The following is a 144,179-nucleotide window of genomic DNA, read 5'->3' on the forward strand; positions in this document are numbered from 1 at the left end:
CTCTTGGATCTTGGCCAGGACTCAGGGAACAAGAGACAATCATGAAGGCACAGGAGAACAGAAAAGCCCCATAACCGAGATCCTGTGGTTTAGAACAATACCTGTTGGCACTGAAGGCAAAAACCTCCCGAGGCCCCACCTGCCTCACCCTCTTCCTGGAGACCATCCCATCACTCACAGCCCTGTGGACTGGGTTGCAGGGGATACGTGAGCCAACCAGTCCCACCCAGTCAGCTCCCTGTCTGGAATGTGAAACAAGAACCTCAGACAGAGGCCAGTCTGTGCTGGGCACTGGGGTAGAGGCTCAGGGAAGTATGGGCTCAGGTGGCCACTCCTGCACTGCCTCCATCCCTGGAGCCCAGCAGCAGAGAAAGAAAAAAAGAGAAACAATATAAGTATGCAAAAAAGTAGAAACAAGGTATCTTGGGGCCCCAGAGAGCAGGGACTGGGGTAGCCACTCCTGTCACAAACTTGCTGAGGCACAAAAGCCATTTTGAAAAGACAGAGACGTGAACAAAGCCAGAGGGAAAACCAGGACAGGAGATCCAGAAGTCAGGGCATAATCCTGGTGGTTCCCAGTTCCTACATCAGTCCATCATATGGCCCAACAAGAAATTCTGCCTTTGGGCTCTGCAGAACACCCCTGTTTCCTTCCATCATTTTCTAGGAGCCAAAAAGGAACTTTATTCAAAGAGACACAGGGATAGCAGGCAGGAAGAGATGAATCTCAAAAATGACTTAAGTTGTGAGGAAAAGGGAGGAAGGGCTCCTGAGGCCGTCTTGACCAGCCAAGACAGAGCCAGAGTTTGGGATAAAGGAGGTGGCAGGTCCTCTGCACGGCAAAGTGGCAAGGCCTTACCCAGAGACACCAGAAGCCCACAGTTTTCCAGCATCACCTCCTGGTACAGGGTCCTCTGATCCAGGTCCAGCTGCCCCCACTCCTCCTGGGTAAAAGTCACAGCCACATCATCGAAGGTCACAGACACCTGGAATGTCAAACAGAGGTAGTAGCATTAGCCTTGGGATGGTTGGATGGGATCAGAGCCCGTCTCTGCATCGCTGGTAAAGGTGCAGCAAGATCAAGGCCCTAATCACTGGGTACTTCCTCTGCACTGGGCTGAAGGGGAGTGGACAATGCTTCGGACATAATACAATACAGCTATACTTTGGAGATATTGGGGGTTTGGTTCCAGACCACTCCAATAAAGCCAGTCACATGATTTTTTTGGTTTCCAGGAGCATATAAAAGTTATATTTACACTATACTGCAGTCTATTAAGTGTACGATAGCGTTATGTCTAAAAAAATAATGTAGACACCTTAATTAAAAATTACTTTAGGGACTTCCCTGGTGGTGCAGTGGTTAACAATCCACCTGCCAAAGCAGGGGACACAGGTTTGATCCCTGGTCTGGGAAGATCCCACATGCCGCGGAGCAACCAAGCCCATGTGCCACAACTACTGAGTCTGCACTCTAGAGCCTGAGAGCCACAACTACTGAAGCCCGCACGCCTAGAGCCCATGCTCCACAACAAGAGAAGCCACCGCAGTGAGGAGCCCGCGCACTGCAACAAAGAGTAGCCCCCGCTTGCCACAACTAAAGAAAGCCCGTGCGCAGCAATGAACACCCAACGGAGCCAAAAAATTAAAAATTAAAAAAAAAGTACTTTATTGCCACCTACTGTATAGCACAGGGAACTCTACTCAATGCTCTGTGGTGACCTAAATGAGAAGGAAATCCAAAAAAGAGGGGATATATGTATACGTATAGCTGAATCACTTTGCTGTACAGTATAAACTAACACAATATTGTAAAGCAACTATACTCCAATAAAAATAAAATTTTAAAAAAGGAATAAACTGAAAAGCAAGAAGGAAAAAAAAATTTTTTTTAAGTACTTTATTGCTAAAAAATGCTACCCATCATCTTGAGCCTTCAGTGAGCTGTAATCTTTTTGTGGGTGGAGGGTCTGAACTATTGTGAGAACTACCAAAATGTGACACAGAGACACGAGGTAAGTGAATGCTGAAACGCTTGCTGGACGCAGGGTTGCCACAAAACTTCAATCGTAAAAACACAGTATCTATGAAGTACAATACAGCGAGGTACGCCTATAGTGTAAGAGAGAGGAGCCTACTATGCAGGAGCCATTGGAAAATGACACAAGTCAATGGAAATGACATTGGAACTGTGAGATGCAGACAGAAAGGACTCTAGGATGTCAGAGGACTGAGTAAGTGATGATAATATCAATAACGTTAACAACAGCAGTACCTGAGCTTCACTGGTCCTACTACCTGCTGGTCCCCATGCTGAGTGCTTTATGTTGTCTCAAAGCAACTAAGTCCCTAGCTCTTAAGCCATCGTTTTCACCAGTATCTCCTGATTAAACACACTGCATACAGAGTTTTCCTTGTTAATGTTACTTCCACCACCATATTCTATACATTCTCCTCAATGTGAAATGTCCAGCAGATGCAGGACCACATCCCTATGTGACCAGAACCACTAAGTAAATATAAAAAATCCAGCCACTCCACTCTCAGATGAACAGCCCCACCAATGCAGATCTATCATTTAAATGCTCCAAGACATCGCCTCATGGTTTTTCACCTGCACTTTCAGTGCTCACATCTCTCTGCTTTCTAGCTTCATCCTAACAGCTTTCTTGAGTTAATATTTCAATTAAAGACCTAGAAATTCCTAGTAAATTGACTGGTTCATACCTAGGAACCCTGCAATATTACTCATTTCTGGTACTGGATAAACTCATATTACTGGGCACATTTTGGGCAGGTAGGTAAGGATATTAAAATTAACTAGGGCTTCAACATTGACTACCAGATGATATACGTTTAATTAATCAAAACTCTCTGGCAAGTAATCCTACAGCATCCTCTATGATTGTTTAAGGGCGCACATATGGATGGCTTTCTCTGGTTGGTTTTAAGTTGGAAGTGGGGACAAGGATTAGGGAAAGGGTCAATTATTAATCAAGTCCTGGCCATTTGGGGCCGATGTTACATAAGTCACTGTTTCTCTTCCTGGACTGTCTCTAGAGATAGGAATCTGGCTTCTGGCAAGTCTTAGGCCGGGCTAGACTCCTGGGTTGTTGATTGTAGATAAGGGACTGGATTACGGGTCAGGTTGTTTGTCAAAGTTCTATTTTTATACGCGGTCTATTTTCCATTTGCATATTCAGTCTCGCATGTTCTAAGACTGGAAATAAAGTCAGTGACGAGCCAGCTCCACTGGTCGTACACAAACACAACTGCAAAGAGAAGTCTAGCGCCTCTCTTGACTTCCACCCTGCTTAGGAGCCCTCTCCGAACCAGAAGAGAAGCAGCAAGGCCAGAAACGTGGTCCACTCACCCGCGTCGGGTCCATCCACGCCGACGCCATCATGGGACCCTGAGGCGAGAGCGGGGCCCGTAGAGGCGGCGACAGAGGCGGGTACCGCGGGCTCAGCCGACCACCACCCGTTTCCTGCCCTGGGCTGGGTGGCCGATCGAGCGGAGGCTCACCGCTCGCTCAAATGCGCGGAGGCGAGCCCTAGCCTCCTTTCTGCTCATTTGCGAAGAGCCGCACTAGAAGCGGCCACTGAACTGCTATCCCCTCCCCACAGCTGGCGTGGACGGAACAGTCGCGCGCTAATGACATCTACAGCCAATGGGGTCGGAAGTCCCTCCCCTGCGCAGGAAATACCCCCGCCCTGGGCCGTCATTGGTCCAGCGCCTGCTACAGACGTGCGGTGCACCGCCTTCTGGGTAATGTAGTTTTTTCTTAACAAACAACCGGCCTCGGAGCGCGTTCCAGAGCCGTTATTCCTCCATGTAAACGACTTAGGAGGCCCAGGGGTACTTCCCTGGCAGTCCAGTGATTAGGACTCCGCGCTTCCACTGCCCGGGACCTGGGTTCGATCCCTGGTGGGGAAATTAAGATCCCACAAGCTGCAAGGCATGGCAAAAAGAAAAATAGAAAAAAGACTTAAGAGACCCAGAGCCCTGAAACAGACCCGCCTCTTCACAGGGGACACAACTTTGGGGAACCAAGGAGCACTGAAGGTGCAGGTGAAAAAACTATGAGCCAATGTCTTGGAGCATTTTTTTTTTTTTTTGGTTGCACACAGTGAAAGCGCGGAGTTTCAACCACTGGCCCGCCAGGGAATTCCCTTGGAGCATTTAAATGATGGATCTGCAATGGTAGGGCTGTTCATCTTAGAGTGGAGTGGCTGAATAGCTTGTATTTACTTAGTGGTTCTGGTCATATAGGAATGTGGTCCTGCATCTGCTGGACATTTCACATTGAGGAGAATGTATAGGATATGGTGGTGGAAGTAACATTAACAGGGTAAACTCTAAATGGAGTGTTTTTAGTCAGGAGACACAGTGGTGAAAAAGATGCCCAAAATGATCAGAAAACATGTTTGAGCTCCTCGCTGAGTAGTCTGGATGTTTACTCTGGTGCAGTCAAGCTTATTGTAAATGAAGGGAGCAGCTGCCACAAAAAACTGCAACAGGAGGATGTAGGGGAATGTTGGAAGAAAACTCCCAAAATTGCTGCAAGCAGAGCACATGATTTCAGAAGAGGTTGAAGATACATTTATTATCAGGGATGATTTATCCTGACGCAATAATATGACAACACCGCGTAAGTGCTAGTGAATTCATTTGAGAATTGGATGGCATTGATGTGCAGTGAAACATTTTATCTTGAAGATGGCACCATGTTGGATGTCAGTAAAAAGAGAATGGACCTCTGGATTGATTAGTGTCCTGTTTTACAAATGACATACTCCTGAAAATATGGGGAAAGTGAGTTGAGTCTAGGAGCCACTGGGATAGGTGGTAGGTTATGCACCACCAGGGTGGTTATTTGCATAAAGTAGTAACTTGTTTTCAAGAAGAGTCGTTAAGTCACAAAACCTGCGGCCCAGGAAGGGCATCATTTTGGGCTGCTGTCATGGGAAACAGTTTCTACAGAAATAAAGATTCTAGGGACTTCCCTGGTAAGACTCTGTGCTGCCACTGCAGGGGGCGTGGGTTCAATCCCTGGTTGGGGAACTAAGATCCCGCATGCTGTGTGGTGCGACCAAAAATAAATAAATAAATAAATAAAATAAAGATTCTACTCAATCACACACCAACTCATGCAACTATAAAGACCTAGTACAAAATGATTCAGCTTTTATTAATTAGCAAGATGCATCTTAAAAGAGAAGAAACAAAAGACAGAGTAGATACCAGAGCCAAGGGGGCTCCATGAGCAATCACAAAGGATTAGGGGTATACAGGGCTCAGGAAACCATTTGAGCAGATGGGGGAAGCACCCTCCGAGAGTGGGCCCGGACCCATGGGTGCTCCAAGATCTGGACCAAGGGCAACCGCTCCGAGGGCTGGTATCTGAGAAGCTTGGAGATCAAGTCCTGAGCCCCCAAAGGCATTGATGGGGGAAACCTTACATCTACCTGATGAGGCCACAGAAGAAAGAGAAGTATGGTTAATTTCCTTAGTCCATTCAAGGCACTGTTCGGGATCTTAGCAGACAATCTTTGTGTGTGCCCTGGGCTACGCAGGCCCACCAACCCCCACTGACTAGCTCCCACATGAATGCCCAGAGTGTGGCCTTCCCACCTGGAGGATGCGTCTGTAGGTCTCATTATGGGAGGGGCTCTCAAAGGGCGGATTTCCCACCAGCAGCTCGTAGCAGAGCACTCCAATGCACCATAGATCCACCTTCTCATTGTATGTTCTCCCCTCAATCATTTCTGGGGGCAAGTAGTCCAGTGTCCCACACATTGTCCTTCTCCTAGAGGGCAGAGAAAGGAGCACTAAGCAGAGGATCAGTATAAGGGAAACTCCTTCCCCAGCTTTCAATGAGACAGGAGACCCTAGGAAATCCTGGCAGTCCTCTCGCAGGCACAGGAATTTGGAAACACCAAATTTCAATACAGATCAAGGTTTGAAGAAGGCAAGTACTGGGATCCACCAACTCCATATTTTAGAACTTTTTTTTTTTGGAGGTGCTGCACGTCATGCAGGATCTTAGTTCTCCAACCAGGGATCAAACCCGTGCCCCCCTGCAGTGGAAGCACAGAGTCTTAACCACTGGACCACCAGGGAAGTCCCTCCATATTTTAGAATTCTTCATACAATTATTTAGCTCACGATCCAGGATATTTTCACAAGGAAGATTTGGAACAAACTGATGGTACACCAAGAGGGACGAAGTAAATTAATTATGGTTTATTCATACAGTAAAATTCCTGGAATTATGGAGCAATGGTTCTTAATTTATTTACATGGAAAGTTATTGGTAAAGTTATATGTTAACAGAGATTAATCTCTGTTAAATGGTTGAACCACATTCTTTCAGTCTACAAATACACATTAAATATAGGCATTTGAAAAAGGTAGTATTTAAATACAAACCTAGGCTTGTATCTGGATCTTACGTGTGAAATAAATCAAACTGGATCATTCTTAACCGGCACCCAGGGTGCCACCACCTGACCTACCTTAGAGAGGGGGTGTGCACAGACCAGCCAAAGTCTGCAATCTTCACCTCACCCCTGAACCCCAGCAGCAGGTTCTCCGGCTTAATATCCCTATGAATCACCTTCTTTTCATGGCAGTAGGTCAGAGCATCTGCCAACTCCTCCATTACCTGTGTGAGCAAAGAAAAAGCAGTCTGGAAATGGAGCTGGCCATGGGATGATTATTGCTGTGATTTCCCATCTGGAGCCCCCCAAAAATCTCTTGCTTCCTATTTCTAAGTCAGTTCCACTCATTTATTCAGTGAACTGCCGTAGAGCCTTTCATGTTTCTTTCCATAAGGTAGCACACTTAGATTCTGTTGCTTACAACCAAAGAATCCAAACTTACACACACAATTTATTAATATTCTGGGGGTAATTAGGGTATCCAAATGTGAAGTTGTAGGATATAAGAGTCATTATATAAAATTTATAGACTGAAATTCAGAAATAAAGAAAAAAGCAATCTGGATACTCATGACCACCACAAGCAGTGACCCCCATCAGCCCATAGGAAACTCATGAACCCAAGCCCTCAGCCTCCCACCTCACCGTGGCTGTATGCTGTTCATCTAATGTGTGGCTCTTTTGCAGCTCCTTGTAGAGCTCACCCCTTGGAGCATATTCTAGAATCAGGTACATCCGGCGTGCATCATGGAAGTAGTTGTACAGGCGTAGGATATTGGGGTGTCTGCGCAACAGAAGGAGGAAGTGTCAAGACTCCTCCCTGAGGCCCAATTCATGATGCTATTACAAATGACTGGTCACACAAGGGGCAAATTGTGCTGGGACCAGAATAGTAACAGCATGATCTGGAAGTTTGTGAGGGGAAAATGAAACAGGCATCAAGATTCTGATGTCTGACACAGGGAGCTTTACATGGTGTAACTGGAATGAACTGCAGAGAAAAAAATCTTCATAAAGCAATTATACTCCAATAAGGATGTTAAAAAAAAATCTTCAAGGTGAAAGCAAAGGGCCTATTTGGGGGTAGTATTGGGGGAAATGATGAGTTCAGATGTCGGAGATGGAAGAGGAAACAGGAACAAGTGAAAAAAAGAACCTGTAACAGGAATCTCATACAGAGACTGTCCTTACTGTAGATGTGCCTGGATTTCAATTTCTCTGCGCAGCTGGTGTTCCAGTCCTTCCTTCTCTATCTGGGACTTGAAGAGGACTTTCAGGGCCACAATGAAATGGCTTTCCTTGAGCCGAGCCAGGTACACATTCCCAAATTTTCCCTTGCCGAGAGGACGCCCGATTTCAAAATCATCAATTGTGAGGCGCCGCCTGATAGGAGAGAAGGAAAAGAGTCTCCGTTTCGGAGGTGGGTGGAGAGTCAGGGAAACTTCATGCTCGCCTTCCTCTTTCACTTTACCCTCCCTGGGCCCCTTTCCCTTCTCAAGGGCCCTGTCAGGGTGTTTGGTCAATAACTGTCAGTCCCATGAGGCAACCTTCACACGTGGAGCTTGCTCTTCATCCCTCGGTCCCACTCCCCTTCCTTTTTCAGATACAAAACAAAAGCGCTCACACGGTTGGGATGCTGGGCATCGTTTGACCTGCTACAGCTACGGAAAAAAGAAAAGAGACGTCAACACTTTCTTCTGTGCACACCCACCCCCAACAACTGACACCAGGCCTTTCTTCTAAACCCTCTTTCTCTGGTCCTGGTACTTATCCCTTTCACCTGCGGGCTGCGCACTGCCCGACTTCATCAGTTTTCGGGAGGCTCACTAGACAAGATGGTGGTGAGGAGGACGCCTTCCTGAGCCCTGAGGAGCTGGGTGTCCAGGAAGGAGGTAACCCTCAGGCTGAGGCTCTTCCAGTCCCGACCCGCTCCCACGCAGCCTCGGGGCAGTCACTGGGCGGGCACCGCCTGCGAGCTCCCCTAAGGCTCACCTCCGCACAGACCCACTACTGTATTAGATAAGATCCTAGACAACGCGGCCCAGGCCCTTTATACTAAGTGCTCTGGCCCCATTGGCTGAGCGGGTAGTTCCTGGTTGACTCCCACTGGTTGAAATGTCTGAGGCTTAGGCAGCGTGCCCAATAGAAGAGACAGGAATGAGAGCTCCCGCCCGTGGTTGCGGGGCGGGACTTAAGGCGCTGGGCCAATGAGAGGGCAGGGCGCGGAGACAGGAAGGCGGGAGCCGGGGCAGAAAGACACGAGAGGAGGGAGCGCCAGAAACCGGAAGGGGAGAGAGGGTGGAGGGGTGTGGAGAGTCTGTAATGCAAGAAGCCTGAATGAATGAGCAAACAAATAAATCCGTGACTGAGTGACTGCTTTAACGAACTCAGTGACGTGACGGAGGTGTGACTGAATATAAACCAACCGTAGGAAGCTGCCGGGGTACGTTATGCAGTTGGCAAACTCCAGAACCACGTGCAGCCCAACTGGCCCCAGCTTGAAGGACGTGTCCTATTCAAGCCGCTCCCCAGGGTCCTCCTCAGTCACTCGCTTATGTGAGGGTCACCACTGTGGAGCTCCCCGAAATTTGTGCCTCTGTCCCCCAGTATCCTGTGGCTTGTGTGCCCTCCCCCAATACACCTGCCTCCCCCAGCCCAGGACTGCCCGGGCCACTTGAAGTGGGGGCACGGACCACAGCTGCATTCAGCCCTCCTGTCTCATGTACTTACTACAGCACAGCTGATCCTTGAACAAGCGGGATGGGGCGGGGGTGGTATTTAAGGGTGCTGACCTTCAGCATATAACTTATGGTTGGCCCTCAGTGTTACCACCAGGGTTCTTGGACTCCCTAATCAATAGAAATTGATATGAGGCCTGAGGAGAAATTCAGGTAAGGCTTTATTGGGACTCCTGCAGCAGGAGGGAGAAAACAAGTAGCAGGTTCGCTGGCTCGCTCCCTGAAGCGGGGCAGGCTGGGCCCTTAACCGAGGTGAGCCCAGGGGTGGGGCTGGAGGGGTGGCTTAGGTAATCTGCCCACCTCCTTGGTGGTGCTGTGTGCAGGGGGCATGCACAGTACCGTTTTTGCTCCCAGTACCTTGTTTTTGCTCCTGGTACCCTGCTTCTGTTCCCAGCTCCTCAGAAGTGACAGTTGGGTTTTTGGTCTTTTTGTATCTTGTTGCTCATAATTTGCCCCAATTGCACATGCACGCAGTTATTTTTAGTCCCTTATAGTTTCTTTGTATTTTGTTGCTGGAGGAGATGTTTGTCCAGGTGCAAGCACTGCAGCAAATGGTCCCACGTCCCAGCTTGTCTTATCAGTATTTGAGATTCCTCCATATCTGCGGGTCTGCATCCAGGGAGGGGTTCAAACAACCCCAAGTGGTGCAGTGCTATAGCATTTACTATTGAAAAAATCCTGCCTTAAGTGGACCTAGGCAGTTCAACCCCTTTTGTTCAAGGGTCAAGTGTATTTGTTGGACCCAGTAATCAGTTTGCATTCTGGGTCTCAAATAGTAAAACCATCCCCCATATTTATTTGTTTGGCATACACAGAAATTTCAAAAACATTTGCAATTGAATTCTTTTAGACAGGTAATAGTGTGAATTGGTGGGGAAATTTAAAAAGGAAAAAATCTCCAACTCAGAAAAACCTCTCCGAAAAGATAGTAGAGAAATAAAATAGTTTAATATTGTATAAGCATTAAACCAGAATGTGATGCACAGCACAGCTGCTAAGAGATTGCAAAGAATAAAACTCACCCTTTCATATAGCCAAACAGACACAACCCATTACATACATTTTCAAACAATAATTAGTTCTCAAGTATTGACAGCACCATTTGTTACACATAGTTCATCCTAAATTTACCTGGTAATTGGGGTGACTATCTGCTGTTACATTGGCTTTCTAGAAGGGAAAACTAACTTCTCAATTCTTTATGACAGAGGTAGTTTTGCTACTTGGAGCAAGGTGCCTGTCAAAGTTAGGCTCCTACCCTCCCACAGAAGCTGGGATGTAGGGATGCTATCTCCTTTGATGTCTTCATTTCAAAGAGATGGATTCCTAGTCTTTGAGAAAGACATTCCTGGGTTCGGAGTGTATTGGGGTGTTTGCAGAAAAGCAAGGCTAGTGTGGCTTAGAGCTGCATCTTCAGGGGTTAGAGTGGTATGAGGTAAGTTGGAGAGATAAAGGGAGGCAAATTGTGTAAACTTTGTCAGCCATAGTAACGAGGTTCTAATATGCACCTGAACGTGTTCTAAAATGTACCTGTGGGGGACTTCCCTGGTGGTCCAGTGGTTAGGACTCTACACTTTCATTGCTGAGGGCCTGGGTTCAATCCCTGGCTGGGGAACTAAGATCCCACAAGCCGTGCAGTGTGGCAAAAAGAAAGAAAAAAATAAGGACTTGCCCTTGACCAGCTCCAGGAAGACCACTTCTGAGTCCTTGGAATATCTTGACTAGTGAGAGTGATTTTTATGCTTACGCCTGTAGGTCCCACTGTATCATTATGACCAGATAATTTATGCTAACAATGTGACTCATGATGAAGGGTGGGCTTTGTATTGCCTGAGGCAGCACTACATCTTTGCCTTCTGCGGATCCCGAGTATCCACGGTAGGTCACTTAGGCGCTGCGAGCCTCGGTAAAGGAATCTGTGGACTCTGAAGCTTGGGTGACCTTCCTTTGTTGGCGATAACTGAACATGTTGTCACACATCTTTGCTGAAATTTGAGTCCCTGTGAACTGCACAGGGAGGGATCACCTGGAAGGGGTGCTTGGTTTCTCCCGGACTTTATTACACGTGCCTTCTCCGTTTGGTGATCTTGGTCTGTGTCTTTTTATTGTAATAAACTGTCATCATGAGTATCACAGCTCTTCTGAGTCTAGTGAATCCTCCTAGCAAACCACCAAGCCTGAAGGTGGTCTTAGGCAGCAAAGAACCATGAAAGTTTCCCTGAAAAAGAAAAGTTATGACCTAGGTGGGTATTCTGGTAAAGGCTTCCCTAGGGAAGTGCTATTTGAGGTGAGATGTGAAGGATAAGCACTCACTCACTAGCCAAAGTGGGTAAGGAAGAGCCCTAGAGAAGGGGAGAAAATGAAAAGAAACGGAAACAGGAAGTGGAGAGAGAAGAGCAGTCAGACACATGCAAGAGAAAAGGCAGTAAATTAGGCACATCCCTTACCAGGTAAGACCCCATGGACGGGCTATGTTAAGGATTCGGTTTTTATCCCAAGAGTTAAGGAAAGTCATGAAACACTTTAACGGTGTGTGTGTTGGGCAGGTAGCAGGGAGTGAGATGCATCATCTGAGTTTCATCTCTGGTTACACTGTGGAGAATGGATTGAAGAGGAAACGGGTAAAACAAGACCTAATTACTAAACAGAATTAGAGGTGATAAATGATGGTATTATGGTCTAGGAAGGAAGTGGTGGATTACAGAGAAGAGGATAGACTTGAGAGGCATTAAAGAGGCAAAACTGGCAACTTTGCATGTGGGGGATGAGGAAACAGAGGTAACCAGGCTGAGTAAGGGATTTTTTTGTTTTGGCCATGCTGCGTGGCATGTGGAATCTTAGTTCCTCAACCAGGGATCAAACCTGTGCCCTCTGCAGCGGAAACCTGGAGTCTTAACTACTGGCCCGCCAGGGAAGTCCCCTGGGATTTCTATCCTTGGTAACCAAACAGTGCCATGTAGTGTAGAGGCAAGACTAAAAGTGGATCAGGGGCTTCCCTGGTGACGCAGTGGTTAAGAATCCGCTTGCCAATGCAGGGGACACGGGTTCGAGCCCTGGTCCGGGAAGATCCCACATGCCACCAAGCAACTAAGCCCGTGTGCCACAACTACTGAGCCTGCGCTCTAGAGTCCACGAGCCACAACTACTGAGTCCGCATGCCTAGAGCCCATGCTCCACAGCAAGAGAAGCCACCGCAATGAGAAGCCCGTGCACTGCACTGAAGAGTAGCCCCCATTCACTGCAACTAGAGAAAGCCTATGCGCAGCAACAAAGACCCAACGCAGCCAAAAATAAATTTAAAAAACTTAATATTTGATTTAAAAATAAAAAAATAAAGACATGGCCTTATCTCATTCTTTAAGAAAAATAAAAGTAGATCAGAATCAGGGAGAAGTGGAAGCCACTTTAGGAATCTTTAAAAAGTCAAGTGGAGAATGAGACATCTTTGAAACATCCAAGTGGGGACAGTAAGAAGAAAATCAGGGGTTCAGGTCTAGAGCTCCAATAAGTCAGGACTGGGAAAATAAATTTCAATTTGTTCAAAGTAAAGAAGATAACTGAAGCCAAGGGTGCAGATGAAGCCTTGGGAGAGACCACAGAGTGAGAAAAAGGCCTATGAAAAGTATTTAGAAATTTCAAAACTGAATGGGTGACTAGAAGTGGATGAGTTAGCAAGTTAGAAAAAAAGAAAGAGGGAGAGAGAAACCCAGGAGACTGATGTTACAGAACCAAAGAAAAAGAGTATTTCAAGAATGGAGGGGTCAACAGGGTCAAGTTCAGTTTCAAGAAAGACAAGGGCTTAAATTTTTTTTCTTTTTTTCGGTATGCGGGCCTCTCACTGTTGTGGCCTCTCCCGTTGCGGAGCACAGGCTCCGGACGCGCAGGCTCAGCGGCCATGGCTCACAAGCTTAGCTGCTCCGCGGCATGTGGGATCTTCCCGGACCGGGACACGAACCCGCGTCCCCTGCATGAGCAGACGGACTCTCAACCATCGCGCCACCAGGGAAGCACCAAGGGCTTAAATTTTATAAACATGGGAGTCACCACCAACCTTGCCCAGAGTGGTGTAGAGGGTGGGACTGTACCAAGGAGGTTCACAATGTAGGGAGGCTTGGGAAGTGGAGAAAAATAGAAGAGGTAATGGTGAAGTGCAATAATCGCAAGGAAAGGAAAATAGGTCCAAGGGGACTCCTCAGTTAAAGGGAGAGGGAGGAATAAAGAAGTGAGATGTGGGATAGAGAGTGGTGCCTGACACTCAAGGCCATGTGGGAGGACGAATCAGAAAGAGTGAAGGACAAAAGAACATGCAGATGAGAAGGAGGCTTTAGGCAGCTGAGATCACAGGCACAGCAAACATTGGGCAGACTACGATGGGGAAAATGTTGACGATTGCTTAAGTGATTTCAGGTTTCAAGGAGAGAGAAAATGAGGAGAGCACATCAAATGTGTATGAAGATTTATACCTAAAATCAAGAGCATGAAATGGAACTAGAATGAGCAATAATAAGCAGAAAGGTTGAAAGACCACGTGGCTACAGATGCCATAAGGGACAAGGGAGGAAAGTGATGAGGATGCCTGTTAACCAGGAGGTGAACAAGAAAACAAATGATGTAGCAGGACTCGGGAGACAGCACACAGAAAGGCGTTTCTTCCTTCACCTCTCAGAAAGTTGGAATCATACAGGGAGACTATCTGAAGTTGTCATTAATGAATTTGTGGCCCCCAGTTAGCCACACTTGGTCATTGTCTGAAGTGTGTGACCTTGAGAAGGGAATCTGGAACCATCTTTCTAAAAGACAAACACCTGGGGGTGGAGGTAAGTGGCATCTTACTAACACCTTGGCCTGTCAAATACCTGCTATTTGCTCACCTGGACAGCCTCTCCTTGGCATTGTTCTTTCCTCTGTCCAGGACTCTCCACACCGTTCCAATTTAAAGATTGCATCTGGCTGGGTGCACTGACACCCTGGTTTCTGGAAATGCCTGATTTGCTCTGTTATATTCCTAGTATTTATCCTCTCATTAACGCTTTCAGGCAGTTTTAAAATGTAGGATTTAGTATCCTGATATGAGGCCAACAGATGATTGCCGTTGAAGAAATACAGTTCTGTAAGATGAGGTCACGCCATGCTCCACAGGGTCACATGGGGACGCACTAGTGTGGAGTCAGCGGCAAAAGGATGGAGGCGGAAGTGTAGGCAAAGACTGTGTTGTCATTTTCACTGGGAGCAGTGGGCCAGGGGAAGCAAGCAGGCTAAGTAGGTTTAGGATTAGCTAGCTGGGATAATTTCAGCACAGTTCAGAGTGCAGGGGCTGTCCTTAGTTTCCTGGGATCTAGGGAAGGGTCTTGAAGCATGAGAACTTGATAAAGGCAGTAGTAGTGGGGTCTGGACTCTGGAATGGCTGGTTTGCATTTAAAAGGCACACCCAGTGGGGAAACTTATCTGGAGGAATCAGCTAGCTCTAGGAGGAGCAGTCTCTACAGGATCAGCAAGGTCCCAAATGTTAGAACTTCAGAATAAAAGCACATACTTTAACACATGGATATCCAAAACAAAGGGAAGGAGGAGTGGCCAGGAATTTTCTAAAAAGTCTTCCAGCAGGTAAGAACCAGGTCAGGAAGTACCAACAGGAAGTCAGACCACAGGGCCCATGGCACTGACACTGCTCTGAGGGAGGCATAGTTGCCCATCTACCATTTAGACCTTTAACTGTGAGGTGTGTAACCTACCTGTGAGCAGATTACAAATCTTTAACCCTCAACTCTCAAGGATGACATCATTGAGCATTCCAGAGCCGCACCACCCCCCCATCCCACTGAGACAGGAAAGGTCATCTGCAGGCCAGAGTGTGAGTACAAAGGGGAGAGGCACATACTCCCAGAGACCAGATTCCTGTAGGGGTCCAGCACCATGTCTCCAGCAAGGGCCCTCCCCGCTGGAGCCACCAGCTCCCACTCTCTCCAAGTGAAACTCACACATAGATCATGAAGGCGACTAAGCCTGAAACGAAGTCTTTTAATTAAATCTTGTCAGGTGCACTGAATGATGCACATGTTCCTTATTTCTCTCTTTGTTGAAGACAGAGGCAAACAGCATCAATAGCAGGAACAAAGAGACAAGAAATTGTTGACTTACGTGCTATAGGAACACACAGCATTGATCTGGCATTTACATCTTTATAGATAAGGGTAAGCAAGCAGTGGGTGTATTTGCAAGTCAGACCACTTGAAGCCATGTATCTGTATATATATACACACACAGAAATACATATATATTAGGTCTATACACATTTATATACATATATATGGCCTCAAGTGGTGTACATACATACATACATATACGTACATATATTAATATTGGGAAGAGATAAGGAACTTTGTCACCAGACTGCCTCTGTACTTCATCATCACTAAATTAAATCCTGGCTAGTTTGTTAAGTTCTACTTTGGCTTACTGATTTTTTTTTTTTTACAACAATTTCACCTCAGAGTTATGACTCACTTTTTGTTGTAGGAAACTGTATTTGCTTAATGTTTGTTACAGAAGTCTGAATTAATCGGCATCTTAGTACCATTTAAGTCACTATGAAGACGTAACACAGCAGGCCTGAGACTGCTATTCTCTTGAGCTTGCAAGGTTCACCTCTGCAAGGGCTGGGGTTTGGGACCTTAGATTTTGGGAGATTTCCCATCATTCCCACAAATGACGAGTGGCTCAGTGTGCCCAAGTTTTTTGTTTAACTGTGTGGCTTAATGCCAAAGATCTATCTATCCTTCTAGAGGTCTAGAATTTGGTATGTGCTAGAGTGTCCCCAAGAAACCCCGGGCACTGGGTCTCTAATTAGCTTCCCCAGTAGACATTTCAATCTATTGCCGTTAACTCCTTGATGGAGCTTAAATTAGGCCCGTCCTGTGTGACTTCCCTGAGACAGGACCACTGCAGATTGTCCCTGGTTTCCTCTGGACTTCAGTCCTTGTGCCTTTTCCCTTGGCTGAGTTTGCTTTGCACCGTTTTGGTGTAATAAAGCACAGCTGTTGACTGTAAAAATACGCAGAGTACTGTGAATCAGCAAATTACTGCAACTGAGGGTGGTCTTTGATGACCCAAAACAATCATTCATTATGACTATGATCTGGCCATAAAAGCTTGTGTAGATTTTCTTCAAGGTCAACGTATGTTCTATACGGTGCCAACTATATACACAGCTTTGTGTAAACACTGTGAGGGAGCCAAACATTATAATATAAATCCCCTGCTGCATGTAGCCATTCACTAGAACACACATATACTGAGTGTCTACTAGGAAAAAAAGAACAGAATGGGACAGTGGCTGGATGTGGGTGATGATGAAAAAATGGCTGCAAAGTGTGTCTGGCTTGGGCAACAAGCAGAAGACAGTAGGATTCACGGAGAATCCAGGCACCTTAAACACAACTCTGAACAATCTACAGGTCTCAGTTGTAAGATCTGTTCTCAGAAATTCTTGTGGATACCAGGCTTTTCATTTCTCCAGTTAATCTAGGATTTCTATCCCAACATCAAGATAAACCACCAGAGAACCATGACCTTGGACTATACAGTTTTGCCTGTTTTCTCAGAGTCCTTCTTTGGCATTATAAGCTAGGCAAAAATACAGAAGATGTATAAAAGAACCAAATGGAAATCAAACAACTGGAAAATTCAAAAACCAAAATGAAAACTTACTGGGTGAGCTCAATAGTAGATTATATACGAGACAGAAAGAAACCAGTGAGCTCAAAGGGAGATCAATGAAAGTTAATCAATGTACGGAACAGAGAAAAACAGACTGGTGGAAACAAAAAGATGGGAGCCTGAGGGTCCTATGGAACAAGAATGTGAGAATTATCATTCACGTTACTGGAGTCCCTGAGAGGAGAAAAAGTGTGGGGTTGAAAAAATATTTGAAAAATAACTAAAAATCTCCCAAATTTGGCAAAGAGCATACACCACATGATTCAAAAAGCTGAGAAAACACCAAACAGGATAAACCCTAAAAATGCTATGCCAGGACACATCATAAACTGAATATTATAATAAAAAACACTTTGAAAGCACCTGACGGAAAGGATGCCTTTCAAATAGAGGAACAATGGGTTGAAAGGCAGGTTTCTCATCTGAAACCATGCTAGACAAAAGGAGATGGACAGAAGAAAAAACAGACATGTTTTCTTTTGTCCTAGAAGAACTGTGGACCCCAAGTCTTATGTCGCACAAAAATATCCTTCAGGAATGCAGTGAACATAAAGACATTTTTAGATGAAAAAAGAAAAAACATTTGTTAACAGCAGACATACCCTAGAAAAAAGGCCACAGGAAATTTGCCAAACAGAATGGAAATGTTAACAGAAGACTTGGGACTTCAAGAATGGAGAAACAACAATGGAATGGTAAAAGTAGAGGTAAACAGACTATGCTTCTCACGAATTTTGTGGGGGGGGGGGGAATAAAAAACTAAGTTGAGGCAAAAATTACAATATCCAATATAGTTCTCAGTATACAACGAGAAAATACAATTATATTAAGAATAGGGAATGTAGGTGAACCTAATGGAATCAAGGTTTCTATACATCAAAGTGCTAAAATGCTGGTACAGTCTGTGATAAGTTATGTATACATAATACAATACGTAAAGAAAATTAAGATATATACTCAAAAACATTACAGACGTATCAAATGGAATTCTAAAAAATATTAAAATAACCCACAGGAAATGGGGTGGGGGAACCCAAATAATAAAAACTGGAAAACAAGAGAAATAATACAAAGGGAACACACACAAAAAAAAGATTAATAAAATGGTACAGTTAAGCTCTAACATATCAATAATTATTTTAAATTTAGATGATCTAAACCTACGAATTAAAAGTGGCATAATGGATTAAAAAAAAAAGTATGACCCCAACTACATACTGTCACAAGAAACTTACTTCAAATATAATGATGTAGATGTTAAAAATAAAATTATGGAAAAATATAGACTACAAACATTAATAAAAAAATGCAGTAGTGGGCTTCCCTGGTGGCACAGTGGTTCAGAGTCCGCCTGCCGATGCAGGGGACACGGGTTCATGCCCCGGTCCGGAAAGATCCCACATGCCGCGAAGCGGCTGGGCCCGTGAGCCGTGGCTGCTGAGCCTGCCCGTCTGGAGCCCGTGCTCTGCAACGGGAGAGGCCACAACAGTGAGAAGCTCACGTACCACAAAAAAAATAAAAATAAAAATGCAGTAGTGACTATACTAATATCAGATAAAGTATGCTTCAAAGGCAAGAAAATGAACCCCTTTATTATGATTAAAGGGTCAATACACCAAGATGACATAGCAATCCTATATGTGTATGCACCAAACAACAGAACTTTGAAATACATGAAGCAGAAACTTACAGAACTTGTAAGGAATAGACAATTTCTCAATTATACTTCAGGACTTCATCATCCCTCTCTCTGCAACGGACAGAAATACTACACAGAAAGTCAGCAAGGATGTAAAAAATCTGAGCAATAACCCCAACCAAGAGGATTGTGCAGACATTTATAGAAACTTCACCCAGTAACAGCAGAATACACATTCGTTTCGCGAAGCCTTACGGAACAAGATATACCACACCCTGGGTCATAAAACAAACTTCAACAAATTTAAACAAACCAAACATGAAACAAGTAATAAATCAGTAACAAAAGATACCAGAAAATGCTCCAAACAGTAGGAAATGAAACAATATACTTCTGAATAATACATGGGTGTCAGAGGAAGTCTCTAAGGGAATCAAGGGATATTTAGAACTGAATAAATTGTAATGAAAACTTGTGGGATAAGGCTGGAACAGTGCTGAAGGAACTTTATAATACTTAATGATCCATTAGAAAAGAAAAAAAAAAAGTTTCAAATCAGTAATCTTAGCATCCCTCAAAAAATAAAAAGAGCAAAATACAACCAAAGCAAAGTAGAAGATATGATATCATAAAGACCTGAACAGAAATCAGTGAAATTAAGGACAGAAAGGTAAAGGGACTTCCCTGGCGGGCCAGTGGTTAAGACTCTGTGCTCTCAATGCAGGGGGCATAGGTTCGATCCCCGCGGGGAACTAAGATCCCACATGCTGCGTGGTGTGATAAAAAAAAAACCAAAATAAAACAAACAAAAAAAACACCCAGAAAGGCAATAGAGAAAAATCAATAAAATAAAGTGCTGGTTCTTCAAAATGATCAGTAAAATTGGTATATGTCTAAGACTGACAATGATTAAAAAGAGAGGTGACATATTTCCAAAATCAGGAATAAAATGCGATGTAAGTACAGACCCTGTTGCCATTAAAAAGATAATAAGGGAATACTCCCAACAAGTCTCCAAATAAGAAAAGTTAGATGAAATGAAACATTTCCTTGAAGAGGACCAACTATCCAATTTATCCAATATGAAAACAGATACTCTGAATAGTTCCATACTTATCAAATAATATGTAACTAAAAAGTATCCAGAAAATCTCCAGGCTCAAATGGTTCACTGGAGGATGTTATGAAACATTAAAACAACAATTAAAAACAATTACATAGTCTTCCTAAAAAACAGAACTTGGGAAGCCACTATCACCTTGACACCAAAACCAGACAATGACAGTAGTTAAAAACAAGCAAAGAATGACAACTACATATCATCAATCAAGAGATTATAGGAAAACCTGCTCAAAAAAATATAATCAAATGGAATGCTTTAATATATATTAAAAAATTTATACTCCACAACCAAGTGAGGTTTATTCCAAGGATGCAAGGCTGGTTTAATATTCAAAACTCAATGTAATACACTATATCAACAGGCTAAAGAATAAAAACCAGATGATCACATTAACTGATGGAGCTAAAGTATCTGCCAAAATCCAACATTCATTCATGACAACAAAAATCTCAGCAAATTAACAGAGGGAAACTTTCTAGACTTGACAGGAAAACTCTATGGAAAAAAAACAACCTTACAACTAACATTGTACTTGATGAAAAACTGACCATTTTCCCCCTAATATCAGAAACCAGTCAAGGATGTCCTCTCTTACTACTCTTACTCAACATCATACTGAGAGTCCTAGCTAAGTGCATAAGAAAAAGAAATAATACGTATACAAATAGGAAGAAAGAAAACTATTTGCAGTTGACATTTCTATGCAGAAAATACCAAGGATTCTATCCAAAGAAATGGCTAGAAATAACTGAGTTCAGCCAAGGCTGCAAGATACTAAAATATCACCCCCCAGAACAATTATCTTTCTGTATGCTACTAAAGATTATGTGGAAATGAAAGTTTAAAACAATGCCAATAGGGAATTCCCTGGCAGTCCAGTGGTTAGGACTCCTCGCTTTCACTGTAGGGGGCCTGGGTTTTATCCCTGGTGGGAGAACTAAGATCCCACAAGCCTTGAGGCCAAAAAAAAAAAAAAAAGCCATTTACAAATCACTAAAAAAAAAACACCCCAACAACCTAGACATAAACCCTAAAAAAAATGTACAGAACCTGTATTGTTCAATATTACAAAATGGTAATGAAATATCAAGAATTACTTAGATACATGAAACACCATACCATGTACTGTGTTCATGGTGCTGCTTTTAAACAAACTGCTCTACAGGTTTAAATCAATTTCTATAAACACATGAGCAAGGTTTTTTTGCATCCTAAGATTTATATGGCAAGTCCAAGGAACTAGAAAGCGGAGTTAATTTAAATAATAAAAGTATTCACTTTACCCAATTTTAAGATTTACCGTATAGCTACAGAAATTAAAGAACAGATTGAATCAATAAAAAGTCTGAATGTTTGGTGTTTAAAACCACCAAAAGAACCGTTTGTTTTTTAAAAAAACCAAAGCCTGAAACAGTCTTAACTGGTGCAATAAAACGTGCCTGTGTGTCATATGTGTATCTTTATCTACTTAAATACCTGGCTTCAAGTGTCTAACTCTCTCAATACTGGACAGCAACGAATGTATATATAAGACACATAAAGGGTCAAGGCCCTTTGCCTGTGAAATAACATTCCCCTCACCCCAAGTAAACTAAGGGATCCATGACAAAGTGCCATAACCTTGACAGAGAAGTCTCAAACTATGTTTGCATTTCATTTTTTCATCTAAGTTTCCACCTTCGTTTTATAAAAATTCCTGAGATAACACTACAGTGTAAACTAAGGGAAAAACGTAGCTAAAGTTTTCCTTAGTGCACAATAAACACTGGTCTCTCCCTCACAGATGAACTCTCAGATGTAGAGTAAGGCTCTAGGCTGGGTCAATTCCTACAATGCGTTTTTACACAACTACTGATGATCCGTGACAGGTTTTCTCACAGAGAAGATACTTGTGGGGTTTCTCTTTGGTATGTACGATCAGATGTCATGGTAGGTGTTTTCTCCTGCAAAAGATTTTCCTCGGTGTTTACATTCAAAAACTCTTTCCCCAACAGGAGTTCTCGGAGGGTGACTGAGGTTTGCCCACTGGTGAAGGTTCTTCCTACATCTGTCACACTGACAGGGTTTCTCCCAGTATGAATCCTTTGATGCTGAGTGAGGGATGAGCTACGACTGAAGGCCTTTCCACATTCACTGCACTTATAAGGCTTCTCTCCCGTGTGGATGATGGCATGTCGAATGAGGTTTGTGCTCCAGCAAAAGGACTTCCCACACTCCATGCATTCATAGGGCTTCTCTCCACTGTGAATCCGCTGGTGCCTGGTGAGGCCTGATCTGCGGTTGAAGGCCTTCCCACACTCCGTGCACTCAAAGGGCTTCTCCCCAGTGTGGATGCTGAAGTGCCGAATGAGGTCTTTCCTGGTGCTAAAGGCTTTCCCACATTCTTTGCACTCAAAAGGTTTCTCTCCAGTGTGGGCCCGTTTATGCAAGATAAAAGTGGAGCAGTGGGTGAAGGCCCTTCCACATTCAGTGCACACAAAAGGCTTCTCCCCAGTGTGAATCCGCTGGTGCCTCTTGAGGTATGATCTGTGGTTGAAGGCCTTCCCACACTCGAGGCATTCAAAGGGTTTCTCCCCAGTGTGGATGACATAGTGGTGAATGAGGGCTGCGCTCTCACAGAAGGCTTTACCGCATTCACTGCACTCGTAGGGCTTCTCCCCAGTGTGAGTCTGCTGGTGCCACACGAGGTATGACTTGTGTTTAAAGACCTTGCCACATTCAAAGCACTCATACGGATTCTCACCACTGTGAATGATGTGATGTCGAAGGAATCCTGGCCTATGTCGGAAGACTTGCCCACATTCTTTGCACACAAAGGGTTTTTCCCCGGTGTGTCTTCTCTTATGTAAGACAAAGTTGGAGCGGTGGGTGAAGGCCTTTCCACATTCATTGCACTTGTAAGGCTTCTCTCCAGTGTGAATCCGCTGGTGTTGTGTAAGGTAGGACCTGCGGTTGAAGGCCTTCCCGCACTCTGTGCACTCATAGGGCCTCTCCCCGGTGTGGATCATGTGGTGCTGGAGGAGGTGTGTGCTCTTAATAAAGGTTTTCCCACACTCTGTGCATTCATAGGGCTTCACACCAGAGTGAATCTTTTCATGTCCAGCAAGAAGGTGTTTCTTGTTAAAAACTTTCCCACATTCACTGCATTTAAAGATACTTTCCTCTTCCTGAATCATGTGGTCATTACCAGATCCACATGAGTCATGGTCATGGACAGCACCTCCTGCAGGGACCAGCTCCTCTACAATCCTTGAACACACACCACCAGCTGTCCCTAAGCTGCCATGTTCAGGACTCATTTTCTCAGGAAGCTTCTCCCTCTGGGGGTCCATCCCTGGTCCCAAGTGTCCTTCCTGCATTTCCAACAGCCCATCCTGATCCTTGGTTTGTCCGAACTGGGAGTCCCCTGGGCCTCCTTGTATTAGTTCCTGGATAGAGGCTCCCTCATATAGGGTTGGCTCACAAGTGGTAGGTTCTGTGGTCTTGGGTTTTCCTTTGTCAACTGAAAGAAACCCAATAAACAAGGCCCATTAGTAATACCAACAAGGAAGAAACAAAATCGGCATTTCAGTGAAAAAGATAAAGATGAAAACAGTGCCTCTGTGTCTGTTTTGCTACCTCTGAATCTCAACATTGTAACTTCTTTCTTTCTTGGTCATTAGACTGCTGACACCTTGAAAGCCGGACCCAGTAAGAGAGTCTGCAATGGACATAACGCCACAATTTCACAGGCTTGGCTGGACAGAGTAATAATGCCTCTGTGGGCTTTCAGTTTCCTTTAATCGAAGACATTCCATGTTGCTGTAAGAACACGAGGAAAAGGGAATTCCATAATGGTACAGTGGTTAGGACTCTGTGCTTTCACTGCCTGCCAGGCCCAGGTTCAATCCCTGGTGGGGGAACTACAATCCCGCAAGCCAAGTGGCACGGCTGAAAAAAAAAACAAAACAAAAAACCCACCAGGAAAAGGCATCTAATGCAGCCCTGATAAAGGACAGGAAGTGTATAATGCCAATTCAACTATCTCCAAAGAGAAGTATGGTCCTTGCCCCAGCTCTAAGGAAGTAACCTGTAAACTGGGTATCTCCAGAGAGACAGGCATGTCTTTGTTGTTCATGGTGAGTCCCTAGGGATGTACATGATACTTTACGACAACAGATGACTCACTATGGGCCCCTAGATAGTTTATGCTGAAGAGATGACATTAGGTCTGGGTAAGGTCTGGGCACAGCAGAAAGACCAAACGTGTAATTAGAAAGCTGGGGCTTTGAACCACGAGTTATCAGCTGGATCTCTGGAAAGGGAAGAAGGGTGGAGACTGAGTCCCATGTACCATGACTCAATCAATCATGCTTCTGTAATGAAAACTCAACAAAAATCTGGATACCGAGGCTCTGGTGAGTTTCCTGGGTTGGCAACACTCCGTGCACATACTGCCAGATATCGATTCCAGGAGGTAACGAGACGCCGAAGACACGGAAGCTTCGTGTCTGGAACACCTCCGGCCCCTCTTCTACTCTGCATCTTTTGCCTGTAACAAACACGATTTGTGAGCATAACAGGTTTTAGGGAGTTTTGTGAGTCTCCTAGCAAATCACTGAACCTGAGGGTGGACTGGGAAACCCCTCAACTTGCAGATGGTTCACAACACCTGGGCAGACTTGGCAGTCCTGGAGTTCTGTATTTCTAACCTTGAGTTTGGCTAACTGTGTGCAGGAAGAGACCAGGGGAGTCCTACTGGCACCACTGGAGTTGCCACAGAGAGGAGGTGGGAAGGACACTATAGCCTTAGGGCACAGAATGTACAAAGGCCCCCCAGGCCATGAGGATGGTATTGACAAGAATCCAGGGAAACTGATTCCCATGGTTTTGACTTGGGTTACAGTGAGGACTCCCAGGACAGGGCTCATAAGGCAGGAGGTGAGCAGGACTGGGATGGACACATTGGGTCTGTTATGCCCGAACAGTCTGGTGAAAAGACTAGAAAAATACACATGATCTAGATGGAGAAAATATTAATAGTTTACTTGAAAACATTAAAGAGGAGCTATACCAATGAAGAATTTAACGTGGGGGAGGTGAAATTGGAGAAAGATGGTCAAAAGGTACAAAATTCCAGTTTTAAGATAAACAAGTCCTAGGGATGCAGTGTACAACTCAATAACTAGCTAACACTGCTGTATGCTATAAAGAAGCACTGTTAAGAGAGTAATCCTAAGAGTCCTCATCACAAGGAGAAATTTTTTTTTCCTTTTCTCTTTTCCTCTTTACTTTTTTTTCTATCTATATGGGTGTCAGCTGAACCTACTGTAGTAATCATTTCACAATATATGTAAATCAAACCATCAGGCTGTATGACTTAAAACTTATATAGAGGACTTCCCTGGTGGCACAGTGGTTAAGAAACCACCTGCCAATGCAAGGGACATGGGTTCGATCCCTGGTCCGGGAAAATCCCACATGCTGTGGAACAACTAAGCCCGTGCGCCACAACTACTGAGCCCGTTTGCCACAACTACTGAAGCCTGCGCGCCTAGAGCCCATGCTCTGCAACGAGAAGCCACCGCAATGAGAAGCCCGCACACTGCAACAAAGAGTAGCCCCAACTCGCCACAACTAGAGAAAGCCCGCACGCAGCAACGAAGACCCAACACGGCCAAAAAAATAAAATAAATAAAAATAAATAAATTAGACAAGCCTCTTAGATAGCCTCATCCACCAGAGGGCAGACAGCAGAAGAACTACAATCCTGCAGCCTGTGGAACAAAACCCATATTCACAGAAAGACACACAAGATGAAAAGGCAGAGGGCTATGTACCAGATGAAGGAACACAATAAAACCCCAGAAAAACAACAAAATGAAGTGGAGATAGGCAACCTTCCAGAAAAAGAATTCAGAATACTGATAGTGAAGATGATCCAAGACCTTAAAAAAAGAATGGAGGCAAAGATCGAAAAGGTGCAAGAAATGTTTAACAAAGACCTAGAAGAATTAAAGAACAAACAAACAGAGATGAACAATACAATAACTGAAATGAAAAATACACTAGAAGGAATTAACAGCAGGATAACTGAGGCGAAAGAACGGATAAGTGACCTGGAAGACAGAATGGTGGAATTCACTGCTGCAGAACAGAAGAAAGAAAAAAGAATGAAAAGAGATGAAGACAGCCTAAGAGACCTCTGGGACAACATTAAATGCAACAACATTTACATTATAGGGGTCCCAGAAGGAGATGAGAGAGAGAAAGGACCAGAGAAAATATCTGAAGAGATTATAGTCAAAAACTTCCCTAACATGGGAAAGGAAATAGCCACCCAAGTCCAGGAAGCGCAGAGAGCCCCATACAGGATAAACCCATCAAGACACATAGCAATCAAATTGTCAAAAATTAAAGACAAAGAAAAATTATTGAAAGCAGCAAGGGAAAAACGACAAATAACATACAAGGGAACTCCCATAAGGTTAACAGCTGACTTCTCAGCAGAAACTCTACAAGCCAGAAGGGAGTGGAATGATATACTTAAAGTGATGAAAGGGAAGAACCTACAACCAAGATTACTCTACCTGGCAAAGATCTCATTCAGATTCGATGGAGAAATCAAAAGCTTTACAGACAAGCAAAAGCTAAGAGAATTCAGCACCACCAAACCGGCTCTACAACAAATGCTAAAGGAACTTCTCTAAGTGGGAAACACAAAAGAAAAGGACCTACAAAAACAAACCCAAAACATTAAGAAAATGGTCACAGGAACATACATATTGAAAATTACCTTAAATGTGAATGGATTAAATGCTCCAACCAAAAGACACAGGCTTGCTGAATGGATACAAAAACAAGACCTGTATATATGCTGTCTACAAGAGACTCACTTCAGATCTAGGGACACATACAGAGTGAAAGTGAGGGGATGGAAAAAGATATTCCATGCAAATGGAAATCAAAAGACAGCTAGAGTAGCAATACTCATATCAGATAAAATAGGCTTTAAAATAAATGTTAGAAGAGACAAGGAAGGACACTACATAATGAAAAGGGATCAATCCGAGAAGAAAATATAACAATTATAAATACGTATGCACCCAACATAGGAGCACCTTAATACATAAGGCATCTGCTAACAGCTATAAAAGAGGAAATCAACAGTAACACAATAATAGTGTGGGACTTTAACACCTCACTTACACCAATGGACAGATCATCCAAACAGAAAATTAATAAGGAAACACAAGCTTTAAATGACACAATAGACCAGATAGATTTGATATTTATAGGACATTCTATCCAAAAATAGCAGATTACACTTTCTTCTCAAGTGCACATGGAACATTCTCCAGGATAGATCACATCTTGGGTCACAAATCAAGCCTCGGTAAATTTAAGAAAACTGAAATCGTATCAAGCATCTTTTCTGACCACAATGCTATGAGATTACAAATCAGTTATAGAGAAAAAAACGTAAAAAACACAAACACATGGAAGCTAAACAGTATGTTACTAAATAACCAAGAGATCACTGAAGAAATCAAAGAGGAAATCAAAAAATACCTAGAGACAGATGACAATGAAAACACGAAGATCCAAAACCTATGCGATGCAGCAAAAGCAGTTCTAAGAAGGATGTTTATAGCAATAAAAGCCTTCCTCAAGAAACAAGAAAAATCTCAAACAATCTAACCTTACACCTAAAGGAACTAGAGAAAGAAGAACAAACAAACCCCCCCAAAAAAAAGTTTGCAGAAGGAAAGAAATCATAAAGATCAGAGCAGAAATAAATGAAACAAAAACAAAGAAAACATTAGCAAAGATCAATGAAACTAAAACCTGGTTCTTTGAGAAGATAAACAAAATTGATAAACCATTAGCCAGACTCATCAAAAAGAGGGAAAGGACTCAAATCAATAAAATTAGAAATGAAAAAGGATAAGTTACAACAAACACCGTAGAAATGCAAAGCATCCTAAGAGACTACCTACAAGCAACTGTATGCCAATAAAATGGACAACCTGGAAGAAATGGACAAACTCTTAGAAAGGTATAACCTTCCAAGACTGAACCAGGAAGAAATAGAAAATATGAACAGACCAATCACAAGTGATGAAATTGAAACTGTGATTAAAAATCTTCCAACAAACAAAAGTCCAGGACCACATGGCTTCACAGGTGAATTCTATCAGTTAGAGAAGAGCTAACACCTATCCTTCTCAAACTCTTCCAAAAAATTGCAGAGGAAGGAACACTCCCAAACTCATTCTATGAGGCCACCATCACCCTGATACCAAAACCAGACAAAGATACCACAAAAAAAAAAAGAAAATTACAGACCAATATCACTGATGAATATAGATGCAAAAATCCTCAACAAAATACTAGCAAACAGAGACTCTGGGATGGCTCACACCAAGGAGTACTTCCCTAAACTTCTGCTGTCAGTCCTTGTCCCCACGGTGAGCCACAGCCTCTCCCTGCCTCTGCAGGAGACCCTCCAACACTAGAAGGATGGACCCCAACCTCCAAACTTGATTCATATGTTGAACCTGAAGACAGTTCACACACCAAGAGAATCTGACAGAACGTCATCACATGAGGGACTCCTGGTGAAATCAGTTTGTGTAAACAGACTAAATTTTCCGTATTGGATCAAGGATGGCAACACGTTATAAGAGCTGAACAAGGAAAGAAGACATGAGAGGAGGCTACAAAAGACAGACACTACTGGGATCACAATGAATCTGAGGTCACAAAACTCTACCCCATGCTGCTTCTGGGCCTTGGAGCTCCATGTTATTTTTCCAGCACACTACCTTCCATTTGTGATGAAGAATGCTACCCATCAGTATAAAGAAAAAAGGAGATGAGGGAACCGCATGGCCACCTAATGATGGTGGTCCTGAACTGAACATGCATCTCTCTCAAGTATGCCTGTTATCCCACCAATAAAAGAAGCCAGCATGACAGAAGTGGAAGCAAAAGAGATGTGAAAGTACAACCTTCAGAAATTATCTTGTGGAGAGAATTAACATTGAACACTGTAACTATAATTATGACGCACTGCAAAGTTTGACACTAGTAACCACCTAAACTTATCTCCCTCTCTTGATTTCTGCTCTTCCCCCAGCTCTTTAGTATTCTTTGTGTACTTCTTTTTTCATCTCCTTCAAGGTTTTACTAAGGGAACTTATAAATTGTCTCATTCGACCTCAAAAACGAAACAAAACACTAGCAAACACAATCCAACAACACATTAAAAGGATCATAAAAAAATTAATTTAAAAAAGTAAAAAAACCCCAAAACACTGTATTCCTATCTCACACTATACTCAAATTCTACCTCAGACCAAAAAGAGTTAAATGTCAAGTGCCAAGCTTAGAACATCTTAGAATAAAACAAGAATATCTTTTTGATATTGGGGATAGAGCAGCATCTATAACTGATAAAAGTATCAAGAATGTACAAAAAAATCCCTACAAACAAAAGGGAAACAAGGTAACAGAAACACAGGCATTTTCCATGAAATGACATTTCAAAGAAGTTGTTTCTCAGTATCCACAGCAGATTAACTGGTTCCAGAAACCCCCTGCTCAATACTAAAATCTGCAGATGCTCAAGTCCTTTATATAAAATGGTGGAGTATTTGCATATAACCTACACACATCCTCCTGTGTACCTTAAATCATCTCTAGATTGCTTATAATATCTAATACAATGTAAATGCTATATATTGATAAATAGTTGCCAGCACAAGGCAAATTCAAGTTTTTTTTTTTTAAATTTTTTTGGCTGCATTGGGCCTTTGTTGCTGCATGTGGGCTTTCTCTAGGTACGGCGTGCAGGCTTCTCATTGCGGTGGCTTCTCTTGTTGCAGAGCACAGGCTCTAGGTACACGGGCTTCAGTAGTTGTGGCACACGGGCTCAGTAGTTGTGGCACACGGGCTCAGCTGCTCGGTGGCATGGGGGATCTTCCCGGACCAGGGCTCGAACCCACGTCCCCTACAGTGGCAGGCAGATTCTTAACCACTGTGTCACCAGGGAAGCCCCAAATTCAAGTTTTGTTTTTTTGAACTTTCTGGTATTTTCTCTTCCCCCCAATGTTTTCAATCTGCTCTCAGTTGAATCTGCAGAGGCAGAACCTGCGGATACGAGGGGACAATTGTACAAATGGGCCTATAATCACATGATAAGGTGCTAAAGGTTGTGAATGAGGGAAATGCAAAGCAAGCTCACCTAAGATATAATTTTGTGCCAGTCTGTTAAGCAAAAATTGAGGAGCCTTACAGCATCAAGGACTGAACAGGACATAACTGGTGGAATCTGGAGAATTATAAATAGGTACATCCCTTTTAGAAAACATTATCACCTAAACTTGAAAATTTGCATAACCTATAATCCAACAATTTTACTCCGAGAAATAACAAAAGACAAGCCTAACCGTGTGCAAGATGACCAATATATATGAATGTTCTTGGCAGCACTGTTTGTGAGGGTGAAAAAATGTAAAAAATTAAATGCCTCAGAGAGTGGATGAATACAATATGAAACAGGAGCATTTTTTACTTGCTTCAAGTGTAAGAAACACGGGCACATTTTTACCTTGAGCAGAGCAAGAATGAAATTGCTGAACAAGCAGAAAGTAAGTGAAGAAATAATTTCCCTAAAAGGTGTACTCTAGACTATGGTTCAACAACTGGCCATGGCCTGGGCCAAGACCTCTTCCACTAGGTGAAAGGAAAACTATAGACTGAGAGTCTGAATGAGTGTGGAAGGGTAGAAGACCAAGCAAGACAAGGGGATAGATTTTTAACATGAAAACTTGCTGACACATGAGAGGTCGCAGGCTGAGACACCTGTCCTGGGGAAGTGGTCACTGCGAGGATGGCCGGATGTAGGGGCCGATGGAGGTGTAGGGGTGAGGATACAGTCTCTGGGGCTGTATCCAGTCTCTAATCTGCTTGGATGGCAGGACCATGCGCTCTAACTCGGGAGGGGAAGGAGTGAGCATCGTGACGGGTTCCTTGCCAGGCATGCTGACTGGGTGCCTCTGAGATATTCAGGTGGAGAAGGGCAGAGAGCAGAGGGCAGAGGCTCGGAACTGCCCCTCTGAGGGGCTGTCGACAGGCTGCACACAGGAACTGCCCCTGAGGGGCTGTCGACGGGCTGCACACAGACACTCACAGGCTGGTGGGGCCGCCCGAGGGACTACGAGGGAAAGAGCATGACTCTGCAGGGGCCCCATCACCACACATGGCGGCCCCAGTGCCCTCAACAGCCCAGATGTGGGGCACAGCAGGACAAATGTCACCGTCAGGTTTTACCAAACAGGAGGAGTAGGGAGACATGCAACAAGGGAAGGCTTCTTGAGTGTCTGGACGGACAGGGTGGGAAAGGGGAGGCAGAAGAGAGCTGGAGAGGAGCTGGGAGAGGAAGGAAGGCCCTTTTCCTCAGAGGTCAGAGGGAAACGTGAGATGCATTACTCATTACAATACAGGGACATGAATGACACCAACGGCTTACTTCCCACGAGCCACTGACTGCGGCGCAGACGCTTGTGCTAAGCGGTTTTATGCTTTAACGCGTTATGTGACCACGTCCCCAACAACCCGGGGACGGAGCAACTATCAGGAACAGACTGAGCGCAGCAGACCACACTCGCCAAACCATCTGCTCCTCCACTTGGACACATGGCTCAGCCCCATCTCCCAGCCCCGTCCCCCGAGTGTGGCCAAGCGCCTAGTGCCTATCAATGGAAGCGGGGGGCTGGTGTTTGTGCGAGTCTTCCTTGCCCTCTCACTCTACTCTGCCTGCTGCAGGAGGTCAGGACAACCTTCAAGCCACATGCTGACGGCAGAGTGGACCCGCGTTCCTGAACAGCTGTGTGATGCACAGTCACACGGACCGGGTGCGCCTCAGAAAAAGTGCTTCCAGGGACATCCCTGGTGGTCCAGTGGTTAAGACTCCGAGCTTCCACTGCAGGGGTCACGGGTTCGACCCCTGGTCGGGGAACTAAGATCCTGCATGCTGCGAGGCATGGCAAAAGAAAGAAAGAAATACAAAAAAAGAACAAGTGCTTCCATATGCTGAGCACCAAGATGCTGGAGTCTGTCTGACATGGCAGCTAAGATTTAACTTAGACAAACTTATATATACAAAGACACAAGGAGATCCCGAAGTTCACCAGGGCCACAGAGCTGGTGATCGGTGAAGCCCAGGCAGCTGGAGCCCAAGACAGCTTGAAGCCCAGGCAGCTTGAAGCTTGAAGCCCAGGCAGCTGGAGCCCAAGACACATCTCAGCTCATGCACCTCTATCCTCCAGGAGGACAGAGGGACCTGGGGTCAAAGGGCTCCGTGGCCTCCAGACCACCACAGAGGCCCAAACAAGACACTTCCCCAAGGAACCAGGGCCAGCGACCTCCCCCTGCAGGGTCTCCCAGCTGCCCAAATCTTGGCTCCTACCTGGACAGGTGCTTCGGGAGAGGTCTTTCTTCACAGTCCACAGCTTCTGCCCCTGCTCCAGTTGGAAGATCAGCTCAAGTCTGGGAACAGGACACCCTGTTCATGGAGAAAGGAAGAAGACACTAGGATTTCTGTGAAAACAAAGAAAACCCCTCGATCTAGTGTGGGACTTCAGGATGTGGACAAGACCTCAGAATGAAGCTGATTCCACCCACAGAAATCCTGACCTAGAACCTGGAAACCAAGGTCAAAAACACCAATGTTGCAGCTTCCCTGGTGGCGCAGTGGTTAAAAATCCACCTGCCAATGCAGGAGACACATGTTCAAGCCCTGGTCCGGGAAGATCCCACATGCCACGGAGCAACTAAGCCCCTGTGCCACAACTACTGAGCCTGCGAGCCACAACTACTGAGCCCGTGTGCTGCAACTACTGAAGCCCACACGCCTAGAACCTGCGCTCTCAACAAGAGAAGTCCACAATGAGAAGCCTGGACACCAGAACGAAGAATAGCCCCCGCTCACCGCAACCAGAGAAAAGCCCGCATGCAACAACGAAGACCCAATGAAGCCAAAAAAAAAAAAAAGAAAAAAAAAACACACCACCAATGTTGGGATCCAAGGACTTTAGACTGCAGTGCTGGTTGTGTAGACAACACCTATTCCCTTTGACCTCCACTGCAGAGTTCCAACTCTATTCAGCTGCAGCCAAGAGACACAGAGAATATGACCGCCTCCTTCCAGAAGGTGTTTACTAATTAACCCAAGTGAATTTCAACCACCTGTGCATTAAAATCTCCTGAGATGTCTGGTTCACATCCAACTGAAACCAAATAGGGACTTCCCTGGTGGCACAGTGGTTAAAGAATCCACCTGCCAATGCAGGGGACACAGGCTCAAGCCCTGGTCTGAGAAGATCCCACATGCCACAGAGCAACTAAGCCCGTGCACCACAACTACTGAGCCCGTGTGCCACAACTACTGAAGCCCACGCACCTAGAGCCCATGCTCCACAACAAGAGAAGCCACCACAGTGAGAAGCCTGCACGCCACAACTAAGATTAGCCCCCACTCGCTGCAACTAAAAAAAAGTCTGTGAGTAACAACGACCCAATGCAGCCAAAAATAAATAAATTTATTAAAAAAAAAAAAAGAGAGAAAGAAACCAAATCTCTGCAGATGAGGCCTGGATACCTACAGATTTAAAAAAACCACCCCAGATTCTGGCATCAAGGGAGGGCTGAAAACTCTGGTTTCCACCAACTTGCAGGTGACCTACACCAGCCCTCGGGAGGAGAGAGCTCTAGTCCAGGATGGCTGAGTGAGGGGACCAGCCAGTGCTGTAGTCCTGCAGCAGCCTGGGTCGCCTGCGAGGGAACCTGCCCAAGGCCCTAGACCAGGAAGAAGCAGACAACTGGGCTGGCATCCACCAACCCGGTAGCCAGCCCCACCTCTGAGCTTCCTACTGGTGAGATAATAAATTTCCTCCAGGGTGAAGACTGAGCCGGTCTGTCACATACAGCCAAACACAGATGCAGGGGAAAGACACACAGACTCGGCAGGAAGTCGACGGCAGAGGTGCCAGGACTCGCCGACAGCTTCTCTGTCAGGTCCAGGGTTCATCAGTCATCACTAAGCAATGTGCTCTCCTGTGTGCTCCGTGCTCAGCACGGGGCTCAGCGACAGCGACCAAGACCTCCCTTCAGCTGTCAGGAGTCATGTTCCCTAGGACCTCAGGGCCTTTGCACATGCTGGCCCTTCTCCCTGGAAGGCTGTTCTCTACCCACCTTGCTTCTTCCAGCTACTTCTCTTTGGGTCTCAGCTCAAGTGTCACTCCCTGAGAAGAGTCTGCTGAACAGTGGCTGAGTGCACATGCTTAACCAATCCACCACGTCACTATGAACTTTTAACCTTAATAATAATTGAAAAGTTAACATTTATAGGGTGTTACCATATCCCAGGGACTGTACTAAGCAATTTAAATGCATTATGTTGTTTAAAATGGATGGAATAATTTAAAGAACTCACATATTTAAAATAATGACTCTTTTCAGTCAAAGTAAAGTATGTCTCCATTGAGCTAAGTCTTTTTTTAGATACCCAGCAAAATTCTGAAGAGCACTCCTCCTGTCTAGGTCCGCAAGGGCTGTGAGTCCCTAGCTGCCACCTGATCTGGGAAGAGACGGAGCACTTAGTCTGTCTCGCCATTGTCAACACACCAAGTTTCTGGGCTGGTGACCCCGGGGCAACCAGGTAACTGGCTACTGCCTAACGCCGAGGCCCCCCCATAGACGGTTGGGATTCAAGTGTGATCAACTGAGCCAACAACACTGAAGTCCGTGGGGGGCTGCTCAACTGAGCTGCCCACCACCCTATGAGAGACTGATGGCACTGCCTGCCCTCTGAGGGCACACCTGGCCAGAGTCCAGGCACTGGTCCCTGGAGCAATACAGGGATGCGAGTGGCATAGGGCACCCCCCTCACACATGCCATGGCACAGAAGAGGCTTAGACTGCTTCACAGGCAAACCTTGCCATGGCTGCTTGCCTTACTGTTGTTGCAGTTTGTCCCAACCACATAGCGGATAAGAGATCCCATCTCTGGAGACTGCTACTTCAACGTATAATGGCGGGGGGAGAAACAAAGGAATAAGGAATATTGTTTTTGCTGCCCTTTGAGACACCTGACGATGTTTCTCAACCTACTCCAGATTGTGTAAGCCCGGCCAGTGTGTCCGGCACTCGTGAGTGCTGCTGCAGGCCAGCACGTGGAGAGCTCTTCCTCAACACCAAACTGTCACCCCGTCAGGACACTGCCACCACCACTGCTGTCCTGAGGCATGAGCCCCAGCCCCTCCCTAGAAAGGCAGGCTGCCACTCACAGTGGTTGCCACTTGGGACTGCTAAGAGCCTACCAGGTAAATACCCAAATAGAAGAAAGAAAAATGGTGGTGGTGGGGGCAGAAAGGTGACCACCCCACCCCCCAAAAAAGATTTTGTTTGGAGGCAGAAAAAAAAGGAGTGGGGAGGAAGGGGCTCGTTATGCTGTGGACCAGGGCCATCCAGGGGAGAGGCTGCATCTTGGAGGCCCCAGGCCCCTCCGCCCTTTCCTCTCCTCAGCAGGAGACAAACTAAAACTAAAAACCAGGGTTTTAAATGGCTGAAAAGCTCAAAAGGAAGAAAGAAGGGAAGGGGGCACATTATTAACCTTACATATCAAGCAAACGCCAGGTCTAGCAAACATAATACTGGTTCTAGACTACTTATTGATTTATAAGCAGTAACAACAATAAAAAACCTTAGATAACAGAGAAAGAGAATAAAAATTTAAATAACATACAACATATAACTAAGTTAGAACTCTGTCTATACTGACCCAATTGGAAATCCAAAATTTATATACTAAAATTTATATAATTATTATATAATAACTACATATGGTATAACAAAATTTATATATTAAAAAAATTTTATCACCAAAACAAAACAGAGCACTGATTGGTTTGTCTGACTCCACAACACAGGTTTTAAATTATCTTTAGAATTTGCTAAAATGCACCAACTGACAAAACTTCATGAATTTAATACTGGGGCTCAAATAATAGTTATACCTGGGGATCCCACTAAAATGAAACACTCTACTCCACCACTGTAAAAAGTACCTAAATATTAAAGAGAAAGAATAGGTATATCTCACTTTGACTGTAGTTTACCTGAATTTCCTATAGCCCTAGTACCCACTGTCCTAAAGCATCCCATATTGGGCATAGATGCTCTGACACAATACACAATTAAAATAACTTTTTGGCACTTACAAATTAATTGGCTTGATAAAACGGGACCCTACAGACCCGAGTTAAAATAATAATTCAGCCCAATGTAAGTTGAAAAGGGGCCTTTGGGGAATAAAACTTTTATATAAGACCTAATTAATCAAGGGGTGGTGATCCCCACTGCTTCTCCACGTTGACAGCCCAGCTCTGCGTGTTCTTAAACCTAAAAAAACACAGGGCACCTCGCTGTGAGTTACTGCAATCTTAATGCCGTGGTCCCATCTGTTAGGGTTCCTGTTACTGACTGAATTGTGTCTCCCTAAACTGCATGTGTTAAACCCTAATCCCCAGTGTGATCCTATATGGACTTAAGGCCTTTAAGGAGGTAGTTAAGGTTAAATGAGGTCACGGGGTGGGGCCCTGATCTGGTAGGACCCATATCCTTTTAAGAGGAAGAGAAGGCCTCTCCAAGCCAGATGAAAAGTCAGGTAAGGACACAGCAAGAAGGTGGCCAGCAAGAGATCCTTATCAGCAACTGAACTGGGACTTCCAGCCTCCAGAACTGTGCGAAAATAAAGCTGCTGTTTAACCACACAGTAATGGCAGCCTGAGCTGACTAACAAGATCCACACACCCAATATCCAGTATTATTAGAACCCGGTAATTACTCTTCAATTACAGATCTGGCTAACGTGTTCTGCTGGTGTGTATTTTGACAGCCTCTCAACCTCGGTTTGCCTTCGCTCTGAAGGCAAATAGGACTCCTCCCCAGGCTGCCCCGTGGGGTGGCTCAACAGCTCTGCCAACACCCACACCCTCTGCAGCCAAGACCTCAGCTGCACCCACCCACCTCTCTCCAGGAGCACAGGCGATGTTACATCAATGACAACCTCGTCTAAGGAGATTCATTTGACACGCTTGTGACAGTGAGTCCAACACCTTTTAATCCTTTGGGGACTAGTTTTAGATAAAAATACTATTTAGTATTACTTTGGGTCTGGTGGCCACATATTCCTCATTTATAAATTTTATTTACTCTCCCTGATGCTGATACTTGCAAATCAGCCCAACTTAAATGGAACTCCCTCCAACAAAAGCTCTAAAATCTGCTCAAAATACTGTTAAATAGCCAGTCCCATCAGTGTCCTCAGAGACTCCTTCACCAAAGAGGCTTTGACAACCTCTTCTCACACCTCCTCGAGTTTCTGAATCACCTACCAGGGCCACAGATGCCCAAGGGCTTCTGATGTAACAGACTGTCCCCTCAGCCTGGTACTATATGCTACTAAAACAACAACTAACTATACACAAGGCTCTCCGGATAATGAAGGCTGTTGCAGACCCCAAGCCACTGACCGCCACACCCAGCTGCCCATCAAGCTTTGGATCATGGCAACAGCACATCACAAGTTCAGCACAGCTCCTGAGGCCCCAGGACAGGATGGAACCCAACCTGGGCCCTCTGACATATTCCTCTTGTAGGACAAGGTGGGTCCTTGCCAGATGCTGTGGTGCTGGAGGAGGGCACCTCTCCCCACAGCCCTTGGCTACCTGGGGAGCACCTTGGGATTAAGTGAGTGAACAGTTGTGGGAGTTTGTGGATCTCTTACATCCACAGCACATGATGGAGCTCAGTAGACTGATGCTGCTTTCTATCCTGTAGCCAGAATGTCCAAATAAAAAATGGGATCTAAGAAACATTTCTTGGTCTATTCAGGGGGTCATCTTAGTACTAGATGCCCTGATCAACAAACGGCCTCCTCTTCACATTCATTATAAACTGTTGGGTCATTGCTTAAAAACTGTCTCCTTCAGGGTAAAGAAACTCTTGTCTCACCAACACCCCAAAAGTAAGTCAGTCAAAATCACACGTCCTTACATTTATAAAGGCCACAACGATAGGCCTTGCCAGGAAGCTCCTTACTCCCTTTGGAATTACAGACATTACTGACAATAACCAAGATACACATTTCACTTCTCAAATTACACAATGCTGGGCTCTGGAGAGAGGTAGTCAATAGAGCTTCATGGCCCCAACAGGCCCCAAATAGCTGGTTTAACTGAAAAACATAACGATTTCCTTAAACAGCTCCTTTTCAAACTCCAGTCTGACAAACAAACCCCTCATTGGGCCTCTATCTCACCCCTTAGCCTTAATTCAAGGCTCCTTGAATCACATACCTTTAAAAATGTCCCACTGCCCTTTCCTACTCTGGAAGGGAATGTGCCTCACCTCTATGTACACAAAGACTCGTTCTACAGGAGGCCATTCACACTGTCTCCCCTGCAGTTACACACAGAGCTTCCCATCATCCCATGAGGCTGGAGACCAGAAGGAGGGAGCACACGCTCCCAGCACCCATTAGCCACAGACTGCCCCACAGGCCAGGCAGCTGGTCACCTGATATGGAATCCATTTGCCCTGAACTTCAAAACAAAACAAAACAAACCAAACCTTGAAGAACAGCCATATGGCATTCTGGTAACTGTTGCTCTTACTATAACTGGTCTGGGTACTTTCATTGGTTTATAAGTCAGAGGCCTGAACCCTCTGAGGAAGCCACTGTTTCAACCAAACACGGCAAATACTGAGGCCCACATCAAGTCAAGTGTGCACGTACCCACTTGCAAAGGATACCCTGCCCCACGTCCCAGACCAAGACCTCGCTGATGAAGATGACTTCACCTGGGGACACGAAAACCTTCACCCCAGCAGATACCCATGGACTTCCTCTCCTAAGACAGAAATCAGACCTGGGACCTTTTTGCTTTCTTCTATTAGGGATTCTATCATGTTCCTGAGCTGCTGTCTGTGACCCTGGTATATGCCTCAATCTGCCAAAAGGGAAATCTCCAACTTATAGCTGGTTGGTCAGGACAGGTTGTGAGGACTTGTGACTGACATCTGAAGTGGGTGGGTGGGAGGTGGAGGGGCTGTCTATGGGACTGAATCCTTAATAACCTGCGGAGTCTGTGCTAACTCCAGGTAGTTAGGGTCAGAATTGCCTGGTATGGAAAACCCAGACGTTTGATATCAGAAGTGTTATGAGGAAAAAGGATTTTGTTGGTTTGTTTTTTAATTAATTAACTAATTAATTAATTAGTGGTTGCATTGGGTCTTCATTGCACATGGGCTTTCTCTAGTTGCAGCGAGTGGGGGTTACTCTCCGTGGCGGTGCGCGGGCTTCTCATTGCAGTGGCTTCTCTTGTTACAGTGCATGGGCGCTAGGCACGCACGTTACAGTAGCTGTGGCACATGGGCTCAGTAGTTGTGGCTCGCGGGCTCTAGAGCACAGGCTCAGTAGTCGTGGTGCACGGGCTTAGCTGGTCCTCAGCATGTGGGATCTTCCCGGACCAGGCTCGAACCTGTGTTTCCTGCATTGGCAGGCAGGTTCTTAACCACTGCACCACCAGGAAGTCCCATGTTTGTTTATTTTTTACAAATACCACACTAACATGCACACACATGTATATATACAAAGCCATATTTTTAGCACACCTTATAACTCCTGAAAGATTCTCTTAAACACTCCCCAAATTACATATCGATTTTCTTGGCTAATGCTACATAAATGGGAAACTTAGTTATGAGCCTGCCTGCAAGGACTTCCTATATCTCTACTTATATTCTTCTTTTTCATTCTCAAAATGGTTTTCTATACTCTACAAGACAACTTATGCCATACCTTCTAAAACTCTCCACTATTATCCCCCAAAGTTTCCTTAATATGATGTGAAATATCAGAGCACACCCTTCATGTGCAAACCAAACAATCCAAAACTACACCCTTGCCCACCTCTTTAAACCTCGCACACCAGGCCACTATTCCTCCTGCCTTAACTCAAGCAGATCCAGGTTCCAGACAATTAGGGACACCCGTAGTGCCCCAAAGCCTGTTGGAAATATTCAAATCTCACAGATACTAATTAATACAGTGGGGACCCTGTGACAATTTCAATGAGTGGAGCATGAATAGTGCCTGAACAGTCCTGACTCCTGGTCAGGGCTCAGGGTACCTGCACAGTGACAGTTATCAATTGCTTATTAAAAGTGACCCACTTAATAAATGTTTTCTTAGATTTCTTCAAAAAGGGAATCCCGCATTACTCTGATAAATGGGAAACCCAGGGTCACTTCCATTGATGGCAGGTCACCATGAAAAAAATGCAGAAGTGAAATCAAAACAGTGTTCTTAAGTTCCAGAGAGTTCAGCTGCCTTCTGTTCAGGGCTCCTGGCCTAAGGCTACTGCCTCTGTTGACAAGGGGAAAGTAGCAACAGTTGCAGGGGTAGGGAGTGTGGGGAAGGCAGAGAAGCTATGTTAGGAGGGAGCACTAAACCCAGACTTCCCGTCAAACACAGTCAGGAGGCAGGAAGAGAAGAAATGATGGAATGGTTACATCAGGCTGTATCGCAATGCCAGCTGAACAAGTGTCCCTGCACTCTCAGAAACAGGGTTTCTCAAGCTGACATGATAATTTAGGTCAAGATAATTCTTTGTTGGAAAGGTGGGGAGGAGCCCATCCTGCGAATTATAAGAATGGTGTAGGATCCACATGCAGATTGTAATAACCAAAACTATCTCCAGATGTTGCTGAGTTTCCTCTGGGGAGCAACATCATCTCTGGTTGAGAACCACTTTTATGGTTATAAATAGGATGATGAGAGAAAGTGAGAGGGATGGGTGGACACTCCATGAAGTCTGGTGGTCAGAACACAGCTGGTGAGGAGGTGGCAACTGGGCTGAGAAGGGGCAGCCATGTAAAAAGCCAAAATGGAGAACGGCAGACAGCAGAAGCAAGAAGAAATACAATTCTGCACCCTGTGGAAGGAAAACCACATTCACAGAAAGATAAAATGAAAAAGCAGAGGACTTTGTACCAGATGAAGGAAGAAGATAAAACCCCAGAAAAATAACTAAATGAAGTGGAGATAGGCAACCTTCCAGAAAAAGAATTCAGAATAATGACAGTGAAGATGATGCAGGACCTCGGAAAAAGAATGGAGGCAAAGTTCGAAAAGATGCAAGAAATATTTAACAAAGACCTAGAAGAATTAAAGAACAAACAAACAGAGATGAACAATAAAATAACTAAAATACAGAATACACTAGAAGGAGTCAATAGCAGAATAACTGAGGCAGGAGAATGGATAAGTGACCTGGAGACAGAATGGTGGAATTCACTGCTGCAGAACAGAAAAAAGAAAAAAGATGAAAGGAAATGACGACAGCTTAAGAGACCTCTGGGACAACATTAAATGCAACAACATTCATATTATAGGGGTCCCAGGAGAAGAGAGGGAAAAAGGTCCCGAGAAAATATTTGAAGAGATTATAGTCGAAACCTTCCCTAACCTAGGAAAGGAAATAGCCACCCAAGTCCAAGAAGTGCAGAGAGTCCCAGGCAGGATAAACCCAAGGAGAAAAACGCCAAGACCCATAGTAATCAAACTGACAAAAATTAAAGACAAAGAAAAATTATTGAAAGCAACAAAAGAAAAACAACAAATAACATACAAGGGAACTCCCATAAGGTTAACAGCTGACTTCTCAGCAGAAACTCTACAAGCCAAAGGGAGTGGCATAATATATTTAAAGTGATAAAAGAGAAGAACCTACAACCAAGGTTACTTTACCTGGCAAGGATCTCATTCAGATTCCAAGGAGAAATCAAAAGCTTTACAGACAAGCAAAAGCTAGGAGAATTCAGCACCACCAAACCAGCTATACAACAAATGCTAAAGGAACTTCGCTCAGTGGGAAACACAAGAGAAGAAAAGGACCTACAAAAACAAACCCATAACAATTAAGAAAATGGTAACAGGAACATACACATCAATAATTACCTTAAATGTGAATGGGTTAAATGCTCCAACCAAAAGACAGAGGCTCACTGAATGGATACAAAAACAAGACCCATATATATGCTGTCTATGAGACCCACTTCAGACCTAGGGACACATAAGACTGAAGAGGGGATGGAAAAAGATATTACAAGCAAATGGAAATGAAAAGACAGCTGGAGTAGCAATACTCATATCAAATAAAATAGACTTTAAAATAAAGAACGTTACAAGAGAAAAGGAAGGACACTACATAATGACCAAGAAATCAATCCAAGAAAGAGATGTAACAATTATAAATATATACGCACCCAACGTAGGAGCACCTCAATACGTAAGAGCACCTCAATACGTAAGGCAAATGCTAACAGCTATAAAAGAGGAATTAGACAGTAACACAATAATAGTGGGGCCTTTAACACCTCATTTACACCAACGGACAGACCACCCAAACAGAAAATAAGGAAACACAAGCTTTAAATGACACAGTAGACCAGACAGATTTAATTGATATTCATAGGACATTCCATCCCAAAACAGCAGATTACTTTCTTCTCAAGTGCACACGGAACATTCTCCAGGATAGATCACATCTTGGGTGACAAATCAAGCCTCAGTAAATTCAAGAAAATTTAAATCATATCAAGCATCTTTTATGACCACAACGCTATGAGATTTTCAATTACAGGGGAAAAAACGTAAAAAAAACCCCAAAACATGGAGGCTAAACAACATGTTACTAAATAACCAAGAGATCACTGAAGAAATTGAAGAAGAACTCAAAAAATACCTAGAGACAAATTACAACGAAAACACGACAATCCAAAACCTATGGGATGCAGCAAAAGCAGTTCTAAGAGAGAAGTTTATAGCAATACAAGCCTACCTCAGGAACAAGAAAAATTTCAAATAAACAATCTAAACTTCACCTAAAGGAACTAGAGAATGAAGAACAAAACCCAAAGTTAGTAGAAGGAAAGAAATCATAAAGATCAGAGCAGAATAAAATGAAAAAGAAAACAATAGCAAAGATTAATAAAACTAAAAGCTGGTTCTTTGAGAAGATAAACAAAATTGATAAACCATTAGCCAGACTCATCAAGAAAAAGAGGGAGAGAACTCAAATCAATAAAACTAGAAATGAAAAAGAAGTTACAACAGACACCACAGAAATACAAAGCATCCTAAGAGACTACCTACAAGCAACTGTATGCCAATAAAATGGACAACCTGGAAGAAATGGACAAACTCTTAGAAAGGTATAACCTTCCAAGACTGAACCAGGAAGAAATAGAAAATATGAACAGACCAATCACAGTAATGAAATTGAAACTGTGATTAAAAATCTTCCAACAAACAAAAGTCCAGGACCACATGGCTTCACAGGTAAATTCTATCAAACATTTAGAGAAGAGCTAACACCCAACCTTCTCAAACTCTTCCAAAAACTTGCAGAGGAAGGAACACTCCCAACCTCATTCTATGAGGCCACCATCACCCTGATACCAAAACCAGACAAAGATACCACAAAAAAAGAAAATTACAGACCAATATCACTGATGAATATAGATGTAAAAATCCTCAACAAAATACTAGCAAACAGAATCTAACAATACATTAAAAGGATCATACACCATGATCAAGTGGGATTTATCCCAGGGATGCAAGGATTCTTCAACATACGCAAAACAATCAATGTGATACACCATGTTAACAAGTTGAAGATTAAAAACCATATGATCATCTCAATAGATGCAGAAAAAGCTTCTGACAAAATTCAACATCCATTTATGATAAAAGCTCTCCAGAAGTGGGTATAGAGGGAACCTACCTCAATAAAATCCATATACAACAAACAGCAAACAGCAAACATCATTCTCAACGGTGAAAAACTGAAAGCATTTCCTCTAAGATCAGGAACAAGACAAGGATGTCCACTCTCGCCACTACTATTCAATATAATTTTGGAAGTCCTAGCCACGGCAATCAGAGCAGAAAAACAAAAGGAATACAACTTGGAAAAAAAGAAGTAAAACTGTCACTGTCTGCAGATGACATGATACTACACATAGAGAATCCTAAAGATGCCACCAGAAAACTACTAGAGCTAATCAATGAATTTGGTAAAGTTGCAGGATACAAAATTAATGCACAGAAATCTCTTGCATTCCTATACATTAATGATGAAAAATCTGAAAGAGAAATTAAGGAAACACTCCCATTTACCACTGCAACAAAAAGAATAAAATACCTAGGAATAAACCTACCTAGGGAGACAAAAGACCTGTATGCAGAAAACTATAAGACACTGATGAAGGAAATTAAAGATTACACAAACAAATGGAGAGATACACCATGTTCTTGGATTGGAAAAATCAATATTGTGAAAATGACTATACTACCCAAAGCAATCCACAGATTAAATGCAATCCCTATCAAATTACCAATGGCATTTTTTACAGAACTAGAACAAAAAAATCTTAAAATTTGTATGGAGACACAAAACACCCTGAATAGCCAAAGCAGTCTTGAGGGGAAAAAAAACGGAGCTAGAGGAATCAGACTCCAGATATACTGGACCTCAGACTATACTACAAAGCTACAGTGATCGAGACAATATGGTACTGGTACAAAAACAGAACAATAGATCAATGGAACAGGATAGAAAGGCCCAGAGATAAACCCACCTATGGTCAACTAATCTATGACAAAGGAGGCAAGGATATACAATGGAGAAAAGACAGTGTCTTCAGTAAGTGGTGCTGGGAAAACTGGACAGCTACATATAGAAGAATGAAACTAGAACACTCCCTAACACCATATACAAAAATAAACTCAAAATGGATTAGAGACCTAAATGTAAGACTGGACATTATAAAACTCTTAGAGGAAAACATAGGAAGAACATTCTTTGACATAAATCACAGCAAGATCTTTTTTGATCCACCTTCTAGAGTAATGGAAATAAAAACAAAAATAAACAAATGGTACCTAATGAAACTTAAAAGCTTTTGCAAAGCAAAGGCAACTTACAAACAGACGAAAAGACAACCCTCAGAATGGGAGAAAATACTTGCAAACAAATCAATGGACAAAGGATTAATCTCCAAAATATATAAACAGTTCACGCAGCTCAATATTAAAAAAACAAACAACACAATCAAAAAATGGGCAGAAGACCTAAACAGACATTTCTCCAAAGAAGACATACAGATGGCCAAGAAGCACATGAAAAGCTACTCAACGTCACTAATTATCAGAGAAATGCAAGTCAAAACTACAAGGAAGTATCACCTCATACCAGTTAGAATGCTCATCATAAGAAAATCTACAAACAAGTGCTGGAGAGGGTGTGGAGAAAAGGGAACGCTCTTGCACTGTTGGTGGGAATGTAAATTGATACAGCCACTATGGAGAACGGTACGGAGGTTCCTTAAAAAACTAAAAACAGAATTACCATATGACCCAGCAATCCTACTACTGGGCATATACCCAGAGAAAACCATAATTCAGAAAGACACATGCACCCCAATGTTCATTGCAGCACTATTTACAATAGCCAGGTCATGGAAGCAACCTAAATGCCCATCGACAGACTAATGGATAAAGAAGATGTGGTACATATATACAATGGAATACTACTCAGCCATAAAAAGGAACGAAATTGGGTCATTTGCAGAGACACGGAGGGATCTAGAGACTTTCATACTGAGTGAAGTAAGTCAGAAAGTGAAAAACAAATATCGTATATTAACGTATACATGTGGAACCTAGAAAAATGGTACAGATGAACTGGTTTGCAGGGCAGAAACTGAGACACAGGTGTAGAGAACAAACGTATGGACACCAAGGGGGGGAAGCGGCGGGGGGGGGGCAGGGGCGTTGGTGGTGGTGTGATGAATTGGGAGATTGAGATTGACACATATACATTAATATGTATAAAATGGATAACTAATAAGAACCTGCTGTATAAAAAATATATATAGAATTAAATTTTAAAATTCAGAAAAAAGGGGCTTCCCTGGTGGCACAGTGGTTGGGAGTCCACCTGCCGATGCAGGGGACACAGGTTCGTACCCTGGTCCGGGAGGATCCCATGTGCCGCGGAGCAGCTGGGCCCGTAAGCCATGGCCGCTGAGCCTGCACATCGGGAGCCTGTGCTCCGCAACGGGAAAGGCCACAACAGTGAGAAGCCCGCGTACCGCAAAAAGAAAAAAAAAAAAACCAGAAAAAAGAAAAGAAAAGCCAAAATGCCCAAGCACACTCACCAGGCACAGAGAACAGCAAGTGGAGAGGCCCAAAGCAACTATGTTAAGTATGTGCACAGGAAACAGCAAGACGCTGGCATGACCAGAGCAGACTGAGCTCAGGGAAAAGTGTGAGGAGGTGAGTGAAGGGTCAGCAGGGTCAGATAATGGGCCTTCTTATTTTTAAAATTTTGTTATAAAATATCTAAATATGTCAAACGTTTCCTAATTTTGTGTAACCTCTTCTCATTAACACAGAATACAATCCCAATTCTCTAAAAACAGGCATGTCTTACCCTATGCCCTGGATTTACAGCTCTCCTTTCCCTCAAACTGAGAGGTCTAAGTGATTATCCTCAGGCTGCTGTTTCTCCACCTTGGCTCTCTTGCCCTTGTGGGCTGGATCATCCTTTGTTGAATGGGGCTGTCTTGTCCATCCTCAGGTATTAAGCAGCATCTCTGGACTCTAACCTGCTAGATGCCGGGACCACCCACACCCCAGGTGTGACAGTCAAATGTGGCTGCAGACTTCCAAATGTCACCTGGGGATAAAACCGCCAAGTACTGAGAAGCACTACTCTCTCAGCTTCTCTCTCTTGGACTAGCAGAGGATCTTGACCAGGACTCAGGGAACAAGAGACAATCATGAAGGCACAGGAGAACAGAAAAGCCCCATAACCGAGATCCTGTGGTTTAGAACAATACCTGTTGGCACTGAAGGCAAAAACCTCCCAAGGCCCCACCTGCCTCACCCTCTTCCTGGAGACCATCCCATCACTCACAGCCCTGTGGACTGGGTTGCAGGGGATACGTGAGCCAACCAGTCCCACCCAGTCAGCTCCCTGTCTGGAATGTGAAACAAGAACCTCAGACAGAGGCCAGTCTGTGCTGGGCACTGGGGTAGAGGCTCAGGGAAGTATGGGCTCAGGTGGCCACTCCTGCCTCAGGGACAACCCCCTAGAGCCCAGCAGTAGAAAAAGAAAAAAGAAACAATGTTAAGTATGCAATGAAGTAAAAACAAGGCATCTGGGGGCCACAGAGAGCAGGGACTGGGGTGGCCACTCCTGCCACAAACTTGCTGAGACACAAAAGCCATTATGAAAAAACAGACATGAGCAAAAAGCTAGAGGGAGAAGTCAGGACAAGAGATCCAGAAGCTGGCATACTCCTGGTGGTTCCCAGTCCTTATTTCAGTCCCATGTGGCCCAACTGGAAATTCTGCCTTTGGGTTCTGAAGAACACCCCCATTTCCTTCCACCACATTTTAGGAGCCAAAGGGGAACTGTTTCTTGCTCAAAGAAACACAGAGATAGCAGGCAGGAAAAGATGAATCTCAAAAATGACTGAAGCTGTAGGGGAGAGGGTAAGCTTCTTGATCAGCCGGGCATGGAGACAGAGCATGTCTGACAAGGAGATAGCAGGTCCTCTGCACGGCAGAGTGGCAAGGCCTTACCCAGAGACACCAAGAGCCTGCAGTTTTCCAGCATCACCTCCTGGTACAGGGTCCTCTGAGCTGGGTCCAGCTGCCTCCACTCCTCCTGGGTAAAAGTCACGGCCACATCATCGAAAGTCACAGACACCTGTCAAATAGAGGTAGTAGTGCTGACCCTGGGGCTGTTGGATGGGATCAGAGCTTGTTTCTGGAAGGCTGTTAAAGGTGCAGAGAGATCAAGACCCTAACCACTTAGCACCTCCTGAGGGCCAAGCTCTAGGCTGGGCTGAAGTGGAAGTGGACAATGTTTTGGACATAATACAGTAGTGTAAGAAAGAAAGTCACACAAGACAATGGAAAGTCACACAAGACAATGGAAAGTCACACAAGACAATGGAAGTGATGTGTGGGCTGTCAGATGCAAACAGGAGAGGCTGTAGGACCTCAGAGGAATGAATAAATAATGATAATAACAGTATCAATAATGGTAACAACAACAGTACCTGAGCCTCCCTGGTCCTGCTAGCTGCCTGCCCCATGGTGAGGGCTTCACTTCCTGGTTAAAGTGACTAAAAGTCCCCAGTTCTTTCTTCACTCTCTTGTTAACATCCAAACTCTTGAACCCAACACTTACCAGCTGTGTTACCTCGGAGACATCACTTCATCTCTCTGAGCCTTGGTTTCTGGATCAATACAACAATAGTTCCCACTTCACTAATATCAGTTGTGAGATTTAGACAGAAATTATTCAATGTTCGGTGTGCTTGGGGATTTTCATTAATTGTCCCACAGCCCCTGAGGTAAACATCTCCATGCCAGCCGATGACCCGAGACTAAGGGAGCTCCACCAAATCCACGAAGAGTCTTGTGTCTTACAAACGAGGAGCAAGATTTTAACACAGTTAACCCTGATACACGGTCTAATAAAGTAACCCGACACGCTTCCATCATCAAAATGAATACCTAATGACGAAGTTGTGAAGCATTTACACCAATTTTTGCTGTTAAGTCCATTTCATCACGCCTGAAAATATTCCTGTGAACATGCACAGAGAAGCAGAGCCTTCATCATTGACCTCCCTGGAGAGACCCCTGAAGGGGTGGAACTACCTGGGTAATGGCAGGGCCCGGACCAGCTTCCCACACCCTCCTGGGTCTCCCAGACTCCGGGGAGGTTCCACAATGAACCATTAGCCGCTTCCTTCCTGAACCCTGACAGCACTTAGCCCTACGCCAGGAATACTTCAGGACCAGAGAGCACAAATGGCTAAAGATAACACTGGCTTTGGCCATGAGACTGGCCACAACGTCTGACCTGGCTGAAGGTGAGTGGAACATTCGACAACAGACTACAGGACCTCGCCCTCCCAAGACACGTCTTAACATCTAGGAGGCACCATGGCAACCTCACAGGCCCTCATGGGCCTTGTGAAACAACCAATATACCTTGGCTTTGTCCATGCGCTTATCTCTCCCTCCATTTCCCAAGGCCACCGGTTGGAGAAAGGCGGGGGCGGGGTGGGGGCAGGGTACATCCCTGCAGCACATGGCGGAGTTCGGGATTTACTATGATGGAAACCCCTGAAGGATACATCACTCATTTTTCCACAACTTACTGAGCATGTGTCAGAGACCCAACAGCTTTTAGGACCAAGGATAAATTAAGTAGCAAAGCAGCTCCACACGCCAGAGCACACGACCGCGAAGACAAACCCAGGGGATGCCTCCCTTCCGGAACCGTCTCCGCCCTCGTAGAGAAGCAGCTTCGCAACCAGCGTCCACTCACCTGTGTCTTGTGGGTCGGCGCCGCCGCCATGATGGGGCCCTGCGTTCCAGCTACGCTGGGAGAGGCGAGCACCGGGCGGCCTGTTGCTCCTCGCCTCCGCCCCGCCTTGGCCGGGCGACCTCGGCTGACAGCCGCTCTCCGAGAAAAAGGCGCACCAGACCTGGCGCCGCCCTCGGGAACTGCGGGGACGAAGGGCGGGTGCTGAAGGCCCGGAGAGGCCATGGCCCGGCGGGCGACCAGTGCACACTCCCGTTTAGGGAGTCACGGCCCGTTCCAAGGCACGAAAGGAAGTCCCATCCCCCTTTCCTGCTCAGTCCCCACGAAATGCCCTAGTAGCCACGCAGGCCAGCTCTCGGCACCTAAAAGCCAGCCAGAAGCGAAAGGCTGAGGCAAATGGCGTCCTCTGAGAGAAACCGGAAGTCCCGCCCACGTACGTGCGCCGCAGGAAACGCCTCTACGACTGGCCGTCATTGGCCAGCGACCTCCTCAGACGCACAATGCACACCTCTGGGTAATGTAGTCTCCCCTAGATTCGCAGAAGTGAGGAGCGCCTTAACTGAGGGGAGGGAGTGGGGCGGAGGGAGGGGGAGGGAGTGGGGCGGAGGGAGGGGTAAGGGGAGGGTCTTCCTCCACCTAAGAGCCACAGGAGGAGCTGAGCGCCGGCCCAGACCTGTTTCTTAACAGTGGGTTCAAGTGGAGAGGACTAGGCAGTGGGGGCGAGAGCGTCCATGCTGTGCCTCAGGGAAACTGAGGCTTGGAATGCTGGGACAGTCGCCCAGGGCGGTGCAAAGGGTGTAGGGCTGTGACTAAGCTCGCAGCCCGCATAGTGATTTCCCCCCCTTCCCCTCCTTACGCCTTCCCAGATCCTCTTCTTTTTTTTAGGTCCCCAAACAGGGACCCAACCGGGATCCACAGAAGTGAAAGCACGGAGTCCTAACCACTGGACTGCCAGGGAATCCCCAAGAGCCTCTTCTTGAAACCTAGCAGGGCCCTGTGGAGCCTCCTCCCACCCCTACCCCCCAAGCCTCTCTGCGTCCCCTACTTCTTGTCTGTGGAAAAAGCTTTAGCAGACTAGGCCTCCCTCAGTTCCAAAGAGTGGGCTCAAACAGTTAATTATTTAAGGGGCAGCAATGGGAACAAAGAAGAGGCATTCAAGGAGGGAAGGGGATAATAACTAAAGCAATAAGTCAACCTTTGGGATGGGGTCACAAGACCATAGTTCTCCTTAAGGAAAACAGTTAACAATGTCTGATGCATGTTCTTAAGTTGTTTTTATAGAACCCAGACTCCCACCAGGTGGAAACTGCTGACCTCAAACACATCAGAAGCTAGGCTGGTTGGAATCAGAAGACTGATGGTGAGATTCCTGAAACACCACCCTGCTACCTCACCACCAACCGATCAGAAAATTGTCCATGAGCTGATCTTGCATCCTAGGACCCTCTCCCTAACAGTCTTTAAAAACCCTTTCCTGAAGCCATTAGGGTGTTCAGATCTTTTTGAGCATGAACTGCCTGTTCTCCTTGCTTGGCACCCTGCAATAAATGCTATACTTTCCTTCACCACAACCCAGTGTCAATAGATTGGCTTTGCTATGCATGGAGTGAATGAACCCGAGTTTGGTTTTGTAGCATTCTAGGGGAACAGATTTTTAAAAAGTAGCTTCCCTGGTGGTCCAGTGAGTAAGACTGGGCCCACTTACCCAGTGGGTAAGACTCCGTGCTCCCAATGCAGGGGACCTGGGTTTAGTCCCTGGTCAGGGAACTAGATCTTACATGCATGCTGCAACTAAGAGTCCACATGCTGCAACTAAGACCTGGCGCAGCCAAAATAAAATAAATAAATATTTTTAAAAGTCTTTTTAAAAAAAAAAGGTAGCTTAAAAATTCTCCTGAGGAGGAAACCAGAAGTCCTATCTTGATACACAGCACACTTGTCTACTGCACCCTCCTGAGTCTTCTTTGGCCCAGAGCCTCCTTCATATGTAGTTGGCCTAGATCACCTGAGGAATGGATTTTCCATCCCCTGGGATGGGGAAACCACATGTGGAGGAGACTTGGAGGGAAACTCAAGACTCCAGTTTTAAGCATGGTCAATTTGAAATGTTTATGAGACTACAAAGTATGTGTCACTTAATCATTTCAACCTATGACTGAACATTAGGAGAGAGTTCAAGCTTGGATATATAAATTTGAGAGTTGTTAGTTTACACTGTTATTTCAAGTCATGACTAGATGAGACTGTCAAGGGAATGAGTGTAGTCTGGAGAAGAAAATGATCAGAGCATGAACACTGGACCAGCCTGACTTCATTAAGTGGCTGATGATAGGAAACCAACAAACTCATGTCAGAGCTTCTAATGTCCACCCAGAGATATATTAGGGAATTTTAGAAGTCCCCATTGATGATTTTTTTTCATAAGTGTGGAGCTGAAAGAGTAAAACGCACTTTTTTTTTTTTTTTTTTTGCGGTACGCGGGCCTCTCACTGTTGTGGCCTCTCCCGTTGCGGAGCACAGGCTCCGGATGCGCAGGCCCAGTGGCCATGGCTCACGGGCCCAGCCGCTCCGCGGCATGTGGGATCTTCCCGGACCGGGGCACGAACCCACGTCCCCTGCATCGGCAGGCGGACTCTCAACCACTGCGCCGCCAGGGAAGCCCGTAAAACGCACTTTTCATGATTTCAGTGTGCATACACATTGAGAAATGGAATCAGAGAGTGCAGAAAATGCCCTTAAGGGATTTAATTTTTTTTAAGATGAGAGAGAAGTATAGTGACAAGATGTTAATTAGGTCAAAGGAATGAAGAGTGTATGATATGAGTCAGTTCTGCAGAGAACTAGTAGGATTTACATATTTATAAACATTTATGTGTGTATATATATGTACATGCAATATATAAATAAAATATATTATATATATATGAGATTTATTTCAAGGAATTGACTTATGCAGTTGTGGGGCCTGGCAAGTCCAAAATCCATAGGGTAGAGGACAGGCTGGAAACTGTAGCCAGAACTAATGCTGCAGTCTTGAGGCTGAATTTCTTCCTCAGGGAAACCTTACTTTTCCTCTTAAGGCCTTTTAACTGATTGGATAAGGCCCAACCACTTAATCAAAATAGAATCCTTTGCTTAAAGTCAACTGATTGTAGATGTTGAGCACATCTACAAAATACCTTCACAGCAACACCCTAGATTAGTGTTTGATCCAATAACTGAGTAGTATAGCCTAGTCCAGTTTACACATAAAACAAGCCATCACATTCCACTCCTTGTCAACTTGGCACCCATACATACACCTAAAGCCAGACTTAATCTCCAGATGAAGACATGCTTCTGCCTAATCAGATCAAATCCAGTATTGATCCATTGTTATGATGGATCCTATTACATATGGTGGATTACATATGATGAATGTAATGTGAATCATACGTATCTATTGATTTAATGCTAAATTCTCTGATATTGGAAATTTCTTCTAGTTGTGTAAGATAATGTCTTTCTTCTCAGAAAATACAAACAAGTATTTAGGAAGAAAGAGACATGAAGTGTAAAGCTCTCAAAAGGTTCAGAAAAATATAAATTGATGGATAATGGGAAGGAGAAAGAGAATGAGAACGATAAAGCAAATGTGACAAAATGTTAGTTGATAAATCTATTTTAAGGGTATACAGAGTCTCTTTGTGCTTTTCTTAAAATTTTCCTGTAATTTTGAGATCATTTACAAACAAAAAGTATGGTGGGGTGTGGCAGAGCGAAGTGAGGTGGGAGTTTTCTCCACCTTCTCACTCCACTACAGTCTGTTCTTGCAGTAACCTGAGTGAGCCTCTTAAAACTGTGTGGAAGATAGACTCTAGGATGACCAGTGTGGGCCTCATAATTGCTGCCTATTGGTGTTCTAGCCTTTGTATGACCTCTCTCCTTGATTGTGGGCCAGACCTGTAACTTGCTTCTAGACATATAGAATATACCAAAGGTGATAGGTTATGCATGATTATGTGTACAGGGTAAGGCCCATCTTGCTGGATTCTCTCTATCCCTTGCAGTCTTGATGAAGCAAGCAACCATGATGGCAGGCTCACATAGTAAGGAACTGCAGGCAGTTTTTAGAAGCTGAGGGTGACCTTCATCGACAGACAAGAAACTAAAGCCTTCGGTCCTACAACCACAAGAAAATAAATTCTAGCAATAACCTGAATGAGTTTTGAAGCATCTTGTTCCTCAGTAGAGTCTCTGTTGAGACTTCAGTCCTGACTGAAGACTTGAGCACAACTTTGTAAGATCTTGAGGCAGGCAACTCAGTTAAGCCATGACCAAACTCCTAATCCACTAAAAATATGAAATAATTGGTGTGTGTTGTTTTAAGCCATACATTTATGATAGCTTTTACATAGCAGTAGAAAAGTAATACACACATAAGTTTGGAGTATGTCTTCTTCTATACAAAATCCAATTGCAATGGCCTCATCGTCCCAGAGTCAAAGTCAAAGTCCTCACAGTCTTTTACACCTTTCTTCTTTACTCCACATTAGTTTCCTGCTCCATGCACTGGCTGGATACACACTTGCTTTAAATCCTATGCCAGGACAGTCCCTGTCCCCTCCCATCTCCACATGGCTCACACTTTCACCTTCTTATTGACTTTGGTCATGTATCACCTTCTCCATAAGCTCTTCCCTGATTATCCTAATAAAAATTGCAAACCGATAACCCCAACTCTGGCACCCACGTCCACCTTACTGTTCTCTTCCTTATCATTTTCTTTGTCATAGCACCGATTAACTTCTGATATATCCTTTGCTTGTTTATTATAATTATTGTTTATTTTCTGTCTCCCTCTCTTGATGTTCGTGAGGTCAAGGCTCTTTGTTTTGTTCACTACTGTATACCAAAAATTTAAAACAATGTCTAGTACAAAGCAGACACACTATAGACGTTTCAGTAAGGTACAGTGGAACCCTGGTTCACAATCTTGAAAAATTATGTGTATAATTTTAAGCACTGCAATTGAGTTTTTGAACTGAAAAAAGATTTTTTTGTGCTTATGGCACAAAACCAAAATGATGGGACATCCATGGTGGCTCAGTGGTTGAGAATCCACCTGCCAATGCAGGGGACACGGGTTCGAGCCCTGGTACGGGAAGATCCCACATGCCATGGAGCAACTAGGCCCGTGCGCCACAACTACTGAGCCTGCACTCTAGAGCCTGCGAGCCACAACTACTGAAGCCCACGCACCTAGAGTCCGTGCTCCCAACAAGAGAAGCCACCACAATGAGAAGCACACGCACCACAACGAAGACTAGCCCCTGCTCGCCGCAACTAGAGAAAGCCCGCGCACAGCAACGAAGACCCAACGCAGCCAAAAATAAATTAAAAAAAAAACCCAAAATGATATGACTCATTTATTTTGTAACTGGAAGTTTATACCTCCTAACCTCCCTCACCTACTTCACTCATTTCCCCCACCCCATCCCTCTATGTTCTGGCAACCAAGTGTTTGTTCTCTGTATCTATGACTTTGTTTCTGTTTAGTTCTGTTTGTTCACTTGGTTGTTTTTTTAAAAAATAAATTTATTTATTTATTTATTTATTTTTGGCTCGTTGGGTCTTTGTTGCTGCATGTGGGCTTTCTCTAGTTGCAGAGAACAAGGACTACTCTTCATTGTGGTGCGTGGGCTTCTCATTGCGGTGGCTTCTCTTGTTGCAGAGCACTGGCTGTAGGCGTGCGGGCTTCAGTAGTTGTGGCTCACGGGCTCTAGAGCACAGGTTCATTAGTTGTGGTTCACGGGCTTCCTTGCTCCACGGCATGTGGGATCTTCCCAGACCAGGGCTTGAACCCGTGTCCCCTGCATTGGCAGGCAGATTCCCAACCACTGTGCCACCAGGGAAGTCCCTTGTTTTGGTTTTTTAGATTCCACATATAGGGGATGTGTACATTTGTTCAAGCAATGAAACCATATCTGGTACAGCAGGTGCAGTTGGAGTCACCACCTGGTGAAGCTTATGCTAATCCACTGACATTTTCCAAGATCCATCTGTCTTCTTCACAGGCTAAATAGGAGAGCTGAATAGGGATGTGGTGGGAATCACCACCCCTGTATCTTTCAAGTCCTTGATGATGTCACTCTCTGAAATCTCTCCAGGAAAGTAGTATGTCTTTTAATTAGTTTCCTAGGTAGAGGTAGTCCTAATGGCTGCCACTTGGCCTTTCCCACCATAAAAGCCCTTACTCCCCAGGTCAGGAATGTAGGAATTCTGCCATCTGCTAAGTACGTCTATTCTAATTATGCATTCTGGAACTGTGGGAATAACCACAGGATATGTTTGAGGATCCACTGGACCCCACTATAAGATGGATCTGAGATAGTACTCCATGGATCACCTGAACTCCATAACTAGTAGATTTTGGGTCTCCTGGAATTAGGGTCAGTTCAGAGCCAGAGTCCAGTAGTCCTTAAAAGGTCTGATTCTTTCCTTTTACATAATGGACACTTACCCTAGTAAAAGGTCACTTTGGAGAAGACCAGGAGAAAGAGTAACAATATAAATTTTCTGTGATGTACTGTGGTTCTTCCTCAAGGGGACCCTCCCTCCCCTTCATCCAAGATGTTCTGAGCTTACAAACTGGCTCAAGTCTTGGAATTGATTGAGGGGCATTTCTTGATTGGACTATTTCATAACCTCTAGGAAAATATATCTTCTCATAGCATAATTTCTTTCCTCAATGTGGTACAAGACATGTCTAATAAATTCAAACATCTTTAGTTTCCCTCATGTAAGGAGACAAAAATAGGTAAATTTACACCTGTTTAGCAATTAACGTTCCAGTATTTTATCTTATTTGAAATGACCTGGATATTCATTGAAATCCCATCATTTAACTTAACTTATCAAAACTCAAGCTACCAAAAATCTGGAGAAACTATTTTAGATAGACATACCCAAAGCATAATTATTCCTAAAAAGATCACCTGAAAACTCTTATCTCACTTACCTTTATTTTATAACTTGTGAAAGTATCACCGCACCAAGTTAACTTTTTCTTGCTGACAAACTGCAACAGAAATAACACGAGCTTATTGACCTTTAGTTAACCTAGGTACAATAAAAGTAAGACATCTATATTGATTAAACCAACAAGCTTAAGTTAGCTTTAATACCAGGTATTAATTTAATATTGAATATTTCCTAGATCACACAAACCTGAAATTTATTCTGGCCAGTTTCTTTTACATTTAGAAATATTGAATTTGTAAGCCTTTACCATTAAGTCAATTAAATACATCTTTTTTAAAAATTAAATTTTGGTAACATTATACAGAGGTAGAGACATATCAAATGTATGATGTGTACACAGACATACAAACAGGCAAAATTAGAGTTCTCATAGCTTCACTTTAACACTTAGCTATGAATCAGGTATTACAACGTAAACTTACTAGCTTATAAATAACAGTTGGAATAAGTTAAATTTGCTTGCTCAGATGACTAAGGCCTTATTATTTGTGGAAAAGACTTTTAAGATTTGTATTTTTCCTTGATAAACCCTTAAAGAGATGATGAATTAGATTTTAGGTTAGGGAGACTTTCCAGCAATTTCTTCCCAGGCTTTCAACTTAAGATAACCTATTCAGTGTCTAAACTGAACAAAATCATCCCAGCCTTTCAACTTAGGATAACCCACTCAATATCTACACTGAGCAAAAATCTTCCCAGTCTTTCAACTTAGGATAACCCAGGTACCTCTTTTTGAAACTAAGCTTCAGGATAATCTACTCCAGAGAGGAGTTTAACACACCCCAACAAAACTTAGCTTCATCACTCAAGAAGGGGAGACCTAAGAACCAGGAAAGGTGTCTGCTGTGGGTCACTTCATTGGTAGTCAAAACTGTCGACTGAAAAAAAAAAAGTACAACTTAAAAGTTGGGAATTGCAAAAAGACACATGCACCCCAATGTTCATTGCAGCACTATTTACAATAGCCAGGTCATGGAAGCAACCTAAATGCCCAGCGACAGACTGATGGATAAAGAAGATGTGGTACATATATACAATGGAAGATTACTCAGCCATAAAAAGGAATGAAATTGGGTCATTTGTAGAGATGTGGATGGATCTAGAGACTGTCATACCAAATGAAGTAAGTCAGAAAGAGAAAAACAAATATCGTATATTAATGCATATATGTGGAACCTAGAAAAATGGTACAGATGAACTGGTTTGCAGGGCAGAAATTGAAACACAGATGTAGAGAACAAAAGTATGGACACCAAGGGGGGAAAGCGGCAGGCGGTGGGGTGGTGGTGTGATGAATTGGGCGATTGGGATTGACATATATACACTGATGTGTATAAAATGGATGACTAATAAGAACATGTTGTATAAAAAAATAAATAAAATTAAATTTTAAAAAAAGTTGGGAATTGTTTTTTATTCTGAGAATTTACTGAGGACTTATGTCAGGGATACAGCCTCTCAGCGCTGAGATACTGTTCTGAGAGGTAACTGAGGAGACAGGATATGTAGAATTTTTTGCAAAAAACAAAACAAAACAAAAATCCAGGTAGTTGAACCTCAAAAGATTACTGTTAATTAAAGAATACCAGAGGGGGCTTCCCTGGTGGCACAGTGGTTAAGAATCTGCCTGCCAGTGCAGGGGACACGGGTTTGAGCCCTGGTTCGGGAAGATCCCACATGCTGCGGAGCAACGAAGCCTGCACGCTCTGGAGCCCTCACCACAACTAGAGAAGAGCCTGAGCGCTGCAACTAACACCCGATACAGCCAAATAAATAAATAAGTAAATAATTTTTAAAAAATACCAGACATCTCAAGTTAATGAACTTAGTGCATTTTTACATATGGGAAGACACAGGAGTCTGGGCTTCTTGAAATTATTCCTTTGATATACACCTTAACTATCTAGGGCCAGTATACTGTTCTCGTCTATCCTGAATCCCCTCAGAGACACTTTGTGTATGTCTATAAACACCCCACACCATGTATTTACTCTCAGTGCTCTCTTTACTACTAGAAAGAGAGCCATCATCATCTTTAAATCTAATGTGATTAGAGAGCCAATTCTAGAAACCCAAGAACCAATTCAGAAAACTCATCCTTAAATTCTCTTCCTGTAGAACCACTCTTGGTTCCCAAATCTGTGTTAATCAGGGGTCTTCAGAGAAACAGAACAAACAGAAAAGGTATATAGATAGAAAGAGATTTATTATGAGGAATTGGCTTACATTCTTATGGAGGCATCTTGAGGAGGAGTTTGTGCCTGAGTGGGTCCTCAATGCTACATACTTGTAAATGACAGTTAGTTAAGAGGAAATATATGAGAAAATATTCATGGCAGAGACTCATGCCTAGAAGCAGTTATTAACTTACACCACTCAAGGAGATTGCTTTAGCTCTCTAAGTGGTTTTCTCTACTTACTAGATGGCTTAGGTGGCTCTATAAGGGACTCAATTTTTGTTTTTTTTTCCTTGGCCACAGCGCTGAGGCTTGCTGAGGATCTTAGTTCCCTGACCAGGGATCAAACCCAAGCCCTGGAAGTGAAAGCGCAGAGTCCTAACCACTGGACCGCCAGGGAATTCTCATCAGCTTCTTTACATTATTTTCCATGGTCATGTTTTCATCTCTTAAGTGCATCATCGCCCTTGTGGAACAAAAGTGCTGCTTAAAGTATTGGGCCTCCTTGGTAGTGTCACCTGACACTTTGACGTCTCCTGAGTCACACAAGTTTATATGGGTAATAAATTAAAATTTCTCTTTTATTCTGCAGTGCTGTGGAAGACAGCTATAAACAATTGAACAATCTTGTCAACTTCCCTCAGGACTGATCAATGACCTTGAGAAGATTGCAAGGGAAAGCAATTGCACGTATGCCCTCACATGCATAAATCCTGCCAGTGCAGGATAGGATCCTGTTTTTATTTATAATTTTTATATTTTGTAAACATGGGCTTTTTGCAATTAATTTTTTTAAGTATTGCATTCAAATATTATTTATATTTTTTTGCTTTTTTCTTTTCCTGTTTTTCTTTTCATACAATTGATTTTATTTTTTTGTAATTAGTTTTTTTAATTGAAGTAGAGTTGACTTACAAGGTTGTGCCAATCTCTGCTGAACAACAAAGTGACTCAGTTTTACACATAAATACATTCTTTTCTTTACATTCTTTTCCATGATGGTTTAACACAGGCTACTCAGTATAGTTCCCTGTGCTACACATTAGGACCTTGTTTATCCATTCTAAACGTAATAGTTTGCGTCTACCAACCCCAAACTCTCAGTCCGTCCCTCCCCCACCCCCCTCCCCCTTGGCAACCACAAGTCTGTTCTCTATGTCTGTGAGCTTCTGTTTTGTAGATAGGTTCATTAGTGCCACAAGTGTTATCTACTTTGATCACAGAATTTTTAGCACCTCCCTTAAACATTGCTCCCTGGAAATGAGAGCCTCACTTGCCTCACCCTAATCCTGGTACCAGTTATTAATTTAATAAGAAAAGGCTACCACTTCAAAAGATAAGTGAAGGGCTTCCCTGGTGGAGCAGTGGTTGACAGTCCGCCTGCCGATGCAGTGGACACAGGTTCGTGCCCCGGTCCGGGAAGATCCCTCATGCCGCAGAGCAGCTGGGCCCGTGAGCCATGGCCGCTGAGCCTGTGCATCCAGAGCCTGTGCTCCGCAATGGGAGAGGCCACAACAGTGAGAGGCCCGCGTACCGCAAAAAAAAAAAAAAAAAAAAGTGAAGACCATGAAAAAGCAATTTCAAAAAGAATATGTAATAAACATTGGAAAAACAAGACGTGTAAATGCAATAGTACTCAAAAGTGTGCTTGTTCAGCTGTATATGTTGGTATAAATGATTAAATCTCTATCAAGAGAAGAAAAGAAAATCCTATCTAGTCCTTCCTAGATTAAGTGGGTGTATGCCTAAGTAAGCAGGAGGGGCCATCCCAGCTCATCATATAAAGCCAGCCTCGCCAAGGCTGTTTATCTCTCTTTTGATGGAACCAGGCTTCGGAGCTCCCTTCCAAGATGGCTGAAGACAATTCTCCATACAGTAAGTTCCTCACACATCAGATTGCAGTTGTGGTTTCCTTGGTTTGGGGCGGTGGGTTGGGCTGAAAACATAATGGGCTTGTTAGAAGTTGTGGGAGTCCCATTTTTCAAACTTTTAAATAACTGTGCTAGGGTAAGGGAAAATCAGTTTCTTTCATGTAATATGAAAATATGCTGTTTTCTGTGCATCTGAGCATTGGGAATTTCAGAAAGATGCAGGCATGTAAGAACTAAACAATACAAATTATTGTTTAGGGGAGGGAAATGGGAGGAAAAAATAGATGGGAAGAAGAAAAAGGAGAGAAACACACTAAAAGAAACTAAGGGAGGCATCAAAAAGTCCTGAGACCAGAATGTCTTTGGAATCAAAGTAGCTTCCTGATTTCTCTCTCCAGACTGAACTTTTCTCCTGAACTTCCAGCTTTGTCTACATAACCGCTTACTCGTCTGTAACAGGCATCTCAAACTCAACGTGTCCCAAACTGAACTCCCGATGTTCAGACCCAAACTCTTCCTCCTACTGTTTTCCTTGCACAAGAAATGTCAATTGTTTCATGCCAAAAACCTAGGAAACATCCTTGACCTTGTCTTCCTCTCATAACCTATATCTAATCAGGCTGAAAATTCTGTTGGCTTTAACGAAATATTTTGGGGATCTTCTGACTATTTCTTGGACTGTTTCCACCATTGTCACTGGATTATTTTTTTAATAAATCTATTTATTTTATTTACCTTTTTATTTTATTTTTTTAAATTTTCGGCTGCATTGGGTCTTTGTTGCTGCACGCGGGCTTTCTCTAGTTGCGGCGAGTGGGGGCTACTCTTAGGTGCGTGTACAGGCTTCTCATTGTGGTGGCTTCTCTTGTTGCCGGAGCACAGGCTCTAGGCGCGCGGGCTTCAGTAGTTGTGGCTTGTGGGCTCTAGAGCTCAGGCTCAGTAGTTGTGGTGCAGGGGCTTAGTTGTTCCGTGGCATGTGGGATCTTCCCAGACCAGGGCTCGAACCCGTGTCCCCTGCACTGGCAGGCGGATTCTTAACCACTGCGCCATGAGGGAAGCCCTCGTCACTGGATTATTGCAAGAATTGATCTCTCTGCTTCCATTCTGGCCCTGATTTAATCTGTTCTCAACCCTGTAGCCCGTGTGATCTTATCAAACTGTCAGATCAAGTCTTTTATCTACTCCAAACCCCTCGGTGACTTCCCAACATACTAAGAGTCAAAGGCACATGGTTGGAAGAGGTCCTATATAATCTGCCCTGCCTGGGAGGTCTAGGACCTCATCTGTTTCTGCTTCGTTTTCTCTTCTCCAGACTTATAGCCTTCTTGCTCTTCCTATCTATCTTATTTCTCTGTCATTTTTTCCTCATTACTTTGGTCTTATGCATAAAATTCTATCACGGGAATATACCATATTTTACTTATCCATTCTCCTAGCAATGTGCATTCAGTTGCTTCAGCTGTTACTACAAACAGCATTCTGAAAAATGTCATGCAGATGTAGGCAAGAAATGGATTGCAGGGTTACAATTACTTACTATACATAATTTAAACAAGCATACCCTGATTGCCCTACAGATTATCTTAAATAAATTACATTCTACCCAGCTCTCAAGAAGGGTTCTGATCTCCCCACCTTACCCCCATCATTGCAAGCTGCTGACTTTTATCTGGTTTTCCACCTTTTTGAACTGAAGGTTTCAATTACGATATCATTAGTTCCAGCAATTTTTCCCATTATGCATTTTGGTATCTTATTTAGTATATAACTTTTTCTATCTCAGTGTAACATAGGTTTTCTTGTACATTATCTATTTTTAGCTTTCATATGTATTTAATTTTTTGGCACTTATTTCTATATGCTGTATATTGTGTGACCCAACTTAATTTTTCTTCATATAGTAAGTCATTTTCTGTATCCAACACTACCCTTTCACATTGATTTTGGAGGCTATAGCTATCCCAATTCTAAGTGTGGACTTCAGTTACTAATAATGTATCAATATTGATCCATTAGTTGTGACAAATGTACAGTACTGATATAAGATGTTAATAATAGGGGAAGGGCTTCCCTGGTGGCACAGTGGTTGAGAGTCCGCCTGCCGATGCAGGGGACACGGGTTCGTGCCCCGGTCCGGGAAGATCCCACATGCCGCGGAGCGGTTGGGCCCGTGAGCCATGGCCGCTGAGCCTGCGCGTCCAGAGCCTGTGCTCCGCAACGGGAGAGGCCACAACAGTGAGAGGCCCGCATACCGCAAAATAATAATAATAATAATAATAGGGGAAACTGGGTGTGCAATATATGGGAACTCCCCATACTATGTTTTATTTGTTAAATGATATTCATTCATTTATTTATTTAAATTAATTCATTCATTTATTATTTTATTTTTGGCTGCGTTGGGTCTTCGTTGCTGTGCGCGGGCTTTCTCTAGTTGCGGCGAGCAGGGGCTACTCTTCATTGCGGTGTGCAGGCTTCTCATTGCAGTGGCTTCTCTTGTTGTGGAGCACAGGCTCTAGGCACGCAGGCTTCAGTAGTTGTGGCTCGTGGGCTCTAGAGCGCAGGCTCAGTAGTTGTGGCACATGGGCTTAGTTGCTCCGTGGCATGTGGGATCTTCCTGGACCAGGGATCTAACCTGTGTCCCCTGCATTGGCAGGCGGGTTCTTAACCACGGAGCCACCAGGGAAGCCCCTCGCCTGCATTTTCTTGACTCATATTGTTCTTGATCCATATGAACAGAACATATCAATTTTTCATGTTGTTTGAAAACAGAAGACCTTGACTTCCTAGTCATGGCATTCAGATCAGCTGAAGAAGTTCAAGAATCACCCTTGTGTTCTTAAGGGCTTTATAATTGAGAGTTCTTTCCTCCTGGGTTCTCATGGATTCACAATGAAAAGAAGAAATGAGAGACAAGCTCGAACCTGAAGTTGGAATACATAAAATGGCCTATTTAATGCTTCTCTCCTAATCTTTCCACAGAGGCCGTGGCAACAAAGTGTAGACGCAGCCGCACCAAATTCACAGAAGAGCAATTGAAAATCCTCGTTGATGCATTCAACAAAAAACCTTACCCGGGTTATGCCATCAAACAAAGACTTGCTTTGGAAGTCAACACTGAAGAGTCTAGGATCCAGGTAAGTTACAAGTTCTGTATCTCCAAGACGAGAAATAGAAAGGGAGGGGGGAACCATTCAGTGAGCACATATCATGTGCCAGTGTGACAAGGGCTTTTTTTAAAACAACATTTATTATTTATTAATTTGGTTGCACCAGGTCTTAGTTGTGGCACATGGGCTCCTTAGTTGCAGCAGGCGGGCTCCTTAATTGTGGCTCGCGGTTTCCTTAGTTGTGGAATGCGAACACTTAGTTGCAGTATGTGTGCAGGATCTAGTTCCCTGACCAGGGATTGAACCTGGGCCCCTTGCATTGGGAGCGCGGAGTCCTAACCACTGTGCTACCAGGGAAGTCCCGTGAAAAGGGCTTTGAGTAGCATGTCCTACTTGACACTCAGAATGAACTCCCAAGAATGTTGCTCTTAATCTCACTTCATGAATATGGATACTGAGGGTGAAGCTCCCAGGAGTGTGCAAGAAATATGTAGGTACACCTCCAGAAAAGAGGAAGTATGTGGTGTGGTGGCACACTTATTCCAGGGTGTAAATCCAAGTAAGTCATTATAAGCAGTGTGGTCACAGATAGGCAAGTGTCTGGTGACATGGTAAGATTCCAGAGGAACTGTGGGTGATGTGAGGGTTAACCTTCCCCTTTCAATGAAATACAATAGACCAGAGAGTAGTGGACTGGTGTGCCATTGCAGATTTAGGCTGGAGGGGGTTCTTAAATGCATAATAATGGCAGCATTTATTTATTAACTTAAAAAATTATTAGAGTAGGTCATGTTGGAACCAGGTCATGAAGATGCTAAATGCCAAGCCTTGATCTAAGTCTTAGTCGAATGTGACAGGGATCAGTAATAGTAATCCTGAGCTTAGGGCTCATAAGAATCCTTCACAACCCCCTTTTTTTTGGCCACGTCGAGGCATATGGGATCTTAGTTCCCCAACCAAGGATTGAACCCTTGCCCCCTGCAGTGGAAGCACAAAGTTCTAACCACTGGACTGCCAGGGAATTCCCAGAATCACTCCCTTTGGAGAAAGGCAGCAATGGGGCTGAGATGACATAAATATGCTTAATTCCCTCATTTTCTTTTCCTCTTGTAGATATGGTTTCAGAATCGAAGAGCTAGGCACAGGTTCCTGAAAAGACCTGAGAAGAACTTAGACTTAAGACAAGACCGAGCTTACCCTGAAGAGAACATTCAAGGTGAATAGCCTGCTCCAGTCCTGCTACCCAGCAGAGCCTCTTGGGTACCCAAGTGCCTTTTTATAGTGAAGCCAACTACTGCTCTGAGTGGGAAAAGAATGTTTTCTCCTTCAGGGCCTCCTGTTCAGGGTCTTTGGTAGCAAAGGGCTCAACATGGCCCCTGGAAATTCTTCCCCACAAGGTCCAGGGACCTTCTGAGGCTTACCTGATTTACACCGGAGTCCAGCAACTCAGCCAAATATTGCCTCTCCTCTAGAACCTTCTGTCTTGAATAGGCTGGGACAAGGCCCTCCCAAGGAGAGGCAACATGTTCCAAGTTAGATGGTGGGACGTGTTTGGGTTCCTTGTTTGAACATGTAAACTGATCTCAAATGTTCCTCTGCCTTCCATCTTTCACCTCCTCCAGGTGTGAGAGACAGACGATGTCGTACCAGCTATACTTCTTCCCAATTACAAACTCTTATGAATGCGTTCATGGAAAACCCTTATCCTGGGATTGATTCCAGACAGCAACTTGCTGAAGATATTGGGGTTCCAGAGTCAAGAGTCCAGGTAAGTGATAAGGAATTTGATGTTGGTAGGAACATATATAGTGAGACATCTCGGAATGACTTCTCCAACAGGGATTAATTCTCATAGATATTATAAGCAGGACAGATGGGAAAATGGGATTTCTGGTTTGGATAGGTGCAGCTCTTCCAAAACGATCAATCATTTATCTATAGAGTGGTATCAATATATGCCTTCTGGAGGGAAGTCAAAGTTCAGTGCTATTAGGTGACTTTTCTAAAGTCTGGTTTTGGGGCTCCTACAATAGACCTGTGTTTATTCTACTTGGAACCTCTGAAAACCAAAAGTAGTAGCTGTGAAACATGAGGGGGGTGTGTGTGTGAGGGGGGGCACAAGCAAGGGGTAGCAATTAATGACATCTTATGGAAAGAAAAATGTCTTCCTTGGGACATCCCTGGCGGTTCAGTGGTTAAATGTCTGCGCTTCCACTGCAGGGGGTGCAGGTTCGATCCCTGGTCGGGGAACTAAGATCCTTCAAGCCATGCGGTGCAGACAAAAAAAAAAAAAAAAAAAAAATGTCTTCCTAGAAGATATTACTCTATCCTGCATCATGGAATAAAAATAGGTGTTTTAGGGAGGAAGAAAAGAAGTGGAAAGAGAATTCTAGGCAGAGGAGAGAGTTGCAATATAGGCATGGCACTTTAGGGAAAGACTAATACTTGTAATGAGGGGATCGTGGGGACTTCCAGGATATGAAACCCATCACTAGACCATAAAGGGACTTGGTACAAGATTCAGAATCTTGAGCTTTATCTTGAGACATGATAGGCTTTCCCAGACATCATATGGAATGTCAATGATTTGGGAATTCGGCCTAAAAGAAGCCACCTCTTCCTCCCCTTTGCCTTATGAGAAGAGCAATGGTGAGGCTCGCATGACATCGTTTTCAATAAATCTCTTTGTTTTACCCACTTAGATTTGGTTTCAAAACCGAAGATCTAGACTCCGTATCCAGAAGAAAAGAGAACCCGAAGAAGGTTCAGCCCAAAGACAAAACCAGGGACAAGATCTCTGAGATGGGAGCGTTCAAGGTACCAACCTGTGGTTCCCAATTTGGCTCACAAGTGGAGTGTCCTGAGTGCTCAGTCCTTCCACATGGTGTAGTCAACTCCAGCTTCCTCTCAGGAGGTGGACGACGTTTCCACACATATGCCTCCAGAGAGTCAGGGGCTTCATTGGTCACAGCCCCTGAAGGCTTTTCCCAAGTCTGTGGTCCTGCCAAGGAATTCCACTGCCCACTTTTCAAGCTCTGAACTGGAACCCAGACAACCCATTAGTATGTGAACTTTGTTCACTGATGTTTTCCCAGTGCCTGGCACATAGTAGACAATCCATAAACTTTTGTGGCAGGTATGACCGAGTGAACAGAGGAATGAATCCTCAGGCGTGTTCTGCCGGGGGCCGGCTAATGCATGGCTTTCCCAAGAGGTAGGAGGTTCCATATTTGACTGGAAAGGTGGGAAAGAGCTGACCTCCCTTTCTGTATGTATAAATTGGCTTCTTCGATTTTTCTTTCCCTTTCCTCTTTAGGTTTACAGAATGGCACTCCCTAGTGACTGTTTTATTTCCCTGGAGCCAGAACAAGGTTAACAGAGAGACAAATTCAGTGTATTTGATGTCATCAGCCTGGACTCCAGATCAGTTCTCTTCCTGGCAACATACCCTTCCAAACATACTTTCACCTTCTTCTTCGTCTTCTGGAAATGGTAAACAGGACTTCAGGGCTCAGAGGCAGATGACACAAAGTACCACACAGCCCTAGTGACTGAACCTAGATTTAGAGTTCAACAGATCTCGAGAACAATGAAAGTAAACTTATTAACACCGTTTTTATGGTCATACAAATAAATGACCGATTCAAGTAAAAATCATCAAAACATATGTGGTATTGTGACTTTGATCAACTGTGCTGATGTACTGAAGCCTCCATAAAAACCCAGAAGGATGGGGTTCAGAGCTTCTGGGTTAGTGAACGCATGGCGGAGAGGAGAGCGATGTACTTGAAGAGGGCATGGAAGCTCGAGCCCCTTCTCACATACCTCGCCCTATGTATCCATCCGGCTGTTGACTCATATCCTTTAATATCTTTTGTAATAAATCTGTAATCTAGTGAGTTTCCTGAGTTCTGTGAGCCACTGTAGCAAATTAATCAGACCCAAGGAGGGGGGTTCGTGGGAAACTCTGATTTATAGCCTGGTGGTCAGAAGTACAGGTAATAACCTGAACTTGAGATTGGCGTCTGAAGTCGGAGGAGTTGTAACGGAGCAGGAGCTTATGGTGATTTCCCAGGACAGATCCCCCCACCCCCATATCCTCTGCCTGCTTTTTGTCTGTAGAAAAACTTTAGCTGAAGAATAAATTTAATCAGAGAAATGAGAAAAATGCAGAAATGAAGGAAAACAGTCCAACAAGATGAAATAATAGTTCAGCTATTAAACAAAGTCAAGGATCTTTAGTTCCTTCTCAAGGCTATAGATCATATTCTGAGCCATATCCTTTAAGCTGTTTTGTAGATACTGAAACCCCACCAGAAGCAAGACGTTAACTACACGATGACCAGACTGCAGCCACAACATAAGCTTCTCCATCTTACACAATTCTGAGAACTCACCTCAAGGAAGTGGGAACAAACTGACCCTGGAATTGAAGATTAACTGTACTTAAAACAATCAAGATGATGCTGACCAGACCACCACGAGAACAGTTTCAAGATGATTGTCAGAGATGACTGCTGCTCTTCACGCAGCCACCCCCCCCAGGCCTGTGCATTCCTGAAATTCCCCTTTAAAATCCCTTGCCCTTGATTAGCAGCGGGGATTTGTTTTTTTGGAACATGAGTCTAGCTTCTCCCCAGGATGGTCGGCTTCCTCAATAAAGCTATCTTTGTTTTCACTCAACACTTGTCTCTGTATTGGATTCTTGAGTGATGAGCAGCAGAACCTGAGTTCAGCAACAGTGTCTTAGGACTGAGCCCCTAATCTGTGGAAGATGATACTATCCCTAAGTAGATAAGAGTCAGAATTGGGTTGAATTGTAGGATACCCAGCTGGTGTCCCCAGCATTGCTTGGTAGTGTCAGGGGAAGCCCCCTCCCACCTCCACACATTGGAATTGGGACCAGAAGCCAAATAGGATGCCCAATATAGTAGCCACAAAAAAACAAAAATCAAAACAATATAGTGGCCACAAGCCACAATGGACTTCTGGGCACTAGAAATGTGCTAATGTGACAGGAACTGAATTTTTAATTCAATTAATTTTTAATTAAAATTTATTTAGCTACATGTGGCTAGTGGCTATCCTATTGATCAGTGCAGATCTGGAAAGCGTTTTAGTAACCATTTCATTCAAGAATACATGAACAGGGCTTCCCTGGTGACACAGTGGTTGAGAGTCTGCCTGCCAATGTTCGTGTGCCGGTCCGGGAAGATCCCACATGCCGCGAAGCGGCTGGGCCCTTGAGCCATGGCCGCTGAGCCTGCGCGTCCGGAGCCTGTGCTCCGCAACGGGAGAGGCCACAACAGTGAGAGGCCCATGAACCGCAAAAAAAAAAAAAAAAAAAAGATGGTCAAAGATTCTTTTTCTTTTTTACTTTAATATGTGTAGATCTGCCTTATTTCAATGCATTTTTAAAAATTCTTCTCCTAGATACCTCCTCTTCCCCTCCTTTTGTCATAAAATTTTGCAGATTAACATTTCATGCCTTAGTTCCTTTTCCCTCCATTGACTTCAGTCTCATATCCCCCTGCATCTACCAAAATATTCATTTGAAAGTCACCATGTTCGGGATTTCCCTGGTGGTCCAGTGGTAAAGAATGCACTTTGCAATGCAGGGGACACTGGTTCAATCCCTGGTTGGGGAACTAAGAGCCCACACGCCGTGGGCAACTAAGCCTGCGTGCTACAACTACTGAGCCGCGTGAAGCAAACTACAGAGCCCATGCGCCCTGGAGCCCCGTGCGCCACAACTAGAGAGAAGCCCGCATGCCGCAACTAAGAGCCAGCACAGTCAAAATATTAATTAATTATTTAAAAAGACACCATTTTCTTTCTCCTGGCTAAGTTGTTCTTGACTTTATCAAACCCAGGGGTCACTTTTTATAACAGATATTTTATACCTCTCCATGTACCATACTGAGAGAAACTCCTATTTAATTTTGCCTTTATAGGGAATTCCCTGGCGGTCCAGTGGTTAGGACTCCGTGCTTTCACTGGTGGGACCCCCAGGGACAATCCCTGGTCGGGGAACTAAGATCCTGCAAGCAAAGAAAACAAAACAAAACGAAAACAAACAAACCCAAAAAACTGCCTTTCTAGATGCATAATATTAAAACATCAACATAATGTTCTGACTATTGATGGAAAAATAAAAACAAAGTCACTTATAATAAAAAAGAATGTGTACTTCACTGTGTAAGTGTTCTGGCATGATTCTGCTTGAGGTCAAACACAAGTAGCTAAATTACCTGCTCAGCTGTAGATTGACCTTGACACAACAACAGATGCAGCGTATGTATTGGCAACTCAGATGACCTGAGTGGCATTGCTTGGAGGTGTTATGATTTTTGAAATGATGTCCCCCACTTGGCAACATCTCAACTAAAGCAGTGTTCCCTCATATCTTGATCATCATATCTCTTAGGAGTTTCAGCATAAATTAAAGCATGGAAAAATGCTCAGTGTTTATATGTAAAATAAGTTTCAGTTTCAGTTACTTATCAACAGGATTTCCACCCATCATATCTACCTGCATGAATGTCCAACAGAACATTCAAAGGTTATGGGGGGAAGTGGGGGCCGTGCTGAGTGGCTTGCAGGATCTTAGTTCCCCGATCAGGGATAGAACCCATGCCCCCTGCAGTGCAAGCGCAGAGTCTTAACCTCTGGACCACCAGGGAAGTCCCAACACAACTTTTCTCCATTGATTAGTTCCTCTTCCTTTTGACTGTTTTCCTCCCTCCCCTCTTCCCTCAGCCTTAAGTCTCAGCTCCTCAAGCAACAACAAAAAATTCTCTCTACTTCTCCACTTTCTGAGACCTGGCTGCTCCCACCCCATTCTGCTCTCTTGCGTTTCTCCTTCCCAGGCAAGCATTGCCTCTGTTCTTTCTGTACCCCCTCACCTCCCACGATCCACTGCCATCAGACCTCTACCAACACCTCCCCACTGAAACTGTTCCCAAAACGTCACCAGTGTTCCTCCCTTTGACCAAATCTAAGGGAAGTTTTCAACCCTTAGTTTACTGGATTTCTGCTATATTTTATAGGGCTGACTACTGCTTCTTTCTTAAACTGCTCCTGTCCTTATTCATCTGGTCCTCAGACCTTTCTGGCTGATCCATCTTTTTTCTTTTTTTAATTGGGGTATAGTTGTTTTACAATGTTGTGTTAGTTTCTACTGTACAACGAAGTGGAGTTCCCTGTACTATACAGCAGGTTCTTATTAGTTATCTATTTTACACATATTAGTGTGTATATGTCAATCCCAATCTCCCAATTCATCCCACCCTCCATCTGTTCCATCTTGATTATTTCAAGCATGTCTCTTCCTCTCTGTAAGCACTGTGAATCCCTGGGGCTTCATCTTCGCAGTAGTCTGATTTCCTCTCTGCAGGCTCTCCCGGAGAGAGTTTATCCATTCCCTTCTTTTCCTAACTACCGCTTTTTGTAGATAGATAGATAGATAGTTACAGATAGATCTCTCTCTCTCTCTCTTTTTACTAGAATGATTTCGAGCAACACAGGATTTGCTCCCTCTTAATATATTGGGGAAACTTTCTATAGCAACAAATATTTCTATCCCTTATCCTTAGTTGTGGATACACATCATTCCCTTGTGCTTTGTACAAAAAGAACTTATTGAGTCAGTTTCTTAAAGATGGATAAACTGTTTCTGATGTTTTTACCCATGAGAAACAGTGCTGTGTTATGTGTGTTAATGTATTTTGCATACTCTCTAACATATAAATTGCTACAAGTGTAACTTGACCGGTAAGAGTAGGCTTTACTGGAAGATTCTCAAGAGATATTGCCAAGTTGCCCTCAAAAAAAGATGATAACACATTACAGCCCACCACCTCTGTTTTCACCAGAACAGTTTCAGGAAGCCCTGAAAAGGTCCTCCAGCATCTTTACTCTTCCTGTTTACGATGATAAAGTGTGTATGGTGTGAATACTTTCATTTTTTTTACTCCTAGTGAATGCAAACTTTCTTTAATGCTTATCTACCCCTCCCCTCCCTTTTTTGTGGGGAGGGGTGTATTGCACAGCTTCTGGGAACTTATTTCCCCAACCAGGGATTGAACCTGGGCCCATGGCAGTGACAGCGCTGAGTCTTAACCACTTAACAAGCCAAGGAATTCCTTCCCCTCCCTTTTTTGGTTCTTTTGTGAACTGTGTTTATATCCATTGTCAACCCTTCCATTGGAGTACTTAGGGTTTTTTGGGGTTTTTAATGAGCACTCTTTCAGTGTGACTATTTGGAGATGAGGCCTTTATGGAGGGAATTAAGGTTAAATGAGATTATAAGGGTGGGGCTCTGATAGGATTAATTACCCTATAAGAGACAGCAGAGGCCCTCTCACTCTCCCCCTCCCTTTTTCTCTGTTTCTCTCGCTCTCTTTTGCTATTATCTTGTATTTATTGCACCTGCTGCAGTGTTCCATTGAAAATGACGTACCTTTTAAAATGTGTTTTTGATACAAGTAGATATTATCATACTAAGTGAAGTAAGTCAGAAAGAGAAAGATAAATACCGCATGATATCACTCATATGTGGAATCTAAAATATGACACAAATGAACCTATCTATGAAACAGAATCACTGACATAGAAAACAGACTGGTGGTTGCCAAGGGGGAGGGGTTGGGGGAGGGATGGAGTGGGAATATGGGATGAGCAGATGTAAGCTATTATACATAGGATGGATAAACAACAAGGTCCTACTGTGTAGCACAGGGAATTATATTCAATATCCAGTGATAAACAATAATGGAAAAGAATATAAAAAAAGAATGTATATCTATGTATAGCTGAATCACTTCACTGAACAGCAGAAATTAACACATTGTAAATCAACTATACATCAATAAAAAAATGCGTTTGTAAAGTGCACCTATTTAAAGAAAAACTGTTAGGCAGAATCGGATGACATGGAAAACTGTGGTGATGGTGTTGAAGTGTCTAGCTTGTGGGGCTTCATGATTTAACGGGGCGGGGCGGGGCGAGGCGGGGGCCCAAACAAGAGTGTAAATTTCTTGCTGGAGACAAAACTAAAAGATCACTTTATTACTGGTCTTCTATCACCACCTAGTGGTAACACATAGCAACTGCCACAGAAATTCACGGACCCAGGCTCACACATGTAGACAAATAAAATAAAATACAATGAAATAAAATAAATCGAAGGAGGCATTTGTGTGCTCAGGAATGCTGAGTTATTGCTCTCTCACAAACTGCATGCACATTAAAGGCTTAGCAAAATGCAAACGTCCCACTGGGCTCTTAACTAGCCCCATATGTTGATGATTTAAATAATTCCCTGCACAATGAAAGAAACTTTTATTTTAAAAAAAGAAGAAAAGGAAAGAAATCCTGATTGTTTAGAGTAGGGACTTCTCAAGGTAAAGTTCCCAGACTTCCTGAACCAGGATCTCTAGTTTTGGGGCTCAGCTCTGTGTTTATTCTCCCCACCCTGTGGGATCCGCTGATTTAGAGCAGTGGTCCTCAACCAGGGACGATTCTGCCTCCTAGTGGACATTCGGGGATGTCTGGAGACATTTCGATTGTCACAAGAGGCATGAGTTGGGGGCCGGAGGCCAGGACACAGGACGTCCTCCTGGGACAAAGAATCATCTGACTCCAAATGTCAATAGTGCCAGGTTGAGAAAGCCCACCGATAGTACGGAATTTCCTCCACGCCCCAGCCACTGCCCCACCCTACTTTCTTACCTCTGCCAACTTTACTTATCCACCTGATGTTCATCCGTGTGCTCGACCCTGATAGGCAAGGAAGATATTCAAAATGTATAACCACTGTGTGAGCATTAACCCACCCTCGTGGGGCCCTGACTAACTGTACGAGCCCCTGCTTCTCCGTTCATCAGTCCTGCCTGCGGGTATTTGCCTTTTTAGCCTTTGCTTAATCGTAAGTATGTTTCAGATTTATAATTTAGAAGAACCAGGGGGATTCCCTTTTGGCGCAGTGGTTGAGAATCCTCCTGCCAATGCAGGGGACCCGGGTTTGAGCCCTGATCTGGGAAGATCCCACATGCCACGGAGCAACTAAGCCCGTGCACCACAACTACTGAGCCTGTGCTCTAGAGCCCGCGAGCCACAACTACTGAAGCCCGCGTGCCTACAGCCCATGCTCCGCAACAAGAGAAGCCACTGCAATGAAAAGCCTGCGCACTGCAATGAAGACCCAACGCAGCCATAAATAAATAAAGTTTAAAAAAATAACATAAAAGAACCAGGGGCACAGCATAACCACAGTTGAGGGGAACACATGTACATGATGGGGAGGAAGCCAAGACGGTGAGAAATTTTCTCATATTGAGGTATGGGGAAGTCATTCTGGCTTACACATGATTTAATTTACCACCAGCCATTCTCAAAACAATATCTACTGATAGCTGCCAGCTGCAACCTTATCGTCTCAAGGTCTCCCCTGGTAACTAGGCAACCATTTCAGACCCCAGCCAATCCTTGTTTCACAAGCACACATTTTTCTTGCCAGATCCGATGATAATTCTGGACAAACGACTTGTAACATTGTGGGTTTTGCCTTTATAAGGCCCCCCCATTTTGTAGTCCAGTGGAATACAAGTCAAGTGCTTCCTGAGTCCCCATTTTGTAGTCCAGTGGAATACAAGTCAAGTGCTTCCTGAATTTGTATCTCCTGGGCTATAGTCTTCAGTTTGGCTCAAATAAAACTCTTTTCTATTCCTACTATAGATTGTGTGTGTGTGTGTGTGTGTGTGTGTGGCCTGCGGGCATGCGGGATCTTAATTTCCCGAGCAGGGATCGAACCCGTGGCCCCTGCAGTGGAAGCCCGGAGTCCTAACCACTGGACCGCCAGGAAAGTCCCTTCAGTTCTTTTCTGTTTGTTTGTTCCCTGGACAATGGTAACATCCACACCTGTGCACACTCAGCATCGCCCCTTAATGAGACTGGAGAAGATGCCTCTGTTTTCCTTACCTGTTAAATGCCAGTAATGATGGTAACCTCCTGCTAGAAAACAAAAGTGAGCAAGATGACTTACAATTGTGATCAATGCTCTGAAGGCTAGACAACGATTGGGTGAGAGAGACAGCGCGCGCCTGGCAAGGTTACTCTGCTTGGGGTGTCCACGGAAGGCTTCTTGGAGGAGGTGACATTTGACATGAGGCTTGAGTGATGTAAGGGAATCAGGTCTGTGAGAACCTGGGGTAAGAACCTGAGTCACGAAAGAGTGACCCCAGCCCTAGTGAAGGAATAAATTCTGATGGGTCTAATCCAGTCATGGAGGCCCCCATCTCCTTGCTAAGGATTGGATTGGGGTGGTTACCATGACCCAGATCTGGCCAACGGGACAGGAGATTGTGTCTGCTGAGAGAGGTGTTCAGAGGAAGTTTTCCTTACTCCTGAAATGGCTTCCTTTAGACTCTGGATGTTTCTGTGGCTGGAGAGGGTCCTTGAAACCACAGCTGCCATCGTGCAACCACCCTGAGCGGGTGGCTCCCTCTGAGGTCCGTGAGTTGCCTGCGGTTCACGGAAAAGACCACGTTTTCCTCAGACCCCTGCAGTCTGCTGCTTCTGGGGTTTCTGCTAGAAAGAATGAGGCAGAGAGGGAGAGAGAGGGTGGAGACAGAGAGAGCAAGATACACGCAGAGAGGAGAGAGGCAGACATGGAGAAAAACATAAATGGGAAGAAAAAGAAAGTTCATTTTTTTGTTTTTGTTTTGGTCTATTTTCCCTTAAGGGGGAGTGGAGGGAAACAAATAGAGGCCAGAGGAAAATAATTTGAAGAAAGGGAAAGGGCAGAGCAGGGCAGGTGAGATTGAAATGCTAAGCTGAGCCCTCCCCCCACTGCACACACACACACACACACACACACACACACACACACACACACACACATGCATTGAGGCATCCCATGCCATGTCTGTGTATTATACGGACATAAAAAATAAACAAGAGCTTATCACAGCGTACCAAATTTTACTTATGCAGATGTGGGACCACCACTAGCAGGGATCCCTTGCTACATTGGAAAAACAAAAGGACCTTTCCACAGCCCAGCCCCCGCCTCGGGAATGCAGTGCCTTTGTTTGTTTGCATTTACGTATCCATTTATCTCATAAATATTTATTTTATTTTTAAAATTAGTGTCCAGGGACTTCCTTGGCAGTCCAGTGGTTAAGACTCCGTGCTTCCAATGCAGGGGGCACCGGTTCCATCCCTGATTGGGGAACTAAGATCCCACATGCAGTACGGTGTGGGGGAAAGAAAAAATTTTGGTGTCCAGTTTGGTTTTATCCGAGTAATTGTGTGTGTGTGTGTGTGTGTGTGTGTGTGTGTGTGTGTGTGTGTGAGCTCTCTTAGCAAATCTCAAGTATATGACACAGTATTAACTACAGTGACCATGCTGTACATTACTGTACGTTAGAGCCCCAGAGCTCATTCACCTTGTAACTGAAGGCTTCTACACCTCGGCCAGCATCTCCCATTCCCCCGACCCCCACCCCAGCCCCTGGCAACCACCTTTCTACTCTTTCCATGAGTTCGATTTCTTTTTTTTTTTTTTTAATAAGATTCCACATATGTATAAGTGAGATCATACAGCATTTGTCTTTTCCGTCTGGCTAATTTCACTTAGCGTAACGCCCTGACGTTTCATCCATGTTGTCACAAATTGCAGGACTTTCTTCTCAGGGCTGAATAATATCCCATTGTATGCTTTATGTTTAATTATTTAAATAAGTATACTTTAAGTCACTGGCACTTTTGGCTTCTGCGGACTAGAACCTGGGATTTCTTTAGCATCTGCAAAAGACCACAAAGCCATTTTATTTTATTTTTGGCTGTGCCAGGCGGCTTGCGGGATCTTAGTTCCCCGACCAGGGACTGAATCCAGGCCCCAGCAGTGAAAGCGTGGAGTCCTCACCACTGGACCGCTAGGAAACTCCCAAAGCCATTTTATTTTCTATCCTTTTGTAAAGACTATAAGTTTTCATTTTAATAGCAGCAAAAACATACATGATCTACTTCTTAGGGCAACTGGAGGTTTGAGCCTTTGCTCAGCCCTTCCTTTTCCAGCCATGCTGGTCTGGCATCCACCTCTGCTATGGACTCAATGTGTTTGTGTCCCCCAAATTCATATGCTGAATCCTAACCGTCAGTGTGGTGGTGTCAGGAGGTGGAGCCTTTGGTGAGTGATTAGGTCACAAGGATGGAGCCCTCATGATGGGATTAGTGCCCCTGAGAGCTCCCTCTGGAGGACACAGAAAGAAGATGGCCATTTATGATCTAGGAAGTCGGTTCCTCCAGACGCGGAATCTGCTGGCGCCTTGATCTTGGACTTCCAGCCTCCGGAACTGTGAGAAATAAACGTCTGTTGTTCATGAACCACCTAATCTATGGGTATTCTGTTATAATGGCCCGAAGGGACTAAGACAACGCCTCTACCCTCTTCAGGTCACAGAAGCTCCCTCCCACCTGGGTGAGGCGAGAGGCTGTTGCCATGGAAACCAAGGCTGGCAGCCCAGGAGGAGGGGTCGGGGAAGGGACAGAAGGAGCCCCAGAGACTGAGATTTCCCGGGCTTTGCAGACTTTGTGCGATCCCAATCACAACCTATCCACGCAGGAGGTGCGCAAGGTATGAATACAAAATAGAGAAACTCTGCAAGCGGCTTTGCCTCTCCAAGCCCCAGCTTCCTCTTCTAGAGCACAAACTACAAGCATTCCTTGATCATGAGGTTGGTGTGAGCATAAAACAAATCATCTTATACAGTGCTCAGCACCAGATCTGACTCTTTTTAGCCTGTGTTCCTCCAAGTGGAGCCCAGAGACCACGTGCCTCAAGGCACTTGGCTGGAGGGGGGCTGTTGTTAAAAATGGAGAATCCTGGGGTCCCTAAAACTAAGGAGGCAAAAGCTTTTCCTCTTCACTTGTTTAAATGTTTTAAGAAGTTAATTTATTTTATTTATTCATTTTTTTTGGCTGCATTGGGTCTCCATTGCTGTGTGCAGGCTTTCTCTAGTTGCCGGGAGCAGGGGCTACTCATTGCGGTGGCTTCTAGGCGCACGGGCTCAGTAGTTGTGGCACACAGGCTCAGTACTTGTGGCTCGTGGGCTCTAGAGCACAGGCTCAGTAGCTGTGGTTCATGGGCTTAGTTGCTCTGCAGCATGTGGGATCTTCCCGGACCAGGGCTGGAACCCGTGTTCCCTGAATTGGCAGGTGGATTATTAACCACTGCGCCACCAGGGAAGCCCCGTATTCATTTTTAAAATATCACCCTGCTTCATTTTCTTCAGAGCATGTGCCCACATCCAGAATGAGTTTTGAAAATTGGTTCATCTGCTAATGATCTGTCTTCCTGCACTATGGTGTGAGCTCCAATACAGCATAGAGCCTGTCCTGTTCCCCAGGGTACACCCCCACCCCCGATCCTCCCACCTAGAGCGGGTCTTACAGCTTAGCTAATCTTCAGTGTATTCTTTTTTTTTTCAGTGTCCATAATTAAAGTTTTATTGGAACACAGCCACACCAAGTCATTTCCATATTGTCTGTGCCTGCTTTCCCCTTACAATAGTGAGAGAACTATGGGCCACAAAGCCAAAAAAATGTACAACCTGGCCCTTTTCAGAAAGTGTTTGCTGATCCCTAAAAACAGAGAATAACAGAGTCAGACATGCTTTACAGGGGGTAATCTGGGAGGACTTCTGCACGGAGGTGAGGTTGAAGTGGCAAAGAGTCAGGAGGCATTTGGGACAGTCTGAATGTGGGTGAACCGATCAAACCAATGTTAAATATCTTGAGTGTAAATTTAACTCCTCTAGGTACCCCATATAGGTGGACTCCTACAATATTTGTCCTTTTGTGACTGGTTTATTCCATTTAGCATAACGACCTCAAGGTTCAGTCATGTTGTACATATGTCAAAATCTCCTTCCTTTTTAAGACTGAATAATATCTTATTATATGGATACATTACATTTTGTTGACCCATTTATTAGTCGATGGACACTTGGGTCACTTCCATGGGTCAGCTTTTGTGAATAATGATGCTCTGAGTATGGGTGTACAAATCTTCAATGTATTCTTGTTGAAAGGGTGGAAATACCAGAAACTTATTTTGAAAGAGGGCAGATCTATGGGATCCTAAAGTCACAGGGAAGAGTCCCTGCCCAAGGTGGTAAGGGAGAGGGACAGAGGGAGCTGGCGAACTGCAGAGTAGCCGGGAGTGAGGTGGTCATGGCTGGGATGGAGACATCAGGTGAGAGAACGCCTCCATCCAAACCTGGACCAGCCAGAAGAATGACAAGTGGGTAGAGGGGCAGTCGGAGGTGCCCCTCCCCCCGTGGAATCAGCTCACATATTCTCAGCTACTTCTGACCTGAGGGACAGGGCAGGGACTACATCTCAAAGGAGCCAGGACCAGGCCAGAAACGCAAGAACAAAACTCCCCCTATTCCCGCCCCTTGGTTCAGTGGCTTCTGGTTAAGGCATTGCGCTTTGGCGCCAAATATTCACCAGTAATTGAGGTCAGCTGTCAAAAGAGGGTGCAGGTTTATTTCCACGTTTATTTCAATCCATTTTTTTTTTTCCCCAGAAGAGGGAAATCTGTCCCCAGAGGGGAAACACATAAACTTAGAGAAGAAGGCAGGGGAGCGAATTCCACCCACTGCCTACGTGTCATGGCGCCAACACAGCAGCAGGGCCCAGGAGCAAGAGCTCCCAAGGTTACATTTACAACCTGGCTCCACTACTTAAGGAACGTGGGCCGTTGCCCAAATGCACTGCTGCCTCTGAACTTCCATTTCCTCAGGGATATTTCTTTCAAAAATTCGTGGAGCCCTTGCTCTGCCAGTCAAGGAGTCCTCAAGGAGCTTATGTTCTAATGAGGAGACAGAGAGTAAATATGATAAAATGAAATATACAGGCTGTTAGTGTTGGATGTTAAGGAGTGTCAGTGCCCCAAGCCAGAGATCACCAGGAAGACACCTATAGTTGAATACGTTGGTTATTGTTAAAATGAGGGAAAAAGCACACAATAGGAAACTGTGAGTAAGATGGTGTTAATAAAACTATTATAGGATTTGGATTTGAGTTGGGGATTTTGAGGAGAGCTTACGGAAGCTGGGCTTTGTTCTAGATTGTGTGCCATCAGGAAGCGAGGTTATTTCTATGACTGAGTTTCTTAATAAATCTTCTGGAGAAGGAGGGTCCGCCAGAGCAAGGCTAAAGTTGTAATTGGTTAAGACGCAGCATCAGCCGGGAGAGAGGACTGTTTGGTCATTTTCGTGGCTTAGATGATGTTCATGTCTTGTCTGTGTTCAGACATGATTACAGAGTGGTTGTGTTCTGTCTTGATCTATAACGATTACTGAGTGGCCTTTTCTGAGGTTGATGTTCCGTGAGAACACTTTTTTTTTTTTTAATTGAAGTATAGTTTTGTTTGTTTGTTGTTTTTGTTTTTGCTGTGTTGAGAATAGACTCAGGAGGACAGGATAGAGGTTGGGAAAACAGATTGGGGTTGGAGGGTTCTTGAAATCATTCAGCTAAGAGCTGTTGGTGTCATGGACCAGGGCAGTGACATTGGTCATGGTGAGGAGTTGTTGAATTTTTAGATATATTTTTAGATGAGGATTGGACCTGATTTTTCTGATGGACTGGCTATGAGATGTGAGAGAAGGAATTGAAGATGGATCCCAGGTTCTAGGGTCTGGGCAACTGGAGAAATGAGATACCATTATAGGAACAATGCAGGAGTTGTTGGTTGAGTGGGTGAGGGTGGACATCAGTGGCTTAGTTTTTTTTTTTTTTTTTTTCAGTACGCGGGCCTCTCACTGTTGTGGCCTCTCCCATTGCGGAGCACAGGCTCCGGACGCGCAGGCTCAGCAGCCATGGCTCACGGGCCCAGCCGCTCCGTGGCATGTGGGATCCTCCCGGACCGGGGCACGAACCCGTGTCCTCTGCATCGGCAGGTGGACTCTCAACTACTGCGCCACCAGGGAAGTCCAGTGGCTTAGATTTGAATTTATTATTTATTTATTTATAAAATTATTTATTTAATTTATTTATTCTCAACCACTGCGCCACCAGGGAAGCCCAGGATTTGTTATTTATTTATTTTTCTTTTTTGGCTGCACCCTGTGGCTTGTGGGATCTCAGTTCCCCAACCAGGGATCGAATCCGGGCCCTCAGCAGTGAGAGCACGGAGTCCTAACCACTGGACCACTAGGGAATTCCCTGGATTTGTTATTTTGAGATGCCTGTTAGATGCTCAAGTGAAGATGTAAAAATTGCAGATAGAGGGCTCCCCTGGTGTTGCAGTGGTTAAGAATCCGCCTGCCAATGCAGGGGACACATGTTTGAGCCCTGGTCCGGGAAGATCCCACATGCTGCCAAGCAACTAAGCCCGTGCGCCACAACTACTGAGCCCGCATGCCACAACTACTGAGCCCGCTTGCCTAGAGCCTGCGCTCGGCAACAAGAGAAGCCACCGCAATGAGAAGCACACACACTGCAATGAAGAGTAGCCCCCGCTCACCGCAACTAGAGAAAGCCCGCGCGCAGCAACGCAGACCCAATGCAGCCAAAAATAAATAAGTTTTAAGTATAAGTATGTGTCAATATTGCATGAGACATACGCTGAAAAAAATTACTTTTTGTGGGGAGAACAAATTTCTTGTACATAAAATTCCAAGTAATTTATGTAGATACTCCACCCCCAAGGAGGTGGAGCATAGCTCTTTACTTTTTAAGAGCAGGTGACTTCCTTTGAAAGAGTATAATATGGAAAGGGAGAAAAAAAGAATAACTTTACAGTAGAGAAACCTGACACACCTCATCCTGGTAGTAACCAAGGTTACCAAGAGTAAACTTGATCACAGTATGTACTCATGATACGGTGTGATAAAAGTGGTACTTTTCCTCTGGTCTTCTTCCACAAAACCCATAACCCTAGTCTAATCATGAGAAAAATATCAGACAGCCCTAAATGAAGAATATTCTACAAAATACCTGACCAGTCCTGAAAACTGTCGAGGTCATCAAATACAAGGAGAGTTTGAGAAACTGTCACAGCCGAGAGGAGCCCAAGGAAACATGATGAAAAAAGGCAGGGACTTCCCTGGCAGTCCAGTGGTTAAGACTCCACGCTCCCAATGTAGGGGGCAAGGGTTCGATCCCTGGTCGGGGAACTAAGATCCTACATGCCGTGTGGCGTGGCCAAAAAAAAAAAAAAAAAAAAAAAAAAATGTACTGTAGGGTCCTGGATGGGACCCTAGAACACAAAAAGGGCATTAGGTAAAAACAAAGGAAATCTGCATAAAGCATGGACTTTTGTTGATAATATTAGTTCATTAATTGTGATAAGCCATATTAATGTAAGATGCTAATCAGAGGGAAACCAGGTGCAGCCTCTACAGGAGCTCTGTCTACTGTCTTTGCAGCTTTCCTCCAAAGTGAAATCTATCTTAAAATTAAAAGTTTATTCAAAATTAGTAGTTGTTTATCTGAAATTCATATTTAACTGGGCACCCTGTATTTTCACAACTCTATTCTGAGTTATCTAACTCAGTTATGCATTTTGGAGCCATCAGTGTGCTTGTGATCAAAGCCAGGAGCCTGCATGTGGGTCACCAAGGGAGTGAGTGTGATTAAAGGATACAGTGTCAGATGTTGGTGGGAATGAAAACGGGTGCAGCCACTGTGGAAGACAGTATGGAGGGTCCTCCGAAAACTAAAGATAGAGCTGCCATAGGACCCAGCAATCCCAGTCTGGGGCATATATCCAGACAAAAGTATAGTTCAAAAAGATACATGCATACACCCCTATGTTCATAGCAGCACTAGTCAAAATAGCCAAGACATGGAAACAACCTAAATGTCCATCAACAGATGAATGGATAAAGAAGATGTGGTACATGTATAAAATGGAATATTACTCAGCCATAAAAAAGAACGAAATAATGCCATTTGCAGCAACATGGATGGAACTATGATCATACTAAGTGAAGTAAGTCAGAAAGAGAAAGACAAATACCATATGATATTGCTTATATGTGAAATCTGAAAAAAATAGTACAAATGAACTTATCTGTGAAACAGACTCGCGGTCATAGAGAACAGACTTGTGGTTGCCAAGGGGGAGGAGAGCGGGCGAGGGATGGACTGGGAGTTGGGGATTAGCAGTTGCAAACTATTATATATGGGATGGATAAACAACAAGGTCCTACTGTATAGCACAGGGAACTATAGTCAACATCCTGGGATAAACCATAATGGAAGAAAACATGAAAAATAATATATATATATATGTATAACTGAATCACTTTGCTGTACAGCAGAAATTAACCCAACATTGTAAATCAACTATACTTCAATAAAATAAATTTTTTTAAAATTGAAAAAAAAAATAGTGCCAGGAGGTGGAAACACAGCTAGAGGAGGTGTTAGGTGTGGTGTTCGGTGTTTGAGCAAAGTGTTTAAGGGCGTCCATTCACTGCTGTGTGACTCACTCTCTCTAAGCCTCAGTTTCCTCACCTGTAACATGCAGTTTAGAATTGTGCCTGCCTTTTGGGCTCCTCTGGAGGAGAAAAGGAGATGACCTTGATAAAACATTTAGCATCCCATCCGGTGCACAAAACCCAAACAATGGAAGTTAACGTTTACCCTCATTTATCAACCCAATCTTCTTTACGGATATGCCTCTACATATGCACATATATACATGTACTTAGGTAATATGAAATAGATGTTTATTTATTTTAAACATTTTACTAGTCCTATTTAATTTATTTACTTTTGGCTGCATTTTTGGTCTTTGTTGCTGCATGCGGGCTTTCTCTAGTTGCGGTGAGTAGGGGCTACTCTTTGTTGTGGAACATGGGCTCTAGGCACCCGGGCTTCAGTAGTTGTGGCATGCGGGCTCTAGAGCGCAGGCTCAGTAGTTGTGGAGCACGGGCTTAGTTGTCCCGCGACATGTGGGATCTTCCCAGACCAGGGATCGAACCCATGTCCCTTGCATTGGCAGGCAGATTCTTAACCGCTGCACCAACAGGGAAGTACTGAAATAGATGTTTATATTTTCAAAAACAGGGTACACATTAGGTAACGTGAAATGTTTCACTCCTGTTGACTACATTAGGGAAATTGATTCCAGAAGCATTCCATTGTGCATTTATTGTGTGCCAGACACCATGATTAACACTTCCAAATAAATAAAGCCTGCAGATTATAAAATTCAATGTTGTCAGTTCCCAAAATTTGGATGAAAACTGGTGGAGGATTGAATCCAGGGATAATTTGCTAAACAGGTGGGCATTCAGACAAATGAATGATTTTAAACAGATGTCTGCAGAATACTGTCCGCATTGTTTTGTGTCTTAGAGAAACCTTCCCTATTCTTAATTACACCGGTATGTATATCATTCTTGGAATCCAGCCTGGCCTTTAGCTCAGTGGAAAATTCCGCTGGTGATTTATGAGCTGTTTCATCTGGCCATTGGAGAGTCAGTAAACATCCTCGCTGCTTTTCCTCACTGAGTACACACTCTCTGTGCTTTTATTCTTTTCACGTTGTCTCTCAGTAATATCCCTCCAATTCTTTCTCCATTTCCACCGCCCCTGGCCTAACCACACCCCCTACATATATTCCCTGGGTAATTCTTGTAGCAACCTCCACCTCTCCCTCTTGTGTCCCAGGCTGGCCCATGTCAGTAAATGTTGTCGTGATCCACCAGGTTGCTCGAAATGAAAACCCAGAAGTGATGCCTTATTTATCCTCTTCTTTGGAACCCCTGCATCCAATCCATCTGCAGATCCCACTGAATCAACTTCATCTTCTCCCACTGTCTACGTATGTCTCAAAGATATTGTGTACAGAAAAAAAAATTAACCAAAAAAAAAAAAGGAAAAGACTATTGTGTACATATTTCTCTCCTCTAGACCAGATCACCATCAACTTAGGCCTGTGGATTAGTCTGGGTTCTCCAGAGAGACAGAACCACCAGGAATGATAAATAATTATAAAAATGTAAATTTATGGGAATTCCCTGGCGGTCTAGTGGTTAGGACTCGGCTGGGGCCCCGGGTTCGATCCCTGGTCAGGGAACTAAGATCCCGCAAGCTGCAGGGTGCGGTTGAAAAAAAAAAGTAAATTTATATTATAATATAAATATTATAATATAGGTATATAGTTCTATGTAATATGTCATAGATAATATATTTCTGTGTAATATATTATAAAATATAATGTATTTTATATTACAATATGTTGTAGATGTGATTAAATAATCAATTGACTTAAAGCCAGTTACCCTCCACCATGTGGGTGGATCTCATCTAATCGGTTGAAAGACTTTTATTCTGCATTATCATGTTTATAAAATTACATTGGTAATGAAGCAAAGGGGGCAAAATGTTAATAAGTAGCCAATTTGGGTAAAGGTGTGTAGGAATTTTTTGTTCTGCTTTTGCGACTTTTCTGTAAGTTTGAAATTATGTTAAAATTTTAAAGTTATATAAATTGCATTGACAACTTGGAAAAAAAAATAATGAGAGTGCAAGATTGGTCAGCCCCTCCCTCCTGGCTTCCAACTTACGGAAAAACAGGTTTATAAGATAACCTAGGGATAATAATTTTGCAAAAACAATTACCATTGCTTGGGTGTGGAAATGGGCACCTGCACACTCTTATTCCATTTTTTAGGATATTGATGGATATGCTGCCTGGAATCAGGCCTGGCATTTAGCTCAATGGAAATTCCGTGGAATTCTGGGGAGCTGAGTGTCCATCAGCCACTGGACCTTGTGTGAAAATTCTAATGGCTTCTTCTTCCTGGCCGGTCACGCTCACTCAGAAGTGCATTTCTTTTTTATTTTTGATCTGTCAGAGGTTTTATTAGAGTGGAAAATGGCAGGTCCATCTCACAGTAAATAGACATGTAAAAATTCTAAACAGAACGTTGCCACATTTATAACCAATGGTATATAAAAGAGTAACACATCATGAACTAGTTGACTCATCAGGAATGCAAAAAAAAAAAAGAGTTTATTAAATCCGTCATCCATTATCGATGAGGACATTTAGGAAACTAGCAATAAATTACAGCAAACACAGAACAGTGAATATTGAAAATATTTCTTAGGAGATTGGGAGTAAAATAATGATGCTTCCCTAACTGCTTCTGCTAAATGTTGAACTTGTCCCTCAATCTTGCCAACTTGTCTGATTATTGTATTGTATTGTATTGTATTTAGGCCGTGCCACACAGCTTGCAGGATCTCAGTACCCCAACCAGGGACTGAACCTGGGCCACGGCAGTGAAAGCCCAGAATCCTAACCACTAGGCAACCAGGGAACTCCGTGATCAATTTTAATAATTTTTATGTAGATCTTTTGGGTTCAGAAGTGGATTTCTTTATTTATTTAATAAATACTCCGGGTCTTAGTTGCAGATCACGGGCTCCTTAGTTGTGGCATGCGAACTCTTAGTTGAGGCATGCATGTGGGATCTAGTTCCTTGACCAGGGATCGAACGCAGGCCTCCAGGCCCCCTGCATTGGGAGCACAGAGTCTTAACCACTGTGCCACCAGGGAAGTCCCCAGAAGTGGATTTCTAATTGTTCTCCCTTTATCAACCTCGCTTCACCCCTTATTATCTCCCTCTGCTAAAAAAAAACCCCTACTCAGTCCGTTCTCCAAGCCCTTTGCCTTCATCTTGGTCCAGCCCACCATTAAATGCCCCTGGTGACAATGACAAACTCCCAGGAGCCCACCTCCAGCTCCCCCATCTTGCCTATCTCTAATGGTCACCACCGGTCACCACCACCCACCATGTGACTCAAGCCCCACACCTCCTGACTCAGCCCCTTTCCCTAAATCCCCAATCCCAAGTCCTGCTGACTCTTATCCACTCTGCAGCTCTCTCCCAAAGCTTCAGTTTTCTTTTCTCCCACACTCGACTGAAATACTGCTCAGGATTTGTAACACATCTCCTCACCTCTTTTCAATCCCCTGACCGATGTTTGCCTGGCATGTGACATGCCCCCACTGATGTTCTCTAGAGATTAAATAAAATGCTAGAGAGTTCTTTGGTGGTCCAGTGGTTAGGACTCGGTGCTTTCTTTGCCAGGGCCCGGGTTCAATCCATGATTGGGGAACTAAGATCCTGCAAGCCATGTGGTGTGGCCAACCCCCCACCCCCAAAAAAAACACCCCAAAACAAAACAAAACAAAAACAAAGCTAGACACATGACATTAAATAATGTTTGAATCAGAAGAAGAAAAAAAGTCCCTTTGCAGTATCTTTGGGGCCATCATATCACATAAAGGATAGTGTCTTAGTTTTGTTTGAATGTCTTTAACAATATTATTCACCAACATCTCCTTTGAACAAACAGGCAAACAAAAACAGGTCTTAGGCTCAAAACCCTAGCTGGCAATTGCATCTACTAATGTTAAACAACATTCTTTGTGTGTATGTTTCCTTGTATATCTATTTTTATTTTCCACAGTAAGAGAAAATGGTGTTTCCATTCACAGTCATGATTTAAAATTTCCTTTAAAGGCAATTTACAGTTCAGGTATAACAGAGAGCAATTTAAAAGGAAAAAAAGTATTGTCTAATAATACAGCAAAGACACCCATATGGCAAAATTCATGAAGGTGGTACATAAAGGACTATATATTTGGAAACACTGCTCACCAGTCCATCTTCCACCCGCGTAGCAGAAGTGGCCTCTCTAGAATGTAAATCTGACCGTATCACTCCTCAGGATAAAACATACTTTCCCCAGGGAATCCTCCTACACTGTTGGTGGGAATGTAAATTGGTGCCGCCACTATGGAGAACAGTATGAAGTTTCCTTAAAAAACTAAAAATAGAGCTACCATACGATCCTGCAATCCCACTCCTGGGCGTATATGTGGATGAAACTATAATTTGAAAAGATACATGCATCCCTGTGTCATTGCAGCACTATTTACAATAGCCAGGTCATGGAAGCAACTTAAATGCCCATTGACAGACAAATGGATAAAGAAGATGTGGTACATATATACAATGGAATACTACTCAGCCATAAAAAAGAAGGAAATAATGCCATTTATAGCAACATGGATGGACCTAGAGATTATCGTACTAAGTGAAGTAAATCAGAAAGAGAAAGACAAATACCACATGATATCACTTATATGTGGAATCTAAAATATGACACAAATGGACTTATCTATGAAACAGAAACAGACTCACAGACATAGAGATCAGACTTGTTGTTGCCAAGGGGGAGGGGTGTGTGGGAGGGATGGATTGAGAGTTTGGTATTAGCAGATGCAATCTATTATCTATAGGATGGATAAACGACAAGGTCCTACTGTAGAGCACAGGGAACTGTATTCAATACCCTGTGATAAACCATAATGGAAAAGAAAATGAAAAAGAACATTATATACACACACACACACACACACACACACACACACACACACACACACATAAAACTGAATCACTTAGCTGTACACCAGAAACTAACACAACATTGCAAATCAACTATACCTCAATTAAAAAAAAAAATCTCCTTTCTCAAACATAACTTATGTTTGCCCTCACATCCTGGTTTCCAAATACCATTCTCCACGCAAGGGGAGCCAGGGCTCCTTGAAGAAATGGCTGATTCCAGAGCTGGGCAAGAAAAGCACAAGATGAGCCTGGAATATCTTGTGTCTGAAAGTAAGGAAAGACTAAAAAAAATAGTCAAAATGACCCAGATGTCAGCTTGAAGGGATTCTCACTATCAAAACTGGAATAATTCCAGGAAAAAATAAATACAAATGATAACTCATAAGCCAAAGTTAGAATCCATAAATCAGCACTGAATCAGGGACTTCCCTGGTGGTGCAGTGGTTAAGACTCCACGTTCCCAATGCAGGGTCCCAGGTTCGATCCCTGGTCAGGGAACTAGATCCCACATGCCTGCTACAGCTAAGAATTCACATGCCACAACTAAGGAGCCCGCGAGCCACAATTAAGGAGTCCGCCTGCCACAACTATGACCCAGCGCAACCAAGTAAATAATAAAATAAATAAAATTTTAAAAAAAGATAATTGGAGAATATTGGAAACAATTTTAAAAAGACACTGAATCAATAAATATGGGAGAAAGGAAAGCACAGTGTTGGTGGCTAGTGAGGGTCCACTTCCTGGTTCACTGATGTCCATTTTCTCGCTATAACCTCACATGGCAGAAGGGGTGGAGGAGCTCTCTGGGGCCTCTTTTATAAGGACACTAAATCGATCATGAAGGCTCCACCCTCATGACCTAATCACCTCCCAAAGGCCCTACCTCCTAATACCATCACATTGAGGACTGGGTCTTAACATATGAATTTTGGGAAGACACAAACAGTCTGTAGCATTGACCTGAGACATCACCCCAGTCCACCAGCCACCCAACACCTTCCACATGATGTGACAGAGGTAGCCTATGTATACACATATTATTTATATATTTTGTATATTGCATATCTTATAATTATTGTATAATGTAATATATTGCATTAAATTATATATATTTATATATATATAAAATATGTTCCTTCCCCCCTCTTTTACACAATGGTAGCAACCCTTCATATCATTATACACCTTGCTTTCACTTCACTGTATATTTTGCTTTGTCAGTTCCTAAAGGACGTCCCGAGAATTTTGCACAGCAGCCTCAAATTCCATCGAATGCTCTCATCAGAATTTATTTAGCCAGCCCCCTCTTGAAGACTACTGAGTTTGCTTCGAGCTATGGTATAATAAGAACTAGAGTTGGTAAAAATTTAAGTTTTCGTATGACCAGGCAGAGGGATGCCATCAGGAATAATTCATGTGTTTCAATGTCCCTGGCTGATTACGACTCCCCAGTACTCTGGGTATTTCAAAATATTTACCTGTGTGGGTGTTTGTCATAATCCCTGAATCCTTTCTTGTCTGTCCATTCTGTTTAGGATTGTGGCATAAATTCTGTCTGAGTATAAGCACTTCAAGTTCATTCCCCACCAAAACCTCTACACAAACTCTCCTCTGTAAACTGCCATCGGAGCTTCCCTGGCAGTCCAGTGGTTAGGACTGTTTGCTTTCACTGCTGGCTCGGGTTCAATCCCTGGTCCGGGAACTAAGATCCTGCAAGGTGCAAGGCCAAAAAAACCCACAAAAAACAAAAAACAAAAAACTGCTACCATCTATTTAGGACCACATTTTAGAGCCAGAATGGCCATGCTTTTGAAAAAAAACAAAATATAAGAAACCCCAATCTGTGAAAAGGCCCATAGTCATTAGAAGAAAACACTGACAGTTTATACAGTTTCATGGAAAAAAACCCAAAAACAGAACAACAACAACAACAACAACAAAACAGACATTTGCTCAAGCAGATGTTTAACCCTTTGTCCCCCATACCATCTGCTTCCCTTCCTGAGGCACCGCGTTACAATGAATTTCCCCAGTCATCAAAAGTTCCACCGGGAGGCACCTGTCCTGAGATTCTGCATTGTGATGAATAACTGCAGAGTCTCAAAATAAACAATCACTTTCTGAAGGCACGGACAAAGAGCATCTCCCTTTTACTACCCCCACCCCGATCCTGTAAATAATGTAATTTCAGTCATGAGATGTGGTTGAGTCTTTGGTTTCATTCAAATTATTGTTAGCTTTGTGGGGGTACTTGGGTGATGATGGGAACCAGAAAACATGTGCCCAGCACCTTCTGGAAGAAGGCTGAATGGAACCCTCCCACTTGTGTTTGTTGGGGGTAAAGATGCTTGAAGCTTTTGAAGCCCAGCTTGCCTTCCTTATAGTCAGGGGTGTCTCATAATTACATTCAGGCGCCCACAATGTCCCAGGCACTCAATCATCTTGTGTCGCAGGAAGAATGGGATACGGTTGAATGGTCAGGATAGACAAGGGCTCTGTCACCAGCACCTACAGCAGCTGCTTAATGGCGAACCTAAGATTTCTTTAAGTCAGCAGCAGCTTGCACGGCCAATTTCATGTTTGTCCTTCTGCAAAAACCCCATTCGAGGAGACCTTTTAACGAGCACGAAGGCTGGAGTGACCGGTAACATGGGTCGGGGAGGGATTGCAGGATAACCAACCCTCCCGGCACCACCCCCACCCCCACCCCACGCCCCGTCACACCATCCCCAAGTCCAGGCTATTCTGATGTTGACTAGATTAACCCTCGGTCCCGTCAAGGGTACTTAACTGACATTAGCGACTGAAACTGTTGCCATGGAAACTATAGCTGGGGCGGGAGGCAGGGGTGATGAAGGTGCAGCCGGAGGCTTGGAGACTGGAATTTTCCAGGCCCTTGCATCATACAATGTGTGGATGCAAAATCCCCAGTCTAGACACAGAGCAGCTGGTCAATACATATCTGTATCTATTATTTGCGAATGAGTGAAAATACGGGGTCTTTGGTGCTTGGTGTCAGAGCTCTCTGAAACCTCACCTTACTTTTCTCAAATGGGTCTAATCATCACTCCTGGCTAATAGGGCTGCTGGGAGGATTAAATTACTCTGGGTCTACCCAGGCCTTACTACCCAGGTGTACCTTGGGGATCAACTGGGCAGGTGGAGGCTTGTTGAAAGGCACATTCCAAGGCTACTCTCTAGACTTTCTGAAGCAAAATACCTTGTCTGAGTATTCATCCACCTTCCCGATCGTCATTCATTTCCTCTTACCCTGATAATTTTCTTCGCAGCAGTTTTTAGAGCTGTGCTTTCCAATATGGTAGCTGCAAGCCATTTTGTGGCTATCTGAGTGCCCGGAATGCGGCTAGCGCCTGTTGAGATACGCTGTAACTGTGAACTATACACCAGCTTTCAAAAACCTAGAAGCAAACAAACAAAAAATTAAAATATTTCATTGATTTTTTTTTTAACATTGGTATCATTGGTTCGAATGGCAATATTTTGCAATCAGTCTTGGATTCAATAAAGCCTATTGTTAAGATGAATTCCACCTGTGTCTTTTTACCTTTTTAAACATGGCAACTGGAAAATTTGACACATGTGGCATGCATTTGTGGCTTGCATAGTATTTCCACTGCTTGGTTTTATTTTATTTTATTTTTTAAACCAAATATTTCTCTCTCTCTTTTTTTTTTTTTCTGTCTTGATTCTTTTATTGATTTTATTTATTTGGCCGTGCCGTGCAGCATGCAGGATTTAAGTCCCTGACCAGGGATGGAACTCGTGCCCCCTGTATTGGGAGCGTAGAGCCCCAACCACTGGACCTCCAGGGAAGTTCCCACTGCTCGGTTTTGGAGTCTGAAGTAATCGTGTTAATTTTTTTTTTTTTTTTTCGGTACGCGAGCCTCTCACTGTTGTGGCCTCTCCCGTTGCGGAGCACAGGCTCTGGACGCGCAGGCTCAGCGGCCATGGCTCACAGGCCCGGCCGCTCCGTGGCATGTGGGATCTTCCCGGACCGGGGCACGAACCCGTATCCCCTGCATCGGCAGGCGGACTCTTAACCACTGTGCCACCAGGGAAGTCCCAATCGTGTTAATTTCTTATTTGCTTTCTGCGTCCCTGCATGCCGGTGAACATTCAATGAAAGTACAGACCTTGTCTGTCTTGTTTATCCTGTATTAAATACACAATCTGGCCCTTAGTATATATATATATTTTAATGACTACTTGAAATATTAAGTAGCTATTTGGGAAGAGGGCAGATCCTTGAAAGTCAGAGCCACAGAGCAAAATTCTCTCTGTCAATGATCAATTGGGGAGTGTCATCCTCTATCACAAGAAGCCTCTTTTCTTCCATCTTTCATGGGTACTGTCCTCTTTTCAGCTAAACCTGGATCTCAACTGATTTGTTAACTTTGGGTACTGGAGAAACTAGGAATTTTTTTTTTCTTTTTGGCTATGTTGGGTCTTCGTTGCTGCGTGCCGGGGTTTCTCTAGTTGCCGCGAGCCGGGGCTACTCTTCGATGCGGTGCATGGGCTTCTCATTGCGGTGGCTTCTCTTGTTGTGGAGCACGGGCTCTAGGCGTGCGGGCGTCAGTAGTTGTGGTGCACGGGCTTAGTTGCTCCGCAGCATGTAGGATCTTCCCAGACCAGCACTGGAACCCGTGTCCCCTGCATTGACAGGTGGATTATTAACCACTGTGCCACCAGGGAAGTCCCAGGAATTTTTAATATTAGCAGGGCGGTGGGGGGGAGTGGTCCAAAATTGTCCCAGGAGAATAGCTTGGATTTGGGATTTGGAGGAAAATGCAGGTGCAGAATCTATCAACCTGTGCACAGAGATATCTGATCTACCTATTCTTGTAAATTCCCCGATCCCACCCCCACCTAAAATAGTCCCTGACCTGTCACTCTCTGTGCCTTATCCCAATATTTTATTCTCCAGAGAATGTAATACTATCATAGATTTTAACATACATATACACATATGTGTGTCACATATATGTATATATACTTATTATATATTATATTTACGTATATTATTTATATATACATATGTGCTTGTATTTACATATATATTTGTATTTACTATGTCTTCAAATAGGATGCCAACTCTCATGAGAACGAAGACTATATCTGTTTTAGATGCCCACCACTTAGGACAGTGTTTGGAAAACAGTAATCACTCTATAAACATCTGTTGAATGAATGAATCAGTCAAATAACTGATTATTGGCGAGAACAAAGGCTGTTTACGTCATCGGTGCCGGAGGCTGTTGCGGAACAGACAACTCTGATTTCTGCTGGTGTCTGCAGGTTTCCCCACCTCTTTTGCAAAGACATCATTTAAAAGGTGCTCATTTAAAATTGTGATGTTACCAAAAGATGTGCCCAAATCCCACGTAGGGGTTCAGAAGACCTGTGCCCTCCCCCAGACCTCGCCCTTCTCCAGCTCGACAGTTCTGGTATCCATTACTCTGCCCTGGTCCTTAAGAGCATTCACGGGGTCTCAGTGATGCAGGCAGGCCCTGTTGCCATGGAAACTGCAGATGGCGAGGCGATGCGGAGGACGCTGAGAGCCCCTTAGAGGATGGAACTTTCCAGACTGTGTGTGCGTTACAATCTCAGCCTGCCATGAGAATTTGTTCTCAATAAATATTTGCGGGGGGGAGTTGAATAAAAATATGGGATCATGGGAAAGTGATGTCACCTTTCTGAGACAGTTTTCTCTTCTGAAGTGGGAAAATATATATATTTTTTCTGGATCCTTGGATTGTGGTGTAGATTAGAATAGATGCTGCTTGTAAATCGCTTGGCACCGTGCCTCTCATGGTGTAGCCAGGATTTTTTAAAACTCTGTTCCAGAATTCACCTGCATCAGAAAGGGGAGGGGGGGTGGAGAGAAATAATTAAATATACAGTGTTCTGGGCTGCCCTCCAGACCAACGAAAGCAAAAGAACTCACCCCCCTGCTCCCTGTACCCACCTTCTAGTCACTATCCTGCTTTACTTTATGCAGGTCATCTCAGCACCCAAAAATACCTTCTTCATTTCTTCCCCCCCCAACAGCTTTATTGAGGTATAACTACATTACATGATGTTTTGATATATGTATACGCTGGGAAATGATTACCACAATCAAGTTGTTGACACATCCATTACCTCACAGTTACAACTCTGTGTGTATCTGTGGTGAGGACATTAGGATCACTCTTAGCAAAAGTCAAGTATACAATTTGCATACTTATATGGTAGTATTAACTATAGTCTCCATGCTGTACATTAGATCTCCAGGACTTAACTCATCCTGCATAACTGAAACTTTCAAACCTTTGACCAACATCTCCCCATCCCCCCCAACCCTTCTTTCTTTTTAAAATTATCTTTCCCCGCTCACTACAGAGTGAGTTCCATTCTGTGGGAATGGAAACTGTCTTTCTTGGTCTCCTCCTGCACCCCCAGCCCATCACAGTGCCTGCACGTACAAGGTGCTTCATGTATCAATATTTATGAATGTATGGAAGCATCAATGCATTGTGTGGAGGGAGGAAAGACTTCTGAAAGGCAGAATGACCTAGGAAGTGGAGAGGAAGACAGAGGATGCTTTTGTGGAGGGCTAAACCGTTAAGGAAGGTGGGCTGGGGGACACTGGCAAGGCTGGCATTAGTGTTCAGGCAGGAGGAGACCTCGCTGTCTGATCCTAGAACTGAGAGAAGGGAGAGGTGGAATGGCAGAGCAGCCTTTGGGGGCATCACTTATCAGGAAGAGGAGCCCACTCCCAAGCCCCCAGACAATTCTGAAATCCAAAGTTCCCCAACTTGAACTCTCACGAGGGTGAAACAGGTCATGGAAGGGAAGAAGATGGGCTGGGGCTTGTGCATATTATACAATTCAGACTATTTTTCATTTCTGTAAAGATACATCCTCCCCTCTTCCACTCCTTTATTTTATTTTATTTTTAAAATATATTTTATTTATTTATTTTTGGCTGCGCTGGGTCTTGGTTGTGGCAGGTGGGCTTCTCTCTAGTTGTGGCACGCAGGCTCCAGAGTGCGTGGGCTCTGTAGTTTGCGGCATACAGGCTCTCTAGTTGAGGTGAGCGGGCTCAGTTGCCCTGCGGCATGTGGGATCTTAGTTTCCAGACCAGGGATGAAACCTGCGTCCCCTGCACTGGAAGGCAGATTCTTAACCACTGAGCCACCAGGGAAGTCCCTCCTTTATTTTAAAATAAGTGATTATCCTATTGATACGATGTATAAAATAGGTAACTAATGAGAACATACTGCGTAGCACAGGGAACTCTACTTCATGCACTGTGGTGACCTGAATGGGAAGGAAATCCAAAAGGGAGGGGATATATGTATATATGTATGGCTGATTCATTTTGCTGTACAGTAGAAACTAATGCAGCATTGTAAAGCAACTATATTCCAATAAAAATTAATTAAAAAAATAAATTAAATAAGTGATTATCTGAAATAACGCCATTTGCAGCAACATGGATGGTGAAGTAAGTCAGACAGGGAAAGACAAATATCATATGATATCACTTACATGTGGAATCTAAAAAAACTATACAAATGAACTTATTTACAAAACAGAAACACTCACAGACTTAGAGAACGAACTTATGGTTACCAGGGGGTAAGGATGGTGGGGAGGGATTGTTAGGGAGTTTCGGATCGACATGTACATGCTGCTATATTTTAAATGGATAACCAACAAGGACTCACTGTATGGCATTTTCTTAAAATAGGTGATTTTCTCAGTCTGGCCTCGGTGTTCGCAAGGGTGCAGAGTAACACCTCCTATGAAAGCGAACTATCACCTCAAGCACAGTACAAACCGGACACTGATACAGAGTCTGGACATACAGGGGGTGGTGAGGAGTGTGGCAAAGGGGAGAAAGTGTGTTTGGTTGAGGCGTGCAGCTGCTACCAGACACCATCGAATGGCTTGTACGGGTGACATCGAGCCCAGTCTCGATGCTAGATCTTCTGAATTTTCAAGAGAAATTGGAAAACCATGTTTCTGTGTTGAATTCTCCCAGAATTTCAGTGCCGCTTCAATACTTATACATTGTTGTTGGGCTGGTAAGTGGGCACGATCTTTATGGTGGGCGATTTGGCATTATCAGTGCAAAATCTGAAGGCTTGTATCCTTTGACCCAGCAATTCCGCTTCCAGCAGTATATTGCACAGATGCACTTGTACACGCCTGTAATAGCACGGGTGTATGGGAATTCTCCGCCGCATCGTTAGTTATAACAGAGGAGGGGACACAACCTCAAAACCCATGGTTAGATATTGTGGGACAGCCATACATGGGATACTTTGTATGAAAAATGAGTAACCTGCTGAAGTCCTGGCATAGAAAGATCTCCAAGAGTTATCTATTTTATTTAACGTGTGTATGGATATTACAGGCACCACTCCGGCTGCTTTTCTTTCAACCCTCACCACAATCCCTGTTTTAGAACTGGGGAAACGGAGGCCCCAGGAGGTGAAGCCCAGAGCCCCACAGTAACAAGTGAAGAAGCTGGGAGTCAAATGTAGACAGCTGGGTTCAATCCATGCTTTTAGCCACCAAGCTTTGCTGTCTTCACATGAAGCAGGAAATAGCAAGTTGCAGAAAGATGGGTGCAAAAGTTACTATTCTGTTTTTAAAGGGGGGGGCTGCCAATGTGATGTGCTTACAATGACTCATTAAAGATGATGTTCCACATCCCACGAAGGGTACAGGGTGGCTTGGGACTGGCGGGAAGGTCGAGTTTTCACTACACAATATTTCCCGTAAGATTATTAAGTCCACAGAGTTAATATGTAACCACTATTTAAAATGTACGATTATTGAAGCAACCTAAATGTCCATCGAAGATGAATGGATAAAGAAGATGTGGTCCATATACACAATGGAATACTACTGAGCCATAAAAAAGAATGAAATAATGCCATTTGCAGCAACATGGATGGACCTAGAGATTATCATACTAAGTGAAGTAAGTCAGAGACAAATGTCATATGATATCACTTATATGTGGAACCTTAAAAAATGTTACAAATGAACTTATTTACAAAACAGAAGATTCACAGACATAGAAAACAAATTTATGGTTACCAAAGGGGAAAGTGGGGGAGGGATAAATTAGGAGTTTGGAACTAGCAGATACACACTACTCTATATATAAAATAGATAACCAATAAGGACCTACTGTATAGCACAGGGAACTATATTCAATTCTGTAATGGAAAAGAATCCGAAAAAGAATATATATATATATATATATATATATATATATATATATATATATATATATATAAACTGAATCACTGTGCTGTACACCAGAAACTAACACAATATTGTAAATCAACTATGCTTCAATTAAAAATTTAAAAAATAATAAAATGTGCTACCATTAAAAAGAAAAAAAAAAACTAACTTGAAAATAATACTGGTAGCTTTGTCTTCCTGGAACTTAATGCCTGCCGTCATACGATATATTATTTCCACGTTCGTAGCACCGCATCTAAGATGCAGCCCTAAACATCATTAAAGGAGGCACTGGGGCTTTTTCTTCATCCTCCACCGTATCCCTAGAACAAAACCTGGAGCTTAAACTAGGTATAGAATTAATGTGTCAATAGAATTATCTATGTTCATCATCTATTTAATCCAATCAATATTTGTGGAATAAATAAGAGGTTTAACGAATGAATGAACACGTTGCAGAGCAGCTGGGGTTGATGGTATCGCTGGCTTTCGGGCGGCTTGGGATTACTAACAGCGGCATAAACTCCCCCCCACCTCTCTTCCGCAAAGACCCCCTGTCTGAAGATGCACTTTAATTGCATTAAAGTCGTGAGCAGACTACCAATGGGGAGACCTTGCCCCATCCTCCCCTTCCCCTCACCCCCACCAGGTGGCTGGTTATCAGCCGCAAGAGCTGTCGGCTGGCGACATCCGTTGTTATGGAAACCGCAGCCAGCCAGGGAAGAGGAGGGGGCTGCGACGGGAGCAAGTGGGGCCACGGAGCTTGGAATTTTCCAGGCACAGCAGTCAGACGGTGTGTACGGTGTGTACGTGCGTATTCAAACCCTCCCCTGGACTCCAAGAGGGGGGGGGGGTCCATGTGGGGGGTTACTGAGAAGGGGGGTCTGAGCAAGTGGCTTCTCCCCCACCCCCCACTCTGGACCCCTCTTCCACAATGGAGACAAGCTTCACAGTTCATGAGGTTCTAGCTTAGAAAAAAATGTTTCTAGAATCTTCCAGAATCACACCCCAATCATTTTCCACCTGTCATATTTTCTCCAAATGAGCTGTGTCTGCGGTCTTGTTTTGTCTGTGCTTGCGCAGTACTGTCCTCTCTCCTGTGCAGGGTCACAGGATCTCTGTGAGCAGAGCTGTGCTACCCCAGTGACCTGGGGACCCTCAGAGTCTTGGGCAGCGCCTGGCCCACAGTAGGTCTGCAGCGCAGATAACCAGACTTGGGCGGACAAATGGATGGATGACTCTGTGCTTTCCTGTTATACCACAGTCTCATAGGAGATGACTGGAATGGAGCATCGTTTCTGGATTCTTATGGCCCCCGAGGGGGTAAAAGTTGTAATCCTGGGGCTTCCCTGGTGGCGCAGTGGTTGAGAGTCCGCCTGCCGATGCAGGGGACACGGGTTCATGCCCCGGTCTGGGAAGATCCCACATGCCGCGGAGCGGTTGGGCCCGTGAGCCATGGCCGCTGAGCCTGCGCGTCCAGAGCCTGTGCTCCGCAACGGGCGAGGCCACAACAGTGAGAGGCCCGCGTACCGCAAAAAAAAAAAGTTGTAATCCTGGCTCCTCCTCCTTCACACTCCTTCCCACCAAGAGGGCTCAGATCCCAGGACAGCGATGGGTGGGCTCGTTTACCCCCCCCCCCCATGGAGATCCTGGGGTCTTTTTGTTTGTTTGTTTGAGCTTTACTGCAGTATAATTGACAAATTAAAATGTATACATTTAAGTTGTACAACATGATGATTTGATGCAAGTATGTATTGGGAAATAACCATCACAATCAAGTTAATTAACATATCCACCACCTCACAGTTATGTTTTTTTCTTTTCCCTTCCTTCATTTCTTGCTTTCTTTCTTCCTCGCTTTCTCTTTCTTTCTTTCTCCTTCCTTCCTTCACCTTCTCCCCCCTCCCCCTTGCCCTCCTCTCCTTCTCCTTCTTCTTCCTCTTCCTCTTCTATGTCTTCTTCCTCCCCCCCCTCCCCCTCCCCTCCCCTTCTTCTTCTTCTCCTTCTCCTTCTCCTTCTCCTTCTTCTTCTTCTTCTTCTTCTTCGTGTGTGTGTGGTGAGAACACTTAACGATTTACCCTCTTAGGGTAAAATTTCAAGTGTACCATACAGTGTTATAACTATAGTCACATTGCTGTACGATACTTGGAGATCCTGGATTCTTAGAGGTCAGCCCATGGGTGTGGGGCACACTCTTACAATGGTATGCCTGAATTTGAATCCAGGTCAATTAGCTGTGCACCCCAGGGTCGGTCACTTAACCTCTCTGTGCCTCACTTTCCTCATCTGCAAAATGGTAGTAATAATACTGCCCATCCTCTGGGGTCCTTGTGAGGATTGAAAGAGAAAATCACATAAGCACTGAACACAGAGCTTGCATGTAATGGGGGCTCAGGAAGCGTCACGTGTAGTTGCATTTCATATATATTTTTTCACTTCATAAATATATGTACACATTTCAATATATATAATAAATAATTAATAATCAAAATACAGTTGGCCCTTGAACAATGCAGGGGGTTAGAGGTGCTGCTTCTCCATGCAGTCAAAAATCTGCATATAACTTAGAGTCAGCCCTCCATATATGTGGTTCCTTGGTATCCACAGATCCAACTGACCACAGATCATGTAGTACTGTAGTAGTTACTACTGAAAAAAATCCAGGGAGAAATGGACCCACGCAGTTCAAACCTGTGTTGTTCAAGGGTCAGCTGTGTTTTATGTATATAAACTCAATATATAGTATAGATAGATGTTTATATATAAAAATATATATTTATAAATTAAAAATATATAAGTCAATGGTTCTTAACTGAGGGTGATTTTGCTCCTCGGGGGACAATTGTCAATGTCTGGAGGCGTTTTTGGTTGTCAAAACTGAAGGGGTGAGGCTGCTGGCATCTAAGGACACTGCTCAACATCCTACAGCACACGTGGATGGCCCGCACGGCAAAGAACGATTTGGTCCCGAATGCCAGAAGTACCAAGGCTGAGAGACCCTGGTAGATACACATACATTTATAATAGTCCAGACCAATGAGAAATAAAGAAATATAACGTGAGTCACATACATAACTTAAAGTTTCCTAGCATCCTCATGAAAAAAAAATAGAAAAGGAACAGGTGAAATCAATTTTAAGGCCAGCTCTTATTTAATCCAGTACAGCTGACCTGCACACAGACTTTTTTCAAGAGTAAATAGGACAGTACTACACCTCTGCAGAGGCAGAACCACGGATGTGGAGGAACTCTGGCTTCGGAGGGCTGACTATTCGCTATACTCAAATTTTCCACTGCTCGGAGGGTCAGCACTCCTAACCCCTGTGTTGTTCAAGGGTTAACTACATATTCAAAATATTACATGTAATCAGTATAAAGCGTTGTTGGGAATTCCCTCGCGGTCGAGTGGTTAGCACTCAGAGCTTTCACAGCCGAGGCCCGAGTTCAATCCCTGGTCCAGAAACTAAGATCCCGCAAGTTGCGTGGTGTGGCCAAAAAAAAAAATGTTAATACAATATAGTCCATGTTTCTGAATATATAGAAAATTACGGATGCTTAAAAAAAACTACCATTGTTAACAAGCGATCTCACATTCTTTTTCTCGTGCAGTCTTGGAAATCCAGTGTGTGTTATACGTTATGGCACATGTCAATTCGCGCCAGCCACATTTCAAGGGCTTAAGAGACCCAGGACGCTGGTGCCGGCCCCCCGGGGGCTGGATAGCTCGGGAGAAACCATTATCACACGCTGAACAGAATGGCCAGCAGAGGGCGTCATGAGAACAGCACGGATTTACTGAAATAAGAAACACTGCATGATATCACTCATATGTGGGATCTGAAATATAAAACAAACGTATGAATATAACAAAAAAAGAAATAGGCTCACAGATAGAACAAACTAGCGGAGTGGGGAGAAGGAAGCGGAGAGGGACAAGATGGGGTAGGGGATTAACAGGTACAAACTACCAATACTATGTACAAAACAAAAAACTAGGAGGATATATCGTACAACACAGGGAATATAGCCAATATTTTATAATAACTGGAAATGGAGTATAACCTTTAAAAATTGTGAATCACTACGTTGTACACCTGAAACTTATATAATATGGTAAATCAACTGTATCTGAATTTTAAAAAAGCAGGGAGAGGTGGTTGGGAAGGAGCAAAAACAAACAAAAACAAAACAGAAAAATAAGGACTGGAAACAGATTCTGTGCCTGCTGGGGATTATAGGTAGTTTTTATTTCTTTATTTTCATCTGCATTTTCTAAAGTTTCTACAACAAACACGATTTTTTTAAGTACAAAGAAAAGAACCTCACGGAATTACTTGAAAACCTATCCAACTGGAGAGAAACACATTCCAATGGGCAGGGCCTGAGAAAGGAAAAGGCTTTTGGCCACAGATAGTCAAGAGCAGGGCGGCAGTCTTATGTGCTGTGTTTCATCTCTCTAGGGGGACGGATGCAGTTGACAGCATGTACTTCCAAGCCTGGTAACTCCAAATCTCAGTCCCCTCTGCCCAGGCCCGCCCACCCTGCTGACCCCAGCCATGTCCAGTTTCCATGCCTGGATTCCCCCATGGTCACCTGTGGCCTCCAGTCCAGCCCCGGTGCCCCACCAGCAGCTGGAGCCATGGTGCTTAGACACAAGTCTGACCATGGCTCTCCCTTGCCTGATGTCCTTGGGGGCTCCTGACCGCACTCAGGGTGAAATTCAAGACACCGGCCGTGGCCTAAAATATCTCTCCAGGTGTGGCCTTACCAAGCTCTCCAGCCTCATCTTACAACTACTCGCCCACCTTGGTTCTGGGCTGTTGTAGCTCCAGTTGTGTCTCCCCTAAATTCAGATGCTGAAGCCCTAACCCCAGGACCTCAGAACGTGACTGCGTTTGGAGGTGGGGTCTTTACATAGGGAATTAAAGTAAAATGAGGTCACAGGGCCCTAATCCAATATGACTAGTGTCCTTATAATAGGAGGAGATTTGGACACAGACACACACAGAGGGATGACCATGTGAGGACACAGGGAGAAGATAATTGTCTACAATCTAAAGAGCGAGGTCTCAGGAGACCAACCATGTTGAAACCTTGATCTCAGTCGTCTGGCCTCCAGAACTGCGAGGGAAAAAATTTCTATTGTTGAAGCCACACTTTGGTGCTTTGTTATGGCAGCCCTTGCAAACTAATACAGCCACTCCTTAAAAAAAAAAGTTGTGCTTAAAAAGCAAAAAACGTTCTGGAATCACGTGCATATAATTGATACTAAAACAAAGAATTATGCAATATATTAGAAATTATAAAAAAACCCGGGTATCTCAAGTGAAATCTAGACTATGGAGACCAACAGGTGAATCCTGGCAGAAATGTAAACCTATAAAAGGCATGCGTCATTCTTTGTATTTAGAGAAAATCGCACACAACACCTGCGACATCCAGTTGTCCCGATAGCGTGAGCAAAGGGTCAGGAGGATGAAACTATCGGGGGTTGGGTGGGTCAGCGAAACCCAGCCACTGTGGGACTGTCCGTCAGGATGGTATTTCTGGCTGGCTATTTGACAATATGTGTTCACCTCAGTCCTAAGACACCGGCTCACTGAACCTCCCACTCTGTGCTCTGAATCCCCGAAGCTGTGTTTCTCCTTCCATTTCACGCTTGTATGTACCTGCCTCGTCCTTACCCTGTCTTCAAAGTCAGCTCATGAACAACAACAACAAAAATAATAATAGCTAACGTGTGTTGTGTGCTTTAGATGTCTTACTGAACTTGGATCTTTTTGTTTTTTTGAATTTTATGACGAATTTTACTCCAAAATGACTCTAGTGGTACCAGAGACACTGATGTAGAGTTTAAATATTGTTTCAGACAATGTGAAAATGGATAAAAGCAATATTTCTAGTGCATATATTTTTAGATAGTGTCATTTTAAATGTGTGAGTTAAAATGTGATAAATATTAATGAACTTATTTACAAAACAGAAACAGACTCACAGACATAGAAAACAAACCCATGGTACCAAAGGGGAAAGGAGGTGGGGGATAAATTAGATAAACAATAAGGTCTTACTGTATAATGCAGGGAACTATATTCAATATCTTGTAATAAACTACAATGGAAAAGAAAACAATGTAATAAATATTAAAAATAGATGTTTCACTATTTTATCCATTTTGAAAGGTTTATATATTCAGAATTACAAGGGAGGTTTTTTTTTTTTTAAGGAGAACCACTTTATTTTGAGTAGTAAAGAAAACTCTATTTACAACATAATATACAAACTTTCCATCAGTTTCTTCACAGTTAGTCCAAAGAATGAAACCTCTAGGGACTTCCCTGGCGGTCCAGTGGTTAAGACTCCACACTTCCGGGACTCCCTGGGTGGCGCAGTGGTTAAGAATCCACCTGACAATACAGGGGACACGGCTTTGATCCCTGGTCAGGGAAGATCCCACATGCTGTGGAGCAGCTAGGCCCGTGCGCCATAGCTACTGAGCCTGTGCTCTAGAGCCTGCATGCCACAACTACTGAAGCCCACGAGCCACAACTATTGAAGCCCGTGAGCCACAACTACTGAGCCCATGTGCTGCAACTACTGAAGCCCGAGTGCCTAGATCCCATGCTCTGCAACAAGAGAAGCCACCTCAATGAGAAGCCTGTGCACGGCAACCAAGAGTAGCCCCTGCTCACCGCAACTAGAGAAAGTCCCCATGCAGCAACGAAGACCCAACGCAGCCAATAAATAAATTTAAAAAAAAAGACCCCTCACTTCCAATGCAGGGGATGCGGGTTCCTTCCCTGGTCGGGGAACTAAGATCCCACAGGCTGTGTGGCCAAAAAATAAATTAAATTAAATTAAAAAACCCCCCCTCTGACTTAAAGTTTACATTTAACTCTAAATATTCATGTCAACTTTGGAATTTTATTCTTGCCTGATACTATGAAATATGAAACTTTAATCGATGGCAAGTTCCTAATTTTTGCTGTTCAGCCACTTTTCTGGATCTTGCTCTCTGATCCCATACATTCCAGAGTGTTCACTGGATTTGTAATAAACTTCCAAGATGAAGGGGAATTTCTTGCTCGTGTTTTGCCTGAAATCTTGCCTTGTGTTCATCTTTTTAAAAAAAATATGCTCCAAAAAATGTCTACAAGTTCAGCTACTAAAACTCCTTTAAAGAGCTTCTTTGCCAGTGGGTCCATCCTGAGGCCCAAGGGCTGGCAGACACCACCCCTCCCACTCACTTTGATTTTTTAAAATAATATTTATTTATTTATTTGGCTGTGCTGGGTTTTCCTTGTGGCATGCAGGACCTAGTTCCCTAACCAGGGATCGAACCCGGGCCCCCCGCACTGGGAGCTCAGATTCTTAACCGCTGGACCACCAGGGAAGTCCCTCACTTTGATCTTTATAGCAGCTCTAGTGGGTTGATACTAGGATAGGCCTTCATTCCCCATGGGGAAACTGAGGCACAGAGGAGTTAACTTGTTATTGGAGGTCCAAATGCCAGGGTGGAGCAGAACCTGGATTTAAGATAGAAGCGCTAATTCCTGAGCCTCAGCTGTTGACTGCCGTGCTCTCCTTAGACTACATGTCATATGATCCATCTTCCCAGGAGGGTCAGGATCCCCCCACCCCCATGGTGGTCTGGCCGCAAGTCCTCCCCCTAGTGGGACGCATGGTTGCCCCTGCCCTACCAAGTAGGACACTACAAGATACCCAGCATCCTTAGAGCCAGGCTAGTAACACCTATCTCCTGACTAGATCAATATTGAGAAAAGTGATGGTAACTAATGATTACCACTTGTTGAATACCCTCTCTGGGCCAGCGCCTGTTTACAAGCACTTTCCATATTAACTACACTTCCCAACAACCATGTGAGGCAGGTAATTTGATGATCCCTGATTTTAAAATGTGGTGACCCAGCCCCAGAGAGTTAAGTAACTGGCCTAAGGGCACACAGCCAGTTGGTGGAGGTGGGATGCAGACATTCCATGTAAGGTATATATGGACAATGTCATCACACACACGCACACAGAGGCACACATGCACACACACGAACCTCAAATAAAGGGCAAGGAGACCCTCGGCCTGGGCACTATTGCCATTCTGAACGGAATCGTTCCCTGCTGCGGCAGCCCGTCCCGACCTGGGCACTATTGCCATTTTGAACGGAACCTTTCCCTGCTGTGGCAGCCCGTCCCATGCACTGTAGGGTGTTGAGCAGCATCCCTGGTTTCTACCCACCAGATGCCAGCAGAACTCCTCCCCCCGCCCCCATCGTGACAACCAAAAGTGTCTCCAGATATTTCCAAATGTTTCCTGGGGGCACAGCCACCCTGGTTGAGGACCATGGTGCAGCCTCATGGAAACACGTTTCTTCTGAGGGCTGAGCGGACGCTTTAGTTCAAACCTGTACCTTCTTCCGAGACCAAAGGAAGTTACATGTGAGAAGGATGCTGGTGAGGTGGGAGGCGGGGGAGGGGCGGGGCGGTGACCCCACAAGTCTTCTGGCTTCTGCTCTGCAGCTTCACCTCCATGACATAGCCAGAGGGCTCCTGCGTAAATGCAAAACTGATGTTATTCCCCTGCTAGAAACCCACCCAAATTTCTTGTTTCACGAAGGGCAGCGGCCCCTCTCCTTGCCGTGGCCCACGTCCACGCCCTCCCCATGTCTCACCACTCTTTTCACCTCCTTGATTCCACCTGCACCAGCCTTCCTGCTGCTCCCTGGACAGACCACATATGTTCCTACCCCAGGGCCTTTGCACGTGCTGCTCCCTCAATCTAGAGGGAGCATCGAATCCCGTCAGAGCAATCTCTCACTGATCATTTCCAAGGGTGAATATAAAATTACCCTTATTTTTCAAAAAATTATTTTATTGGACTATAGTTGATTTACAATGTTGTGTTAGTTTCAGGTGTACAGCTAACTGATTCTGTTATACTTATATATACATTCCTTTTCATATTCTTTTCCGTGATGGTTTATCCCAGGATATTGAATATAGTTCTCTGTGCTGTACAGTAGGACCTTGTTGTTTATCCATCCTATACATAGTAGTTTGCATCTGCTAATCCCAAACTCCAAATCCTTCCCTCCTCCACCTCCCTTCCCCCTTGGCAACCACAAGTCTGTTCTCTATGTCTGTGAATCTCTTTCTGTTTCATAGATAAGTTCATTTGTATCATTTTTTAAGATCCCACATATAAGTGATATCATATGATATTTATCTTTGTCTGTCTTACTTCACTTAATATGATAATCTCTAGGTCCATCCATGTCGTTGCAGATGGCATTATTTCATTCTTTTTTATGGCTGAATAGTAAAATTATCTTTATTTATTATTATTTTAAATTATTTTTTTCAGGTGTATTGAGAAATAATGGACATACATCACTGTATAAAAACTATTGGGGGGGGAGGGATAAACACCTCCTAGAGTAATGGATATAAAAACAAAAATAAACAAATGGGACCTAATGAAACTTAAAAGCTTTTGCAAAGCAAAGGAAACTATAAACAAGATGAAAAGAAAACCCTCAGAATGGGAGAAAATATTTGCAAACGAATCAATGGACAAAGGATTAATCTCCAAAATATATAAACAGCTTATGCAGCTCAATATTAAAAAAAAACAAGCAACCCAATCAAAAAATGGGCAGAAGATCTAAATAGACATTTCTCCAAAGAAGACATATTGATGGCCAAGAGGCACATGAAAAGCTGCTCAACATCACTAATTATAAGAGAAATGCAAATCAAAACCACGATGAGGTATCACCTCACATCGGTTAGAATGAGCATCATCAGAAAATCTACAAACAATAAATGCTAGAGAGGGTGTGGATAAAAGGGAACCCTCCTGCACTGTTGGTGGGAATGTAAATTGATACAGCCACTATGGAGAACAGTATGGAGGTTCCTTAAAAAACTAAAAATAGAATTACCATATGACCCGGTAATCCCACTACTGGGCATATACCCAGAGAAAACCATAATTCAAAAAGATACATGAGGGGCTTCCCTGGTGGCGCAGTGGTTGGGAGTCCGCCTGCCGATGCAAGGGACACGGGTTCGCGCCCCGGTCCGGGAGGATCCCACATGCCGCGGAACGGCTGGGCCCGTGAGCCATGGCCGCTGAGCCTGTGCGTCCGGAGCCTGTGCTCTGCAGTGGGAGAGGCCACACAGTGAGAGGCCCGCATAGAGCAAAAAAAAAAAAAAAAAAAAAAGATACATGCACCCCAATGTTCATTGCAGCACCATTTACAATAGCCAGGTCATGGAAGCAACCTAAACGCCCATCAACAGACGAATGGATAAAGAAGTTGTGGTACATATATACAATGGAATATTCCTCAGCCATTAAAAGGAATGAAACTGGGTCATTTGTAGAGACGCCGATGGACCTAGAGACTGTCATACAGAATGAAGTAAGTCAGAAAGAGAAAAACAAATATTGTATATTAACGCATATATGTGGAATCTAGAAAAATGGTACAGATGAACAGGTTTGCAAGGCAGAAATAGAGACACAGATGTAGAAGAAAAAACTGTGGACACCAAAGGGGGAAAGTGGGAGGGGGGGTGGTGGTGGGATGAATTGGGAGATTGGGATTGACATATATACACTAATATGTATAAAATAGATAATTAATAAGAACCTGCTGTATAAATAACATTACATAACATTACATAACATACATAACATTACATAAAAATAACATTATAAAAAATAAAATAACATTAAAAAGAAATTATTGGGGAAGAGGGATAAATTAGGAGTTTGGGATTAACATATACACAGTACGTATATAAAACAGATAAACAACAAGGATTTACTGAATAGCACAGGGAACTATATTCAATATCTTGTAATAAATTATAATGGAAAGAAATAAAAAAGAGTATAGATATATACATATACATGTATAACCAAATCACTTAGTTGCACACCTGAAACTAGCACAATATTGTAAATCAACTATACTTCAATTTAAAAAAGTTATCTTCACTAAGACTATTTCAATTTGAAGAAGCAGGGAGTCCATTAAAATTAAAAAAAAAAAGTTAAGGAGGGAATCACATAGGCAATAAGGTTAATATGGGGGAAAATATAGACGTGGAATGGGAAGGAGAGAAATCTGGGGCTTATCACCCCAGCCAATCCGTTCGGGCAGCCCAAGTAATCTTCCTAAAAGGCAGGTCTGAGATGCAGCTTTCCTGTTCAGAATGCTACTCTCCTCGAGGGAGGAGTAGATTGTTCACAGTGCTTATATATGATGCACAGTCTGACCCCAGGTCCCCTCTGAAGCCTTCTTCAGTTTTTTTTTTTTTGGCTGTGCCATTAGGCATGTGGGATCTTAGTGCCCCTACCAGGGATGGAATCCGGGCCCCCTGCTTTGGGAGCGCGGAGTCTTAAGCACTGGACCAGCAGGGAAGTCCCTCTGAAGACTTCTTGCCCATTCTCCTCCCCTTCTCATTCTGTAAATGCACCAGACATGGATGCCCACCTTTCACCTGTCCCTACGGGTCCTCTCCACGACCTGTATAGGATGTGGGAGGCCTTGGAGGTGATGCACGGGACAGTTGTCTCACTGGGAACTCGCCCCTGGATTCTCTTGGTCCCAGGCTGCCGGTCTTTTCCTTGAAGACAATAACACACCTGGGAGGGGGAAGAAAGGACACTCGTTAAGTGAGGGTAGTTCTCGTTCTGCTGACTGTGTCAAAGTTGGGCAAAATGGAGGGTCAGAAAGTGCCACTGGCCTCCCATGGTGAACTATCAACATGATGAAGATGGTAGGGGCTGCTGGGGAAAAAGGGCCGGTGTCTCCGTTTTAATTTATTTTTAATATTACTTATTTTAATTTAAAATCGAATTTCATTCATTTTTTTGAATAGATAAAAACATTCATAGATTCAAAAAGATAGGTCGTGAAAAGACTTTCCTCTGGAGGGTGTGGAGAAAAATGAACCCTCTTACACTGTTGGTGGTAATGTAAATTGATCCAGACATTGTGGAAAACAGTATGGAATTTCCTTAAAAAACTAAAAATAGAGCTGCCATATGATCATGTAATCCCACTCCTGGGCATATATCTGGAAAAGAAGAAAACTGTAATTCAAAAAGATACATGCACCCCAATGTTCACTGCAGCACTGTTTACAATAACCAAGACATGGAAACAACCTAAATGTCCATTGACAGATGAATGGATAAAGAAGATATGGTACATGTATACAATGGAAGACTACTCAGCCATAAGAAGAATGAAATAATGCCATTTGAAACAACATGAATGGACCTAGAGATTATCATACTAAGTGAAGTAAGTCAAAGACAAATATCATATGATATCACTTATATGTGGAATCTAAAATGTGACACAAATGAATTTATTTACAAAACAGAAACAGACTCATAGACATAGAAAACAAAGTTATGGTTACCAAAGGGGAAAGGGGAGGGGAGGGATAAATTAGGAGTTTGGGATTAACAGATACACACTACTATATATAAAATAGATAACCAAAAATGACCTACTGTATAACACAGGGAACTACACTCAGTATCTTGTAATAACCTATAAGGGAAAAGAATAGTGTAGTATTCCATTTTATGGACTAAACCAGAAATAATTAAAACATAATGTTATTATGAATTATTATTATCCCCCATGGATGCATGCCTGGGTTGTTTCTAGTCTTTGACAAGTAAAAATCTTGATGAAATAAATAAGCTGTTTGGCAAGTGACCCTGAAGACAGCTGTGTGTAGGATGGTTTTGGGAGAGGGGAGAAGCAGTCATTTTAGAAACAAGGGTCGATTGGCAGCCTGAGGAGACCCCCTATTGTCTCCCATAGAACTTTCTGCTGAATGAAATAGCCCAGCTGGTTCCCAAGGAATCTTTGTAATTTTTGCCTTGCTCTCTATCTAAGGAAAGGAACGGTTAGTTATTCTTGGGTTCAGACCAGCGCGGTCAAGATTCTAGAATCGCCCTATCCAAACCATGAAAACACCTGAAAGCTAGCCATTGTTCTCCAAAGTACACCCCTAGATCCCATTTCCCACCCACTTTTCTCTAATTTTCCTGCTTTGTTTTTGCTCTGCATTCTGGGTGCTTGAGGTAGTGAGGTCTCAATGAAGCCCAGCTGTTCCCGCTGCCGCTGCTGATTCTTATTTTATTATTGTTCAGCCGTGCAGAGCATGGGATGCATAACACGTTTGCCCCACATCCCATGTGTTGCATTCAGTGTTTATCAATCAGATTGTGAGCATCTCAAGGGCAGGGAGTATGTCCTATATTTTCCCCTCAATGCTCAGCACGGCTCCTGGCACACAGGGAATGATGACACTTTTAGAACCAGGCTGTACTATATCTAGTGTGTAAATCCCAAGTAATGCAGAATTTTGCTTGTGTGTAATATAGCTTCGATCTAAGTAATGCTCACATACGCCATTCTTTCCCCCTCGTTCTTTGCAACAGACAATATCAGGTGACTTCGAGGGGGTAGGCTCTGTGTGCGTTCAAAAGTCAGCTCTTTATGAAAAATAAAATAAATCAGCTTTATACAAGAGGCTTCCTCTTTAGGAAACAGATACTGAACTCTGTATGGATGAAATGGCATCATGTCTGGAATTTGCTTTGAAAATAATTCTGGTGGTTACAGCATGCTGGGGGTATGAGTTGGTCAGTGTTGAAACGATGAGTGTAACAGAAAAAATTTTGCTATTTTGTCTACTTTTGTCTATTTTCAAACCTTTCAAACTGGGCTGGGGCGGAGGGAGGAACAGGTAGAGCACAGAGGAATTTTAGGGCCATGAAAATACCATGTGTGATGCTATAATGGTGGGTATATGTCAATATACATTTGTCCAAACCCACACAATGTACAATGATACAATGAATGGTGATACAAACTATAGACTCTGGGTGATAACAATGTGTCAGTGAAAGTTCTTCTCTTGTAACCAATGGCCCATTTTGGTGGGGAAAGTCGACAATGGGGGGAGTAGGCATGTATGGGTCAGGGGGTGTATGGGAACTCTTTGCAACTTTGCTCAATTTTGCTGTGACCCTAAGACTATTCTAAAAAATTAAAAAATTTTTTAAAAGGAAATACACTGAAAACAAAAGTGTGAATAAGTGTGGCTAAACCAGTGGTTCTCAATCAGGGGTGACTTTGCCCACTAGGGGACACCTGGCAATGCCTGGAGACGTTTTTGGTTGTCACAACATGAGGGGGACGCACCGCTGGCACCTGGTGGGTAGAGACCAGGGAGGCCGCTCGACATCCTACAGTGCACGAAGCCGGCTCCCGCCACGGTAATCATCCAGCCCCACATGTCTGCAGTGCCAGGCTGAGGAGCCCTGGGCCAGACGCTGAGGCCTGCCAAGGATCTGAGCGAAGCTGTCCTTTTTTTTTTTTTTTTAACATCTTTATTGGAGTATAATTGCTTTACGATGGCATGTTAGTTTCTGCTTTACAACAAAGTGAATCAGCTATACATATACATATATCCCCATATCTCTCCCCTCTTGCGTCTGCCTCCCTCCCACCTTCCCTATCCCACCCCTCTAGGTGGTCACAAAGCACAGAACTGATCTCCCTGTGCTATGCGGCTGCTTCCCACTAGCTATCAGTTTTACATTTGGTAGTGTATATATGTCCATGCCACTCTCTCACTTTGTCCCAGCTTACCCTTCCCCCTCCCTGTGTCCTCAAGTCCATTCTCTAGTAGGTCTGCGTCTTTATTTCCATCCTGCCCCTAGGTTCTTCATGACCACTTTTTTTTTTTTTTTTAGATTCCTGAATTCCATACCCCTCCTTCTCCCCGGCCTGAGTGTCCTTAGTTTTATTTTTATTTTTTAAATTCTATTGACATATAGTTGATTTACAATGTTGTGCTTATTTCTGCTGCACAGCAAAGTGACTCACTTATACACATATAGACATTCTTTTTCATATTCTTTTCCACTATGGTTTATCCCAGTATGTTGAATATAGTTCCTTGTGCTATACAGTAGGACCTTGTTGTTTATCCATCCTATGTATACTAGAGTGTATCTGCTAATCCCAAACTCCCAATCCAGACCTCCCCTGCTCTCCTCCCCCTTGGCAACCACAAGTCTGTTTTCTATGTCTGTGAGTCTGTTTCTGCTCTGTAGATAGGTTCATTTGTGTCATATTTTAGATTCCACATATAAGTGATATCATATGATATTTGTCTTTCCCTTTCTGGCTACTTCACTTAGTATGATAATCTCTAGGTCCATCCATCTTGCTGCAAATGGTATTATCTCATTCTTTTTTATGGCTGAGTAATATTCCATTGTATATATGTACCACATCGTCTTTATCCATTCCTCTGTTGATGGACATTTAGGTTGTTTCCATGTTTTGGCTATTCTGAACAGTGCTGCTATGAACATAGGGGTGCATGTATTCTTTCGAATTACAGTTTTTGTCCTTTTTAAGAAAGTAATTAGCAAGTGCTCTGGAGAGGCTGAAGGCACACCAGCACCTAAGAGAAACTTCCTCTGCAATGGAATGGAAAGAGTTGACAAGGGTATATAGCATTTTATGATGGAATTTAATTGTTTTTAAAGCCGAACCATCTGAAATGACATCACACCAGTGCAATTGGTCCCCTATTCTTGGAAACACAGGACTCGTGGATGGGTGGGATGCACACTTTGGGGAAAAGGGACGGAAGAGGAATTAATCCTGAATTATAGCTTGGGCAGCTCGGGAAGTGGCGTCGACATTTCATGAGATGGACAAGACTGGGACACAGAGGAGGTGGTTAGGAGTTTGTTGTACTTGTGCAAACCACATACAATGAGAGAAAGAACTAGGGTGTTTGCAGTGTGGACGGAGAAAAGATCTGAGATGTTGAAAGAGTGATTACGGTGAGGCAAATGAGGCATTCACCTCAGGTGTAAAATTTAAGAGAAAGCAGAAAACCTCAATATTCAAGGTAATATTTTATATATATATTTTTTAATTTTATTGAAGTATAGTTGATTTACAATGTTGTTTTAATTTCTGCTGTGCAACAAAGCAATTTAGTTATACATATATGTATAACTTCTTTTTCATATTTTTTCCCATTATGGTTTATCACAGGATATTGAATATAGTTCCCTGTGCCATACGGTAGGATCAGGGTAATATTTTGGTGCAATATTTTTAATTAATTAATTAATTATTTTTTTTGCGGTACGCGGGCCTCTCACTGTTGTGGCCTCTCCCGTTGCGGAGCACAGGCTCCGGACGCGCAGGCTCAGCGGCCATGGCTCATGGGCCCAGCCGCTCCGCGGCATGTGGGATCTTCCCGGATTGGGGCACGAACCCGCGCCCCCTGCATCGGCAGGCAGACTCTCAACCACTGCGCCACCAGGGAAGCCTGATGCAATATTTTTAAAAATAAAAAATAATGCCAGAAATGCATGATGCATACAACACCAAAATATTTACTCCAGACAGGATAGGACCCTGAGCTTTGCAGGACTCACCTCACCCTAGTCTCGACCCTGTGAGATCCTGTCTTGAGTGAAAATGTTGATAGTTTGTTCATCATTGATTTTTTTCCGATGAATTTTGAAATTTTATTTATTTATTTGGCTGTGTTGGGTCTTCGTTGCTGCGCACGGGCTTTCTCTAGTTGCGGTGAGTGGGGGCTACTTTTCATGGAGGTGTATGTGCTTCTTATTGTGGTGGCTTCTCCTGTTGTGGAGCACGGGCTCTAGTCACGTGGGTTTCAATAGTTGCGGCACGTGGGCTCAGTAGTTGTGGTGCACGGGCTTAGTTGCACCGCAGCATGTGGGATCTTCCCAAACCAGGGCTCGAACCTGTGTCCCCTGCATTGGCAGGCGGATTCTTAACCACTGTGCCACCAGGGAAGTCCAATTTTGAAATTTTAAGGACACGTTGCATTAAAGTATTATCTCTCTTGATTACTGAGATGTTTGCACTCCTGTCACCCCCACACTTAAATTTTATACCCAAGCTGAGAGCCTCAGTCACTTTCCTCAGGAACCGGCCCGCATGAATGCAGACAGATGGGAAGGAGCTGTTAGAATTTTCACACACGGCCAAGTGGCCAGGGTGGACCCTCATCTCTCCAGAATCCCATGGACTTTCCACTGAGCTCAAGGCCAGGCTGAGTTCCAAGCAGGATATACATCCGTGGAACTAAGGATGGGAACGGCTCTCTTGGACCCAGCCCGGTACAGACGGCATGGTGGAGACAGCCCTTTCCAAAACACGAAAGAAAGCTTTAATACTAACCATCTGTTTGGCAAATCATTCTCACCACATTCTGTTTCTAAGCAGTTTTTCCTCTATGATTTTAGAATTGGTCTTTTCGCGACTTTATTTTGCAAAGGAAGTCGTTTTTCTGCCCTATGGACCCTTCATGGTGCCTTGAAGCCAGTGGGTGTCCGTTAAATGCTTACTGAACAAATTCCACTGATATATGAATTAGAACGAGGAGGGTTTCCATTTGTTTGAGAGTCTTGCTGTGGTGCGTGCGCGCGCGCACGTGTGTGTGTGTGTGACATTTAACAATACGTTGCATGTGCCCTTATAAACACGTTTATAGACACATGAATGCAGGGTTTGGATATGGTGAATTCAGGTGATACGCTTGTGGCATGTGCACAGGTGCTTTGGAAATGGATCAAGTCATTTAATTCCAAGAATCCATAGGGAAAGCCCTGAATTTACCCCCACTTTACGAAGGAATAGCTTGAGGTCAGAGAGGTTCTCACGCCAGCCAGAAGGAGCACAGCTAGGCTGTGGACCAGGTGTGTGTGACACCAGGCTGGTCCCCACACTAACCGCTTTGCTCAATGGCCCCCAAATGTTCATTCTAACTCACAAACTAGAGCCTCCATCAGGGTCTGGGGGTGAGGGGACTACGGTCCCAGACCCACTGGACCACCCATCTCCACCCTGGTGCATGTTCCTTGGGCCCAGCATGTGCCAGCAGAAGGTAGTTTTCTGTTGCTGTGTCACAAATCATCACAAACTCAGCAGCTTAAAGTCCCCTGGTCAGGGATTCAGGTTAAGGTTAGCTGGGTCTTCTGCTTAGGGTCTCACCAGGCTGAAGTCAAGGTATTATCCAGGGCTGTGGTCTTGTCGGGGGCTCAGGGCCCTGTTCCAAGCATGCACACACACACACAGACACACACACAGACACACAGACACAAAGACACGCACACAGGCACATACAGACACACACACACACATACAGACACACGCACAGACACACAGACACAGACACACAGATACACACAGACACAAAGACACACACACAGGCACATACAGACACACACACACATACAGACAGACACACAGACACACACAGACACAAAGACACACACACAGACACACACAGACACAAAGACACACACACAGGCACATACAGACACACACAGACACATACAGACAGACACACGCACAGACACACACACACACAGACACAGACACACAGATACACACAGACACACAAGACACATATAGACACATGCACACAAGTACACACAGACACACACAGACACACATGCACACACACACAGCGAGGCTGCCTGTTGGCAGAATTTGCTCCCTGTAGTTGTGTGGCTGAGACCCCTGCTTTCTCTCTGGCTGTCAGTGGAGGATTGCATTGAGCTCCCAGGGGCTACACCCAGCCCCCTCCCACATGCCTCCTGTGGGAAATAACACCGCGGCAGCCGCTTCTTTCCCTTCTAGGCCACCAGGAGTGTGTCTCTCTGGTTTCCTCTGCGACCAGGTGACCAGCCCGAGGAAACACTCTGCTCAGAAAGGGCTCACCTGATTAGGTCAGGCCCCCCCAGGTCATCTCCCTTCTTCTGTGGAACATAACATGATCAGGAGTGAGGTGTCACTGTATTCACAAGTCCCACCTCCACTCAGGGGAATTTCAGGGAAAGACAGGAGTGGTGGCAGTATTGTCAGTTTTACTTCACAAGGCCATGGACCACCGCTGGCCAGGGTTACAGGGGCCCACCCTGGGGGCTGGCTCCTGCCCCTGTCTCGTTGCTGGGGTCTGGAGGGACCCTTCTCAATAATGTGATGTCATACAGGGGATTTCTTCTGAAACCAGAGAAGGAGCAGAACTGGAGCAAAAACAGCATGTGTTTTCTCTGGAGAAGACAATTTCTGTGATGCTAATCTGTTGGTTACCAATTTGTCAAAAACAGTTCATTCCCAGATTTCACGTTTGCTATTTTCGTTACTTCATTCAACAAGTACGTGTCACTTGTCCCTTCTGCTAGGTAGAATCTTGAGCGAATGTGGTACGTTTGAAGAAGTAAAAAATGTTCCAGGGCACAGAAAGGATTGCTGAGAAATGAGGCAGAAGCCTGACTCAGCACAGAGAGGCCTCATGGAACTTAAACCCTCCTAGAAGGAGGAGACAGTAAGAAAATGAACAAACCAACGCTACAATTTCAGAGAGCAACTCTGGAAACGGCCCTCTGAGGCAATGATGTGGGAGCTGAGACCTGAATGATGAGAAGGAGAAAGTCTGCGGAAGGACTTCCCTGGCTGAGGGCACAGCAGGTGCAAAGGCCCTGAGGTGGGTACAAGCCAGGTCACTTGGAGATCCTCAAACAATCCTATTCCAGGATATTGCCTGGAGCTGTTTTTCAGAACACAGAATGACCGTATGTTTGAAAAGATCAGTCCAGGGGGGTGAGGGTCTCTCTGCTGTCCTTTCCACCAATCAGGTGGCCTGGGTTCCTGTTTTCTGGCTCTTTCAGTGATCAGCTGTGCATTCTTGGGCAAGTCACTTAACCTCTCTGTGCTTCCATTTCATTACTCATAAAATTGATGAAGGGATAGGAACTAAAACAACTCTGGATAAAGACAAATGATTCAGTCAGAGAACAGGTAAAAGACCTGAACAGGCTATGTGTCTATAGAAAGATGAATGGATACAGAAATTGTGGGATATAGATATGATGCAATATGACTCAGCCGTAAAAAAGGAAAGAGATCCTTCCATTTGAAACAACATGGGTGAACCCAGAGGACATTATGCTAGGTGACATAAGCCAGACACAGAAAGAAAAAAATGCACCACCTCACATATGTGGAATCTGAAAAACTCAAATCCATAGAAGCAGAGAGTAGAATGGTGGTTACCAGGGTGGGGAGGTAGGGAAATGGGGAGATGATGGTCAAAGGGGACACATTGCAGTTATGAGGGATGAGGGAGCTTGGAGATCTAGTGTCCAGCACAGTGACTGTGGTTAATAATACTGTATTGAGACATGGAAGCAACCTAAGTGTCCATCGACAGAGGAATTGATAAACAAGATGTGGTACATATATACAGTGGAATACTACTCAGCCATGAAAAAGAATGAAATAATGCCATTTACAGCAACATGGATGGACCTAGAGATTGTCATACTGAGTGAAGTAAGCCAGACAGAGAAAGACAAATATCGTACGATATCACTCACACGTGGAATCTAAAAAAATGATACAAATGACCTTATTTATAAAACAGAAACAGACTCACAGACATAGAGAACAAACTTATGGTTACCAAAGGGGAAAGATGGGACAAGGGATAAATTATGAATTTGGGAGTAACATACACACACTACTATATATAAAATAGATAAACAACAAGGACAGATGGTATAGCACAGGGAACTATATTCAACATTTTTTAATAACCTATATGGGAAAAGAATCTGAAAAAGAATATATACATATGTATGTGTGTGTGTGTATGTGTGTATATGTGTGTGTATATATATATATATATATATATATATATAACTGAATCACTCTGCTGGACACCTGAAATAACACAACATTGCAAATCAACTATATTTCAATAAAAAATAAATAAAACAGAAATGCTGTACTGAATACTGGACATTTGCTGAGAGAGTAGATTTCAGGAGCTCTCATCACACAAACAATGGTAACTATGTGAGAAGGTATGCTATTTAGTTTGATTGCAGTAATCATTTCACTATGAATGTGTGCATCAAATCATGTTGTACACCTTAAATATACAATTTTTTTTGGTGGCCGTGCCACGTGGCTTGTGGAATCTTAGTTCCCCTACCAGGGATCGAACCCAGGCCCCCTGCAGTGGAAGCACCAAGTCTTAACCACTGGACCACCAGGGAAGTCCCTAAATATATACAATTTTTATTTAAAAAAAAAATTTAAAAAGGAGACTTGTCAGACCCCAGAAAGTCTGTTCCTTTTTGTAGTAAAAGGAATCTTCGCAAGATTTTCTAAACCACTTTTCATGAACCAGTGAATATTCAAAGGAGACCTAAATTTGAAGTCTGTACCAAAGCCTATCTCTACAACACCTGCCACACTATAGAAACTTTTATGTACTTCTGTCAGTCCTCAACATCTACCTCTCTGAATTTTCATGAACTTCTGTTTCACAAGGGTCATTATTTTATATACACTGGCAGCAGCATACAATAAAATAACTAGTATTAAAAAAAAAAAGGAGACTTGAACAGGTAGTTCACCAAGGAGGATCTAGGGAAGCACTCTTGAAACGGGTTTGAATCACTACTCTGGGGAGGATTGAAATTCAATGCACTGAGACACCCCACAGCCACTGGAAGCTACAGGAGGATCCCTGACCATACCAAGGGCTGCAGGGATGTGGGGCAGCTGCGACTCTCACCACTGCTGGGGGGACGCAGAACGGCACATCCACTAGGAGAACGGTTTGACTGTCTCTTTTATAATTAAACGCACACTTACTTTTCCACCCAGCTTTCCCACTCTGAGCTATTTGATCTACAAAAAAGGACTAACATTGAGGAAAACGTGAATGCAAAGGTTTAGAGCAGCCCTACACTCAGAATCGCCAAAAGCTGGATGGGACTCCAGTGTCCTTCACGTACAACCGGTGGCCCTTCCGCACCGTGACATGGCCCATCCCCACCATGAGATGCAGCTCGGCAACACACAGGACGGGATTTTTGCATTCGATTCATTTTAACGAGCGTAACTTCAATTCTGAAACCGGAGAAGTTTTCAAGGTGTGTGTGGACAATGCGGCTGCTCGAAAACCTCTCTCACAACCGTAGATGTATGAAATCTTGATACACGTCAAGTGTATCTGGTCAGATTTAACTTTCAAATGGAGCAATGCCATAACTGTGAAACACACACGAGACAAACGTAGAAGAAATCAGAGGATGTAACATGTTATTTATCATTGTAATGTGGATTACGTTTTGAAGTGGTAATATATTGATTCCTTGGGTTAGGTGAAAATGTAGGAAGTTTTTTTTTTTTTTTTTTTTTTGTGGTACGTGGGCCTCTCACTGTCGTGGCCTCTCCCGCTGTGGAGCACAGGCTCCGGACGCGCAGGCTCCGCGGCCATGGCTCACGGGCCCAGCCGCTCCGCGGCATATGGGATCTTCCTGGACCAGGGCTCGAACCCGTGTCTCCTGCATTGGCAGGCGGATTCTCAACCCCTGCACCACCAGGGAAGCCCCCAGTGGCCTCTTTATAACTCTGGGATGGTGCTGAACAGATGAAGTGAGCCTGTGTTTGTCCAGCCCCAGCTGCACATTGGTGGAAGGACTGAGGAGGGGAGGGTCAGTGGAGATGGGGGATCACGAGACACTCAAGACACCTGAGGATATAAATAGACCTTGTCTGTCGACATAAATGGGTTTTAAAGTGAGACCTGAGCTGTGCATCCAGGAGAAGCTTACTCAACCTCTCTGTGCTTCGGTTCCCTCTGAAATGCATCAAAGAGAGAAGAAACACAGTGCCTCCCTCAAGGTGATGGGACGACACCTGAAACATTGACCAGCTTCAGCTGGTTTTGCTCCCTTAAAACAGGCTGTTGACTGATCAAACCTGGAGTTACTTTACAGACAACCCTGCACGTGTGCAAGACGGGAACCCGCGTCCTCAGGTTTACCCCAGAACCAAGAATCTTCAGTCTACAGAACTCGAAGAATAGAACCGTTGCAACCAGAGCCCTTAGTGAGAGGTCCTTCAATAAGGAAAACCTGACTTCCAGTAGCTTGAGTAGCTTGTATGGACTGATTTGAGACGAAGCCAATCATCTTCCACGTTTGAAATTCCTCGAACCCCTTAAATTTCACTTCAACCCTGGACTGGGGAGACAGAAGGGGAGTCTTGCCTCCTGTCTCCTGACTGGTGGACCTCGCAGTAAAGCTCTTTCTCTTCTCAAAAGCTGGTGTCGTAGTGCTGGCTTCCGTGGGCCTCGGGCAGCCAGCCCTTGCTGGGTAGCGGTGGGGTAGTAACACGTGGCTGCATCAGGCTGTGGAGTAACGGTGTGGGTGTGCGTTTTGGCTCTTCCACTTCCCAGCTGGGTTCTTGTGCAATTTTCTTAATAGTGGTTTCCAGCGCTGTGTATTGAGGATAAAAACAGTTCCTCTCCCGTAGGCGTTGTTGGAGGATTCGATGAATTGCATGGAAGGGAACAGGGCTGATGAGTTTCTCTTTCTGTCCTGATGCTAGTGCCCCAGTTTTCATGCTCTCGACCAGGGATCAGAAAACCACCCTACAGAACCGTCCTACACTGTCGGTGGGGATGTAAATTGGTGCAGCCACTATGGAGAACAGTAGGGAGGTTCCTCGAAGAACTAAAACTAGAGTTGCCATATGATCCAGCAATCCCACGCCCAGGCATATATTCGGAGAAAACTCTAATTCGAAAAGATGCACACAAGTGTTCACTGCAGCACTATTTAGAATAGGCAAGACATGGAAGCAACCTATGTGTCCATCAACAGAAGAATGGGTAAAGAAGATGTGGTACATACATACAATGGAATATTACTCAGCCATAAAAAAGAAGGAAATAATGCCATTTGCAGCAACATGGATGGAACTAGAGATGATCATGCTAAGTGAAGTAAGTCAGACAGAGAAAGACAAATATCATATGATATCACTTATATGTGGAATCTAAAAAAGTGGATACAAATGAACTTATGTACAAAGCAGAAACAGACTCACAGACATAGAGAATAGGCTTGTGGTTGCCAAGGTGGTGGGGGGTAGGGGGAAGGATGGAGTGGGAAGCTGGGATTAGCAGATGCAAACTATTATATACAGGATGGATAAACAACAAGATCCTACTGTATAGCACAGGGAACTATATTCAATATCCTGCTCTCACCATAATGGAATAGAATATGAAAAATAATGTATATATATATGTGTGTGTGTGTGTATATATATATATATATATATATATATATATATAACTGAGTCACTTTGCTGTACACTAGAAACTAACACAACATTGTAAATCAACTATACTTCAATACAATAAATTTTAAAAAAAGAAGAAAACAACCCTCCATCTGCTCACATCTGTCTCTGCCTATGTTTGTAAACAAAGTATTATTGGAACACAGCTGTGCCTATTCCTTACAACTGTCTGTGGCTGCTTTCCCCCTGTCAATGGCAGAGCTGAGTAGTCGCCCTTTAGAGGAAAAGTTTGCCATCCCTTACTCTCAAGACAAATCCTATTGCAAGTTCCTAGGTCTCCCTGCAGAGTGTTCTGTACATACATCAGCGTCAACATATATGCTTATGTTCACACTCTTTTCACAGACACAGAGTGTGGCTGGCATTGCATTGTTTGCCACTTTGCTTTTATCACTTAACACCGTGTCTTGGTGACGACCCTGCATTGATGCACAAAGACGTTCTGCATTCTTTTTTCTTTTTAATCAATCAATCAATCAATTTATTTATTTATTTTTGGCTGCGTTGGGTCTTCATTGCTGCATGCAGGCTTTCTCTAGTTGCAGCGAGTGGGGGCTACTCTTCGTTGCGGTGCGCGGACTTCTCATTGCAGTGGCTTCCCTTGTTGCGGAGCAGGGGCTCTAGGCCCGTGGGCTTCAGTAGTTGTGACTCGCTGGCTCTAGAGCGCAGGCTCAGTAGTTGTGGCGCACGGGCTTAGTTGCCCCGCGGCATGTGGGATCTTCCCGGACCAGGGCTCAAACGCGTTTCCCCTGCGATGACAAGAAGATTCTTAACCACTGCGCCATCAGGGAAGCCCCGTTCTGCATTCTTAACGGCCCTACAACGTTCCACTTGTGGATTCTCCATAATTTCATGAGCCGATTTCCTGACACACTTCTGTTGCGTGTCTGCTACAGAAATAATAAGGTTAACGCCCTGGTGCAGGGAACAATCTAATCACACAGATGTTATTTCACCCGAATTTTGCTCTGACTCTTGGATGAACTCAGGGAGTCGTTGCAGATTCAAGGTTGTGTGCGTTTGTGGTTTAGATTAAGTACTGATCAATGGCCTCCGGGCTGGAAGGAAAATGTGCATATGAATTTTGTAGATGTTTGCAAATTCCTTCTCTGGGGTGTTGTCAGGGTGAGGACTTGGGATTTTGTTCTCAGTCTATTGGAGGCCACGGGAAAGATGTAAGTCCGGGTAGCGTGGTCTGATTGAGGACTCAGAACTCTCCCTCTGGCTCCTCTGGGGAGCGTGGGATGCCCAGGGGCTGCAGGGGAAGTGGGGGGCCCAGTGAGGAGGACGGTGCCACAGATTTCTGACCTGCTGCCCACACTATCAGGGGACAACTGGATGGGATTCTCACTAAATACCAAGCGCGACAGATGCATTTTATAGATTTGCATTTCTGTCGAAATTCACCTGTTGGTCTCCAAAGTCCAGATTTCATTTTGAGGTCTCTGATGTTTTTGTTTAAAGAGTTTCTAATATATATATTCTCATCTTTTATTTATTTTTTATTGAAATATAGTTGGTTTACAATGTTTTGGGTGTACAGCAAAGTGATTCAGTGATACATATATACACCTGTATATACCTAATCTTTTTCAGATTATTTTCCATTAGAGGTTATTACAAGATATTGAGTAGAGTTCCTTGTGCTATACAGTAGGTCCTTAATTTTTATTTGTTTTATATATAGTAGTGGGTTATCTGTTAATCCCAAATTCCTAATTTATCACTCCCCGCCACTCTTACCCTTTGGTAACCATATGTTTGTTCTCTAAGTCTGTGAGTCTGTTTCTTCTTTGTAAATAAGTTCATTTGAATCATGTTTTTTTAGATTCCACATATAAGCAATATCATATGATATTTGTCTTTCTCGGTCTGCCTTACTTTACTTAGTATGATCATCTCTAGGTCCATCCATGTTGCTGCAAATGGCATTATTTAATTTTTTTTTAGGCTGAGTAATATTCCATTGTATATACATGCACCACATCTTCTTTATCCATTCATTTGTCGATGGACATTTAGGTTGTTTCCATGTCTTGGCCATCATAAATAGTGCTGCTATGAACATGGGGGTGCGTGTATCTTTTCAAATTAGAGTTGTCTCTGGGTATATGCCCAGGAGTGGGATTGCTGGATCATATAGTAGCTCTATTTTTAGTTTTTTAAGGAACCTCCATACTGTTTTCCATAGTGGCTGTACCAATTTACATTCCTACCAACAGTGTAGTAGGGTTCCCTTTTCTCCACATCCTCTCCAGCATTTATTATTTGTAGACTTTTTGATGGTTCTAATATGTTAAGCAATTGTTTTCCAATCGATTGTATGCACTTTTTTTCAGACTGTTTCTTGGTTTTTAAACGCAACTTAAAAAAAAAAAAGGGTGATTGTGTTAGGTTGCTAGGGCTGCCATAACAAAGTACCACATACTGGGGGTCTTAACAAACAGAAATTTATTTTCTCATAATTCTGGCAGCTCAAGATCAAGGTGTCAGAGAGACTTCCCTGGTGGTCCAGTGGCTAAGATCCCTCACACCCGATGCAGAGGGGCCGGGTTCAATCCCTTATCAGGGATCCCACATGCTGCAACTAAGAGTTTGAATGCCACAACTAAAGATCCCACACGCAGCAATGAAGATCCCGAGTGCTGCAACTAAGACCCAGTGCTGCCAAATAAATAAATAAATAAATATAAAAAAAAAAAAGATCAAAGTGTCAGCAGCCTTGGTTTCTTCTGAAGCCTCTCTGCTTGTAGACGGTCATGGTCATCCCTCTGTGTGTCTGTGTCCTAATCTCTTTTTATAAGGACACGAGTCAGATTGGACTAAGACCCATCCTAATGACCCCATTTTAACTTAATCACCTCTTTGAAAACCTGTCTCCAAACACAGTCACATTCTGAGGTACTTGGGGTTAGGACTTCAATACATGAATCTTGGGGAGACCCCATTCAATCCATAACAATGGTTTTCCATGAATTAAAGGAAGGAAGAAGATGGAAAGACTTCTGCTTTCATGGGACACATTGGAGTGGCTAGACGATGACAGTCAACAGGAGAATAATTTAAAAAGATAATTCAGCTAGTAATAAACAGTGAAACAAATCATATGTATTCGTATAGATAGATGGATGGATAGATAACCGACAGAAGGCTAAGAGAGATTGCTGTTATATTGTGAGAGGATGTGCAGTTTTCTAACCAAGAGATTTTCTTCGTTGGACTGAGGTGAGCCTCAGGAATCTGCATTTTTACCAAGTCCACTCCCTACACAGGTGATTCTCTTGCTGTGTGTCTGCCTGTCGCCATGGAAACCCCAGAAATGCGCACAGGCTTTATAAACATTGTCAGATGTTTGCAACAAGCCAATGAGCTAGAAAAGATTATTCCCCCAATTTGAGCTGCTGCAGTAAAGGATGCCGCTAACCACTGACCCTGAATTGCATTAGTCACTCTGCAAACACATCTGGGGCACCTGGTCCCCGCTGTGAACCCCCTTCCCTGTCTGACCACAGAGCCCAGAACATCCTGCTCCCTGGGGCCCTCTCTGCCCCTTCCTCAGCCCCTCCTTTCCTCTTCTAGTTGGGGTTTCCATGGCAACTGCTGAGCCTGCCTACTCCACCCCCACCCCCACCACTTAATGAGGTTTAAAAAAAAGATAATTACTAGACCTCCATATATAACCTACTTATTTCAATAGCAGTTTTCATAATTATACTGCATATAATAGTCTGTTACCTACAGGTTTCCATGTTAGTAAATATACATCTAAAACATTTAAACATTTAAAACTAAATTTAAAATTGAATTTATTTATTTTGTATATAGCAGTGTATATCTGTTAATCCCCAACTCCTAATTTATCCCTTCCCCCTCTCCCCCTTTACCCTTTGGTAACCATAAGTTTGTTTTCTATGTCTGTGGGTCTATTTCTGTTTTGTAAATAAGTTCATTCACATCATTTTTTTAGATTCCACATATAAATGATATCATATGATATTTGTGTTTCTCTGTCTGATTTACTTCATGTAGTATGATAATAATCTCTAGGCCCATCCATGGTGCTGCAAATGGCATTATTTCATTCCTTTTTATGGCTGAGTAATATCCCATTCTTCTTTTTGCATTTCCCTTATGTTCACTTGTTAATTGTTGTAGTTTATTTTTCACTTGAGATAGTTACCTTTTTCTTTATTGATTTTAAAAAATATATATATATTTATTTATTTATTTATTTGGCTGTGCTGGGTCCTAGTTGCATCATGTGGGACCTTCGTTGCGTGTGGGATCTTTAGCTGTGGCAAGTGGGATCTAGTTCCCCAACCAGGGATAGAACCTGGGCCCCACCCCCTGAATTGGGAACTCAGAGTCTTAACTGCTGGACCACCGGGGAAGTCCCACCTTTTTCTTTTATTGCTTCTTTCGGGTTCTTTATATATTAAGGCAATTCATCGCTTGTTTTCAGTATGGCTTACAATGGATATTTCGATTATGTTCATTACTTTAAGTCACTCCTTGGTTTATTTTTCCCAAGGAGTAATACTTTGTTGTTGTTTTTGTTTGTTTCCTTGTTTATTTTAGTAATCATAGCATCTGCCTTTATTTCGAATTATTTTGGTGTGTGCTGAAACTCTGGCCTCTAACTGAACTTTATATCAGTGGCTAAAGTTTCTGGATGCTCTTGCTTGGGTTATTTTTAACTTTTAAGAAAGGTGACCATTTGCATGCTAATAGAGAAAGATTAGAGACAAATATACCTCCCACACCTGCTCACTTTTTCTTCCTCTCTTTCTCTCTTCCCACCTCCTCCCATTAACAATTTTCTTGTGTCCTTCCAGAGCTATTCTTTGAGTATGTGTGTTTATTGCTAACCTCAATTCTTTTTTCTTGTTGAAGCAAATAATAGCACTTTCGCGGTAACAGTTCAGGCCTGGATTTTACACTTAATTTTGGAGATCATTCTTCAGGTCAGGAGAGTGCTGGTTTCCGTGGCAACGACCTGAGCCTGCCTTCATCAGCTGCAGCTGTGATAGCTCTAGGAGGGACTATGGATGCTGGGATAAGGGACCCCAAAGTTGGCCCGACTCGGTGTCCAAAGGGGAGGAACGGACTTGAGACTTCAATCAGTGGCTCAGGACTGTGTTATTCTCATGCAGGTCAAACCGTGCCTTTGGAGAACAGTTTTACAGGAGGATAAAACCAGAGTGTGTTTGGCCTCTCCTAGCAGCTGTACCAGCATCTGGGGCATGACAACCAACTCTTCTCACCGGTCACTAATCTACTCCTTCACTCTCTCACTCATTATACAAATCTTGATTAATATCTTCTTTTTCTTTTAATAAATTTATTTTATTTATTTATTTTTTGGGGCATTGGGTCTTTGTTCCTGCACGCGGGCTTTCTCTAGCTGTGGCGAGTGGGGACTACTCTTCGTTGCAATGCGTGGGCTTCTCGTTGCAGTGGCTTCTCTTGTTGCGGAGCACGGGCTCTAGGCACGGGCTTCAGTAGTTGTGGCTCACGGGCTCTAGAGCGCAGGCTCAGTAGTTGTGGCACACAGGCTTAGTTACTCCACGGCATGTGGGATCTTCCCGGACCAGGGCTCAAACCCGTGTCCCCTGCATTGGCAGGCGGGTTCTTAACCACTGCACCACCAGAGAAGCTCCTGATTAATATCTTCTTAATATTAACTAATTATGGGCTATTCACTCTTCTGTGTCCCAGGAACAAAACTGTGAGTGACCCCTTATTCGCAGTAGCCAAAAGGTGGAAGGAACACCAGTGTCCATCAAGGGACGAACAGATAAACAAAATGCATATATACAGATCGTGGAACATTATTGGGCCTTAACAAGGAAGGAAATTCTGACACACGCAACAGCGTGGATGAACCTTGAGGACATTATGCTCAGTGAAATAAGCCAGTCATAAAAGGACAGATATTGTATGATTCCAATTTTATGAGGTGCCTAGAAGAGTCAAATTCATAGGGACAGAAAATAGCATGATGATTGCCAGGGGCTGGTGGAGGGGGAACGGGGAGTTAGTGTTTAATGGGGACAGAATATCAGTTTGGGAAGATGAAAAGAGTTACGGAGACGGATGGCGTTGATGTTTGCACAACAACGTGAAGGTACTTAACTGCCACTGAACTGTACACTTAAAATGGTTGAGGGCAGATTTTACTTCATGTGTATTTCACCACAATTAAGTTTTTTTAGGAAGAGAGAGGCAGAGCAAGAAACTTGAATCCCTACAATGATGGAGAAAAAAACCCCCAACAGTTTCATTCGCCATAAATGGGATGGAAGAGGGAGGTGTGCAGGAGTGGGGGAAAAAAAGAAAGAAAACAAAACAAGGATTACCAAAATTTTAACAAATAAAAGGATTGCTGTTTTACAAACCAAAGTCAACAATGGCTTACTCAGGCAGTGAAACTAAGAAGAACAGCAAAGAAACTATTATTATAAAAGCCGGGATGGTGTTTATCTCCGGAGTGGGGGTTGGGAGGGGGTGGTTCCTGGGGAGCCAGGACTCCTTTATTACCTGGGAAATAGTTACAATCCTGTGTTAACCTGTGCAAATGAGCTCCAGGTGCTTTTTTTTCTGTATTTTATACCTCGCAGTGAAAAGCATTATGGAAACTTTTAAAAATGTGTGAGCAATCGCTTGCTGTAAGAAAATATAATCCCATGACACACGAAAGAAAAAGAAAAAGGTGAATATTTGTCTTGTTTAAAAGCTGGAGAGACCTTGCTTTGTGGCACCTTTTGAGGCTGTGCCCTGCAGAGAATCACGACTCAGAAATGATGACTCATTTTCCAAATTATATGAATAATGCAAAAATGCGGAGATGGGCTGAGGTTGGAAATTTGCAAGTGAAAAGGGCTCTTAACAGTTCTGTAGAAATGTCTTTTTGTGCTGGGTTTTGAGACGTGACATTTATTGCTTAAATGTCAACCTCTTAGCCCAGAATGGAGCAGTTAAAACAGCCATTAGCGGGATGGAAAATTCGTGCCACCTCCGCAACCCAGGAGAGAGGCTGACGGGAACAGCACACGACGTTTTCAACAACTGCTTTATCAAATATTATATTTTCTTCTCAGTATACTGATTAAGCTCTCCTTTTTTTAAATTTAATTTTTATTTTATATTGGATTAGAGTGGACTTACAATGTTCTGTTTGTTTCAGGTGTCCAGCAAAGTGATTCATTATACATATATACGTATCTATTCTTTTACACATTCTTTTTCCATATAGGTTACTACAAAACATTGAGTATAGTTCCTTGTGCGATACAGTAGGTCCTTGTTGGTTATCTATTTTATATATAGTAGTGTGTATATGTTAATCCCAACCTCCTAATTTATCCCTCTGCACCCTTTCCTCTTTGGTAACCGTAAGTTTGTTTTCGAAGTTTGCGAGTCTGTTTCTGTTTTGTAAATAAGTTCATTCGTACCATTTTTCTTTAGATTCCACATATAAGTGATATCATATAATATTTGTCTTTGTCTGACTTACTTCACTTAGTATGATAATCTCTAGGTCCATCCATGTTGCTGCAAATGGCATTATTTCACTCCTTTTTATGGCTGAGTAACATTCCATTGTACATACGTACCACATCTTCTTTAACCATTCCTCTGTTGATGGACACTCTGGTTGCTTCCATCTCATTTATTTATTTATATAGTTTCATTTACTTTTTTTTTTTTTTTTTTTTTGCGGTACGTGGGCCTCTCACTGCTGTGGCCTCTCCCGTTGCGGAGCACAGGCTCCGGACGCACAGGATCAGCGGCCATGGCTCACGGGCCCAGCCACTCCACGGCATGTGGGATCTTCCCGGACTGGGGCACAAACCTGTGTCCCCTGCATCGGCAGGCAGACTCTCAACCACTGCGCCACCAGGGAAGCCCTATATATTTTAATTTACTTTTTAAAAACCGTTCAGAATCAGGGTGACATAGGCCATATTATTATTATTATTAACAGTTTGGAGATGGACTATAAGCAGGAATCCAGACACATTTGGGAATTCCTGAGACGACTCAGGCTGATGTTGTCAAATGCACAGAGCGTGGGGGTTCTGCTCTGTCCAGATGCACTGAGACCTGGATGCCTCAGGCAAGCATCTCCCCGCACAGCCAAGCCCAGCCCTAGATGGTCACTGACAAGTGTATTCACATCAGCAGAATTTGTAACAAGAGAATGGACACACTCTAAATGCCAACCCACTTAAATAAATTGTTCTGCATTAATCTGTGGAATACTATACAACCATGAAAAAGGATGAAGCACCTCTCTGTGCACTGCTGTAGACCAATCATTAAGATGCATCATTGTGTGGAAAAAAAAGTATAACACAAAACTTGACAGAGCATCACGTGTTGTGTTAATATGGGAAAAACAGAAAACATACTTGTTCTGCATACATAGAATCTTTGTGACGATACACGAAAAGTCTGGTAACCTTGGTTGCCTCAAAAGAAGGGGATTCAGTAGTTGGGGAATGGAGGATGGAAGGGAACTTTGCAATAATTATCCTCTTACATCATTTGAGTTTCCTATTTTGTGAATGTATTAACGAAGTTTTGAAATCAGATAGTTTAAATACCCCACCTTTGTTCCTTTTTGTTTTTCTTAAGGATTTTTTTTTGCCAGTTCTAGATCCTTTGTTATTCTATATAAAATTTATTTATTTTTAAATGAAGTGTAGTTGATTTACAATGTTGTGTTCATTTCACATGTACAGCAAAGTGATTCAGTTTTTTATATATGTGTATACATATATATATACTTATATATGTGTGTATTATATATATATATATACATGTGTATATATATATATACACGTATATTCTTTTTCAGATCCTTTTCCATGATAGGTTATTACAATATATTGAATATAGTTCCCTGTGCTATACGGTAGGTCCTTGTTGTTTATCTATTTTATATATAGTCGTGTATATCTATTAATCCCAAACTACTAATTTATCCCTCCCCCAACACCATAATCTCATATAAACTTTAGAATCAATGTGTCAGTTCTTACAAAAAATGGCACTGGGATTGTTAGACCAACTCTGGGGAAACAGCCAACCTAACATTACCAAGAGTTTTGATCTCTGAGCATCATACATTTCTTCATCTATTTGAGTCTTATTTAATCTCTCTTAGAAATGTTATCTTCTGTTACATTTACCCTAGGTAGTGCATATTTTTGGATCTTAATGAAATCGTTATTTAAACATTTTCATTTTCCAATTGTTTCTTGACCGCCTTCTAAATTTTGTTTACATTTTTCCATGACTTAAAACTTTAAATAATTTTATCGTATTTGTTAATCTTTTTCTTTCCTTCCCGACTCTGTTATAATAGTTTGGAGAGCCTTAGTGCACACATCAAATACAAGTTAACCTCTAGCCCAGCTCGTAAAATAGACCTCTTATTTAATATCATGCAAATCGTTGTCTCTTGGTTCTTGAATGATTCATTTCGAAGAGAACACAAAAGCACTCATCAGACAGAACAAAAAGAAATCTCTCTTCCGCCTCTCACTGTTTTTCCTTTCACCTCTCCCTTCTCCGGTGGCAATTTCCATAACACCAACTTCTTCTGTATCATCCAGTGCCAAGTTTTACATACACTTTTTTTTACAGAATTATTATGCATCTGTTAACTATGCATCATTATATCCTCATGTGTTGTTATGCATACATTTATCTGCACATCACACAAAATGACAGTATATACTCTGAGACATGTGTCCCTCGTGTGACAATACATCTTGGGCATGGTTCCCTGTCAGTAGGTAAGAGCTTCTTTATTTTCTTTTGATTGTAGCAGGATCGTACACAGTGTGAAGACACCAAGGTTGATTTAAGCTGTTCTCCCACGGACAGTGAGTTGTTTCTGTTCTTTTCCCTGGCTCCCAAAAAGCCACAGAAAAGAAACTTGTCTGTATTGTATTTGGCATATGTTCAGGTTTGCCTGAAGGATACATTCTAGAAGTAACCTTGTTGGTTCAAAGGACATGTGCACATTTGAGATAACCTTTGACACATCTTATATTCACTCGAAGCACGTATGCTGGGCATCAGCAATGATCCGGCATCGTTTGGGTCCTGGGAAGGCAGAGGTGAACCAGAGAGGCAAGAATCTCAGGACTCAGGGGCTGATGCTCTGACCCAGACACCGATGATAAACCAGTGAGCAAATGAATAAACCGGATGAGCTCAGTCACAAAAACAACAGCTCAGACAAAAACAACAAACTGCGGTAAAGAGAAGGAGAGCAGAGAGGGGAGGGGTAGGAGGTCACTTGAGCCACAGACCTTCTGTTTCCTCGGGTCTCCTGCATTTTGAACCAGCCCTCATGCTGATTCTGATGGGGAAGGTCTCCAGGAAAACTACTGAAAATAGTCTTTTAAAAATTATTTTTTTATTGGAGTATAGTTGATTTACAATGTTGTGTTAAGTTCTGCTGTACAGCAAAGTGATTCAGCTATACATATACATATATCCACTCTTTATTAGATTCTTTTCCCATATAGGTCATTACAGAGTATTGAGTAGAGTTCCCTGTGTTATACAGTAGGTCCTTGTTAGTTAGTGTGTATATGTCAATCCCAATCTCCCAATTTATCCCTCCCCTCCTTCCCCCCACACCCCGTGACCATAAGTTTGTTTTCTACATCTGTGACTCTATTTCTGTTTTGTAGATGAGTTGAGTTCATTTGTACCATTTTTTAGATTCCACCTATAGGTGATATTATCTAATATTTGTCTTTCTCTGTCTGACTAACTTTACTCAGCATGACAATCTCTAGGTCCATCCGTGTCTGAAAATAGTCTTTAAAATATCGGTTGCACTCTGCCACAATGAAAGATTTCCCCCTTTTCCCTTGTTTACTTCACATACGCACAGATCAATGTTATTTGATTCAGAAAATGAATGATGCGTGTGAATTCATTCTGTGATGAAAATTAGGGGGAAAAATTAAAGGGATGAGCTGGCTATCTTCAAGGATGTAGCATTATGGTGAAGGGGGAAGGAAAGCTCCAATTTCAGGACACAGAAGGACTCAAGATAGGAGATAGAATAACCAAGAAGGGGACTTCCCAGTGGCGCAGTGGGTAAGACTCCGTGCTCCCAATGCAGGGGGCCCGGGTTCGATCCCTGGTCAGGGAACTCTATCCCACATGCATGCCGCAACTGAGGAGCCCGTGAGCCACAATTAAAACCTGGTACAACCAAATAAATAATAAAATAAATAAATATTAAAAAAAAAGAACCACCAAGAAGTAAGATCAATTCAGCAAACCACAGAAGAAAACCAACAGCTTTCTGAACCCAGAAGGAACAGAAATCTGGCAGGTTGTACATTGATTGACTTAGAGCCCAATCTCACACAAATACCGTGGAAAGTTCAAGGCAGTGGGTCAGAGTGGGGGCAGGTTATTTAACCAGAAAAACCTCATGCTTAGGTTATGAGGTAACTGAAGCAAGATTCCTATGTGAGAGATGTCCTTCAAAGGTGTTTATCTCCTAACAGCAGCGATTCCATCAGAGGAAAATTTCTGGCAGAGAAAACTGTCCACTTCTGAGTAATCTAGTGAAACCATGGATGTTAGGTAAATGTGCCGGCTGAGGGCAGAGTTTCGAGGATGGCGACAGAGTGGGGACGGCATAAAGGCTGCTCTGTGCATGGAGAGGGTGGGACATGTCTGGATTTCAAGCAGGGAGATGCTATGGAGATAGGGAAGACTAGGGATAGAGGATGCACCTGAGACTAAAGGGGGTTGCCATGGAGACAGAGAGCCTCCGCTGATGGATGTCAATGAGCTATACATGATCTGGGATGGCAAAGCTTCCAAATAAGACCAGACTTCTGGGGCTGAAATTCCTTCCTTGAGTAGAAACCACACCAAGTGTGTACCCAGGGGACCTTGGCTCGTACTGTGACGTAAAACTCCCCAAATTCATGATCAATGCTTATTGGGGGCCCAGTCCATATATGTATATAACTTGCCATTTAATGAACAGGAAAAGGAGATGGGTTTTTCCGAAACGGCACAATATGCTCATTATTCAAGAGATGCCCTTTTCCAAACGGTGGGAAAAAAAAAAAAAAAGGTGTTCGAGTCCATTAAGATTGTTTTGCTGATTGTTTCCATGGATACTGCTGGCTACAATTATTCTTGGATTTTTCAAAGGCTGAAAATCTGTTCTTTCGTTTTCTAATGTAACGGTTTTGAGTCCCTGATGTGGATGACAATGCCTGGGACATAATTAGTGATCCATAAACCCCCTTCACTCTGATTTCCTGAAAAAGATCCCCTAAATCTTTAATGGGGATAAATGAAAAGTATAAATGAAAAGTATAAAACAATGGGGGGGGCAGGGAGTCTCGTTTTTCTTATTTTGTAACTTCATGTAGAAATATATATAAACACACGGTAATAATAATATTATCTGGGGTTTTTTTGGCCGCACTGCAAGGCTTGCGGGATCTTAGCTCCCCAACCAGGGACAGAACCCAGCCCCCCGCAGTGAAGGTGCTGAGTCCTAACCACTGGACCGCCGGGGAAGTCCTTCTGCTTTCTTTTCTTGCAACAGTATGGCATGAAAGTCAAGAAGGTAAAGCAAATGAAGCCTCAAGATATATTCCTTTTTTCAAAATTTTTAAATTAATTTTTTTATTGGAGTATAGTTGATGTACAATGTTGTGATAGTTTCAGGTGTACAGCAAAGTGAATCTATTATATGTATACATATATTCATTCTTTTTTAGATACTTTTCCCATATAGGTTATTATAGAGTATTGAGTAGAGTTCCCTGTGCTATACAGTAGGTCCTTATTAGTTATCTATTGTATGTATAGTACTGTGTGTATGTCAACCCAGTCTCCCAATTTATCCCTCCACCCCCCCTTTCCCCCTTGGTAACCATAAGTTTGTTTTCTACATCTGTGACTGTTTCTGTTTCATAAATAGGTTCATTTGTACCATTTTTTTTTTTAGATTTCACATATAAGCAATATCACATATTTGTTTTTCTCTGTCTGACTTCACTCAGTATGACAATCTCTAGGTTCAACCATGTCACTGCAAAATCAAGATATATTCTTAACCTCCTACATCTTGCAAAATGTTGCCTCCCCCAAGTTCCCCTAAAGAGGAAATTCTCTGGCCCACGTTGCCCATAGGACCCCATCTTCCCCTTTGTCACATGAACTTTGGGATCTGTGGGGGCTGTGGGCTGGATACTGTCATGATCAGGTGGCCCTTGAGAAAGGCTCGTCACCAACCTTGTTTATGGTGGGTCCCTCCCTGCCCTTACTGCACCCGGCACTTACATTTTCAAATCGTATGTGGCATATTCATTAATCTACTTTTTATGCCGATGGTTTTGGGTCATGTTTAACATGACCTCTTGCGCCCTTTGATTATAAAGACATTCATCATCTTTTCCTGGGGTTAATGCATTAGTTTTCAATTGTTGGGTCACAATAACCACAAACTTAGTGGCTGAAAACAGCAATCATTTCTGTGGGTTAGGGATGCAGGCATGGATAGACTGGGTCCTCTGCTCAGAGTTTCAAGAGGCTCAAGAGGCTGTGATTGGGACTTCCCTGGTGGTCCAGTGGTAAAAAATCCGCCTTCCAATGCAGGGGACAAGGGTTCGAGCCCTGGTTTGGGAAGATCTCATCACATGCCGCGGAGCAACTAAGCCCTTGAGCCACAACTACTGAAGCCCACGTGCCACAACTACTGAAGCCCCCGTGCCTAGAGCCCGTGCTCCGCAACAAGAGAAGCCACCACAATGAGAAGCCCGCGCACCTCAACAAAGAGTAACCCCTGCTCACTGCAACTAGAGAAAGCCCATGTGCAGCAACGAAGACCCAACACAACCAAAAATAAATAAATAAAATAAATAAATTTATATATAAAAAGAAAGATCCCACGTGCCGGGGGGCAACTAAGCCCACATGCTACAACTACTGAGCTCTCGTGCCTCAACGAGAGAGCCTGAGTGATGCAAACTACAGAGCCCATGTGCCACAACTAGAGAAGAGAAAACCCGCACGCCACAACTAGAAAGAAGCCCACACGCTGTAATGAAGAGCCTGTGCACGGCAATGAAAGATCCCTCATGCCTCAACTAAAACCCAATGCAGCCATAAAAATTAAGTAAGTAAATAAATATTTAAAAAATTAAAAATTAAGCTATAATAAAATAAAATTAAAAATAAAAAAAGAGGCTGTGCTCAAGGCGGCAGCTGCGCAGTGTTCATCAGAACCGGAGGCTCTGATGGGGAAGGATTTGATTCTAAACTCACTCAGGTTGTTGGTGGAGTCTGTTTCCCTGGGACTGTAGGGCTGAGGGCCCAGCTTCTCGCTGGCTGTCAACTGGAGACCACTTGTGGATCCTTTGCCATTTGAGTTTCTCCCAACATGGCCAGTTTATGAGCAGTAAAGAGAATCTAGAGCCAGTGTGCTGGCCAGATAGAGTCTTACATAATGTGACATTATCATGGGAGTGACATTTTGTCATCTTTGCCATGTCCCACTGGTTAGAAGCAGATCACAAGTCCCATCTGCACTCATCGGGAAGGGACATGAACACCAGGAGGTGGAGACCTTGGGGGTCCTTAGAATCTATTCAGTAAAAGAAGCCAGGGCCCCTCTCTCCCACCCTAAATACTGTTCTTCCACACACCTCACAAGAGTGGGGAATAGGGGGTTTCATCCAGTCCTGAATGGGAAAGAAGATTTAGATGGAAGAAACATTCTGACATCAGTCCGTGGTGCCCAAGGAGATGCAGTCAGAATGTCCTGTTGCCAAATGGTTCATGCAGCTTAATATAAAAAAAACCCAAACAACCCAATCGAAAAATGAGCAGAAGACCTAAATAGGCATTTCTCCAAAGAAGACATACAGATGGCCAATAGGCACATGAAAAGATGCTCAACATCACTAATTATTAGAGAAATGCAAATCAAAACTACAATGAGGTATCGCCTCACACCAGTCAGAATGGCCACCATCAAAAAGTCTACAGATAATAAATGCTGGAGAGGGTGTGGAGAAAAGGGAACCCTCCTACACGGTTGGTGGGAATGTAAATTGGTGCAGCCACTATGGAAAACAGTATGGGGGTTCCTCACAAAAGTAAAAATAGAACTACCATATGATCCAGCAAGCCCATTCCTGGGCATATATCTGGAAAAGATGAAAGCTCTAACTTGAAAAGATACATGCACCCCAATGTTCATAGCAGCATATTTACAGTCGCTAAGACATGGAAGCAACCTAAGTGTCCATCAACAGATGAATGGATAAAATAGATGTGGTACATATATACAATGGAATATTACTCAGCCATAAAAAAGAATGAAATAATGCCATTTGCAGCAACATGGATGCAACTAGAGATTATCATACAAAGTGAAGTAAGTCAGACAGAGACAAATATATGATATCACTTATATGTGAAATCTAAAAGAATGATACTTATTTACAAAATGAACTTAGTTACAGAACAGACCTTATGAACTTATTTACAAAACAGAAATAGACTCACAGACATAGAAAACAAACTTATGGTTACCAAAGGGGAAATGTGTGTGGGGGGGAGGGATAAATTAGGAGTTTGAGATTAACAGATACACACTACTATATGTAAAATAGATAACAAACAAGGACCTACTGTATAGCACAGGGAACTATATTCAATATTTTGTAATAAACTATAATGGAAAATAATCTGAAAAAGAAAAAATATGAATCAGAAAAGAATTTGAAAAAGAAAAAAATACAAAAAAAATATGTATATCTGAATCACTTTGCTGTACACCTGGAACTAACACAACATTGTAAATCGACTATCACATCCTGTCACCTGTCACTCAGGCAAAAGCTGAGCTTGACGACCCACCATGGAATTTCCCAGAGTGATGAGCAGGGACCTAGGAAGAGGGTGGCTTCTTGGGAACCACCCAATGTGGCCAGTGATGCAGGACTGTTTGTTTTCAGGCCGTCCAGACACTTAAATTGCCGCTGTCTGCTTTGCAGATTATGTCCCTAGATGCCGTCGATAGCCGGTGTTTCCCAATTTCCCGATGCTGGCTGTCTTTTCTCCTCACAGTCTGACATAATAGACGCCTGGCCTGTGTGCCTTCGAGGGGGTCCAGGTCTTGGGTGAGCACATTTCACATTTCGATGCTGTGATACGAACTTGTTTTCAGACATGCTTGTGGAAGGAAATTCCAAACCAGAGCATGGGTTTTCTCAAAGTTGGCACCTCTGACATCTTGAGCTGTCCGGGGATGTGTAGCAGCAGCATCTCTGGTCTCCCCTGCAAATGGATGCCAACAGCACATCCTCCTCCCTGTGTGACAATGGAAAACATCTCCACACACTGCAAGTGTCCCATGGGGGAAAAAAATCACCCCAGGCTGGGAACCACGGGGATCATACATGAAACAAGCAGTGACGCAAATTTCACTTTTATTACTTTCCAATCCCACCCAATAATACAGGAGGGACCCCAGGCCCAGGGCATGGGGCACAGGCAGCTGAGCTCTTCAGGAACAGGGGAAACAGTCAGAGAGGACCTGGGCAGGGCTGTTCCAGGCAGAGGGAACCGCCAGTGCGAAGCAGAGCCAGCTTCCTCTTTGTAAGATCACAGAGAGGCCAGACTGAGGGAGGGAGGGGAGGGCAGGCGGCTGAAGACCCTGCAACCAGGCCCACATCGGGGGTCCGTGTGCTGGGGATTTAATGCTCTGAGGTCACCATCATGAAATTCCTTTTTGTTTGTTTGTTTTGTTTTTGTTTGTGTGTTTTTGGCCACATGGCTTGTGGGGTCTTAGTTCCCTGACCAGGGATTGAACCCAGGCCCACAGCGGTGAGAGCACAGAGTCCTAACCACTGGACCACCAGGGAATTCCTCTTCTTTTTCTCTTGAGGAAATTGTTAATTTGATCTTTGAAGTTGAGTTTTGGAAGTGAAGTCCCACAGGACAGGGATCTGTGTCCGGGGCTGGGAGTCCTGCCCTCCGCTTAGTCCTGCATTCCTGGGGCAGGTTCTGGGCAGTTCAGAAACCCTCCCCTCCGGGAACCCTTGCTGCCCTCTGCCCCCGCAGGATGGGGGTTCAGGGCACAAGCCTGGGGAGGGTTAGGGTCAGGCGGGCCCCAGCCCCCATGAGGGTCTGCGCTCGCTCCCCAGCAACCCCATGTGGCCGAGGGAGCGTGACACTGAATGGCAAACAAAAAATACCATTGACAGGTTGAGGGAAAAACTGCGGAAGAAAGGAAAGAGCCTTTTCCTGCTTTTTTGAACCAGAGGCATGCATTTTCCTTTTGCACTGGACCCTGCAAGTTATGCAGCCGGTCCTGGCTGGAGGGGTCAGCCCAGGCCAGGTGGCCGAGACCCCGTGTGGGCTGTGCGAGGGGAGAGCATTTAATTGTGGGAATTATCACGTACACAGGGGAAGATGCTATTTAATATGTTGTATTCGCTTTCAAGGGGAAAGGAGCCATTGAGGGAAGGGAAGGAGTAGACCATTAGGAGGAGGTGGCGACTGGGCTGGGGGGTGGCAGAGCGCAGGGCCAGCGGTGGACTCAGAGAGATGGAAGGCAGGGGTGGAAATGGTCATGAAGAGACAGAGGGAGGGGCCTTCCTGCTGCATCTCCTGCTGCCTGAGGGGAAGCAGATGTGGAGTTTGACCTTGGCCCCAGGACCTCTGAGCCCGCTCCCCAAGGCAGCAATCCCCCTGGAGTGAGCCCTGGTCCTGCACCCAAGGCCCAGCTGGGAGCCCCACCAGAGACACAGCCTCCAACCAGGGAAGAGGGTGGTTCTCATTGCAACCGCAAGCCTCGTTCAGAGATCCGGAGGTGCCCACCTCCTGACCGTGGTTGTCGTTTAAGTAACAGTGTCTGTGCGGCTGCATGCACTCTTTGGTCCGGTCCATCACGGTGGATACTGCTGGTAGGATACTTCTGAGCTGCTGACTAAGACAGGCAGACACAGAGTGAGGAGCAGACCATCTCTAAGATGCACGTGGTGTGTACACTGAGTGCCCCACGGGTCCATGGAGAGAGACCCCCTGTAATCGCGTGGCATCTCTGCTCTGTGTACACACAAAGGCATACCTCCTGACACACCAAGGATGCCAGACCTGGGAGCCCGAGGGCCCAGACATGGGCAGCTGTGACTTAGGGGCTCCAAGAGAGGCTCAGCCCAGAGAAAATACCCCATAATGTAGCTCCATCCCAGAATCAGCAAGTCTTGGAATCTGGACCATGGAGGATCTGCCTCCTGTCCCTTGCACCCCATATTCATGTGCGAGTGGGGATAGCCATAGGGCGCCTGATCCTGCCCTTGGCCACACTGCTCGTGTGGGCCTTGATGAGAGACAGTTGCAGGCGGATGGAACAGGAAGGGCAAAGGCCCGGGGCAGGAGCAAAGCTGAGGATTCACGAATCAGAGGAAGGGGTCCAGAGCAGGTTGGGGTGCGGGAGATGCGGAAGCCTGTGCTGGGCAGATTATTCCCAGCCTTGCCTCCGTGGGGACACTTTGTTCACTGCGGTAGCAGAAGGGAACTCCCGGATATCATATACGTTGCTTATTTTATTGTCAGCTGGCATCCAGAGGCAGGTCCGTACCGACTGCTGGCAATAAGCATCAGAATTGCATTGCAGGCCCCAGGCTCCCTGGCTAGCTCTGAGGCCCTCAGTGTCTTATTTTACTTTTTAAATTAATACTCAGTAAAATGGATCCTTTTTTCTCTCCTACACTGTTGGTGGGACTGTAAATTGGTGCAGCCACTATGCAGAACAGTATGGAGGTTCCTTAAAAAACTAAAAAAAGAGTTGGCATATGATCCAGCAATCCCACTCCTGGGCATATATCCTGACAAAACCATCATTCGAAAAGACACATGCACCCCTGTGTTCACTACAGCACTATTTACAATAGCCAGGACATGGAAGCAACCTAAACATCCATTAACAGAGGAATGGATAAAGAAGATGTGGTATCCATATACAATGGAATACTACTCGGCCATAAAAAAGAATGAAATAATGCCATTTGCAGCAACACAGATGGACATAGAGATGATCATACTAAGTGAGGTAAGTCAGAGAAAGACAAATATCATATGATATCACTCATATATGGAATCTAATTTTTAAAAAATGAACTTATTTACAAAACAGAAACAGACTCACAGACATAGAAAACAAACTTATGGTTACCAAAGGGGAAGTGGGGGAGGGATAAATTATGAGATTGGGATTAACATACACACACTACTATATATAAAATAGATAATCAACAAGGACTTACTGCATAGAACAAGGAACTATATTCAATATTTTGTAATAACCTATAAGGGAAAAGAATCTAAAAAAGAATATATATATATATATATACATATAAATATATAAACACATGTATATATGTATAACTGAATCACTTTGCTGTACACCTGAAATTAACACAACATTGTAAATCAACTCTGCTTCAATTAAAAAAAGGAAAAAATGGACTTTTTTTGGTGTACAGTTCTGTGAGTTTTAACCCAGCCATAGATTCATGTAACCACCGGCACAGCCAAGGTATAGAACAGTTCCATCTCTCCCCCAAGTCCCCTCGTGGCACCCCTTTTAGTTACACCTCTCCCACACCCCACTGATCTCTTCTACATCCCTATAGTTTTGTCTTTTCAAGATCATCATGGAAATGGAAGCAGACAGTGTGTAGCCCTCTGCGTCTGGCTCCTTTTCACTCAGCATAACCCCCTGGAAATTATTCCAATAGTTGGATGATTCCAACAGTCTGCTCCTTTTTACTGCCAAGTTGTATTCCATTGTACTGATGCACTAAAGTTTATTGATTTATTTGATTGTTGGAGGGCATTTGGATTGTTTCCAGTTTTGGGCTATTATAAATAGAACTGCTGCAAATATTCATGTATAGGTTTAAAAAATTTTTAGAATAGTATTCTTTACTTAACTCAATATATGCAAAATATTATCTTTTCAGTATCTAAAACTATGAATGAGATAGTCTATGTTATTTTTTACATTAATTATTTTTTTCTATTGTGGTAAAATATACATACAATTGACAATTTGAACCATTTTTCAGTGCACAAGGCTGCAGCTTGAGGACATTCACGATGTTGTGTAACCATCACTGCCACCTATTTTCAAATTTTTCTTCATCCCAAACAGAAGCAATAACTCCTATTCCCCCACCCCCACTCCTGGTAACCACCATTCTATGTTTTGTCTCTATGAATCTGCCAGTGCAGGAGACCATGTGAGGGTAGAATAACACAGTACTTGTCCTTCTGTGCCTGGATTACCTCACATTAGGTCTTCAAGGTTCATCCATGTTGTACCAGGTACCAGAACTTCACTCTTTTTTATGGGTGAAAAATACTCCGTTGTGTGGCTAGGCCACATTTTGTTTGTCTCCCCATCTGTTGATAGCCCCTTGGGTTCTTTCCACCTTTGGCTACTGTGAAAAATGCGGCTCTGAACATGGATGCACACTTATCTCTTTAAGTCCCTGCTTTCAAGTATTTTGGGGTGTGTACCCAGGAGTGGAACTGCTGGGTCCATACAGTAAATCTATGTTTAACATTTTGAGGAACCGCCAAACCGTTTTCCACAGAGAGACTGCACCATTTTACATTCCCGCCAGCAACATGTGAGGGTTTCGATTCCTCCACGTTCTTGTCAACCTTGTTATTTTCCTTTTTTTTTTTTTTTTAAATCGTGGTCACCCAGCGGGCGTGAAGTGGTATCTCACTGTGGTTTTGATTTTCATGCCCATGTTTTGGGGTGACCATAGGTTTCCAAGATTTTAGGGTCAATACCTAGAAGTGGGATGGCTGAGTCATGTGGCTTTTTTTGTTTTGGCTGCACCACGCGGCTTGCAGGATCTTAGTTCCCTGACCAGGGGTTGAACCCAGGAGCCTGGCAATGGAAGCATGGAGTCCTAACACTGGACTGCCAGGGAATTCCCAGGGGCATGTTTTGTTTTGTTTAATTTAATTATTTAATTAATTTATTTTTGGCTGTGTTGGGTCTTCATTGCTGTGCACGGGCTTTCTCTAGTTGTGGCGACCGGGGACTACTCTTCATTGTGATGTGCAGGCTTCTTGTTGCGGTGGCTTCTCTTGTTGCAGAGCATGGGCTCCAGGCGCCCATGCTTAGTAGTTGAGGCACGCAGGCTCAGTAGTTGTGGCTCGTGGGCTCTAGAGCGCAGGCTCAGTCGTTGTGGCGCACGGGCTTAGTTGCTCTGCGGCATGTGGGATCTTCCCTGACCAGGGCTCAATCCCATGTTCCCTGCATTGGCAGGCGGATTCTTAACCACTGTGCCACCAGGGAAGCCCAACATGTTTATCTTCATAAGAAACTCACTCTTTTCCAGAGTGGTTCTGCCATTTTGCATTCCCAGCAGCAATGGATGGGGAGTTCCTGTTGCAAAATCTGGGCTGCGTTTAAAGTGTTTACACTCTGGCTGTTTTCAAGGTAGAACGGCTTTTGTGATCACCTCCATGAGAAATAACGGTGGTTGAGGGAGGAATGGAAATAAGGGAGCAGCCAGAGTGACATTTCCAACAGGGATCACCTGGTTCCTGAGTAGAAGGCACTGGAGAGTCAACACAAGGCTTGGGGTCCAGAGGAAACCTCAGGTCAACAGCCCACCTTGGAATGTCCTTGGGATCCATGAACTTGATGCCAAGCCATCTATTATATACATTTCCATCTAATTAAAGTGAGGTGGGTGGACCTAGAGTGTGTCATACAGAGTGAAGTCAGAAAGAGAAAAACAAATACCATATGCTAACATATATATATGGAATCTAAAAAAAAACATTCATGAAAACCCTAGGGGCAGGACAGGAATAAAGACACAGCTGAAGAGAATGGACTTAAGGACACGGGGAGGGGTAAGGGTAAGCTGGTACAAAGTGGGAGAGTGGCATGGACATATATACACTACCAAATGTAAAATAGATAGCTAGTGGGAAGCAGCCGCATGGCACAGGGAGATCAGCTCGGTGCTCTGTGACCACCTAGAGGGGTGGGATAGGGAGAGTGGGAGGGAGACGTAAGAGGGAGGAGATATGGGGATATATGTTTATGTATAGCTGATTCACTTGGTTATAAAGCAGAAACTAACACACCATTGTAAAGCAATTATACTCCAATAAAGATGTTAAAAAAAAAAAAAAAGAAGCAGGGACTTCCCTGGTGGTCCAGTGGTTAAGAATCTGCATTCCATCTACCCGCCACCAGTCTCTCCCATCAGGAAACTTACACAACCCTCTTAGATAATCTCATCCACCAGAGGGCAGACAGCAGAAGCAAGAACTACAATCCTGCAGCCTGTGGAACAAAAACCACATTCACAGAAAGATAGACAAGGTGAAAAGGCAGAGGGCTATGTACCAGATGAAGGAACAAGATAAAACCCCAGAAAAACAACTAAATGAAGTGGAGATAGGCAACCTTCCCGAAAAAGAATTCAGAATAATGACAGTGAAGATGATGCAGGACCTCGGCAAAAGAATGGAGGCAAAGATCGAGAAGATGCAAGAAATGTTTAAAAAAGGCCTAGAGGAATTAAAGAACAAACAAACAGAGATGAACAATACAATAACTGAAATGAAAAATACACTAGAAGGAATCAATAGCAGAATAACTGAGGCAGAAGAACGGATAAGTGACCTGGAAGACAGAATGGTGGAATTCACTGCTGTGGAACAGAAGAAAG

General features: G+C 43.7%; 3 protein-coding genes and 1 pseudogene across 5 annotated transcripts; 1 reads left to right on the forward strand and 3 right to left on the reverse strand.

The window, feature by feature from the left end:
* Nucleotides 1-5,165: 5,165 nt before the first annotated feature.
* AURKC (aurora kinase C) lies at nucleotides 5,166-8,446 on the reverse strand. 2 transcript variants are annotated; one of them, XM_082676119.1, is made up of 7 exons: nucleotides 8,224-8,446; nucleotides 8,068-8,104; nucleotides 7,635-7,826; nucleotides 7,089-7,227; nucleotides 6,519-6,667; nucleotides 5,635-5,809; nucleotides 5,166-5,468 (listed from the first exon to the last, which is right to left on the reverse strand). In XM_082676119.1, exons 1-7 carry the CDS (start codon nucleotides 8,249-8,251, stop codon nucleotides 5,298-5,300), a joined length of 891 nt encoding a protein of 296 aa, XP_082532245.1. In that variant the 5' UTR covers nucleotides 8,252-8,446; the 3' UTR covers nucleotides 5,166-5,297. The 2 variants fall into 2 exon arrangements, with proteins under 2 accessions (XP_082532245.1, XP_082532246.1); XM_082676120.1 differs by lacking the exon at nucleotides 8,224-8,446 and having other exon boundaries at nucleotides 8,070-8,110.
* An 11,523-nt stretch (nucleotides 8,447-19,969) lies between these two features.
* LOC309836630 (uncharacterized protein) lies at nucleotides 19,970-49,579 on the reverse strand. Its single transcript, XM_082676738.1, has 5 exons — nucleotides 49,191-49,579; nucleotides 47,426-47,510; nucleotides 32,114-32,209; nucleotides 24,047-24,190; nucleotides 19,970-23,161 (listed from the first exon to the last, which is right to left on the reverse strand). Exons 1-5 carry the CDS (start codon nucleotides 49,410-49,412, stop codon nucleotides 21,534-21,536), a joined length of 2,175 nt encoding a protein of 724 aa, XP_082532864.1. The 5' UTR covers nucleotides 49,413-49,579; the 3' UTR covers nucleotides 19,970-21,533.
* Nucleotides 49,580-49,583: 4 nt separating this feature from the next.
* Nucleotides 49,584-66,169, forward strand: DUXA (double homeobox A; the record flags this gene model as incomplete). Its single annotated transcript, XM_082676739.1, has 5 exons — nucleotides 49,584-49,620; nucleotides 63,241-63,395; nucleotides 64,482-64,584; nucleotides 64,991-65,136; nucleotides 66,071-66,169. 5 exons carry the CDS (start codon nucleotides 49,584-49,586, stop codon nucleotides 66,167-66,169), a joined length of 540 nt encoding a protein of 179 aa, XP_082532865.1.
* Nucleotides 66,170-104,065: 37,896 nt separating this feature from the next.
* Nucleotides 104,066-104,295, reverse strand: LOC309836843 (protein CEBPZOS-like; annotated as a pseudogene). Its single transcript has one exon. The product of its transcript is annotated as a protein CEBPZOS-like (transcript).
* Between the last annotated feature and the right edge of the window lie 39,884 nt (nucleotides 104,296-144,179).

Source organism: Grampus griseus (assembly GCF_964374135.1).
Source record: "Grampus griseus genome assembly, chromosome: 19".
NCBI lineage: Eukaryota > Metazoa > Chordata > Mammalia > Artiodactyla > Delphinidae > Grampus > Grampus griseus.

What these genes read in the sequence shown, in the direction of transcription:
- AURKC (XM_082676119.1), bottom strand. Translation starts at nt 8,251, where the DNA reads ATGAAGTCGGGCAGTGCGCAGCCCGCAG. An exon ending in GGGCAGTGCGCAGCCCGCAG is followed by an intron (nt 8,105 to 8,223) that starts GTGAAAGGGATA and finishes TTTTTTCCGTAG; the next exon opens with CTGTAGCAGGTCAAACGATG. An exon ending in ATGCCCAGCATCCCAACCGT is followed by an intron (nt 7,827 to 8,067) that starts GTGAGCGCTTTT and finishes CTCTCCTATCAG; the next exon opens with GCGGCGCCTCACAATTGATG.
- LOC309836630 (XM_082676738.1), bottom strand. Translation starts at nt 49,412, where the DNA reads ATGGCCTCTCCGGGCCTTCAGCACCCGCCCTTCGTCCCCGCAGTTCCC. An exon ending in CAGGCTCTTGGTGTCTCTGG is followed by an intron (nt 32,210 to 47,425) that starts GTAAGGCCTTGC and finishes CTCCATGAACAG; the next exon opens with GGTGTCCTGTTCCCAGACTT. An exon ending in GGAAACTCACCAGAGCCTCG is followed by an intron (nt 23,162 to 24,046) that starts GTATCCAGATTT and finishes GGTTTCTTTCAG; the next exon opens with TTGACAAAGGAAAACCCAAG.